At 57.8% G+C, this 111,201-nt stretch overlaps 2 protein-coding genes across 2 annotated transcripts; both read left to right on the forward strand.

The window, feature by feature from the left end:
- Positions 1-9,860: 9,860 nt before the first annotated feature.
- On the forward strand, positions 9,861-22,615 carry SLCO4A1 (solute carrier organic anion transporter family member 4A1; the record flags this gene model as incomplete). The annotated part of the gene is made up of 11 exons (XM_079720199.1): positions 9,861-10,629; positions 11,610-11,700; positions 12,719-12,840; positions 13,240-13,351; positions 16,273-16,427; positions 17,752-17,947; positions 18,883-19,048; positions 19,151-19,323; positions 19,569-19,633; positions 20,021-20,169; positions 22,404-22,615. 11 exons carry the CDS (start codon positions 9,861-9,863, stop codon positions 22,566-22,568), a joined length of 2,163 nt encoding a protein of 720 aa, XP_079576325.1. The 3' UTR covers positions 22,569-22,615.
- Positions 22,616-41,700: 19,085 nt separating this feature from the next.
- Positions 41,701-86,053, forward strand: NTSR1 (neurotensin receptor 1; the record flags this gene model as incomplete). The annotated part of the gene is made up of 4 exons (XM_079718435.1): positions 41,701-42,414; positions 81,595-81,796; positions 84,605-84,695; positions 85,804-86,053. 4 exons carry the CDS (start codon positions 41,701-41,703, stop codon positions 86,051-86,053), a joined length of 1,257 nt encoding a protein of 418 aa, XP_079574561.1.
- Between the last annotated feature and the right edge of the window lie 25,148 nt (positions 86,054-111,201).

The following is a 111,201-nucleotide window of genomic DNA, read 5'->3' on the forward strand; positions in this document are numbered from 1 at the left end:
CTCGGTGCAGCCTGGGGCGGATGGACTTCAGAGGAGAGAAAGCACCTGGTTTTAGCCGGGTTGGAGGGTGAATCTAACGCCGGCAGTGATCATAATGACCACAGGCGTCCTTATCGGTCACTTAGAATGTGCAGGCCCTGTGCTGCGTGCTTTGAGCATCTCATTGAATCCTTACCACCACTCACGAGGGAGCTACTATCGCTCCCATTCCACAGATGGGTAAACCGAGGCACTTGCCCAAAGTCACACAGGCAGAACGTGGTGGAGAGGTTTGAATCACATTTGTGTGACTCCAGACGTTTTACAGCTCTGTTCCTGGGGGAGAAGGAAGCCCAGGAGGGCCAGGCCTGACACAGAGCAGGGTGTCTTTTGCTGCCCACCAAAAGATGGGCGGCACCTAAGAGGACAAGAGCATTTGGCCAGGATAGTCCAGGCCTGTGGGATGCAGGGAGGATGCCTCTGGGCTTCCACAGCCCAGCTTTCCCACGTGCTGCTGGAGGGAGGGAAGGGAGAGGCCTCTTGGTTGGACCCCCGCACCCCTGACTGCCCTGAAACAGGACCCGTCCTGCTGGGCAGGGCTGGCAGATATTGCCTGGAAATTCTTCACGGGGCTGCTTCCCTCCCGGGTGGCTATGACCTAATCCATGGTTCCTTGGGTGTAGTCCCTGCAGCAGGTGCTGGGCGGATCCCAACCACGCCCTTCCCCGCCGCTGTGGTGAGGTGGCTGGGAGCCTCGAGGTCAGGATGAGGGCCGTGTGAATGAGGTCTTGGGGCTGGCATCCGGTCCTGTTTGAGTGCCCGATTCCGAGCAACTCGACTTGGAGAGCCAGCAGGTAGCGGGGCAGAGCCTGGTGCTCTCGGTCTGGACGGAGCTGTGCCGGTGCAGAGGGCCCGGCAGGGGACCCAGAGGACTTGCCCTGGCCACACTCCCGCTTCCTCCGTTGTCTCCTCCAACTGGGGAGTGGACAGAGACCACCCCGATATTCCCTCCCAGGCCTGCCGTCCTCAGGCGTGGCAAAGAGCCCACTGCCCGCTTACGGGGGGACATAGGCAGTAATCCTCAGGACTCTTGGCCGCTTTTGTTCCTGGACATTCAGCTGCTGTGTGGCCTCGGTGTGGTCGTGGTGGGCATGGGCGTCCACATCAGGGCAGGACCCCCATCTTCACCACGGCAGGTGACCGCACAGGCCTGCCGGGATCCTGCCCCACCAGCGGGAGGGGTGTCCCAGCTCAGGCCTCAGGTGACCAGGGCTCTCAGTGACTTGGTGGAGCCAGGCCCTGCCACAGGGGAGGGGGACCAGCCTAACTGGGGCCCGGGCTGTGTCTCCTGCAGGCTGCTCGCGGGGACTCTTCCTGCCACTGCCCCAGCTCAGCCTGCAGCCCCCGTCCTCAGACATCCCTGTTGCCCTTGGTCATGGCGCAGCCCCCTTCCCGCAGCATTACCCAGAATTAGCCTCTTGGACCACATTTCCAGGGGTGGGGAGATGCATTCACAAACCACACGTCGCGTACGAGAGCTGCTCACTCACGGTGTGGCCGGTGAGGCCACTGAGGTCCAAGCACCAGGCCGGCTGGGTCCGCTTACCTGGGTTCAGAGTCGCGGGCTCCTGGTCTGGGAGCTTGCAGCCTGTCCTTTCCGCCCACGCTGCCGGGCACCACACAAGCACCCTCACCACAGGGGCCGCCTTTCCTCCGTGGCTTTTTTATCCAGCAAGCCTTGGGAGTACCTGAGGCATTGCCCTTCCACCCAAAACACAGAAGGCTCAGGATTGCTGGGCTGAGGGCAACGCCCCCTTCCCACCCCAGCTTGCTCGGGGCCCTGCCTGTCGGCAGATGCCGTGGGCCTGGTACTTGGACCCAAGGGCCTAAGGGGCCACCTGGGAGTGGCAGAGTCCAGCCTGCGCCAGGGCAGGCCCCTCACGTGGACGGAACCTTCCCCGGCACCCCCAAACCGGTGAGGGCCTCTGCAAGTCTGCTCACCCCACGCTCCCACACACCGGGTTCGGGCCGTGGAGGCAGAGTGGAAGTAGGAACATCCACGCTGAGACCGCAGGACACTCCCTGAGGGACGGGTCTTTCCAGGTCTCCCTCGGACAGTCCTTCATTGTGGCCTCCATGCAAAGCAGCCAGCTTCCTGCCCACTCACCTGTGTGTGGCCATCGGGTATGCAAATTAGGGTGCGCCAGCCCTGCGGTGGCCACCCAGGTCCTGCCACCCAGTGCTTGCTCCATAAATAGCTTTGAGTCTCATCTTCAGGAATCGAAAGCCCCCTCCACTCACCCACTCGGAGGACGAGAGAGCAGGCTGGGTTTGGGAGGCGAGGGGAGAGAGCGGCCTGCAGGGTCCCAGGGGTCGTGGGGCACTGAAGGTGCAGGGATGGGGGGGCGGGGAGGCAGGAGCCTGGCCGAGGGGGCCGTGGGACTGTGGCTGGCGGCCTCGGGGCGGTCAGGTCGAGGCACCTGCTGGCTGGAGCGCGAGGCAGAGGAGAAATGAAGCCTGTGGTTCTTCCCTGGCTGCCAAGCTCCCAGCGTGGCCAGGACAGAGCCCGGGAGCACCCCTGGCGTGGGACGGGCCCCACGTGGCTCAGCCTCAGGCCCCCCTGGGGCATTTGCTCCAGCTGCAGCCAGACGGTCCTGCGGGAACCCAGGCCGAGGAGGCCCAGGGGCCCAGGGGCTGCCACCTGAGGCTTAACATGTTACTCTGGGTAATCCTGCACCCTTCCCACCCACTACGCTTTGCGGACAGCCTTCAACTAGGAGAGAAGTAAATGGCTGCATCAGACCCGAGGAAAGAAGCAGGCAGAGCTAAGCATGTGAACATGAAAACCATCTCGGTCCTGGACTGACACCAGGATCTCAGTTCTCACGGATGGAGCTATGGCGAGCCAGCCAAGTGGGGGCCACTGACCTCCTACAGGACAGCTGTCGGGGGGGCTCGTGAGGCTGCGAGGAGGAGGGGGAGGCAGAGTGGGGGAGGGGGCCTGGGGTTCCTCGGCACAGACACCTCTCGGCTCCGCTGATGGGCCAGGCCAGCTTGGGAGTCGGAAGAAACCTGTGGTTTCCTGCTGAGATTGCCATGCACACACACAAAAGTACGCTCACACGTGTGCACACGCGTACACACCCTCAGTCGCCCAGCTGAGGCCCCAGCGTACACATTACCCTCCCTGCCAATCAGCCTGCCTAATCCCGCAGGCTCTGACTCTCCCCAGGGGACAGGGAAGGAAGGCCTCTGGCAGTGGGGCATGCTCCCACGGTCCCCTCCACCTGCTGCCACCTGGCCGGGGACAGGCCGGGAGGGTGGGACAAGATTCCCCCTTGAGAGGGGGCTCCCTGGGGAGAGCTGCGTGCCTCCTGCGTAGCGGAGGAGGACAGTCTTCCCTGTACAAGGAGGGGATTCTCCACGGCCAGGAGAGCTGTCAAAGGCTTCATCGGAGCAGGTCCCGGCCTCAGACGTCTTTCCATGAGAATGGAGGCAGCAGAACAGCAGGGAGGGCCTGCCTGAGGGTTGAGCGGGTGCTCCAGGGCCGCCAGCCCCCTGCTTCCCCAGTGTGGGGGTCACATGGCTGGAGCACCCCAGAGACTTTGTCCTAGGGCAGCGGTCCAGCACAGGGCCCTGGGGAGGGTGCCCGGCTTGGGGGTGAAAGTTACATCCCTAACGTGGGTGCGCCCGTGGTGGGGGATTTCACGGGTCTGCTGTGCGCAGGAGGGGGCTCAGCTGAGCCGGGCCCGTGGGACGGGTGTCGATGTGATGGTGGCAGCGTCCTGTCAGATGCCCTGCCCTGCAGCCCGGCTCCCGGGCCTCTGTGGGCTCCAAGCTGTGTGTGTCTTGCTACCACCAGCTCTCGACAGCTTGTGCTGTTTGGATTTGCAGCTGGGACAGTTTGCTGCTGGCTCGGGACAGCCTTGGGTGTAGCGGCTGTGAGCTCCTGTGGACAGGATGGTGTCCCGCGGTCCCCAAACCCGCCGCCCAGCACAGGCCTCGCCCAAGCAGGTGTTGGCACAGGACTACCTGCTGCATGAGTCAGGGGTCTCCGAAGGAACCCAGCCAATAGCAGATAGGTCGCTATAAAAGAGACTAATTATAGGAACTCAGCTCACGTGACTTTGTAAGATACGTGGTCGGCAAGCTGCAGACCCAGCAGAGATGAAGTCGTGGTTGCCATCTGAAAGCCAGCAGCCTCAAGACCCAGAAAGAGCGATGGTTTCCGTGTGAGTGAAGACAGGAAAAAGCCGTGTCCCAGTTCAAAGGCAGCCCTGCAGGGCAATTCAGGGAAGGGTCAGCCTTTCCTTTCTATTCAGTCCTTCAAGTGATTGGATGAGGCCCACGGGGTCTAAATATACCGATTCAAATGCTAATTGATTCCAGAAACGCCCTCACAGCTGCACCTGGAATGTTTGCGCAAGGTCTGGGCACCCTGGGACCCACCAAACTGACAGGTAGAATCTATAATCATTCTGCTCTTGGCTCTGAGATCATGGACTGGGCACCAGACTCTGAGGCATGGGCTCCGCAGAGGGTAGGGAGGAGAGGCCAGGATTTAGATGGCATCGGGGTCTCTCAGGTGAGGATACCTGTGCACTGGACCTGGGATGCTGGCAGGAGCTGGCCCATTCTTCCTGTGGTGCAGTCTCCACCTAGCTTGGCTGCAGTCACCAGGGCCCCGCTCAACCATCAGCCAAGCCTGAGAATTCAGGTCCCGGAAGAGGCGCCACACCTTGGATCAGGCCTCAGCAGCAGGTGGGAAGCAGATACACTTTTTTGTTGAAACGATTTCCAAGCGGAGAGAAACCGTAGGCCACGTGCACACACTCACAGTGCCCAGAAGGGGAATTGGTGGGGAGGCCTGACGTCCTCCCCTAGCCCAGCTGTGGTGCCCACTCCTTGGGGGAGCCAGCTGGCATCTAAGTGGTGCTGCCACTGGACTCTGCAGCCCCTGTCACCCTCCCACCAGCTTGACCACTTGGGCCTGAGACAGAGAAACAAAAGGCAATGGCCTCGGGGCCACCAGCCTGGCCTTCATGGGGGTTGGCCACCTGCAGGGAGTCACCAGCCATGAAGTCACTTTCTCCCGGCTGAGCCCCGTGGGGGGTCAACTCTGGCCATCTCAGAAGCATGTCCAGGAAAGAAATCACCCTGAGTGGCCTGGGTTGCACCCCAGGCCCCAGCAGCGTTGTCGTGAGGGCACAGACGACTGGGAGACCAAGACAGAGCAGCTGGCCGTGCCCACCAGCCCACATCCGAGTCTGCGTCCTGGACTCGGGCACGGTGGCTGAGAGGCCCCCGTGCTGGAGCGGGCAGCGCCCGCAGGCCCGTCTACGCAGCAGACCTTTGCCATGACATTCAGTCCTCGAGCTGCACACACAGCAAAGTGTCCTTTAAGTCCGGGGCAGGCGTCAACATGACCGTCTGTGTCCATTTCTGGAGCTGTCTCCTGACACCGTGCACGCCCAGCAGACGTCGCCCGGACACAGCCGCGTGAGGTCTGGGTACAAACTCAGGAATCTCCCCCTGAAGACCCGAGAACGTGGGACCGTCCTCGTGGCTGTGAGGTTCCAGGTGTCACACAGCCCTGGACCCAGGATCCGGCGCTGCCTGCCGACGGAGGGGACATTCCAGACACACTGGCTCCACGTCGCAGGTGTGTCTGTCCGCCTTCCCCACCCCGCAACCCCACCGCACCTCACACCTCAGCGCCTGCATCATGGGAGGGCCCAGCCTCCTTTCTGATCAAGACGCTGCTGATAAGGGTGAACGCCTTCCGACTGGAACACAGCAGGTGGAGCAGAATCTGGGCTTAGTAAGAGATTGGTTAGACGCCGTCAGCGCGCTGCCTCGAAGCAGGGCGGGGGCGTGCAGTCTGCATTCAGGCTGTTGTGTCCTGGCCATCACAGCCGCTCCTGACGGACCCCGGGGAGGAGACCCCGGGGCTGCCCACCCCAGTGGCGCCGTTTACTTCTCATCCCGTGAGGGTGGTGACCACCGCCGGTCGCCTGGCTGATGTCTAAAATGGGATTTTCAGTCTGTGAATCAACAAGCAAGTGATGTGCATGACTGCAGGTTGACTTTATGTGTTCATGTCAGAGATCAGAGCTCTTAGCTCAGGTAAACTTTACGCTGACGTGGAGCTGTTTGGGCCACACACCACTGGCATTGGAGTCTTGTTAAGGCCTTTATTTTCAAATAGGAAGGACTCTATTTCTTCATGACCTTTCCTAGTCGCGCTAGCTCAGCGATCTGGCTGCCTCCTAAGCCCTGCTGGGGCCCGATCCTTCCCGTCCCTGCATTTCTCCTTGCGGGGGATCGGCGGGATGGTTAAACAAGCTCAGAGCTGGGGGGAGGCAGTTCTGCATATCCCTCCTAGGAAGGCCCACCCCCCAATAATAGTTCCCCGGCCCAGTACTGACTGTCCATCCCCACAGGCCGCTGGACCGACCTCTCAGAGCAGCCGCTGCCCCCGGCCCGCTTGGACGCCTTCCCTTTGGGCCCACCCCCGCTGGGAAGGGGTCCAGGGCCCTGCTGGTTATGTGCGTGCGTTCACGTGTTTCCGTGTGGAAGGTGTGTGCACAGATGGGTGTGTGTGTGTGCACACTGTGGAGGAATGCATCCCCACAGCACGAACACGCGGCTGCCTCTGGGAAGGTCGAGCTTTTTCCACGTTTCTGTTTCGGGAGCCCGTCTGAGCCGCGGGGCTGGTGGGAAGCAGCGCTGTGCTGTCTTGGGGCTCACACTTGTCACCGTCTGCTCTGTTCCACGGTGGCCCAAGTGCCTACAGTACCTGCTTTGGGAGCAGGTGCATGGCTTTCTGTCCCTCCAGGAGGCTCGACGGTCCTTCACGCGGCGTGAACTTTGCTCCTTCCGTGGGCACCCTCCTAGTCCGTGTGACTGAGCCTGGCGCGCCAGGGTGCAGGGAGGAGGTGGTGGCTCTATAAATACAACCCTGGGTGTGGTCGCGGGCCCTGGGGAATGACTGAGGTGGAATTGTTCCTGTCCACGCTTGGCCTCAAGATCTGGCTGCTGATTGCCTGGCAGTGCCAGTTTCCAGAGCAAAGAGTTGGCCCTGTGTGTCAATGCCACACAACTGGTCGTGTTTCTTTGAGTGAAACGTTGGCGAGGACAGCCAACGCGCTCGTGGGCTCTGAAGCCGGACCACGTGGTCTCGTCCTAACCGGCCTTGGATGGCTGTGTGGCCTTGGGAAACTGCTGACTCCTCTGGGCCCACTTCCCTTTCCTGTAGGATGGGCTGTGCGTGGAGCTCAGACTCTGCCGGGAAGTGGGATGCTGCAGTGTCTTATGGCATTTGCGCCCACGGCCTGGCCCCAGGGAAGGCCAGAGAGGAGGCCGGTGTGAGGCTAAAATTAGCTAAGACGGCGCGGCGGAGGAGCAGGCAGAGGTCTGGCAGAAAGACCTGGCGCCCCAGCCTCAATGCACAGGGTGCGAGGGCATCAGGAGAGGCGGAGCTCCCAGACCCCCCCCCGCCAACGCAAAACTGCCTCCCAGACCCGGGTGTGGCCCCACCACGGCCCACTCCCTTCACCCTGGACCCCTTCCCAGTTTGCAAGGTTAACACAAGATGAAGCCAATCTTTTGTTTTAAAACAGTCCTAACCTGGCGGTCCAGTGGTTAGGACTCTGAGCTCCCTCGCAGGGGGCACGGGTTCGATCCTTGGTCGGGAACTGAGATCCCGCGTGCCACGTGGCTTGGCCAAAAAACAAAACAAAACAAAACAAGCAAACAAACAGAAACCAGCCCACAGAAGCCAAAATCCTGCCGTCACAAGGGCTGAAGGATCTGTCTGTGGCCAGGACGGCTGAAAAGTCCTCTTTGCTCTCTGCCAGCAGGGCCCACGCCAGGCGCAGCTCCCCCAGAGGCACTCCCGATGTTCCCTCCCCGCCCCGCCGCCCAGGACCCTCAGTGGTACCGCCCTCTGCCCTCACCACTGGGCTCACGTCCTGTTCTGAGTGTCTGTTATCCTCCACCTCCCTCCAGGCCTGTGATCTCCTGGAAGCCGGGCCTCCTAGGGGCTGCGTGAGTGTCCTGTAACGAAGGACCACAAACTGGGGCTTAAAACAACAGAACTCTATTCCCCGCCCAGTTCTGGAGGCCAAGAGTCTGAAGTCAGGGTGGGGGCAGGGCTGCCCTCCCTCTGGAGGCTCCGGGGGAGGGTCCTTCCCTCCTCTTCCAGCTCCCCACCGGCATCCTTGGCTTGTGGCCTCATCACTAGTTTCTGCTTCCGCCATCACGTGGCTTCTCTAATAAGGACACTGTCGCTGGATGTGGGGCCCTCCGCAAGCCAGGAGGACCTCATCTCAAGTCACCGATCACACCTGCAAAGACACTTTTTCCATATAAGGTCATGTGCAAGGTCGGAGGATGTATCTTTTCGGGCCGGGGGTGGGGAGCCACCATTCTGCCCCTCCGCGTCCCCGGCTCGGGGCCCAGCAGAGCGGTGCTCTGTGACTAGCTGCCTGAAGGACTCGGTCCACCAAGTCTAATCTGAGACAAGTCTGGGGGCAGCGTCAGCCCTCTGGGCAGCGGCCTCTCCCGACATCACTGACACCCATGCGCAGTGGGGGGTCTGAGGCCGCCTCGGGGCCCTGAGTAGCCGACAGCGGGTTCTCCCTGTGTGCCTGTCTGGGTCCAGAGTCCTTCCTTTAAAGGACAGTAGCTGTAGTGGAGCAGTCCCCCCCGCCGTGACCTCATTTTACCTGTCACCTCCTTAGAGGCCCCCCCTCCAAATCACTCACATTCCAGGGAGCTGAGGCTTAAGGTTCCAGCGTATTTTCTTTGGGGGACACGGTTCGGCCCATAGCGAGAGGTAACCTGATGGAAGTGTGTTGAGTTCGGCTGAAGACCCTCACACAGGGGCCCAGGGGCTGTGGGTATAACCAAGATCAGGTGTTTCCTGTCACAGCGACTGTACCTGTGCTGACCAGTTTACTTCTGTTGGGAAAATCAGCGTTTTTTCCTCTTAAGATGCAGAGTGGTTGTCGCCACCTGGGGGGTCCAGAAGGATCTGTTTACCTGGCAATAGGTCCCGCCTTTTCTCAAAGCTTGGGGGTGTTGGGGGTGTGTGGGAGCCCCGGGAGCCTCGAGATGCAGCCATTTCTCAGGCCCGACTGAGCTCCTTTTGGTCCGTGGGCTGGGAGTCAAAGTGAGGGCCCAGATAGGGCAACGGGAACAGGCCGGGCTGGGCGTTTGCAGAAAGATGGAGTGCTGGCACAGTGTCCCTTGAACCTGTCAGCGGGGCTGCGACCTGCAGCGGTTTCAGCATCTCGAGAGACCAGCCACGGGCGAGGCCCAGCACCAGCCGACCCTCCCGCCCAGTGCCACCCCGGGGGCCCGGGTGGGCCTGCCTGTACCCCCTTCCTCATTTCCCACACTCTCCACACGCTGGACTAAGTTGGATTTCCCTTTCATGCTAAAGAGCACAAGGCTGGCCGGATGTGAGTTCAGGGAAGAATGGAGGCTGGGCTTGGAGTTGAGGGCGGGCACAGTCAGTTGCCCCTGGCAGAGCGCACAGCTCAGGCCGCGAGCCAAGGCCGTGGGGAAGGTGCGGGTCGGGGTGGTCCAGGGGCTCACATGGCGTCTGACTCAGTCCTGCTGTGTCTCAGCTCCACTCTCAGCTCTGTGGCCTCATTCAGGCCCGGGGCTGCCCTGAGGGCACGGGTCTGGATTCGGGGAGGGGGCTGGTCAGAAAGGCTGCCCTCACCAGGCTGGGTAGCGTACAGGCAGAGCCGTCGGTGCCCCCGGGGACAGGCTGGGGGAGGGTTCTCCTGGAGATGGATTCTTCCCGCAGATCGGACCGCCGCTGGAATTCCGCATCCACTCCCGCTGCTGTCGCTGTCACGCCCTCGGAGATGCCGCAGCACTCGATGGGGGACAAGCACTTCGTCTCGATGCCGCAGCTGGTCTTCCCTGGCCCCCCGTTGGCCACCAACAGCGAGTGTGACTGCACGCCCCCCAGCAGGCGGGCGTCCCTTGGCTCGCCCCTGAGCCAGCCGCTGTGCCAGCCGCGGCCCGAGAAGCGCGGGCCCCGGGCGGCCGGGGAGGTGCGCTACGTGGCGACAGGGCGGCCGGACGAGGCCTGCGGCTGGCGGGCCTTCACGCCCACGTGCCTGCAGGCCTTCAACACACCCCGGGGCTTCCTGCTGTTCCTGTGCGCGGCCTCCTTCCTGCAGGGCATGACAGTCAACGGCTTCATCAACACGGTCATCACATCCATCGAGCGGCGCTACGACCTGCACAGCTACCACAGTGGCCTCATCGCCAGCTCCTACGACGTGGCCGCCTGCCTCTGCCTCACCTTCGTTGGCTACTTCGGAGGCCACGGCCACAAGCCTCGCTGGCTGGGCTGGGGCGTGCTGGTCATGGGCGCTGGCTCGCTGGTCTTCTCACTGCCCCACTTCACCACCGGCCCCTACGAGGTGCAGGTGGACGAGGCCGTCGGAACATGCCGGGCCAACCGCAGCACGACCTGTGGCGGCCGCGCCTCTGGCCTCTCCAGCTACCAGCTGGTCTTCATGCTGGGCCAGTTCCTGCACGGCATGGGCGCCACCCCGCTCTACACGCTGGGCGTCACCTACCTGGACGAGAATGTCAAGTCCAGCTACTCGCCTGTCTACATCGGTGAGTGGGATGGGTGTGATGGTGGTGACGCCAGCCGGCCGTCTACTCAGAGCCCTGCCCCGTCCAAGCCCCCTACATGCATGTCCCTGTTGGCCACACGCGGCCCCAACTGGCCCCAGGTGCTCCCAGGTGAGGTGACAGGTCAGCACGGGCCTGCGTTTCACCTGACACCTCAGGTGATGGAGGTGGTGCTCACCAGCCTCAGCCCAATCCCTGGCACATCCCACAGGGTCTGGAGCACGCGGACCCTCATGGTCCAGTGGTTAGGACTCCGCGCTGCCGCTGCAGGGGGCCCAGGTTTGATCCCTGGTCAGGGAACTAAGATCCTGTGAGCCGGGCTCGGCTGGTGGCTGGGCTGCAGAACTGGGTGCTGCCACGCCACCCTCGGGGGTTGGGCTCGAGCCTCGAGCTGCCCCTGAGACCTTCTCGTTTATCTGGGGTGAGATTTCCGTGTTCTCAGCCTCAGGCCAGCCGCTTCTCCGAGTCCCTCCTGCGAGGTCAGCTCTCCCAGGGAAGGGGTCGGGGTCAGTGGAGAGCCCGCGGCCGACGCCCCGGCCCAGCCAGATTTGCTCGCTGCTCGGCTTCATTACGTCCACCTTGGACTCTGCTCATCCGTGTCACGTAGCGGTTGCCATTCCGGGGACGGGGGCATTTGGGACCCGGGTGAGCCTGCAGCGCTGCATGGGTGCCGCCCTCATCCTGCAAAATGAGTCTTAGGATCTTTGCTCTTTCGAGGGGGAAAGAGTCCAAATGGTGTCTATAGGGGCTTTGAGGGAAATATTTTTAAAACACCTTGAAAGGTTGACACCAGCCGATATCAGACACAGTGGAGACTGTGCAATGAAAACCCCAGTGTAAAGGAGTTCGTGCCTGGGGGTAGGGGTGGAGGTGCAGAAATGCAAGCGGGGCTTGTCTTAGATGGGCCAGAGGGGTGGCGCAGAGGGCGCAGCAGGTCCCCGACGGCTCTGCTTCCCTTCCAGCCATCTTCTACACCGCGGCCATCCTCGGCCCCGCAGCCGGCTACCTGGTCGGAGGTGCCCTGCTGAATATTTACACCGAAATAGGCCACCGGTGAGTGACCTGGGCCCACAGAGAAGACGCCCAGTCTTGGTGCAGGAGGACGGCGGCCCGGGTGGGGGAGGTCCAGGCTGACCTTGTTCTGGTGGGCCTGGGAGTCTGGGCAGCTGGGAGAGTGTGGCCTAAGGGAGGGGACAGCATGGATGGACGGCCTCCCGAAGCTGCAAGGGACCAGGCCGCAACTGCTCCAATGCCCTTTGCGGAACCAAGAGGGGATTTCCTGCCGCCACCGGGAGGTTCTTTTTTTTGGGGAGTGGTCTACACCAAACAGTTCTCCAGTGCTCTCCGGACACCAGCTGAGTGTCCCCAGTTCACCTCAATCTGACACTGACTCTGGAGTCAGCTCAGACCCCCCAGGTGAGCGAGAGCACCCACACTTCAGACGCCAGCCGCAGTGGTGGCTCCCGGGTACCCACGCTTCCGTCCAACTTGGCTGCACATCGGAGGGTCCCAGGACCCCTCCTTCTAGTAATTTGCTAGAATGGCTCACAGAACTCAGGAAAGCACAGCACTGGCTCAGTTGCCAGTTTATTCCCCAGAATACAACTCGGGGGCAGCCGGCTGGCCTCTGCCAGCCCCTTGTCTCCTGTCCACCTGGCTGCCCAGACCAGGCTTCTTTCCCACGTACCTTTGAATTTAAAGGTGCATTTGTTTGCAGGCGGGGGTCACAGGCAAGACCCCTGAGCTTCACGAGGCCAGAGCACCAGCCACCCACCCTCTGCCCTGCCCCTCCGGGACCCCCAGCTCCTATGGCCTCGTCGGGAGGCAGCCTCGCAGGCCCCAGAGGAAGGGGTGGGGCTGAGCAAGGTCCCCTGGTACATGCCCACCCTGTGTCCGTCCCGATGCCCTCCGTCCACCGCTGGTCCCAGACCGGGGGTGGTGGGGCATCAGGGCGGGGGCCTCAAGCAGAGCCTTTGGTCTCCGCCTCTCAATGACCAGCAAGCAGGACGCCCGGCGTGTGTGCCCTAGACGCCGTGAGCACAACGCTGCCCCCATGTGCCTCTTCCCGCAGGACGGAGCTGACCACCGAGAGCCCGCTGTGGGTCGGCGCCTGGTGGGTGGGCTTCCTGGGCACTGGAGCTGCCGCCGTCCTCATCGCCGTGCCCATCCTCGGCTACCCGCGGCGGCTGCCAGGTGGGTGCGTCCCGCAGAAGGACACCCCATGCCCTGCTCCTCCTGCCCGCCAGGAGCGGTGGGGCCGGGATCGTCGTCCCCTGGGCGGGGGCTGCCATCCGGCAGGGCGGCCCGGCCGGTGCTCCCTCCATCCCTGCAGCTTCTGCCCGCTCGGGGACCACGGAAGAGGCTTGTTTCACCGGTGGAGGGGCGCCCCTGTCAATACCTTCTGTCTCCCTCTGGTCCCAGGTTGGGCCCGTGGGCTCTCTCCCACCTCGCCATCCCTGCCACCCGTCATCGTGGTGCATCCGTACAGGATGTCTCTCTGGGCGCCCTCGTCCACCGGCTGGTCCCACACCCAGGAGGAGGGGCATCGGGGCCTTTGGTCTCCGCCCCTCACAGATGTTCACATCCTTCCAGGCTCCCAGCGCTATGTGGTCATGAGAGCATCTGAAACTCACCAGTTAAAGGACAGCAGCCACCGGGTGACCAGCAACCCTGACTTCGGGAAAACCATCAGAGACCTGCCTCTGTAAGGACCCGCCTCTTACAGACCTCATCTGTAAGATGAGAGGGGGGGCCTGTCGTCTGTGTCTGTGTGTCCTGAAGACCTTTTAGGGTCCTACACATGTTGGGTCTTGACCCTAAGCTAGGAGAGTTCTGTGACCCCTCCAGGGCCACATGGGGAGCCCACAGCCCCTAACCCTCCTTCTGACCCAACAGTCTTCAGGGCTTGGCTCCGAAACTTGGGCTAAGGGATTAAGGGGGAGCAGACAGAGCCTCCCGGCTTGGAAGCACCAAGGGCCGGTTGCGACGGAAGGGCCGGGGCCTCAGCCTCGTGGTGCCCACCCCTCACTGCCCGGGCCTGCGGGGGACCCAGGGACACGCATGCAGGGACCTGTCTGCGCTCCTGCACGGCAGGCTCTGGGGGCTGTGCCTGACGCCTCATGGTCACGGAGTGAATCCCTGACGCTCAGCGAGTTGCCCCACAGCCAGCTTGTCCACGGTCCCCAGGGAAGCAACTGACCGCCTCCCCCAGGATCATTCCCCAGGAGTCACCCCTCTACCCCGTTCTCTGACCGTTTCATTGGGAGTCACCTGCACGTGCCCACAGGGCTCCAGGGAGGGGACCGTCCAGCTCCCCGGCCTCGCTGACCTGCGGCCGCCAGTCCTCTCGGGCAGCGACCTCTTGTTTATCTTGTACTTGACCTGGTCTTACTTTGCTGTCTTCACACACTGTTGGGACAAACAGAGCCTGGGCTGCTGGGGCCTCAGAGGGACAGCGTGGGGCTGGGGGCTCCTGGCCGGCCAGTGCCCCTCATCAGGGCATTCCATGGGGGGCTCTCCTGGCCAGGGGGAGGCGGCCCTCGGAGGGTCACCTGCCCGAGTCCTCAGCCTCACTGAGTGCCCACCTGCCCCACAGCTTCCTGAGCCCATGAGTGTCCACGTGGCAGGTGGAGGCTGTTAGTGGCGGGAATGAGCCCCCACCGTCTGTCTTCAACACGGGGAGGGTGACGGGTCAGGGAACCCCCCAGGCTACCCGTTACCTGGTTAGACCCCCCAGAAGAGCCGCCCACTCAGGAGGCTGCCACCAAGGCCGGCAGAGCTGGCCCAGGGCCACAGCGACCAGGGAGGCGGGGTCATCCAGGCAGGGCAGGCTCGCCCCGTCCAGCCGGGGCAGGGCCACCTGCTCCGTCTGAGCAGCACTGGCACCGAGGGCGTCAACAGCTTGGTCCCCAGTGGACCCGGGGAAAAAGCCTGAGATAAGGAGGTTTATGCCCAGGCTTGGTTCCCCAAACCGGTTGCTGATAGTAAAATAAATACGGGAACATGGGCCCTCTGTCAAGGTCATGACTAGTTCTCTGAGCCAATTCAACATGGGAGTTTCAGCCAAGCAACCTGCAGGCTGAGATTAAGAAATAAGGAAGTTGACATACTTCTGGGGAGAGTCACCTGCCCCTGAGCCCAGGCAAGTATCCCCGAAGGACCGGAAAGGGACTGGTCGCACCCTGGGCTTCCCCTCAACACACACGCACACGCACGCGCGCGTGTGCGCGCACACACACGCGCGCACACACACACACACACACACACACACACACACACACACACACACTGAGCCCCACCAGGATGGCATTTCTTCCGCATCTTGTTTCCTTCATGGATGTGGGACTCCGGCTGTTGACCAGAAAGAAACCTTTTCAGTCCTTGAGTTTGAAAGTCAGTCTTGAAGGAATTGGGTCCCTGTTTGAAGCAGGATGGGGAAGGAGGCCGCTCTGCAGTTACCCTGAGAAGCCGCAGGGGCCGGGGTGGGGGGCGACTTCCTTAGCATCAGTTCCCTCCCAGGGCACGAAGGCTAACTGTGGCCACCCTACGTGCTCCTACTTGGCAGAATCCAGTTTACTGTTGGCCTGTGTCCTCAAAACGAAGAACACTGGAGTGTCAAGGTGTCTGTGCTGCTTTGACATGCGCAGGGAGGTGTCGGCACTGATGGCTGGGCCGGGTGGGGGTCTCCCTCCTGGTGGAAGATGACCCGAAGGGTCGGTGGGAGCTGGTTCTCTGGGTGGGAGGCCTTAGCTGCAGACACGGAGAATGTGAGCAAAGGCAGCCGTTGTCGGAGCCGCTGTGATAGGGGTCGGACCACAGTCGTTTGTCACCAGGCTTTGCCTGCTCATGGGTGCCCGAGATGGACCCAGGGCTCCAGGGAAAACTGTCCCCAGCCCACATCACTCACGAGTCCTGGACCTGCCATCCGGTGGCTGAGAGGGGCCGGGCCCGGGAAAGGCAGGCGGGGTGCAGAGCCGTGTGCACTGGGTTCAAGGGGGAACTCTCAGGCCAGGTCCAAGGGCCATTTCTCAGGCCCCTGGCATCACTACCCCGGCCACTGCCCCCCAGGTGCACACCAAGAGAAGTCGGAGAGACAGCCAAGCCCACACAGGGTCTCCTTGGAGGGGCCTCTCGGTCCAAACCCTCGGGGATTTCTGTCCCTCCTTTTCACCAGCTGGCGACTGAGAAGTGGTCCCACCCCTCAGGCCCCGTTCCCCTCTCCTGGGGGCCACCCAGTCCTGGACTTGGTGACAGCCGCCTCCCCCCCAGCCTCCCGCTCCTGGCTCAGGCCCCTCTGCTGGTCCTCCCGGCTGCCCCTGGGGCAGATTCAACAGTGTCACAGTCACTCAGGGTCTCTTTCCCCACTGCAGCCGACCTCTGTGACAGCGGCTTTCACAACAAGCCACAGGCTCTGGGTCCTGGTGCCAGCTCTCCCCCTGCCCCAGCCCAGCCCCACACCCACTCTCGGTTTCTCTGGGGTACATGCGGGGTGCCCCTGGCTCTCCCACACCCCACTCCACTCTCCTCTCAGAACCAGGCTCTTTGTGCTCAGCTGGGAAGGGCCAGGGCTCTGGACCGCTCTGACCCTGTCTCTTCTCTCTGGTCTCCATTCCCTCCCACATCCAGCTCCATCTGGCTCCTCCTGAAGAACCCCACGTTCATCCTGCTCTGCCTGGCCGGGGCCACAGAGGCTACGCTCATCGCTGGCATGTCCACGTTTGGCCCCAAGTTCCTCGAGTCCCAGTTCAGCCTCAGTGCCTCGGAAGCTGCCACCTTGTTTGGTGAGAATGCTCCCTGAATCTTGTGGTGGGGGCGGTCCTCCGTTTTTTCACTGGTTCTCAGAGACCGAGGGGCCTTTGAGGGTCTCTTCTAGAAAACCGCAGGCAGCAAGTGCTCCCCACACGGGGCGCACGTCCCGCCAGGCGGGGGCCCCGGAGCAGGTGTCTGGGCTCTTACACAGCAGCTCTAATCATCTTACAAAGGCTGCCGCTGCGACGGGCAGGACGGTCCTTCCCGAGGGCAGTTTGGGAAGCGCTGAACACAGCCTGCTGACCCGTTCTCTCCGCCGCCCTCCTTGCCTCCCAGAGCCTGGCCCTTTGCGTCATCCCTGGCTTGTGGCAGAGCGGGTTTGGGTGGCAGATCCCACTGTGCTCCCTCGGGCCTGGCGGTCCCCGTGAGCCAGGCAGTGGGTGTCCCGGGGTCTCCCTGAGGCTGCAGCCCTGGGCCTGCCTGACCGGAGGCGTTCTGTGGCCAGAGTGAGAATCCTCCTCAGACCCCTCCTTCCGGCCCTGTCCACGGGGAGCGCTGGCCTGCGGAGGGGGCAGCCACAGCCTCACCGAGAACCTGCCAGTCAGGAGGTGTGTGTGGGTCGATCCTGGCCGGGCACCTCCCCCCAGGGAGGACGGTGTCAGACGGGGGGTCCCCAGTGACTAGTGCCCCAGACTCCCCTCCTTGCTGGCCTCTTGGCTGTGACCCCACCTGCCAGACCCCCACGCCCGCCAGCTGCTTCCCTGCCCCACAGCGGCCGACACCCCTCCTGGGACAGCCGTGTCCTCTGGGTCCCCCCTCTGCCCCCAGAGCCGGCCTCCATCTGGGGAGACGGGCTCACCGGACCCAGGGATTTTGAGGTCTCCTCCACCCTTGGAGAGCCCCCGCTCCCATCTGCACCACATCCCACGGCAGGCCTGGAAGCCACGCGCCGATGAAGCCCAACTTCCTACCAAACGGCGGCCACCAGCTTCTCCAAACACCCCCTTGTGGTCAGACTCCGCAGAGGCCGTGTGGGCCAGGGGAGCGCGATTGTTCTTGGGTCTCCCCGGGGGGAGGGGCAGGACCCAGGGGCCTCTCCTCTTCCCTCTCCTGCTCTGCCCCTGCACCCCTGGGCCTCCGAGCAGCTGGCCGGATGGCCTCCCCGGGCTCCGGGGCCCCCTGTGAGCACCGGTCAGGGTCCTGACATTGAGTGCAGAGCCCCGTGCTGCCACGCAGATTGGGGCCGATGGCTGTGGGCCTCTGTCTCCCATCTCTAAAGCGGAGACGAGGCCCAGGGGGTTGCTGGCCCCACCCCCGTGGCTCCGGGGACGTCACCGAGCCCCTCCCTCTCCACAGGGTACCTGGTGGTGCCGGCAGGTGGCGGAGGAACGTTCCTGGGCGGCTTCTTTGTGAACAAGTGCAAGCTCCGAGGTTCAGGCATCATCAAGTTCTGCCTGCTCTGCACGCTGGTCAGCATGCTGGCCTTCTTCGTCTTCTTCACGCACTGCCCCAACGTGCCCATGGCGGGCGTGACCGCCAGCTACAACGGGAGGTGAGGGCCAGGGGAGACCTCTGCACACCTGTTGGGGGCACCAGTGGTCCCTGGGGAGGAGGCGGGTGTGGGGCACTTGAGGCGAGGTCACTGGAGGTGGTCATAACGGTAAGGATGGTGTCCTCAGCGGGGACCAATGGCCAGTCCCTCACACGCGCACCTGAGCCCCAGCCCTCTGTCTGTAGAGCGGGACAGTCCCAGCCCCACCCCCTCTCTATGTGTTGTCTTGGAAAGTGGCCCAGCCTCGGCTCCCGTGCGTCACTGAGTTGGGCACGTGAGGGGAACAGCCCGCTGGGGGTGACTTGGGAATATCCGACGTAGACGCAGGCTGGCGATCGCTGGCTGGGAATTCCCCGTAGAGATGACAGTGCAAGTGCCGCGGGCAGGGACGCCATCGTACCGTTGTCGAGACAGCCAGGTCGGAAACAACCAAACTAGCCAAGAGTTGGTGCAGAGTGGAGGGCTTGGTACCATGGAAGAGGGAGGAGTCTAGTCCTTGGGCGCCTCCAAGGTCGTGTTGATCGGAAGAAGGCAGGAGCACAGCGATGCGTGCAGCGTGCTCCACCTGAGCACAGAGAGGGGGAGTGTGTGTTGAGGGCGCGGATAACCGGTCGGTGGGACGCCCACCCGCCTGCGCTGCGGGGCAGGGACCGGTGCCACGGGGACGCTTCGTACCTGGCACTCAGCAGTTTTTGCATCTCGAGCCCTGTGAACGCACTGCCTACCCAAAACCAAGCCAGGTGGGGAGTGTGCGGCGCAGGGTTGCTTTGCTTCGCTCTGAGCACATCCAGTGATTCTAGGAGCCAAGGCGACGCAGGAAGCCCCGGTCCTCGGGTGCAGCAAACACGGCGAGTCTGGAAACCTGCAGACGTGGGCCCTCAGGGACCAGACCCCACGCCGGCCTGCACCCCACCGTCGCTCTCTCGCACCTGCAGCCTCCTGCCCGAAGGCCACCTGGGGCTGACAGCTGCCTGCAACGCTGCCTGCGACTGCCAGCCAGAACACTACAGCCCCGTGTGTGGCCCCGACGGCCTCATGTACTACTCGCCCTGCCACGCGGGGTGCCCGGAGGCGGCCTCGCCTGGCCCTGGTGGCCAGAAGGTGAGTGTGGGTGGCTGCTGCCCAGGCGGTCGGTGGCTCCCGGACGCTGGGCGGGCCCCCGCCCCTTCCTCCTGTAATCAGCGCTGTTGTTGCGCTCCCCAGGTGTACCGAGACTGTAGCTGTGTCCCTCAGAATTTTTCCTCTGGTTTTGGCCATGCTACCGCAGGGAAATGCACTTCAACTTGTCAAAGAAAGCCCCTCCTTCTGCTTTTCATATTCGTTGTAATTATCTTTACATTCCTCAGCAGCATTCCTGCACTAACGGCGACTTTACGGTAAGCCCGGGCCTGGGTTCACTCTGGCCCAGAACCTTCCCTTTGCAGCTAAGGCGGAGCTCTGCAGACCCCTGCGGGGTACGTGCCGAGCCCCCGGAGAGCTGTGGCAGGAGAGCGCTAACTGCCTCCGTGAGGTGCTTGCCACCTGGGGACGCGGCCCGGGGCTCCGCCAGGACTCGGCCACTGGCGTGGGGTGTGACTTGGCCACACTTCCCGGGCGTTGATGCGCCAGTTTTCCATTGCAGGTGTGTCTGTGACCAGCAGCGATCCTTTGCACTAGGAATCCAGTGGATCGTGGTTAGAACTCTAGGTACTGTGCTGTGTGAGGAAGCCACGCAAAGTTGCGGTGTGCATTCACCGCACAAGGGCACGCGCCAGGCTGGTGTACATTCCAGCACGAGGCTGTGCCCACCTCGGGGAAGGGCTCCATTCCCTAACAGTCCGCTAGAGGGACCCATGGCCATGTTTTTGCCCAGAGGGCCCCATTTCCTCATTAACACACAGGCTCCACCAGAGTCGAAGACCGTGGAGAATCTCCCGGCATGGAGACAAGCCCCCACAGAAAGGAACATTAAGCCCCCTTTGCACCCGCTGTGAACACCAGTGGCCGAAGTCACGTTCCTTAGAGCCCGCCTGGTCTGGGTCTCTGGACGCCCCCCCGGGGGTGTCCGGGTACTGAATGTGCCTCTCTCCGCAGGGGGCATCCCAGGCCCCATCGCCTTCGGCTGGGTGATCGACAAGGCATGCCTGCTCTGGCAGAACCAGTGCGGCCAGCAGGGCTCCTGCTTCGTGTACCAGAACTCGGCCATGAGCCGGTACCTGCTTATCGCAGGGCTGGCGTACAAGGTGAGCAGGGTGGCCTCGGCCCCAGGTGCGCTGGGTGGGGAGGGAGTCCCAGAGTCTACTCCAAAGGACCAAGAGTCTTTTCCAACTAGCTCGGGCGTCTGGGCATGCCACTGGGATCTTCCAACAGCTTAAACCCCCACTGGAACCCTGGGCATCATCCTGCAGCCCGGTTTCCAGAAGTGGGATCCTTCCCCATTTCGAGCTGTTGTTGTTGGGGACCGTGATGATGTGATGCCAGTGGCGGGAACAGTGGGACAGCAGGCCTGGGTCACAGGGGCTCACTCTCCAGGCTCCCTGCCCTCCAGGGCCCTCACCATCCCGGCTTGGTGGTTTGCCCCTGGGCTCTGGTCAGCTAAGGCTTTGGAGAAATCAAAACTGCTCCCCCGGGGCTTCCCTGGTGGCGCAGTGGTTGAGAGTCCGCCTGCCGATGCAGGGGAAACGGGTTCGTGCCCCGGTCTGGGAAGATCCCACATGCCGCGGAGCGGCTGGGCCCGTGAGCCATGGCCGCTGGGCCTGTGCGTCCGGAGCCTGTGCGTCCGGAGCCTGTGCTCCGCAACGGGAGAGGCCACAACAGTGAGAGGCCCACATACCACAAAAAAAAAAAAAAAAAAACAAAACTGCTCCCCCTGCAAGAGCCCAGGCAGGCCTGCTTGCTCTGGGCCGGGTCGCCTGGCTGGGTCCACAAGCAGCGCTTCTCCTTCTCCATCCTTAGTGGGTCTTGAGTTACGTCCTGCTTCTTAGCCTGACCCTCTGCTTTCAAGCTGTTAATGGAAACGTCCTGCTGTATCTCTGGGCGTCTGCTACGTGGGGTGAAGCATAGTATTTATATTTTGAGTTTCCCCCCCATTGGAGGAAAAGGCACACAACTTCCCAAATACAATGAAATCCTAGGGCTGGTATATAAGAATGTCTTGGATTTCTCCTTTGGGTGGAGGGTGGACTTGGGAATGTCCCACTGGCAGAGCCTTTTCGGGAGGGGCCTCAGAGACAGAGGATTCTCAGCGACCCTTGGGTTTATCTCCCTGAAGATTAGCTTAAAAATAGCCAAGTGTGAGAAGAGATTTGCGTGGCTCTGGACAAACGGGTCAGTTCAAATAGACGCACCCCGCACAGGGAGCCGGCCCTTGCTTTTCTTTTTCCCTGTGTTGTAGGGTCCCTCGGCCAGAGCAGCAGGCTGGACCCCGGGACGGCTGTCTGCCCAGATAGTCCCCCCGCGGCCTCGGCACAGGGGTAGGATTGGCTCCCAGAGTCAGTGCTCATTTTAGCGGGGGTGGGGGTGGCCGGGTGCACCCCTAAGTGCTATCCCGCTCGCTCACGGGGCCACAGAGTGGAAACAGCCTCTCGTTCCTGTGGCTTCAGGCCCATCTGCCTGGGCGGTGCTCCAGGAAACCCAGGGTTCACACGCTGAACGCATACACCCATGTACAGAGGCTAGCACGCGCGCCCACACTGTCATCTTCCAGGCTGCGTGATTCCCAGGGGGCTCAAGGTGGTGGCTGCGGTGGAGTGACCGCCGAAGCTGGCCACCTCTGACTTAGGTTCTGGGGTGGCCATGACGAAAGACCCCACACCAGGTGGCTCAAACAGATTCATTTTTTCTCGTTCTGGAAGCCAGACGTCCAAAATCAAGTTGGCTGCAGTGCCCGTCCCCCCCTGGGGGCTCTGAGGGGGACTCTGTCCCATGCCCCTCCCTGCTCCTGGCGGCTCCTCCATCCCTGGGCTCCTGGGCTTGTAGACTCCTCACCCCGTCTCTGCCTCTGTCATCACGGGGCTGCTCCCTGTGTGTCACTGTGTTGAACCTCCCTCCCCTTTCTCTGTTTGCACACCCGTCACCGGATCTGGAGTCCACCCTAACCCAGAGTGATCTCAAGACCCCTAACTTAATTACATCTACAAAGACCCTATTTCCAAATCAAGGTCGCATTCACAGGTTCCAAGGGTCAGGACTTGGACACCTCTTTTGCAGGGACCCTGTTCAGCCCTCGACAAGCGCCTCCACTTCATCCAGGGCCTCTGCATTTAAGTGAAATCATACTCTTCACTCCCCCCTAACAATATTGGGGTCCAGGCTAGGGACTGGCTATGCAGAACGGATGGACCCTCTGGCCAGAGCAGGGTTGGTTCCCCAGGACCTCGTGAGACGCCCGGGGCTGGGCGGAGGGCTCAGAAGTGGGAGCACCCAGGGCCTCTGGGCGGGTGGCTCAGGAGAGGTCCAGCGGCTCCCTTCTCCCCAGGTCCTGGGCTTCGTCTTCTTCACCACTGCCTGCTTCCTGTACAAGCCCCTGTCGGGGTCTTCAGACGGCCTGGAGGCTTCTCTGCCCAGCCAGTCCTCAGCCTCCGACAACCCCACGGACCTTCAGGAAGCCCCCTCAGCCCTCCAGATCCAGAGCGACATCTGACAGCCCACCCGCCTGCCCGGGGGCACGGGCCTGCCACCGCACTTCCCAGGAACACTATCTAATTTCTCCCCGGAAGGGGTGACCCCTCCCTGATTGATCCCCCGGCACTGAGGACCCTGCAAAAATGTGTCACTGGGTCCGGGGGGACTGAGCCCCAAAGGCACCAAGGAGAAGAATGCGAGACGTCTGAGTGGACGCCCCTGCCCCAGCCCCCCAGACCTCGCCAGAGAGAGTGGGGTGACCAGCTCTTGGCTCGGAAGGAGTGGCCCACTTCCCGGCCGGATGCAGGGCTGCCTCCCTCTGGCCCGCTCCCACGGACTTAGCCAAATAGCATCCCCTGGGGCCTCAGGATCCCTCGGAAACACGAACAGCTGTGCTTCTAAAGCAACCTCTGTGATTCCTACGTAACTCCGTCAGTAGTTACAAAAAGTGTGAAACCACCTGTGGACTTTGGGGAGACACTTCTGGCATCCCTTCATCTCTCCTTAAAACGGCGGGTGTTTGGAGCTGGTGGCTACCCGGCGGTTTACAAGCTCTTCTCTCTGGAGACGTTAAGGCCGGTGATGCTGGCGCTGTTGGAGCTGCTCCATGGAAGGGACAAAGCACCCGCCCCCGTGGGCGAGCTGGAGCTAGCGGTGCTTCTGCGCGGGTCCACACCATCCTGCGCGCGGCCTGGCCCTGACTTCCTGTGTTTCTCCTGATGCAGAGGAGGCCGGTGGGCTGCCGTCCCCGGGGCACATCCACATGGACCCCTCTCCTGCGTGTGTTCTAAACCTGCTGTCACCTCCTGTCCTTGGGGCCGCACAGCCCTGCAGCAGGACGGGAGCAACTTGCACAAGGATGTACTTATGGACCCATATTTTACATAAACACTTATTTATAGAATTTGTTTTTTACCTGATGGTGTGCTAAGCACTTGTGAATTCTACCCGGAGGGCGTCGGGACTTGCGTGGAATGTTTATTGTTGGTGTCCTCAGTTAAAACTGTGGGTATGTAAAAATATATTTTAATATTTAAAGCATATGTTCCTGCCCCGTGTGTTTTATTTCTACAAATCTGCAAAGTTCGGCAGTTTTGCAAATCCTCCAAGTGGGCTTTTGTGAGTTTGTTTCGCCGTGGGCTGCCCGGGGTGAGCACTCGCTTGGCTGGGTTCCCCCAGTGGGTGTCCCCCCACCCCTTGAAAAGACCCCTCCGCAGTTGTGACCCAAGAGTCTCCTCCCTTCAGGGCCCAGCACCCAGGTTGCGGGGGGCGGGGCTGGGTCCTCAGCCAGAGTCCCACTTCCCGCCACTGTCATGGAGAGCTGGGATTCAGTCAGGGTGGCCAGCGCTGCGGTCAGCATGCATGTGCGTGAACACGTGTATGCACGCAGGTGAGACCCGGCACAGGGTTACCCTTTCCCTAAATGTCCAAATGTGACAGAGCCATGACCAGGCTGGGCCGTGACCCTGTCTGCTTCATCTCCTGAGGGCCGGAGGATAGCGATTGCGGTTCTCAGCGACGCTTCTTGGAAGAAGCAGAAGAGAAGGGATCTGGATCATGGCTGCTATCAGAAGGTGGCTCCCCCGTTTTGGGGCCTCATCGCACAGGGCGTGTCAGGCACCTCTGCCTCCCACTCTGGGAGGGTCTGTGAAGTCCCCGGAGTCCAGGGGTGTGGAGGAATGGGCTGCTTAATTGGATCTGGGTGGGGGTCCCCCAGCACCAGCTCTGGCTGTGAGCTCCAAGCCGGCCCCCAGCCCCTCACCTCCCAGATGGGTACCAGGGAGCTCAGAGGATCCGCAGTTGTGGCCGCAGGCACCAGGGGCAGCACAGACGCGTTCTGGGCACAGGAATCCAGGCCCACCGACCCACCTGCCCACATGGACCCCAGTCCCTTCCCCAGCCAGCGTCCCCTGCCCCTCAAATGCAGGTCGAAACAAAATGGGGGTCTCTCCCTTCCACTCCCCTGGGAGACGTTTCTGAGATGTGAGCTGGAGACCAATCCTTCCTCAAATCCTGACCCTGTATTTGCTGGGAACTGGGCAGGGCCTGGGTTTAAGCAAGGAACAAACAGGCTCGCAGTCTTACAGACGACACCCAAGCATTAACTGAGCATCTGCCCCATGTACCTGCCCCGCACCAGGCCCGAGAGCCCCACCAGCCAGGCCTGGGGTGCACCCCCTCGGGGGGCAGGACCCCGGGCACCTGGCAGAGCCCATGCTTCTGCATTCCTTTACTCCTGTCTTTGCCCTGGAAGGGGTGTGTCTGTGGTGTGTGCACCCGCTGAGCTGGGTGGGAACTTATTAAAAATGACATTTAAGAAAAAACAGCTTTAGTGAAATATAAATGACAGGCGTGTAATTCACCCATTTGAGGTGAACAGCTTAGTGGGCAGGTTGGGATGTTTCAAAGAGCGTACAAAACAGCCCCTCCTTGTTGACAGCACGCATCAATGTTTAAGTGACACAAACAAGCAGAATATGAAATGAAAGGCAGAGAAACACCCAAGAATCGGAATCAGGTATTAAAGCATCAGAACATCAAACACACCCAGGGAGCTCTGGGCTGTCACTGGAGTCCCCGTGGTAATTAGGCATCACATGTCAGGCTGGTGGGCTGGGGAGCAGAGATGAAGGGGGGAGATGCAGCCTGGGGGGTGCGGGGAGGGGCACAGGCAGACAGGGAGCCAGGCCGTCGGAGCCGCAGAGCCTCTGGGAACAAAGGTTCGGCCCTCCGCGGGGACCTCTCTGAAGGTGAGACCACTGCCCGAGACAGAAGCCCAGCTGGGAGGCTTTCCAAGCCCACCTCCTCCTGTGAGCCAGGGCTGGGAGGAGGAAGTGAACACCGAGGAGGAACAGGCGGATTTTCGGGGTGGAAGGAGGATCCACATCTCCAGCACCTCCATCTGGAGCGAAAACCAGTAGCCAGAGGATGCTTTTGACAAAAACAGGTCACACACTCCCTCCGAGACGGGAGGGCTGAGGTCCAGGCCCCACCCTCCGGCCACACCCGACACCTTGTCCTTGTCAGACAGGCTCCTTGCGGCTCCACACAAGCACCAGGCCCATTGCTGCCCCAGCACCTTTGCACGGGCAGCTCCATCTTCCCAGACATCCCCGCGGCTCCCACTCAGTCTTGGATCCAACGTCTCCTTCGCCATGAGGCCCAACCTGATGGCCTCGGGGAAATGGCAGCCCACACCCCACTCTGGCACCCCTGCTCCCCGACCATAACTGTTTCCAAGGTGCCCGACACCTTCCAACCATGGTGGCATCAGTAGCTGTGCCGTCTGTTGCCGGGATGCGAGTGCCCTAAAGACTGGGATCTCGTTTGCTCCCCTGCATACAGCCGGTGCTCGGTAGTGTTTGTAGGACAATGAGTGGGGCCCAGGAGGCAGTGGCTATCGCTGCCCAATGGCCAGGACTCAGGAGAAGCAGCTGCAGGGGAACAGGCCGGCATTGGTGGCTCTCCCACTGGGGCGGCGGCACCGCACACCCCACCGGCCGGCCAGCTGGTCTGAGCCCCGCGCATGCAGGAGGTAGGTGTGGCAGCTCCCCAGGAGGGATATGGCACAAATATCAGATGCCAGTTCCTGAAATGCCACCAGAGGAAGGAGCAAGACTCACTGAAAAGGTGGGATTTACCCAATGTCCTTCCACAGGGAACCGTGGGGGATGTCATCGCTACAGCAGTTGAACCTACAAGGTACAGGTGTGAATTGACCCAGAAATTAGCCCAGATACAAGTGAGCAAACTGCAGGTTGGGGTGCGGTTTCATCCTGGGGTGGAGCCCCAGGGGAACCAGAAATACCTGGATCCACTGGCTGGAGCAGCACCCTCCCCCTCCCCCAGAGATTCCTCCACCTGAGCAGCCAGGTTAGGCCTGGGGGTGCCTGGGGGGCCACGTTCTCACAGGTTGTGGCCATGTGGCCAGAGCCCCCAGGCAAGGGGACCTTTCACAGGACACCTCCCCTGGGGGTGGGGTGGGGTCTTCTGAGACCCAGGTCCCAGCCCATCTTTCCCACAATTCCCCACCTCCAATTTGGGGAGGATCCCCCCTCAGGGCGCTGGTGGGATGCTACATGAGTTTTCAGGACTCGGGGGCATCTGCTGAAATCTGGAGCCTCACCCCGTCGAATGACAGTGCGTGGGCACACATGTGGGCGTGTGCAAGTGTGACCATGTACACACAGACACTCGCTCGCTTCTAAAGTGCTGTCCCATGAAGTGAGCTCCAAACCTGGTCCTGGAGTTGGGTTTGAACCCGGGCTCTGGCACGTACAAGTGGTTTGACCTCGGGAGAGTTATGGCGAAGCCCTGCCTCAGTGTTCTCAGCTGTAAGTGGGACCCATACAGGGACCTCATAAGGCGAGCTGAGGATGGATCACTTCTGTGCAGAGCCCCGAGGACGCTCCTGGACACAGGGTGCTCGACTGCCATCATCCTGGTCGGTCCAGGACCCTTTGTGTCCCTTGTGGACTGAGGCTGGGGTCGGTGGTGGTCCCTGAAGGACCAGTCGTGCTGGGGGGCACTTTGAGGCACTTCCTCCCCAGCCCAGCTCCTGGGGGCACAAAGATGCGCTGGAGAGCAGTTGCTCTGAATGGTAGTTTGCACGTAGATTTATTTCAATCGGCAGCACATTAGCCACGCACACGCAATAACTGTTTGATGACTGTTACATGTATAATCCATTTTATTCTCAGCTGGCTGCCACAGTAATTACATTCTGCGGTGTTTAATTCAGAACTCGATCATTTATTCCAAGTCATGTTGGGTTGGGCCATAGGCTCGAGGGAGGTGCCGCTGGAGGAGCCCGGCCTCCACCCTGGCCGTGCAGGGAAGAGGCGAGGCCTCCAATGTCCCCCTGGCTCTCATGGAGGTTCCCAGTGGGCGGCTTGACTCTGGGCCAGGACGGGGCCCGGCCGAGAGTGGTGGTGATGGAGTCAACGATTTCCTACTTAACTCAGTAGCTGCATGTGACGTGTGCACACCTCACCCCACCTCCACACCCATGAGGCGGGGCTGGCAGCTCAGCATGAGTTTAACAGGCCTGGGCGGATCTGTGGGTTCAGTTCTGTTGGTCCTGGGAGGGTTTTTTTGTTTGTTTTTTTTTTTGCGGTACTTGGGCCTCTCACTGTTGTGGCCTCTCCCGTTGCGGAGCACAGCCTCCAGACGCGCAGGCTCAGCGGCCATGGCTCACGGGCCCAGCCGCTCCGTGGCATGTGGGATCCTCCCGGACCGGGGCACGAACCCGTGTCCCCTGCATCGGCAGGCCGACTCTCAACCACTGCGCCACCAGGGAAGCCCAGTCCTGGGAGTTTGACTTGACCTTTCCGTGCCTCGGTTTCCCCACTTCCGAAACGGGGATGAGACCACGGTATCAGTTTCACTGGGGCCCACGAGGACTCGAGCTCCCAGATTATAGTAAATGCGGTAAAAGTGTTTTTAAAATAATTACAATAATCATCATCCTTGCTGCTCAGGCAGGGACACTGAGGCAGGGAGAGCTGATCAGCCCACGTTCTCCAGAGAAAGAGCCCAGAGGGTGTGTATAAACGCACGAATATGAAGGCATTCCGAGGAGCTGGCTCTCAGCCACAGAGGCCGAGAAGTCCCACGTCCGCCGTCTGCAGGCTGGAGGCCCAGAGCCGGTGGTCAAGTTCAGTCTGAGTCCGAAGGCCTGAGGACCAGGGGAGCTGATGGTGTGAGTCCCAGTCACACCACGTGGGCGCCCCGTGGCCAGTCGGGTTGACACAGAACATAAATCATCACACACACTCCCGCCAGGACTCGCTGCCTGTCCTAGGAACTCAGGTATCCCCAGGACATCTGTCCACTGTGCTGGCCTTTCTCGGGCTTTGGGACCCCACCACCTCCACCAGAACCTTGTGGGAACCTGCTTTTAAGGGCAGAATCCACTGCCCGCACACACGCTGTTTTAGAATCGCTGGGGAGGGTCTTTGCCCCCCGAAGGCAGTGGGGGGCTCGTCATCAAGTTCAGGCGACCGCTGTTTGCTTTGTCCACCTCCCAGCCCCGCCCACACAATCCCCGAGCATGCAGGCAATCCCGGAGGCCGTACTGTCAGCACCCCCGGGAGTCACTCACTTCCCCGAGCCCTCCACGATTAATCACGGCTACCCAGGCCATCACCACACCTGGAGTCCCTGATTAGGAGCCTAATTAGTCCCACGGCCTCCATTTCTCGCCCCAAAGGCCCCATCGTGGGTCTGGTTTGCACCTAATGACTGCGTCTTCACGACAAGCACCACGAGAACGGCAATTTCCTCGAGTATTTATCTCCCACCTTCGCCAGGAGAGCTCTGAGGGCAGCATGCATAAGCCACCTGCAGCCCTGCAGCACCGGCCAGGACAGGGCTAGCAGGTGGTCAGAGCACGGAACACGAGGTCAGGTTTCGGGTGACCACCCTCCTGTCTTAGCAAGGATTGGATGGTTGGAGGAGGGATGAGCTGCTGAGGGGGGAGGAGGGAGGGGAGGAGGGAGGGGAAGGGGGCATGGGGGTGGGGGAGGGGTGGGAACAGGGGTGCCGTGCAGGTGAGTGGTGGGTGGGATGGGATGGGGTGGGGGCCTCCCCAGCCTGGTTCCCCAGGGATGGTCCACGGGGGCCACTTTGTACACAGCCCTTTCTACTCTCTGTCTGCGTGGCAGGGCACAAAGTCTTGCTTTGTCTTAACGAGGAGTGAACTTGGGAAGCTGCCAGACCCATCGTGGGCCTTACGCATCTCTCGCCTCCAGCTGGAGCTTCACCAAGGCCACGGGGAAAGTCCCATCCACACGCCGACGCCTGGCTTTTCTCTGGAGGGTGAACTGCCTGCTTGCCTTCTCCTTGGGAAGAAAAGGCACTGGTTTCCAATGCCCAGAGACAGAGGAGCAAGATGCAGACAATGACCGTGGAGGAAGCTGGGGTTCTCGTCCCAGGAAACCCCAGGTGCGATCGCTTAAACTGAAGGCTTTACAACGAACTTGTGGATAAGCCTGCTGCGTTCTACGGAAGTAACAGAGCTCAAGCTTCCTGAGGAGTCCTGGCAGCTTAGCAGGGGGAGGAGGACTCCTCGCAAGGAGGGCTGCTCCAGGCTTCTTCCTCCAGGAAAGCCCCGCCCCCCGTCCCCCTCCCCCCGTCCCCCTCCCTCCTCCAAGCTGCGGTGGTGGGACCAGTCAATGCAGCAGCTGGGCCTTCTCTTTCCGGCCACCTTTGATCTCTGATGACAGAACCTGCCCAGAGCTGCATGGGGGGTGGGCTTCCCCAGGGGTCATGTTCCCTGAGCGGCCTGCCCCGCTGAGCTGTTTCTTGGGAAAGGCGCTGAGTGTTTCAGTAGGAATCTGGCTCCACGAGGAGCCTCCCAGGCTCAGGGTGACAGGTGACATCTAAACAGCTCAAGCACTGGCTGAAACGAGCCTTCTCCCCCGCGCAGCGGACACCGCCCTCTGGTTACCAAGGGCCACCGTGGACTCGTCTAACAATCAGGTTGTGACTGAACGTTGTGAAGCTGCAGAATGAAGAAAACTGCCATCTCTGAGGGCGGAGGTGGGGACGTGGTGCCTGATCCACCAGCCTCCGGGAGGGGACGGAGTGCGGCCTGAAAGCCAAGCCCCACTCCTGAGCCCCGCAGCTCAGACCCCGCACACACCCTCCCCAGCTGCCATCACACTGCAGTCAGGTCTTTGTTGTTTTCTCTTTAAAAAACAAAAAAATCGACTGTGATATGATATAAAGGAAAAGAGGGTACATGAAGCCTTAGCAGTCATTTGCCCTTTAGTCTGAATTAGCATCAGTTACTTCCCCAAAGGCAGATTTGCATGATGCAGGAGGAGGCTAGAGGGAGGCAGGGCACACAGAGCCCCAGAGAAAAGGCAGATGGAGAGGGTGCCACTTGCAAGAGAAGTCCCCCAAACAGGACCTCGGGACCTCTGAAGAGAAATGTCTTCATTGCATGTCCTAATTTGGGCTGGGCCTGGCTCAGCCTCATGAAGCTCCAGAGGTTATAGAGATGGCTAAAGGCCAGACAGCCACATGGGACAGTGTGCCTTAGAGCGCTGGGCTCCGCGTCTGTGATATAAACGCTCCCACTGGTTTCCCAGCAAGAGGAACGGGAATGGCGGCAAGATACCTCAATGGACGAATTCTCAGATTTATTCTCAGCCGACTGATCTCCAGCTCAGAGACTTTGCAAGCAGAGACTTGCGACTCAATACACACATTTTTATTTAATCCAGACTTGGTTTTGTTAACTTTGTTGTGAAACTGCCAAACATACAGAAATGGAGAGAGAATGGTGTGCTCATCCCCTGCTTCCACCATCCAGACTCACAGAAAATTCGGTTTCATCCACTGTCAACCTGGCGTCTCCACCAAATTATTATTATTTTAACAGGATTTGACAAAGTCAAAGGCCCCTCATCCATCCATCGGAGGGTGAAGAACGGAGTGAAGTGTTGGCATCAGAGTAATTTCCCATGGCTCTTTTTTTTTTCTTTTCTTTCTTTTTTTTTTTTTGTGGTACGCGGGCCTCTCACTGTTGTGGCCTCTCCCGTTGCGGAGCACAGGCTCCGGACGCGCAGGCTCAGCGGTCATGGCTCATGGACCCAGCCACTCCGCGGCATGTGGGATCTTCCCGGACCAGGGCACGAACCCATGTCCCCTGCATTGGCAGGCGGACTCTCAACCACTGCACCACCAGGGAAGCCCCCCATGGCTCTTATTTTAAAGGCAAAGGAGGGACTTCCCTGATGGCGCAGTGGTTGAGAATCCTCCTGCCAATGCAGGAGACACGGGTTCAAGCCCTGGTCCGGGAAGATCCCACATGCCGTGGAGCAACTAAGCCCGTGCACCACAACTACTGAGCCTACACACCACAGCTACTGAAGCCCGAGCGCCTAGAGCCCGTGCTCCACAACGAGAGAAGCCACCACAATGAAGAGTAGCCTCCGGGCTTCCCTGGTGGCGCAGTGGTTGGGAGTCCGCCCGCCGATGCAGGGGGCATGGGTTCGTGCCCCGGTCCGGGAGGATCCCACGTGCTACGGAGCGGCTGGACCCGTGAGCCATGGCTGCTGGGCAAGAGTAGCCTCCACCTGCCACAACTAGAGAAAGCCCGCATGCAGCAACGAAGACCCAACGCAGCCAAATATAAATAAATAAATAAAATAAAAAATTTTTTAAAAGGCAAAGGAGATCTGCAGAGAAGCCGACGGCCCCCTCCCAGCCCCCCTAAACCTGGATGACAAAGCCGGGAACCCACTGCCGACAAGGCGGGAAGGAAGCGGACTCCAGCTGCTCGGGAATGTTCAGACTAGGAAGATGCCAGGTGGAACTTCTGAAATATTTTGAAAGAAGTATCACTAGGGCCCTAGAACTATGTTTTCTCAAAAACTTGTTTTTCTTAAGTAGCTGGCTGTGTAGGCAAATCAGTCTGAGACAGCGACATGCTGTCACAAAGCTAATCATTAGCTGTCACGGGAAGGAGCAAATTATCTTCACTCAGCTCCCATCAGACCGAAGCATCCCAGGAACTAATGTCTTCATTACCCAGCCTTGAAATTTCCAGAGAAGACGGGAATCTAGTCATGCGTGGCACCGTCATCATTCTGCAACTGATTACAGAAAAATGAGAGCTTGGGCTTTCTCTCAATGCTTTGCTGCCATTTCTCCAACCTCACACATGAAGGATTCAGCAGCCATGTGGATCTGGAACCAGCGAGTGATGTCTGAAGGGCCCGTGGAGGGCTCGGCGTGTCCAGTTCTGCTCAAGCACCCACAGTCATGATGCTTGAGTGCAGGAGATGGAAACGCAAGCCAAACCAGCTTGAGAAAAAGTGGGGTGGGCAGGGCAAGCTTCAGGTACGGCAGGATCACGGGTTAGAGCGATGTCACCAGGGCTCTGTGCCTCTTTCTGTCCCCAGCTCTGCTGGAACCAGCCTAGCAACCAGTGACAGGGGCCTGCCCTTCCCAACAAGCAGGAAGGATTCTGGGCATCCACCTAGTGTCCCTAGGGCAGTGGGAATGGGGACTGATTACCAGGCGTGGGGAGGAGAGGACCGGCCCCCACATAAAGCCATGCAGGGTGGACTCTCAGGAACAGAGACCCCTGGGACCCAGCAGGGGGGGCTGGCCTGGGGCGGGGGGCACTGTGGGTCTGGACAAGCAAAACCAACAGATGTCCCCTCCTGAGTCAGCGCCAGCTGTCACCAGCAAAGCAGTGCTGTTTGGCCTGTTGTGGAGACTAACAAAGGAGCAACAGATTTCCCGTCCGGAGGACGAGCCTGTTCAACCAAAATGGTATTTGGAAAAAAGATTATAGAAACCAGACTCTGAGATTCAAGGGCTGTGATGGTTGTCGACTGCAAGATTATCCACTTGGCAGCTTCCAGGGGCCTCGGCCCTTTTTAAAAGAAAAATAGAATAATATGTCATCTCTCTCAGCCATCAAAACCATGATATACGGGTGTGTGTTTACTATACGATCTATGGCTGTGTGTGTGTGTGTGTGTGTGTGTGTGTGTGTAGGGGGAGGGGAGGGTGGGAGCAGATTCAAGGCGACGGTGCATGTGAAGAACAACGCAGGCAGCAGGTCCCAGCTCTGAGGACGGCCACGCGGCAGCGTACGTGCACAGGCGAGCACGCGTGTATTTATGGAGCCGACAGAGGGTGTGATTTCAGCAGGTTGCGTTGGCTCTGCATGCAGCATCTGATCATATTTTAATTGCTCATTTACACCAGAACACATTTCCCTCAAACATGTTAATGCTCTTTTTTCCCCCAGTGATGATATTTTTAAAAACCAGATTGCAGAGCGGTACTGCCCCTCTGAAAGAGATTTCCAAGGGGAGAACAAGCAGCCCTCTGTGCGCGGGCATCACGCTCCCCCCGAATTACACACTTGGGGGACAGACTGTGTGTCTGCGGAGCCTTCAGCCCCGCCCCAGGAAAGGGCTCTCCCAGGACTGGGCCCCAGAGAAGGTCCACCCTTGCCTTTGCTGGTTGGGTCGTGCTCCGAGTGCCCACAGGGACGCCCGTGAGCAGAGTGACGGTATATCACTGCTGCCCCCGGAGAAGGGGGGTTCGTGCACACCCTGCGTTCACCCACCGAGAGATTGCAGTCCCTCAGGCTGTGGTTCTTGGTTATGGCAGCCCTGGACCCTGGGGGCCCAAAGAGGGACTCCTCAGCCACCCACGATCAGCAGGTCCAGAGGAAGCCCCTCTGAGCCCCTGGGCCGGGTGCTGGCCAGCTCTGCCCACCACACCCCTCTGCTGGTGGGTGTATATGGGAAGTGTCTGCATTTCGGTCTATCTCAGCCAAGGGGCCTTTCAAGTCTTCCAGCTCTTCAGAGGTTTTGATTCATTTCAACAAAACAGCATCACCCTCACCATCCTATTGTCACCCCAATGTCCAGGGTGCCCCTCTCCTGCCCTGAGCAAGGCTGCCTGGCAGTCTCTTAAGGGCTGCTGTCTAAGCTCCAGTTCCAGAAGCAGACCCCATGCAAGCAGGGCACCCCGATCCCACAGGGAGCCTGGAGTGTCTTTTAGAGCTCAGAGTGTATCCTGTCTCAAGGGCCACGGCACCAGTGCGTCATGGGATGAAATCTGCCCTGGAGAGTGAAAACCCGAGACACTTCCGGCTGGTGCTCTGGGCTTGGGGCACCTCCAGGGATAGAACTTTGAAGGTCTCAGCCGAAATTCTAAAGTTCTGGCCCTGGTCCCCAAACTGTGAGTTTGTAAAGAGACCTGGCAAAGGGGCCTTTGCAGATGTGGTTATGGTAGAGAGCTCATCCTGGATTATGGGTGGGCCTGTCCCGTCCTGGGTCCTTGAGAGCTGAGAACTTGCCCAGGTGCAGAGGGATGAAAGCACGAGAGGTTTGCAAAGTGCTGCGCTGGCTCAGCGTGGAGGCCTCAGGGGCAGGGCAGCCCTGCTGAGAGCCAGCAGGATGGGACCTCCATCTGACAGCCACAAGGACCAGGGTGAGCCCAAGCGATTCCCTCCAGAGCCCCCATCAGGGGCCCAGCAGGTGACGCCTTGGCCAGCCCACTGCACTCCTGACCCAAGAGCCGAGACAGGACAGCTAGCCGCCAGGGGCCACGGTGTGTGGTCCCTGCAGGGAGCCCTCACCACAGCTGCCCCTGCCCAGCCTCTGCTGCTGGAGAGGCTGCAGGGATCTCCCCCTGAGAGGAGACCGGGCCCTGTCCCCTCCACCCCAGACCTCCAGGCCTCCTCGTCCCATAGGTGAATAAATGATGGAGGCATCCATAGGTGAATAAATGATGGGGGCATCTGGTGAGTTCACAGATGACCCTCTCAGGTCACTTTGGGGGCAAGTGGCCAAGACCCAAGTCTAACCAGCTGGAGGGCACAAAGGGCTCATTGTCCCAAAACGCCTGCAGGAACAGCCGGGGCCGGTCCAGGGCCTCAAACCACGTCCTCGGGAGCTGCAGGCTCCACTTCACTCCAGAAATGGTGTGAGGGAGGCTGGGTTCCCAGGGAGGCGGGAGTCCAGCACCAGTCAGTGGTGCTGGCATCTCTCCCGTAGCTTCTGTCTTGCGGTCCCGCCAGCGTGAGCACTGGGCCAGGCAGTGGAAGCCAGAGGAGGACCCAGGCCTGACAGGAGGGGCGTCCCCTCTCCGCACACCTGCTGGCCAGGGCTTATTCCCATGACACACCCACCTGCAGGGTGAACCGGAGAAGGGATGCTCGGCCCCGCCCCGCCTCGTCAGCCCTCACGAGAGTCCCAAACGTGCCATGGGGACTGCACCCCGGAATCCACAGGCCGTCAGGCCTGCTGCAGGCGCCTCTGCGGGATGCCCTCCTCCCTCCAGGGCTCCCGTCACGGGGCAGGGGCCGCCCCCGGCAAGCGGGTGACCTGCTCTCAGCCCTTATGGCACATGCTCGTTTCCAAGGGTGGCCCTTGAATGGCCATCGAAGCTCCACGGCAGGAATGACTAAGGGTGCATGGCTCAGGTTTTATTTCGGAACTCATATGAAGTCATTAGGAAATGGGAAACATGTTTTTCTATTTAAATATTTCTAGGCAACTAGAACTCCTGATTATAGACAAAGGGCACAGGCTTCGGATCTCTGGAGGATGAGCTGGAAGCACCAGGAGTCGTGTTTATGTAAATGCCATCCTCCCTCCAGGAGGAGAGAATGTCGAAGGCAGAGGAAAGGGATGCTGACACACAGCTGCCTCAACCAGAGGGACCGCCTCGCAAAGCCCCCGGAGGAAAGCCAGGGGCACCAGGGTGTGCGGCAGGGTCCCAGCAGCTGCCAGGAGACTCGTATTAGCTGAATGTGACTCTTTCAGCTTAAGTCTCAAGTGCATTCACAAGCACCTCTGGGAAATTTAACCAGGAATTGGTAAATTTATAAGAGGCATAAACTCTCAGCTTCCCCGGGTGAGAGCTGACAAAATACTGCTTTTCTTTGCAAATTGAACAGATGGAATTGTTTGTCCTTCTGCATTGGATGTGCTGTCGTCTTTTGCCCAAGAGCAAATCTCTAAAAGAGGGCTTCTCTGGTGGCGCAGTGGTTGAGAGTCCGCCTGCCGATGCAGGGGACACAGGTTCGTGCCCCAGTCCGGTAGGATCCCACATGCCGCGGAGAGGCTGGGCCCGTGAGCCATGGCCGCTGAGCCTGCGCATCCAGAGCCTGTGCTCTGCAGCGGGAGAGGCCACAACGGTGAGAGGCCCGCGTACCGCAAAAAAAAAATCTCTAAAAGAAAATGCCTTTCCTGGGCCAGTAATTAGGGACCCTCCTTGCAGCCTGACCTAGCTATGGAGGGGGAGGGGAATGAGGGGGGAAGGTCGTGGCCTCACGTGGGGGTGATTATTCCATCAGTTTCGAACCTGGTCCCCAGAAGTCAGGGTACAACTTCAAAGAAAATTCTAAAAAGCATCTTTTGTGTTGATCAGCCTGAAATGAATGCCACGGTAAAACCTTCCCAACAGTAATTTTTAGGAAACGGCTGCATCAAGCCATGTTTTGGAGATCGGATTTTCTCTTTTTTTTTTTTTTTTTTTTTTTTTTGCGGTACGCGGGCCTCTCACTGTTGCGGCCTCTCCCGTTGCGGAGCACAGGCTCCGGACGTGCAGGCTCAGCGGCCATGGCTCACGGGCCCAGCCGCTCTGGGGCATGTGGGATCTTCCCGGACCGGGGCACGAACCCGTGTCCCCTGCATCGGCAGGCGGACTCTCAACCACTGCGCCACCAGGGAAGCCCGGATTTTCTCTTTTTCCTTAGAAGATGATCTAACATACCCTGTTTCCTCCAAAACATCATCTTTCCCGACATGTCTCTCTGCTGAAGTCTTCAATGCCCCAGGCGGAGTCCACGGTTGCCAGGCCCCACCAAGCCCTTCTCTGCTGGGAGTATCAGTGGCTGGAGCTCTTACAAGTGGTTCTGCTCCATAAATCTGGAAAAGTGCACTGTGAGACGGTTTAGATTACTTAGGAGAAGGGGCCGTGCTTTGGCGGGAGGGTGAAATGACAATTGTGACAGTGAGGTCCCCAAGGTCTGACTTCTGCCACCCCCCCCACCACGGCCATCTCCCTGCCTGCTTCAGAGGGTGGATCCCCAGAGGGACCAGCCCTGACCTGCAGCCTGGAACACAGCCTTCCTCATGCATCCTCCACCCTGCTGAAACAGAGGGAAGTGGGCAGGGCACAACCTTCAAAAGAATGACATAGCCCGAGGACATGACATAAACTAATTAGAACCAAATAGGTCCAAGATGACGGAGGAGTCCAGTTCCACTAGACCTTAAGCCTCGGCATACGCTCTTTGTAACATATCAGCTAAATGACACACGTGCAGGCGTCTTGACAGTTCCCAGGCTGACCATAAGGGTCAAATAGTAGGTGGTGGCCCAATTCCTGGAAATCTCTGCCCCTTCCCCAAATTAGCTGGAATATTCCTCCCACTCATTAGCCTATGAAATTACCCACCCCTATAAAAACTGACAACCTCATACCCTGGTGCCTTTCTCACCCTCTGAGATGGCCCACACTCTGCCTGTGGAGTGTGTTACTCTCTAAATAAATCTGCTTCTTACCTATCACTTTGTCTCTCACTGAATTCTTTCTGCGATGAGACAGCAAGAACCTGAGCTTCACTAAGTCTTGAAACCAGGTGTGTGATCTAAGTTAAAAGACCATGGGGGATAGGCAGGGTGGGAGGGAGGGAGACGCAAGAGGGAAGAGATATAGGGACATATGTATATGTAGAACTGATTCACTTTGTTATAAAGCAGAAACTAACACACCATTGTAAAGCAATTATACTCCAATAAAGATGTTTAAAAAAAAATAGTCCATGGGTTTTGGCTGGGTTCAAGTCCCCACACAGGGGTTCAAGTCCCAATCTGAGGTACACGGTCTCACTGCCACTCACGGGAATAAACCCCCACGCCCGCACTCGCTGGGGAGGGTCCCAGGAGCTGAGCCCCTCCTCTTCCCCGTCCAGCCTCTCCAGCTACGGACAGGGTGAGCCCACCGGCGACAAAGCCAGAGTTTATAGAGCATGACCTCCACGTGGTGTGTAGTTGTGCACCCGTCACGTGGTGCTCGTAGCAACCTAGTGACTTGGGGTCCACTGAGACTTGGTCAGTTTATTTACCAAGGTCAGGGCAGGTGGACCCAGGACTCCAAGCCACCTCCTAGGCAGCCGGACACCCAGGCAGCAGGATGCGCTCCCCCCAGCCACACCCTCCTCCTCTTCTGGCTCTTCCTTGTTAGCACAGCTCGCTTTTCCAGAAAGCTGTCCAAGGGCCAAGGCGCGAGCAGGGGGTGAGAGGGACAAGGATGTGAGAACTGAGGCCAGTGCCCAGGCTGGAAGGACGTCCACGCCCCACCCCCCCACCCGTCCGCTAACACTTACGCACGTGTTGCTCTATCTTTAAAATCCTCCTTGGAATGCTGTGCATTCTGACATGTGCAATCCCATGCCGTGGGTGGGAAATCAACAGCTAAACTCTACAAATTACACATATTACATATCCTTAGTGTCTCTAAATAAACGTACACTACTCCCCACCCACCTGTAGCCTAAATCTAGCAATAATATTCATAACAATAAAATGTTTGTTTTGCCACTAAGTCACTGAGGTTGGGGTCCTTTGTTTTGCAGCAGGAGGTAGACAGATAACTGATACAGGTATTGCTGCGAACTTATTTTTTTTAATTTAGGAAGAAGCCTTCTTGTTAACAAGAGTTGCCCAACGGTGGAGTGGGGACCAGAGGAAAGAGAGGGACAGTGCCTTAAGGACACACTTCTGAGGGGGAGGGGCCCCTTGACACTGGGACTCCAAGGACTAAATTCTTGTAAACAGGAAAGCAAAGCCCTCAACTCGCTGTCCATTGTCTTACCCTTTACACTAGTTCAGCAAAAGTCCATTGAGCACCCACTGTATACAGTAGCCTCACAGGGGCTTGGGAGAAGTTAGCAAACCAAACAAACCAGGACCCCCGCCATGGCAGTGGCCATCCAGGAATCTTTCCTCCGGTGTCCTAGACTTGATCTTCGCTCCAGGGCCCGGGTGATCACCAGCTCAGCAGCCAGGACCCCACCCTGCCTACATCATGCCGGGAACCCAGGAATCTGGAGCCACTCAGGTGCCTGCTGCCCCCTCAGGTGACATGCCTACTTCTCCAAGAAACACAGACCCCTCATTGACGGATCTTAGCCCTTGCCGACACGGACAGGCCAGCTTCTTGCCGACACGCAGCGTTTGGAGCGGCAGGGGCAGGGCAGCAGGACCCCAGGTTCTCCCGCGCAGGGCTCAGGGGGTCAAGGGCGTGATCCGGTCACTGAAGGCCACAGCGGACCAGCCCCGCCCTCCCCGAGCACCCCACCGAAGATTTCTCTAAAGGGTCTCAGCAGTTCAAGAAGCACTCGTGCCTGGGGAAATCACAGGAGAGAGGGAAAACAGCTTGGAGTCGAAGGTTCCGGCTGCCGGGCCGTCCGGGCTCCCCGGTTCACAGAAGAAGGATTCAAAGTGGCCGGGGACCCCAGACAAGGGCCTGCCGCCCACACGGTACAGCAAAGCCTTCCAGGTGACATTTCCTGTGTGGTTTCAAGCAAATGCCTTGTCATAATATTTGTGCTACGTTGTCTTTTATGATTTTTTAAGCTCCTAGGCTGGCTGGAAAAGAAATCTTTGAAAAGAAGGTCAGCTTAGCGGAAAGGTCAGGGGTGTGAAAACCAAACAGTGAGCTTAAGCAGCCCAGCCAGAGCGTGTTTCCATTGGGGGTGTCCTGAGTGGTGACAGCTACTGCCTGGCAAAGGGACAGGTCCCAGTGGCCATGGGCTGCTGCCTTCCCCTTGGGGGGCTCCCGAGAGAGGCAACGGATGGCACCGTCCATGGTGAGACCCTGGCGTTCCCCTGGGTGCAGGGATGAGCCTCCATGGGCCCAACACAACCTGGCACATCACTCCTGTGACAAGGACACTCAACTCCCAATCCCAGGACCTGCTTGCTGAACTGGTGGCCTGTCTTCCAGAGAGCAAACCTGGGCCAATTTAGTGGATTGAAAGCACCTTTTGTTGCGCTGGGCACGTCACTCTCACCCTCTGAAGTCCCCACACGATTCGCACAAGAGCATTCACTCCACAGGTGTCCACTGAGTGCCTGCTGTTTGCAGGGCTGACAGCATCCAGAACAGCTGGGCCCCCAGGAGCATCCATTCACCTGTATGCCCATTTCACAAACGACTAAATCGAGGCACAGAGAAGCTAAAACACTTGCCCAAATATTGAGTAGCAGGTTGAAACCACTTCTGTCGCCTCAGAGCTCACTGTGCTGGCCTCCAGCAAAGGGACGTTTGTGTTTCCTGTGAAGGCTACATTTTTAAGCACGTATTTTATGTGCTAAGACTCCGTGGTGAGAACATCAGGGTTCTGTGGAGCAGGCAAGCCCAGAGCCAGTTGGGAACAGAAAAGCAAGTACTGAGCCTGAACTTCTCCCTTGGCTGTGCCTGGGGTCTGGGCAGGGCTCCTTGGCCTCGCCCCCTTTCCTCAGCACCTCTCTCCCCTCCACGCACTGCGGTTTCTGATTCCCAGCCCACCAGGTGCAGCCAGCCAGGCCCACGGCTGGGCGCTGAGTGTGACATCTGATGACCACGTCTAGGTGGTGATGACAGTCCTGGACCGTACCCCCTGCACCCACAGCGGCACAAGGCCACCCGCGGGGTGCCAGGCGCAGGAGCCCAGCCTGCTCGGGGACCAGTGCTGCTTTGTTCCCTGCTTTCTGCTCCCCTCATTCAGCTCCCCCACCCCGCCACTTAACTGTGCCAGAGCTCCCCTGGGCACCCAGCTTCTGGCACCCCGTGGGCACCCCAGGAAGGAGGGGCAGCCCAGCCATCCCAGCAGGAAGCCTCCTCCTTGGGACCCCCACCCCCTCACCTCCTCTCCCCCACCGAGCGAGCTGGAGGCGACCCGGGGGGGCAGTTCCCTTGGGGGGGCGGGGCATAAGACGCTGGGAAGACCTGGGGCAGGAGGGCGAGCGGCCTGAGGAGGGTGCCTGGAAAGAGCCAATACGCCCTGCGCACCCCGCTGGAATCCCAGTTCAGCCCGGATGGGCCCTGCGAGGGCGCGGGGGCGACCGGCCAGCCCTGCCTCCTTGCGGGGCGGAGACAGTGGCTGGGGCCGCCTCCTCTCCCCTCCAGCGCCCCCCACGGCTGGGCGCGCCAGTCGCCGCCGGCTCAGGGGAGGCGCGGAGCCCGGGAGGGTGCTGGCGCGGCTGGAGGTGCGCGGAGCGGGGTGCGCGGAGAGCGCGAGCGAGGAGAGAGCGCCCCGGACAGCCAGGCGTGCGCTCCGCTCAGCGCCACAGGCTCGCCCCGCGCAGCCCGAGCCCCAGCCAGCCAGGCGCTCTCCGCTGGAGCCGGCGCTGCTGCCCCGGGCCCGAGGAACCGTGGGGTCTGGTATTCGGAGGAAGCCGGGAAAGCGCGCAGCCCCCGGTGAGTGCAAGCCCCGAGCGCTCTAGGCTGGCACGGACCCGGTCGGCGCTCCCCGGCTGGACGGCGCGCCCCCTCTGCCTTTCACGCCCACCCCTCGGGCTCCCTCTGCTCTGTCCCTGCCTGAGACGCGCCCACTCTCGCCCCGGCTTCCAGCCGCGGACCCCGGGGAGCGCGGCACCCCGCCCCGCGCGCGGGACATGCACCTCAACAGCTCGGCGCCCGGCCCCCGGGTCTCCCAGGCTGGCGACCCCTACTTGCTACCGCCGTCGGGGCTGGAGGCGGCGCTCCTGGCCCTGGGCTTCGGCAACGGCTCGGGCAACCTGTCAGAGCCCGTCCCAGCGGTGCCCAGCAGCGACCTGGACGTGAACACGGACATTTACTCCAAGGTGCTGGTGACCGTCGTGTACCTGGCGCTCTTTGTGGTGGGCACGGTGGGCAACTCCGTGACGGCGTTCACGCTGGCGCGCAAGAAGTCCCTGCAGAGCCTGCAGAGCACGGTGCACTACCACCTGGGCAGCCTGGCGCTGTCCGACCTGCTCATCCTCCTGCTGGCCATGCCCGTGGAGCTGTACAACTTCATCTGGGTGCACCACCCCTGGGCCTTCGGCGATGCCGTGTGCCGCGGCTACTACTTCCTGCGCGACGCCTGCACCTATGCCACGGCCCTCAACGTGGCCAGCCTGAGTGTGGAACGCTACCTGGCCATCTGCCACCCCTTCAAGGCCAAGACCCTCATGTCCCGCAGCCGCACCAAGAAGTTCATCAGCGCTATCTGGCTGGCCTCTGGCCTGCTGGCCGTGCCCATGCTTTTCACCATGGGCCAGCAGAACCGCAGTGCCGACGGCCAGCACCCCGGTGGCCTGGTGTGCACGCCCATCGTGGGCACCGCCAAGGTCAAGGTCGTCATCCAGGTGAGCAGCCTCTTCAGGGGAGCAGGAGTCGGAGGGCACCAGGCCAGGGTCTCCCCGGGGGGACAAGGGTCCAAGGCACACCCTCAGGGAAGGCTCAGCGCGTCTCTTTCCCTCACCCCAACAGTAATTTCTGGTCTGTGTACCCTCTGGGTACAGGAAGTTGGAGGAATGTCCCAAAGGAAGTTTACTCCTGGGAAGCTGGGAAGGGGTGGGGGGTGGGGCAGGAGGGGTGGGGCTTGAGAACAGCCTGACCCCCACTTCTTCCCACCTTTCGCTCCAGGGCTGCCAGGTCTCAGCCCCCCTTATCTCATCCCCTCCTTCCATCAAAGGGAGCTGGAACCCTAGATCAGTGACCTCTCTAGGGGAGGGGCATCCGTGGATGGGCCTCAGCTGTCTCCAGATTCCCTGAGATGTAAAGTAAACTTGTGTGTGCTGGTGCCGGCCTCGTTCGGGAGAGAGTCCCTTCCATCAGCTTCTCAAAAGGCCCTGTGGTCCATCTCCTCTGTAGCAGAACCGCCCCCGCCCGAACTGCTCCCCCTGTGCCTCCTGGCCTGATGCTGTCTTGGGCCAGTTCCTTAATTTAGCCTCAGTTTTCCCGTCTGTGAAATGGGGTAATCACAGCCCCCACCTCTGAAGGTAGAAATTCAAGGGAGAAGGTGTGGGAAGTGCTCGTTTGGCTCCTGGCGTGTAGAAGCTCTCGGAAGCACTCTTACTGGTGGTGGTGGTGTCGACGCTGTTTCTATTGGAAAATCCTAGGGTACTAGGCGTGGTGGCAGGCGGGGGGCCCATGTAAGGTGGATAACACTGGAGCCGGGTGACCAATGGTCCTCTGAGGGTCTGGGCGAAGTGCGTGGGAACCCAGGGGACAGCCCTCCCCGGGGAATTGGCTTGGCCGAGGCGGCCTGGCCAGGGAGGGGGATTCCGGCCCTGGGGAGAGGCTTCTCAGGCAGGGACATTCCAGGCAGGGCCCTGAAGTGGGAGGAGGGCGTCCATGGGAGCAAGTCCTGGCAGAGACACCGCTTTCAACGGCATCGTGGCCTGAGAATGTGGGTAGCTGTGAAGCGGGGGGGCGTCCTCCATCTCAGGGTGGGATGGGAAAGGAGGAGCTGGGCTGAGCGGGGGTGGGGTGGGGTTGGGGCTCTGGGCTGTCCCGTCTGGCTGTCGTTTCACGCCTGAGCCATCGGCAGCTTCCCAGCAGAATTGATGCTGTTGCCTCTGAGTATGACGGATGTGCCAGGGTAGGGGAGCTGGCGTGCTGGGGGGGCAAGAGATGCCATCTGCATGTCCACCCCTGGGCTGCGGCTGACCCTCCACAAGCCACCACCGAGATGGACCCGGAGGGCAGAATTAAGCTTCGGGCCCCCCCACCTCGCCTGTGTTGAAAACGCGTGGCTCCGGGTGTCCCTGCGTGGAGTGGCCTCAGCGGCCGCGTGTGACAGGGAAATGAATCAGAGGCGGCTGCCTCTCTACTGATGCCTCTCCTGTGCCAGAAACAGTGGCAGGCAGGGCGTGTGCAGTGACCAGAGTGGGAATGACCTTCCGGCTTCCTTTGAGGTCTTGATGGGCTGTGCCCAGGGTTGGGGGGGTTGAGGCACAGCAGCCATGACACCTGCCTATGAAGGTTGGACGTGTCAGGCTCAGGTCAGCAGCTCGGGGTCAGCAGTACCCACTGCCCTCCAAGGGAATGCTCCCCTCAGACCCCTGCCCGCTCTGGCCCCTGTGGCTCAGCCAGAAGCAGCCGGGGTTTGGATCATCCAGAAAAAACAATAACAGCAGAGGGAGCACGGCCTCCCCCTTAAAGCATCCTCACTCTCTCTTGGTCATGGAACCAGACACCTCAGTGACATGGCCTCGCCTCCCAAAGGGCCACTCCCAGGAATCCTTTTGGTCAGAGGCTGTGATGCTGGTGTGGCCCGGGGCGTGTCCTGCTCATTCGTCCACTAGACAGGTGTCTGTTGAGCACGCGCTGCAGAAGGACCTGCTCTTGCGCCCGCAGCTGTAGCGCTGCCGAGAGTTTACTCAATACTTGCTGGCTTCCTGGTGCCCTCGGAGACCAGAGTTTGCATTTTTTTTAAAGGCCTTGGCCACGTGCTTGGGAGAGCCTGACGGGCCGGTTGTAAAAGGTGCCCTTCCCTCTGATGCTGACGGCTCCCGTGAGGCTCCTTGGGCTCCTGCATGCGGGCTGCTTCCTGTGCCTGAAAGAACATTCCTCACGGGGGAGCTCAGCCCTGGCCTTGCTCCCCACCGCGTCTCTTCTGCACCGCCATCCGCCATCCGCCATCCCAGGAGACATTTCCCCGGGGGATTTTACGTTCCCCACACGGGCTCTGGGCCACCTGGCAGATCTGGGCCAACGTCCACAGTTTTTAAACCGTGACATCTGTCCAGAGAGGCCGGGTGCCTGCCTCCGTGCCTCTGCCTCCCGTGGACCACGTTCGGACGTGTGGCGACGTTGGCCAATCACATGACCCTTCTTTCCAAAACGGGGGCCCCTCCCAGCCCAACTGTCTCCCACAAGGCCTGTCAGCCCTCCATACCTGTGAGATTCCGTCCTGGACACATGCAAACAGAAGTCGTGTTTAGAAACGAGGTGGTTCAGTGATTAGATTTCTGAGCCACTTGGAATTGTCATTGCTGGCCACAGCTGCTCATTTTCTGGGCATGTAGCCGGGGGCTGGGGGTGGACAGGGGCCGAGAGGAGCTTACAGTGAGGGCAGGGCCTTGCAGGCCAGCAAAGGCCCCAGACCCTGGGCCCCAGGTCAATGGGGGAGTCTGGGAGGAGGAGGCCGCAGGGCCTGCCACATTGCCCCAGGACGGTCCGGCCCCTCCCTGGACCCCAGAGGGAACTGGATTCAATCCGCCTAAACAGACTGCTGGGCCCAGGGCAGACTTCTGGAGTGGAAGACAGCACGTGCCAGGGATTGTGGAGTCTCCCTGTTGGGAAATACTGCCCCCGCTCACTCAGGCGTCTCCCAGGGCAGGCAGGGGTCCCCACACAGGTGGGCTGACCCTGGTCGTGTCTGGTCCACTGCGTTTCAGGCCTGGCCTCGTGCTCTGACCTCAGCATGATGAGGTCCTGCCATCACAGGCTCTGTGTCGCAGCTGCGGGTCCAGTGGGGCCCGTGTCCATCTGTCCTGTGAGAGCGTACTGGGCACTGACCGGGCAGCTGGCCGGAGGGCAGCAAGCCGAGGAGGCCTTAGTGGCAGAGGCCTGGGGGCTGAGCGTGTGCTTGACCGTGGTCGCTCTCGCCCTCCTGTCCCCGTCACTGGCTGTCTCCAGAGCTCAGTTACTAGAAGGGGATCCTTTCCCTCCAAGTACAAAGTCATCTGTGCCTCTGGGGGGGCAGGATCTGGGGGGCCACACCTGCAGTGGGTGGGCAAGTGAGCTCAGAGTCCAGACCTCGGGCTACAGCCAGAGATGCCCCAGGAATAGGGTCACCTCCAGCCCTCGATGCTGAGGGGCACCTGCAGGCAGAGCGTGCAGCGCCCTGGTCCAGGACTTATGCTTAATACTGCCCAGTGGAGATTAGAGCCCCGTGATGGTTAGTGCCCAGTGGTGGTTAGTGCCCAGTGGTGATGAGTGCACAGTGGTGGCCTTGTGCAGTCACTAGCAAGTGTCCTTGGGGCAGCGTTATCCCCCCCGCTGCGTAAACCCTGTCCTCGTGATGCTCAGCCGGGGGGTAGATGTCCTCCTCCTGGGAGCACAGGGCTCTGCCAGGGCGGACCGACAGAGGACCTCTAGGAGGCTCCCAGGTCAGAGCACCCCTTTGCACGTGGCCGTGCCCAGGGAAGGATGAATTAGTGACCACAGGGCATCTGCACCCTTGTTAGAGAGGCCCCCACCCCCACCCAGCGAGGCCGCCCTAAGGCAGCCTCTTCTGGCATCACAGGCAGGAGCCCGTCAGGCCTGCGTCGGCGCGGCTGAGAGCTCTCGGTCATCACTTCGTCATTGCCGTCTTCCAGGCCCCGTGGCCCTGGCAGCAGCTGCACAGCTGGGGGCCACCCCGGGAGCGCCCGGCCTCATCGTCTGCCTTCACATTCAGTGCCGCCGGCAACAGTGCTCCTCGCTGGACTTGGGCCCGGCTGCAGAAGTGGGGGCTGGCTCTGGGCGGGGCTCATGCAGGGGGAGCTCGTGTCCGTGGGCAAATTGACCCCGGCGGTGTCCTGAGCACCAAGGCCATTAAAGTCTGACGTGATTCCGCGGAGGCAGAGGCAGCCGAGACCCGTCTCCACAAAGTGGAAGAAAATTGGTTCCAATAAAATCAGGGCATCGATCATCTTCTCTGTTTCTGTCCTGTGCCACCAGCTGTGCCCGGTGACCTCCTCCCCCATCCATCCACCTGTTCACGCCCCGTTCATTGATCCTCCGTTGCTTCCCCTGTAGCCAACTCGGCCTCAGTGATGCTGACACTCATGGCTGAAGTTCCGTGAGTCACAGGGCCCCCCGAGAGTAACGTTATATTGGGGAAACGGGCAGATGCCAGAGTGAGCGCCCCCAAGACTGGGGCCATCGTGAGCCTCCTGCTGTATATGCCCTGAGGACATGGCACCCCTGCCCAGAAAGCAGACCCTCCACGCATCCCTTTGTCCCCGAAATTGAGGGATGTTCTGAAAGCAGCTGCCCTGTGCTCACAATGTGCCCAGATCATGAAAGTCCAAGACAGGCCGAGGGGCCGTTCTGTATTAAAGGGGATTAAAGACACAGCCTATGAGCACAAGGCGTGGTTTCCCATCAAACCCTGGTCCAGAAAGGATGTCGTTGAGACAGTGGCTGGATGAAGTCCACGGTTCGCTCGTGTGTTGTACTGACGTGCAACTGGAGTCAGGTTTCTGGGTCATACAAGAAGTGTGTCTAACTTTACAGGAAATTGCCAGACCTTTCCAAAAGTGGATTTGCCATTTCGAACGTCCACCAGCAACGTGGAAAGACAGTTCTCTGCATCCCGGCCAGCGCCTGGTATCGTCAGTGTCTGGTTTGGTTTTTTTGTTTTCGTTTATCCATTCCAGTAGGAGTGTAGTGGTATCTTGTTGAGGTTTTAATTTGCATTTCCTTAATGACTCATGATATGAAGCATCTTTTCGGGTGCTTACTTGAAATCTATATATCTCCTTTGGCCAAGTGTCTGTTCCCGTAGTTTGTCTATTTTTAAAATCGGGTTGTTTTCTTATTGTTGACTTTTGAGAGTTTTTAAAATATATTCTGCATCTTAGTCCTTTGCCAGATACGTGACTTGCAAATATTTTCTCCCCTTCTGTGGCTTATCTTTGCATTTGCTAACATTGCATGTCACAGAGCAAAAAGTAGGAATGTTGACAAAACCCAACTTATCAAAAAGTTTAATGGATCATGCTTTTGGTATTGTACCTAATCCAAGGTCACTAAGTTTTTTTCTCTCTTCTCTTCTGGAATCTTCATAGTTCTGTGTTTTATACTTAAGTTTATGATCCATTCTGAGTTAATTTTTCTATAGGGTGTGAGATGTAGGTACCTTATTTGCATACACATATCCATGACCAATACCGCTTGTGAAAAGATGATCTTTTCTCCTTTGGAGTTTTTTTGCACCTTAATTAAAAAATCACCTGACCTGGGCTTCCCTGGTGGCGCAGTGGTTGAGAGTCCGCCTGCCGATGCAGGGGACAAGGGTTCGTGCCCCGGTCCGGGAAGATCCCACATGCCGTGGAGCGGCTGGGCCTGTGAGCCATGGCCGCTGAGCCTGCACGTCCGGAGCCTGTGCTCCGCAACGGGAGAGGCCACAACAGTGAGAGGCCCACGTACTGCAAAAAAAAAAAAAAAAAAAATCACCTGACCTCATGTGTGGGGTTCTCTCCAGACTGTCATCTGTTCCTTTAATCTATGTGTCTGTACTGTCCCCAGCCCCACAGTCTTGACCACTGTAGCTTTATAGGAAGTCTTTCAAGTAGCACTAGTCCTCCAACTTTGTTCTTTTCCAAAATTGTTTTGGCTACTCTAGTTCCTTTGCTCTCTACATAAATTTTAGAATCAGATTTTCAGTATCTACAAAAAGGCCTGCAGGGATTTTGATTGGGATTGTGTTAATCTATAGATCATGTGGGGAGACTTGGCATCCTAACATTGCGCCTTCCAACGCATGATTACACTACATCTCTCCATTTATTTAGGTCTTCTTTGATTTTTTCAACAGTAGTAGTTTTCAGCACACAGATCCTACACATATTTTGTTACATTTATATCTAAATATTCATGTTTTGGGAATTATTATATATGTACTTAAAATTTTTTTCTATTTCCAGTTTTTCATGGCCAGTATATATAAATGTGATTGATTTTTAGTTATTGATGTTGTATCTTACAACCATAATAGATACACTTATTAATTCTAGAAATTCCTTTGTAAGTTCCCTGGGATTTTCTATGTAGACAGTGATGTTGTCTGTGAATAGAGAAAGTTTTATTTCATCCCTTCCAAATCTTTAATTTCCTTTTCTTGCCTTACTGGCCTAGCTACAACTTCTAGTACGATATTTATTTAATAGGGGTGGAAGAGAAAACTTCCTTGCCTTGTTACTGATCTTAGAGAGAAAGTCTTTAGTGTTTACAATTAAGTATGAGGGTTTTAGTTTAAGTTTTTAGTAGATGTTTTTTTATCAGGTGAAGAAAGTTCCCTTCTATGCCTTGTTTGCTAAGAGTTTTTTTTTATCATGAATGGATGCTGAATTTTGTCCTATGCTTTTTCTGCACCTATTGGTATGATCATATGGTTTTTCTTCATTAGTCAGCTAATATGGTGAATGATATTAATTTTTTATTGTGGTAAAATATACATAACATAAAATTTACCATTTTACCATTTTCAAATGCCCAGTTCAGTGACATTAAGTACATTTACATTGTTGTGCAATCATCACCATTATCCATCTCCAGAATTTTCTTCATTTTCCCAAACAGAAACCCTTTAAACAACTGCTCCCCATTCACCCATCCTCCAGCCCCTGGAAACCACTTTCCTTTCCGTCTTGGTGAATTTGAGTATACTAGGTACCTCATTTCGGTGGAAAACATTGATTAATTTAATGTTGAACCAGTCTCACAGTCCTAGGACAAACTCCACTTGGTCATGTATTATCCTTTTTATAGGTTGCAGGATTTGATTTGCTAATATTTTATTGAGAATTTTGGGTCTATGTTCATGAGCGATATTGGTCTATAATTTTCTTTTCTTCTAATGTCTTTATCTGGTTTTGGTATCAAGATAATTCTGGCCTCATGAAATGAGGTGGAAAGTGTTTGCACCTCTTCTGTTTTCTGAAAGAGAGTGAGTGGAATTGGTATTATTTCTTCTTTAAAGGTTTGGTAGACTACTCCAGTGAAACCACCTGGGCCTGAAGTTTTATGGGAAGGTTTCTAATTCAGTTCCTTTAATAGGGATATTCAGGTTATGCATTTATTCTTGAGTAAGTTTTGGCAACTTGTATCTTTCAAGGAATTGGTCCATTTTAACTAAGTTGGCATAGGGGTGTTTGTAGTATTCATTTATCATCCTTATAATGTCTGGGGGGTCTGTAATGATATGCCCTTTTTCATTCCTAATATTGGTAATCTGTGTCTTCTCTCTTTTTTCTTTGGTCAGAGGATGGCTGAGGAGTTTATCAATATTATTGTTCTTTGTAAAGAACAAGCTTTTGATTTCATTGATTTTTTAAATTGTCTTTCTGCTTTCAATTTCATTTCTGCTCCTATCTGCATTTCATTTTTCTGCTTGCTTTGGGTTTAATTTGTTCTTATTTTCCTAGATTTCTCAAGGTGGAAGCTTAGACAATTAATTCAAGACCTGGGATTTCTTTCAATTCTTTTATAATATAAACATGTCATGCTAAAAACTTTCTCCTAAATACTGCTTTAGTAGCATCTCAAAATCCTTGAAATGCTGTATTCTAGTTCAGCTCAAAATATTTTCTTATTTCTCTTTAGAAAGAGCTTCCTTTTGAGAAGTGTGTTGTTTAACTTCCAAATGTTTGGCGATTTTCCAGCTAACATTTTGTTATTGATTTCTCATTTAATTCCATATGTTCAGAGAACATACTTGCATGATATCCGTTCTTTAACGGTGTTAATGTTTGTATTATGGTCCCAGATAATGGTCTGTGTTGGTGAGTGATACATGCACACTTGGAGAATATGTATTCTGCTGTCGTTGGGTATATTATTCCATAAGGGTCAATGTGGTTGATAATGTTGTATTATTTAGTTCTAAAGTTTCCATCGGTTCTTTTAACATGGTTTCTTTTTCTCTTTTAAGAACTTTTATCTTTTCAGTCATTTCAGGAGGGTTGCCTTTACCTCAAGGAGCATGCTTGTGATACCTTCTGTCAAGTCTTTGGTAATTCCATCATCTGAGTCTTCTCAAGGGGGGCATGTATGAATTGTCTTTTCCTTGAGAGTTAACCATATTTTTCTGGTTCTTTCAATGTCAAGGGATTTTGGACCACTTCCCAAACATTTTGAATACCGTTGTGGTATTTTGGGTTATGTTAAACTCCTCTGGAGAAGGTTGGTGTTTTTCGTTGATTCTTTCCTTTTAGCCTTCAGCCCAGTTAGAACTGGAGTTCTTTCTTACTCTCTGTTGGTGGTGGTTCCAGTGTCAGCTCTGTTTTCAGGTTCTTGACTGTGCTATTCAGTTCTGCCCCATATGTGCACCATTCGGGTGTAGTCTTAGATCTTGGAGGCGGTTTATATCACAGTTCAGATTTCGGAAGCTTTACTCTGGTTCTTTGGGTGTGTGCCATACATGTGCAGGTCAATGGTAACCCCAAGATTGGTGTCAGTTAATGCACAGAATTAGGGGATCCCCTTTTCCAGCTCTCACCTGCTGAGATTTCCTTCCCCACATGCTCCACTTTCTTAGTCCTCAGGCTGGGAAGCCAGAGTATCTGGTTTTGGTCCTCTACTGACTTTTTGAGGTATATATACCTCTCTGAATCTGTTCTTGTAATGGCTGCTCTTGGGCTATCCACATGCACCCTTAAGTTATCAAAGTTTGATGAGCGTTCATACTGTACCCCTTCACACCTGACACTTCTCATGCTCACTGTTCACCTGGAGGTCTGTTTTCACGGATTTCTTTTTTTCTTATTAGTGGGTCACATTGTCTGATTTCTTTGCATACCTAGTAATTTTTTACTTACACTGGACATTGTAGATGACACACTGAAGACTCTGGATTCTGTTTTCTTCCTTCGAAGAGTGTTGGCTCTTGTTTTAGCAGGCCGTTCAGTTGCAGACTGATTACCGTGAACTCGTGGAGGCTTGGCTTACGCCTCATTAGTGCAGCTCTGTGGAAAGCCCAGACCTCCTATCCTGGGAGGATTCAAGTCTGGGCTCAGTCTCCACTGGTGATATTGTCCTTTGTTTTTAGGCTTAGTTAGGGTGGGTCTAGACTTGGCCTTCCTCTAAGCCATGGTCCTTACTACTAAGGTGTGGACTTGCTGGCATCTCAGCAGGTTACTTGGGGTGTTAGGGAGGGCACTCCTCTCCCCTCCAGCTCTGCCAGAATGCCAGCCGCCCTCCCATAAGCCCTTCAAGGTTTCAGTCTGTGCACACACCCCAGCCAGCCCAGACCCATAGGAATGCCCCCAACAGGCTTCCGAGGACCCTCCCATGGGCGTGCATGTCCCCCTCTTCAGTGCCTTAATCTGCAGATCGAAGCCCCTCCTGCAGCCCCAAGCTCCGGTTTCCACCTCCTCAGCTGGAGTAACCATGCTCCGCCCAGACCCCAGCTCCTAAAGCCACAACGAGAAAAGTGTCCCCAGGAAGAGAACTGGGTGACAGTGGGACCCACCTTGTGATTTCCCTGCTCTCAGGGGCCACAGTTGTACACTGTGGCTTGTCCTGTGTCTGAAAACAATCGCCTGATAAATTGTGTACAATTGTATAGTTTATGACAGGAGAGCTTGTGCAGTACCCCACGTGGAAGTCATCTGTGGATTTTAAACGCTGCCTACTTTCAAAAATATCTGAGGCAGCTTATGATAAAAGACCTGGTTCAAAGGGATTATTAAAATAATGTTGCAAAAGAATACATAAAAAGAAACACAGTTATCCTAGAAACATAAAGTTGAAGACAGCCACTGCATTTGAGTAAATCTTGTACTGAGGCTTATGAAAAAGTGCAACATTATTTGGACTTAAACATTTTTAGCTCTTCGTCTGTTAAAAGGTGGATTTATTGTAAATTTCAATAACTCTCTCTGGACATATTTAAAGGTTAAGAGCATTCTTCAGTGAGTAATTCAAAAAGGATTCTTCTGTTTAAAAAAACACACCACTTCCAACCTCCTGAAGTTCAGAGAATCCTGGGGTTGTTTGGGAATTATCGCTGTTTAGGAATTATTAAGTTGTGACTGCTCACAGCAGGCCCTGGGATACTATTGTCCAGAGCATAGTTTCCCAGTTGTTTGGCAGGACCCCAAACCTCCAGCTCCCGAGGGTCAAGAGGGAGTGAAAGCACATCTGGGTCGTGTCACTCAGGAGCCCCGTCTGTAGAGCCATCCAGGACATGCTGGTCCGGAGCCAAAATCAAAGACTCACTCATTTGTGAACCGGTCCCTTTTGGGCTCTGTGCCCGACAGGATGTGCATGGCAAGAAGCACTGTCCAGGGTCGTTATTTATTGCCCGGGGATGGGGGAGAAGCAGTTACATCTGTGCCGACCTGTCTCCTGGGCGCTCCCGATCTGGGCTCACCGGCCACTCCCACTGCTGCCAGCCCCTCTCGGGGACCCTTCAGAAGAAGGTGCACCAGGTGGGGGCACAGATCTCTCCATCGCAGGGACCCTGTTGGACCCGTAGTCTGGAGACCCCCCCTCTGGACTGTCCTCAGTGTGGGGAGCCCCGTGACATCACCCCTTTGTTCTCCCCACTCCAGGGATGGGCCTGGGGGAGGCAGGGCCAAGCTGCGGCAAAGCACCCTCCGGTGGTCTCCCACTGGTCTGCCCGTCTCCCCGGGACAGCTGGTCAGGAGCACAGGCACCAGCGTCCAGGGCAGGAGGCAGGACGGAGAACCCCACGAGCAAGGGGTCAGGCAGCTGAGTCATGGCGGGTCCTGTGCTGACGCCTGCGGCGATGCCCACGTGGCTTTTGCAGGAGGCAGGAGGGAAAGTGGCCGGCCCGAAGGCCCCTCTGTCCCCACAGGCTGGCACGATGCCTGGGCACCAGATTCCGTCCAGCGCCAAGGCTCGTTCTCCTGAGGTGGACCTGAGCCCCAGCCGGGGACATCTGCTCTGCCCGGGGCTGCACGGGGTTTGAGGAGGAGGGGGCATGTGAGGGCAGTTGCCGTACGCAGGCCCGGGGCTTGGGGGGCGCCGATCTCACGGGGGCCCTGAAGACAGTGGGCTCTTTGCGCGCTCAGAGGCCCAGAAGATGGGAAAAAACACCAGCCGGCCACACCGAGCTGGCGGCGAACAGACAGCGTATCTGAGCCAAGGGAGGCTTTTCTGGAACAGCAAGGCGCCTCTGAGGTCCCCACCCTGTCAAACACGCCTGCAGACTCTCAAGGTGGATAATTGCAAGGCACTAAGACAGGGTTAACACCAGTTAAACTTCCTGCAATTCATTTTCCTGACAGCTTGTTTTAAGAGATGCCCGTCTCATGTATTAAAAATACCTACTTTTGTGCCGGACCTGGAGAGCAGCTAGAAGACGCTCAGAAAGGTTCCAGTTAAAACCACCAGGGGCGGATCTTCATGTTTTGAAAAAGCTCTAACCCCAAACACCTTTTGTGCTTCTGTCTGTCACGGAGACCATGGGAAACTCCTTGGTCTCGGGGGCTGATTGTCCTGGGGCCACAGCAGCAAAGACCAGCAACAGACCAGGCCTCTCAGAATAATAGAAATCTATTCTAGCACAGATCTGGAGGCCAGATTCCAAAATCAGGGTGTGGGCAGGGCCAGGCTCCCTCCGGGGGGCTCCAGGGGAGGGTCCTTCCTGCCTCTTCCAGCTTCTGGTGGCCCAGGCATCCCTGGGCTTGTAACCGCGTCCCTCCCGCCTCTGCCTCCGTCTTCACGCGGCTTCTCCCCTGTGTCTGTGTCTCTCCTCTCTGGCTCTTCCCGAGGACACTTGTCATTGGATTTAGCGCCCCCCCACTCCAGGATGACCTCGTCTTGAGACCTTTAGTCACATCCACAGAGAGCCTTTTTCCAAACAAGGTCACGTTCACAGGTTCCAGGGGTTCGGACTGGATGTATGTTTTGGGGGTCACCAATAGCTCCACGAGACCACACTCCACAGGCAGAGGCAGAATGCGGGACAGGGACAGCTCTCGTGGACAGAGGGCTGGCCCCTGCGGGCTGCCTGCCCGCGTCATCCCCGCCAGCGCGGGGCCCCTTGGTAAATGCAGGGGCAGGAGAGGGCTGAACGCAGACCTCACAGGCCGCCGTTGAGAGAGCCCCGGACAGTCCCAGGACAGCCAAGACGGGGCCTTGGGTGTCTTCAGCAGAGGAGATGGCCTCTGGCCTCCCTGTGAGGACACAGCCCTGGTAGGGGTGGGGTCTGGGGGAGGAAGAGGGACACAGGTCAGGCAGGCCGAGAATCGCCTTTCATACATATTCTCATTTGACCCCCGTGGTGACCCTGTGAGGCTGGGACTATGGACCCATCTTACCACCCAGACGAAGAGGTGCCGCAGGCAGCATGCCAGCAGTGTCCTCCTGTCCTCTCTCCCAGATCCCTCCACCCTCTCTGTCACGCCAGGGCCTGGACACACAGAGCCCAGCAGTCCGGATCGCTGGCCCTGCCCCAGCCAGGCAAGGCCCGTGGGAGGCGCAGGAGGAGAAGAGGGAGACGGCAGGTGAGCTCGCGGCCTGTGTTGCCCCATGTCCTCCCTGCTGTGCAGTGGGCGCCGTCTCCCACCGTGGCCGTGGGTTCTGTCACTGGCCCTCGGGCCTGGGGTGGAAAGGGCTTCCCAGGGGGAGCCTCAGGATCCTGCACCAGGCCTGGCCAGTTGTCCTACCTGCCCAGCCTTGTCAGGTAGACCCACCTGTTCACACCTTGTCAGGAGTCCCCCCTGTTCACACCTTGTCAGGTAGACCCACCTGTTCACACCTTGTCAGGAGTCCCACCTGTTCACACCTTGTCAGGAGTCCCACCTGTTCACACCTTGTCAGGCAGACCCACCTGTTCACACCTTGTCAGGTAGACCCACCTGTTCACACCTTGTCAGGTAGACCCACCTGTTCACAGCTTGTCAGGTACCCCTTGGCTGAAGCTCTTCACGTTGCCTCCTGGAGTGTGCTGGCTGCTCCCTGCCGGGTCCTGTCCAACACCGTAATGAGCCAAACTTGAGCTCAGGTGGACTTGATGACCACATGCGAGCCTGCTGTGATGGGACAGGTGCCTGTGACAGCTGAGGGGATCAAATGGGGAGAACCAGCCATGGCAAGAAGGGTGTGGTGAGGTCTGGGGCTCCAGGGTCCATCTTTTCTGCTCCAAGCTTGAAACCTTTAGCAAGCCTGCGGGGTCCCTGAGCCTGGGTCAGGGTCTGTGAAGGCATCTCCAAGCGGCCACGTGAAGGCCGAGGGGACCTGTGTGCGGAACAGGCCTGGGCTTCCACCTGGGCCCCAGCAGGTGAGATGGCTCTGCTGTTTGGGGCAGCCTGGGCGCAGGCATGGACACTGGGACCCCGTCAGGAGGCTGCGCTGGCCCCAGGGTGAGCCAGAAAGGGGGCGGCGGCAGTGAGGCTAGGCTGCGGGCAGTTCCCCAGCGCCCTCCAGCCCAGCGCGTGGGCACCCTCCCAACCCACTGGGTTCCCTGGCCTGGGCACAGGGGGGCTCCTGGTGGCTCTGCCGCAAGCCCCCAAATCCCTGCTCCGTCCCCTGGGGCCCCGGTGGTTCTCAAAAGAGCCAAAAGCTCCCTTCCCTGTCCTGCCCCTGACGGGGATTGAAAGGAGCTGCCAGACAGCGACCTGGGGGCTGGGGAGGGGCAGCGCCTGGTTGACATTTATAGCATTTAGAGCTAATTCCAGCCCTTTCTGGGGGGCCTCCTGCTGAGTTTTAACGGACTCCTTCCCTGACCTTTTTAACTAACTCGCAAAAGAGATGGGACACCCCTGGGTCAACTTCCCCCCACCCTCCCAGAAACTGTGAGCTGGGGTCACGGTGCAGGAACTCCAGTCGAAACCCAAGTACCAACGTGCCAGAACTCAGACAGAAACAGATCTCCAGGGAGACTCTGGTCTCCAGGAGCCAACAGCTCAGGCCACAGCTGCCTGGGAACTTCCACTTCTATTGCCAATAAATTAAATTTGTTTTTGTTTCTCCTGCCCTGGAGAAACGACTGCTGTCAGAGCGTGGAGCCCAGGAGGGAGGGCTCTTGATGAAGGACCCCCCAGAGAGGGGCTGGGGCTGCACAGGCCCCTTATGACCCCTTTCTCTGCACTCTGTGCCCCGCCCCCCGGGAGACAGAGCCAGTATCCCTGGCCACCCGCACGTGGGTCCCGGAAGCCTCTGACTGTCCCACGCAGTGTGGCCCCTGGAACACGGAAACACTTCACAAATGTCAGGGGCTTTGTCAGTTTACAGACTTGGGGGTCAAGTAGTTCTATCTCCACAAATAATGGGGGCGCCCACAGTGCCAAGCCGGGATGTCTGCTTGTCCCTTGCTACCAAAGGAGGTGACAGATGCTGAACGATGCTCGTGACCCTCGTGCATCTCTGCCAGCATTGGGTGTCACACCGTCACCTTCGGGGTTGCTTTGGAAACCAGATGCCGTGTGTGCATCCGACCCTCTGAGTCCAGTCGGGAAACCGGCTCCGTTAACGGGGCTGGAGGTTCGGGCGCTGGTATTTGTCAGGAGCGCCTGGCAGGATGGAGAGGGTTTTGGTGTCACCTGTGTTCATTGGTCCCAAAGGCTCCAGTGCTCCCGGAGCTGCCGGAGAGACCATCTAGTGCATCGGGAAGCGTCATCTCGTGAAGCCAGGTCAGGTCACGTAGAGCCCCCCACGGGAGCTCGTGCAGGCCCCCTCGGCCCAGGGTCAGACGTGGGGCCTCTGTGCACACATGGCCCCACAGACTTGTCACCGTGGGCTCCTCTCTCTGCAGCTACCTCTGCCATCTGCCCTCCCAGCACGGCTCCTGAGCCCATGGGCACAGCCCCTGAATCTCCATGTATCAGAGAGCAGCAAGGGCTGGGAGGGAGTGGGGATCACAGGGAGGTCCCAGCCCGGAGTTTACCATGAACAGGGGGGTCCAAGGGCCGGAGCGCGGCAAGGGGTGAGCAGCTTGCCTCTGCCCCTGAAAATAAACAAAGCTGTCACCGCCTAGGACCATGGCTTCCTTCCCTGTGACAGGGCCCATCAAGCAGGCAGGTCTGGAGCCAACTTCGGCATTCCACAAGGCTGCTGGCATTCAGCAGAAGTGGCTCTGGGCGTCCCTGCGGATGGCCGCTGGGCAGTGGCTCTGAGCCCTTGGCTGGTGACAAAGCGACTACAGTAGGCAGCACAGACGGGAGAGCTGGACGTGGATTTCCGCAAGGACGTGTGTCCAGGGTGGCTGGAGGAAGCACCTCCAGCCAGAAGAGATGGACCCTGGGCCAGTCGTAATCTCTAGCTGAAAGCTTTTACAGCAGATGGCCCCTGGACCCCGGGAATCCAGGCGAACAGCCAGGACGGGCCTCGGCCTGCAGGAGCTTCCTGGGGCCAGCAGGGACCTGAGGCACTGCCTAGGGCGGGGGGCGTGGCTGCCCAAGAAGCTGCCCCGAGTTTCTTCTCAGTGCTGCCCGTCCTGCCCGGGAGTCTGAGGGGAGATGTTGTCTCAGACTAGCCAGTCTGGTTCCTGGGTGAGGGCCGGCAAAGCGGACCAGGGGACAGGGCATCTGTATCCTGTGCCCTGGGCCCCCCAGTGGTGTGACCGACGCAGGGCCAGCCCAGGTGGCCAGCTCCTGGTGCTGCTCACCCCTTGTCACAGCAGACAGTGCCAGGCCCAGCACGACCGCAGAAATGCCCAAAGCCCATGGCTCATGGCTCATGCCCAAAGCCCATGGCCTGGCCAAAACAGGGCCAGTCGGCTCTTTGCACCCCTCCTAGGGTTCCCTGTGAGGACAAGGAAGAGTGAGATTGATCTGCGAGCAGTGTCAGGCTTCCTAAGGCAAGGAGGGCTTCCTGGAGGAGGGGCCAAGGGGCTTTCAAGTCTGGTGAAGGGGGTGGTTTGCTGTTCCCAGGTTCCCTGAGCATCTGAGCTTTGGCCCGGTAGGACGGAGGCTTGAGCTCCTTGGCCCTGATGTTCTCACCTCCCCGCACCTGCTCAGCTGGCCCCGGGTTGCCCCCTCCAGGAAGCCCTCCATCCCTCCACCCCACAACTCCCGTAGCCATCCTCGGCCTCCACTTCCTCCTTGAGGAACGTGGGCAGAGCAAGCGAGGCAGCTCTGACTCCCCGGTATCTGGCTTGGCCGGCAAGCTGCCAAGTCTCGGGGGGGGGGGGGGAGGGGTCAGACGGGCAGCTCAACGCAGGAGTGAGCAAAGCTTCCATTCGACCGAAGCTTTGCTCCTGCGAGTTTTTATGTTTGGTTCTAAGAACTGCAGAGGGCTCGTTTCTCAACATCCCCTCTGCAAAGCTGTTTCTATTTCAGTGAAACTTGAAGGCGTTTGTGGTTTTCATTGCTGACCAGTCCCTGGGCCCGTTTCCACTCTGGCTGGACCAGGGCTCTGCAGAAGATAGTGTGTGCACAGTGGAAGTTTATTTCTATGTGCAGGTCTTGCTCAAAAAGAGAAAGAAAAAAAGGAACATCCGTGCAGGGCAGGCAGGCTGACTGGGAGGCTGGGCTTCGCTGCCAAGCAGATTGCAAGGCAGTCTCTCTGGGGACAAACACCTGCTCCTCGTTCAAAATAGAGGGGCGTCCACCAGGCCCACCTGGACGGGCCAGCAGATGGTCGGGCCGGGCGCTGGCAGCTGCACCACAACCCCCCTCAGCAGGGCCCTGGGCTCAAGATGGAGATGCCTCTCAGCAGAGAAGGGTCTCGGGTGGATTTTATCCTGAGGGAACCTGGGGTGCCGAGTTGGAGAGGGGCCCCCGAGGCACCTGCTGACCCCGCCCCTCCCGACAACAGTCAGAGAGATACTGTCCTACTCTCTGGCCCTCGTCCATCCACGCCTGGGGGCTCTTGGTTGGCAGGTAGCCGATGCTAGACGCACACTCGGCTGCCTTTCCCGGCCTGCAGCCCATGGATTCGCCCAGGTCAGCTTCTCTGCTCTGCCTGAAGCCCCCAGGAGGGCCCGGGGGTGGGGGTGGGTGGCGAGAGCAGCTGTCTGGGGCAGCAGGGGTGGCAGGCGAGGGGCTCAGGAGAAGTCCAGCCTCAGCCCCTCCCACTGGCGTCCCGGAGCCTGAGCTGCCCGGAGGTTGTCCTGCCTGGAGGTGGGGCTGGGCTGTCGCCCTCACATCGGGCATCTGTGGGCCAGGAGTGACTCAGGTCACACAGGCCTGCAGCAGGGCCAGCACCTGCAGCCAGTCACAGCTCAGGGGGCCTGTGGGACACCGGAAGACCGCCCCGGCCCAGCGCAGGACGCGTGCTCTCCACCCGGGGCTTGGGCCTCTGTCCAAGGTCCCCACCCAGGCACAGCCACGAGCAGCAGAGTTCAGCAGGTCTGTGACACATGCCAGCGGCCAGGATGGAGTTCAGGGTGATGAGTCAGGAGATGGACGGCCATGCGTCTGGCACGGGTGGGGCAGGTATGCCAATGGCAGTGAGTCGGGGGTGGGGGCAGCTGTGGTGATGTCCTCGGGGGGACCATGCAGGCACGTTGGCCCCAGAGGACCAGGCACCCCAGCTTGCCCATCCGCGGACCTCAAGCATCCAGCCCTCCGTGCCCTGGTCCCACGGATGCAAGGACGAGCATGGCACCTGCGTCCCGGGCTGCCGTGAAAATTCCAGGAGCCTCGGCCCTCGGCCCCGGCAAGCACCCGCGAGGACTCAAGACGTCAGCCCTGGGCCTCAGCCAGGCGGTTGAGCTCTCACGCCTCGGTTTCCTCATCCGTAGGGTGGAGACAGAGCCCCCCTCAGCCGGGCCTCCGGCCCCTGGTGCAAGGCAGCAGGACCTACGGCGGGGGAGTTTGTGGGGGAGGAGAGGTCTTCTGAACGACGGGAAGCGTGCCAGAGCACGAGGGCTCACCCGGGGCGTCACCCCCGCTGTGGCCGGGGATGAGGGCAGCTGACTCCATGCAGGGACAGCCCATGACGCCTCTTTGGGACCAGGTTCAGCCCAGTTTGGCCGTGCATGGGGGAAGGGCGGCCGCAGGAGCTTAGCCCCTGTGGCCCTGAGAAGGGTGACCAATCCCCGTGTGCTCGGGACTGAGGGCTTCCTGGGCTGTGGGACTTCCGTGCTGAAGCCAGGAGTCGGGAGCAGGCAAACCAGGACTGGGCCTCCCCCAAGTGCCGGGGGGAAGTGGCCCCTGGTGCCCACCTGAGAGCTTGTTGAGCAGGGCAGAGGCATGGCCAGGAAGGTTAGGGTTTAGGTCTAGCTGGTGGAGGAACACTGTCCTGGACGGGCTTGAGGCTTGGGTGGCAAATGCTGAAACCCCTTGGACTGGCCCAACATCAGGCCCCCACCCTTGGGCTGCAGACAAGGGCTCCCGGCGACGCTGTGCCCAGGTGGGAGGGCACCGCTGCTCCCCACCCCCAGTGGCCTCTGCCGGGTGCTGTGGCTCCATCAAAGCGCTGCCCTCCTCCCAGGGGCTCAGGGGCGTCTGCTCCCCCAACAGTGGGTATCTTTCCAGGAGGTCCGGGCCCTAAGCTTGGCTGGCCCAGGCAGGCTGCAGGCGGGCACAGGGGGTCAGTCAGCGGGGGCAGCGGCAGGCAGGATGCAGCTGGTGAGGGCGAGGCTCAGGGGATGGGGGACAGAACAGCAGAGCCCTCTTGCTCCCTGGCATCCAGCTGGAGGACTGGGGGGCCGCCACCTGCAAGGGCAGGAGGGGCTGACCTCTCCCACGGCTCTGTCAGAGGCCACTGGTCCCCCTCAGGGGCCCCTGGAGCCACCGGCCCAGACACATCTGGTCTTGCACCATCTGCCTCGGGGCTAGGGCCTGGAGTCAGGAAAGGAGCCCCCTCAGCCAAGGGGACGTCACAGACGGAGCGTCATCAGAGGGACAAAGCGCAGGGGGGGCGGGTGCTTAGGCAGGGTCACCTGTTCACACAGACGCACCCGGCGGCCCCTTGCTAAGTGCTTAATCCTCTAATTTTGTTTGTTTATTTTTTAAATTTATTTATTTATTTATTTTTATAATTTTTTTTTTGCGCTACACGGGCCTCTCACTGTTGTGGCCTCTCCCATTGCGGAGCACAGGCTCCGGACGCGCAGGCTCAGCGGCCATGGCTCACGGGCCTAGCCGCTCCGTGGCATGTGGGATCCTCCCGGACTGGGGCACGAACCCGTGTCCCCTGCATCGGCAGGCGGACTCTCAACCACTGCGCCACCAGGGAAGCCCCTATAAATTTTTTTTTTTTAATAAATATTTTTTTATTCTTGGCTGCATTGGGTCTTCGTTGCTGCACGCAGGCTTTCTTTCGTGGCGGCGAGCAGGGGCTACTCTTCGTTGCGGTGTGCGGGCTTCTCATTGCGGTGGCTTCTCTTGTTGCGGAGCACGGGCTCTAGGCGTGCGGGCTTCAGTAGTTGCAGCACACGGGCTTAGTTGCTCCGCGGCATGTAGCATCTTCCCGGATCAGGGCTCGAACCTGTGTCCCTTGCATTGGCAGGTGGATTCTTAACCACTGCACCACCAGGGAAGTCCCTAGCTTGTTTTTTCAAATCTACTCATGCTTTACTCATGTTCAACCCGTTCTTTTATTTATTTTTTTAAAAATTCTTCCACCTTTTTTTTTTTAATGAGCAGAGATTTTATTTTATTTTGTCTGTGTTGGGTCTTTGTTGCTGCACGCAGGCTTTCTCTAGTTGCGGCGAGCAGGGGCTGCTCTTCGTTGTGGTGCGTGGGCTTCTCATTGTGGTGGCTTCTCTTGTTGCAGAGCACGGGCTCTAGGCATGGTGTGGGCTTCAGTAATTGTGGCTCGTGGGCTCTAGAGCGCAGGCTCAGTAGTTGTGGCACACAGGCTTAGTTGCTCTGCGGCATGTGGGATCCTCCCGGACCGGGGCACGAGCCCACATCCTCTGCATCGGCAGGCAGACTCTCAACCACCGCGCCACCAGGGGAGCCCCCTTGTGCCCATTTTAAATGAAATTGGTTGTGTCCTGAGGAAGATGACCACATGGGTGGGGACACCCAAGGAAGGCCGTGGGAACTAGAGACCAAGGGGACACCGTCACTGTTTCCAAACATCTGAAGCGTGTCCAGAATTCTGCCCAGAAGCCAATCTGTATTTTTCACCATCTCCATCGTTCTGCCTTTTCCAGACTGTCATACAAAGAGTTGGAATCACACAGTCTGTAGCCTTTTCAGGTTGGCTTCTTTCACTTAGTAAAATGCTTTTAAGTGTCTTCCATGTCTTTTCATGGTTCAATAACGCCTTTCTTTTTAGTACTGAATAATATTCTACTGCCTGGATGCAACATGGTTTATTTATTCACCTGCTGAAGGACATCTTGTTTGCTTCCAGGTTTTGGCAACTACGAATACAGCTGCTACAAACACCCCTGTTCAGGTTTTGTATGGATATTAGTTATCAACTCCTTTGGGTAAATACCAAGGAGCACAATTGCTGGATAGTATGGTAACAGTGTGTTTAGTTTTATAAGAAACGGCCAAACCGTCTTCCAAAGTGGCTGCACCATGTTGCATTCCCCCCAGCAACGAATGAAAGTTTCATGTTGCTCCACATCCTCATCAGCATTTGGTGGTGTGAGGTTTTTTGTTTTTTGTGTTTTTTTTTTTTGCGGTACGCGGGCCTCTCACTGTTGTGGCCTCTCCCGCTGCGGAGCACAGGCCCTGGACGCGCAGGCTCAGCGGCCATGGCTCACGGGCCCAGCCGCTCCGTGGCATGTGGGATCCTCCCGGACCGGGGCACGAACCCGTGTCCCCTGCATCAGCGGGCAGACTCTCAACCACTGAGCCACCAGGGAAGCCCCCTCTCATTGTTGTTTTGATTTGCATTTCCCTAATGACTTAGGATGTTAAGCATCTTGATTTCATATGCTTATTTTGTCATCTGTGTATCTTCTTTGATGAAGTATCTGTTCAGATCTTTTGCCCATTTTTAAATTGGGATGTTTGTTTTCTTATTGTTGAGTTAAGAGAGTTCTTTGTACATTTTGGAGGGTTTTTTCCTTTATATATATATATATATATAAAATTCTTTTTAAAAACATTTATTTATGTATTTTTGGCTACATTGGGTCTTTGTTGCTGCACGTGGGCTTTCTTTAGTTGTGGCGAGCGGGAGCTACTCTTGCAGTGCACGGGCTTCTCATTGCAGTGGCTTCTCTTGTTGCAGAGCATGGGCTCTAGGCACAAGGGCTTCAGTTGGTGTGGTGCACAGGCTTAGTTGCTCCACGGCATATGGGATCTTCCCGGACCAGGGCTCAAACCCATGTCCCCTGCATTGGCAGATGGATTCTTAACCACTGCACCACCAGGGAAGTCCATTCCTATTTTTTTATTGTGGTAAAATTCACATAAAATTTACCACCTTAATCATTTTTAAGAGTTCGGTTCAATGTTACTACGTATTTTCACATTGTTGTACAACTGTCACCACCATCCATCTCCAGAACTCTTTTCATCTTGCAAAACTGAAACTATACCCATTAAACACTCACTCCCCATTCCCCCCCACCAGCACCTGGCAACCACTGTTGTGCTTTCTGTCTCTGAATTTGACTACACTAGGGACCTCAAACAAGTAGAATCAGAGTATCTGTCCTTTTGTCACTGGCTTATTTCACTGGCTTATTTCACTGAGCACAATGTCTTTGAGGTTCATTCATGTTGTAGCAGGTGACAGAATATCCTTCCTTTTTAAGGCTAAATACTATTCCATTGTATGGATATGCCACAATGTGTTTATCCGTTCATTTGTGGATGGGTACTTGGTCGCTTCCACCTCTCAGCTGTTGTGAATAATGCTGCTGTGCCACATGGGTGTGCAAATATCTCTTTGAGACCCTGCTTTCAAATCTTTGGGGGATATACCCAGAAGTGGAATTGCTGGGTCAATTTTTAAATTTTTTTTGAGGAACTGCTAAACTCATTTCCACAGCGGCTGTACCATTTTACTTTCCCATCAACAGTGCATGAGGGTTCCAGTTTCTCCACATCCTCACCAACACTTGTTATTTTCTGTTTTTCTTTTTTTAATAGTAGCCATTCCAGTCAGTGTAAGATGATATCTTTTTGTGGTTTTGATTTGCCACTTTCCTGATTGGTCATGGTGAGCATCTTTTCAAGGATTCATTGGCCATTTGTATACCTTCTTTGGAAGGTCTATTCAAATCCTTTGCCCATTTTTAAATTGGGTTCTTTATTTTTTGGTTGTTGAGTTTTAGGAATTCTCTATGTATTCTGGATATTATTCCCTTACCAGACATGAAATAACAAATCCTTTATCAGATATGTGTTTTGAAAATATTTCCTCCCCATCTGTAGCTTGTCATATTCTCTTAATGGTGTCTTTGCAGAGCAGAAGTTTTAATTGTAATAAATACAACTTAGTTTTTTTCTTTCATGGATCATGCCTTTGTTGTTACATCCAAAAACACGTTGCCAAACTCAAGCTCACCTAGATTTTTTCTCCTGTGTTACTATATAGAAATTTTATTGTTTTACATTTCACATTTAGGTCTATGATCCATTTTGAGTTAATTTTTAAGGTTTAAGGCCCATTTTTTAACATATGGTCGTCCAATTGTTCCAGGACCATTTGTTGAAAAGACTATCCTTTCTCCATTGAATTGGTTTGCTCCTTTGTGAAAGTCAGTTGACTATATTTGTGAGGATGTAGTTCTGGGCTCTCTATTCTGTTCCGCTGATCTCTTTGTCTGTTCTTTCCCCAGTGCCCTGCTCAATTGATGACTTCATAGTAAGTCCTGAAGCTGGGTAGTCAGTCCTCCGACTTTGTTTTTCTCCTTCAGTGTTGTGTTGGTGTCCTGGGTCTTTTGCCTCCTCTCCATGTGGACTTCAGAATCAGTTCATCAATATCCACAAAATAACTTGTTGAGATTTTGATTGGGGTTGAGTTGAATCTATAGATGAAGTTGAAGACAATTGAAATCTTAACAGTATGGAGTCTTCCTGTCCATGAACATGGACTCTCTCTCCATTGATTTAGATATTCTTTGATTTTTTCATTAGAGTTTTGTGATTTTCCTTCTATAGATCCTGTACATACTTTGTTAGATTTATACCTAATGTATTTCAATTTTTTTTGGTGCTAGCAGCAAGCGGGAGCCAGGCAGGTGGCCTAGATGCACGTCTCCACCCTGCACTTGCTCTCGAGGTGACGGTAACCTTCCTTTGCCTCAATTTCCCCATCTGGACTGTGGTGAGGACGCAGTGAGCTTTCATCTGCAGGTCACTGAGAGTCGCACCTAGTGGGGAGCCCCTGTGTCAGGATTTGGAAATAAAGGCCACTGGCCTTCTGCTCTTCACGCAGGACATTTCCAAACTTCCTTCAACGACTGGCTTTAGCAGTTAGTTTAAACAGGAAGTCTGCCTTGGGCCCAACCCAAACCCACTTTGCTTTGGTTCAAGAGGAATATTTTTGTTTTTGTTTTTGTTTTTTGCAGTACGCGGGCCTCTCACCGCTGTGGCCTCTCCCATCACGGAGCACAGTCTCCAGACGTGCAGGCCCAGCGGCCATGGCTCACGGGCCCAGCCGCTCCGCGCCATGCGGGATCCTCCTGGACCGGGGCACGAACCCGTGTCCCCCGCATCGGCAGGCAGACTCTCAACCACTGTGCCACCAGGGAAGCCCCAAGAGGAATATCTTTGATGTCCGAGTTCCTGGGCCTTTGACCCACTGGGAGCACATGCGTGTTTTTACCCCACAAGCAGGAGGGGGCACAGGGCCCATCACCAGGTAGGTCAGCCACGGGCCGGCCGGGCCACGCAGCTGCCACAGGAGGCCAGGCGTCTCCCCTGGGGGTGGACCCCAGGCTCCCTCCAACTGTCCAGCTCACAGACCGGCTGCTGCAGCTTTCCTTGGGTGCCCGTGGCCATGGGGGACAGAACCCCGGAGCTCCCCATCCCGTGTCGGGTGATGGACGGGGAGCCAGGTGTACGTGTGTCCGGGGGGCCCGCAGCTTCGTCCCACTCTCACCACCCGGCCAAGGTCAGGGGAGCCCTGGGACTAGGCCAGAGCCCCACGCGGCCACCTTTGGTTTAGGAGAAGTAGGTCAATCAACAGGTCGAGAGGGGCCCTGCCCCTCCCCGTTCCCCAGTGAGCATCTCTCCTCCTGCGGGTGGGGATCACCGTGGGGCAGCCGCGGCCTGCGGACCCTGCTGACATCTGGGTGAAAGGGGCCTCTGGCAGCCTTGTCACATCCCTGCGAGATGCCTGGGATCCCAGGCTGTCTGTGTCCTGAGAGCCACAGAAAGCAGACCCGCCTGGGTATCATGCATCCATGAATATTCATGCAAGAAATTGACTTGCAAATCCCAAGTAATTTACATGTCATAAACAGTGTGTGGGTGTCTTTTCGGGATAAAAGCTGTCAGAGAAAATGAATCTTGATTACCAGTCATAACAGGGAGACAGCCTCTGTGTCTGCATCCACGTCTCTGTCTGCATCCTCGCAAGGCTGCCTGGAGACACCTTTGTGCGACCATCCTTCAAAGTCTCAGCTCCAGGGGATGAACATTAGTGAGAATAAGGAGAGAAAGAAGTGGTGGGTTCCAGCCTGAGCTGCGGGCTGACTGACGTGCCCACCCACGCTCCTCTCTGTGGGCTGTGAGCACTGTCGCAGGGACGGTGGTGTCCCTTGGTCAGGGACACTCAGGGCTCCATGTGGAGTCAGTCTGTGTCCATTCCAATGTTCCGGACTGGGAGAAGGTCTAGAAATCGTGGCTGCAATTGAGTGGCTGGGGGCCTCTCACCCAGTGATGCGCTGGGTCAGCTTGGGGAGGGCACGGCACAGTGGTCCACGGACGCCTTTGAGAGGGAGGGGCCCCCACCCTCTGGTGGCCGCTCTTGACTTGGGTCTCAGGTGATAAGGAAGGTTCTGAGCTGGGTGAGCAGACCTCACATGAGGGGTCCGTGACGAAGGTGTGATTAATGTTTGGTCCCCGTCAAGCCCTGTGACAGCCCTGACGTGGCTGCTCCCAGCATCACTAATGATAGTTTTGAGAGCCGACTCTGATCGCCATGGCCACCCTTGTGGCTCGGGGCTCTCCCGACCGGCCCCGTTTATAGATGAGTAGGCTGACGCTCAGGTGGGGAAGCCGCTTGCTCTGCCTGTTATCCTGGGACCCGCCGCCCCTCCCAGCGTCCTGTCCTCAGGGCTTAGTTCCTTGACAAAACTCTGGTTCATTTCTGAGGCTTGGTGGCTGACAGGACAAAAGAAGAGGGTGCCTTCCTGGGATCGCACCCTGTGGCCCCTGCCCCCTAGGAAATCTTGGTGCATCTGGATTCTTTGTGGGGTACAGAGAAGGCCATTATTGGTTCTGGAAGCTATGGCCCCAAACGCAGGCTGCCCTGGAGTCCGTGCTGCTCCTATAGTGTCTTCCAGAGGGACTGCTTGCCCACCGTTCCTATAGGGGGGCTTCACTTTTTAGTGCAACTTTGCTCGTGGCTCCTTTTAAATGAATGACTCATCCTTGACCTTGTGCAGATACTGACCTTGTGCAGATCCTGTTTTGGGGATGACCAGGGGGTCCGGGGGCTGCACCTCTGTCTCCCCCGCTGACCAGACATGGGACCAGGGGAGTGCAGGCGCCATGGGCTCTGGGGTGGATGCCACCTGGAAATGGTTCTGCATGGCTTCTCATAAGAACTCCGAGCTGCCCTGTGTGCGGTGCGGTGTCCAGTCTGAATCCCGGGGAGCTTTCGGTGTAAAATACACACCCGTGATTCCAGAGAGCTTGTATGAAGGGAAAATGTACAGGATTTCACTAACGCTTTTTATACTGGTTGCGTGTTGAAATAATATTTTGAATGTATTGAGTTAAATAAAAATCTATTAATGAAATTATTTTCACCTGTTTCTACTTTTTTTAATGTAGCCCCTAGAAAACTGTAAATCATTTACGGCTGGCACAAACTGCACTATTCTATCGTGCTGTACAGCCGCAGCCTCCCGGGAAAGGAAGCTGCCTGTCCGTGCACACAAAGCTCCCGTGTGTGCTTGGGGCCGTTTGCCAGAGCCTCCCCCAGGTTAAGGGCCCCCCATGTGGAGATAGCTCATTCCTTCCTTTGCCAGCTGTTCTGGACTGAATGTGTCCCGCAAATTCATGTTTTGAAGCACTACCCCCAAAGTCATGGTATTAAGGGATGGGGCATTTGTGGGGTGATGAGGTCATGAGGGTGCAGCCCCCATGATGAATTAGTGCCCTTATAAGAAGAGGCCAGAGAGCCCCGCGCCCTCTTTCTGCTACATGAGGACACGGAAGGCAGCCTCACCTGAGACCGTCCACTCCGGCACCTGGTCTCAGCCCTCCAGCCTCCAGAGCTGTGAGAAATAGATTCTGCCATTTATGAGCTGCTCAGTTGAGGGTACTGTGTTAAGGCAGCCTGGGCAGGCGGTCGTTCATTTATTCGTTCACACGGTCAGTGTGTGGGTGACTGGAGGGCACCAGGCTCTGTCCCCAGGCAGCCGCGGGGCGGGGTGGCAGCAACTAAGAGACACACACACATCATCACAAGTGCCCAGGGGAACCGCTGTCCCTCGGCCTCTCCACCGTCCCCGGCTCTGCCACTGCCCACCTGGCCTGCTAGGGGCGTGAGGACGGCCTGGCGCTCCCAACAGCCCTGGGCCCAGGCCAGCCCCATTCACAGTCATGCAAATCGCCGTAATTGCAGGTGGGAGGTGGGGCCACAGGAGAGGCTGAAAGCCTGTCTGCTCTGCACACAGGCGCCCGGTTCAGCTGGATCTCGCTTCTGCATCAAAAACCTAATGTCAGCGTCTTGACGCACGCCCAGTCTAACAGGTGAACCGATTGTGCCTTTGGGACAAACACGGCGTTAGGAGGGAGACTGAGTTCCTTGCGTGGGTGGGAGAGGACGCAGAGGAAGTGGCCCCTGACGAGATGCCCTCTGCAGGGAGCAGCCCCTGCGGGGTGGGCGCCCCCCCACCACGGCCTCCTCCACGCGGCTAAGGACAGGTTGGTGGCCACGCCCCAGGTGCCATCCTCCCATCACCCCCTGGGGGTAGGTAACCCCGGGAGCCGTCTCCATCTACTCAGGCTGCTCCACGGACCAGGCTGGGGGCTTCTAACAACACGTGTGTTTCTCACAGCCCTGGGGCTGGACAACCAGGATCCAGGTCCTGGTACTGACCGTGTCCTCTCCCTGTCCTCACATTGGGGGGCGAGCAGGGGCCTCCCTGGGCCTCTGACCCCATTACGGGGCTTCACCCTCACGACCTCATCACCTCCGGGAGGCCCCACCTCCTAACACGTCACCTTGGGGGGTAGGATTCGACAGGTGAATTTCGTAGGACACACTTTCTGTCCACAGCGGTGTCGCCCCCTCTGTGTAATGTGAGGTTGGAGCGAGGGTGAGAAACGTAACACACAAAATAAATACACAGGTGAGGGGGCACCAGGGATGTAGTCTGTGAGGCTGTGAGGCGGGGCCTGCAGACCCCACTCGGGGGGCGGGGGGCAAATGGCAAAGCAGTGGCCAGAGAGCCGGGGCTCTGGCCGACCCCTATTTCTGGCTGAGAGCTTTCTTCAGAGGCATCTAGTCTGAACATCAAATTTGGATTCCGGGTTCAAGCACCCTCTTCATTAGAGTCTAATTTTCAGAGCCAGGTAATTATCGTCTAAATCTGCTAATTTTCATCCCTCAACAGAAACCAGTGTGCCGTGATTATAATGAGCCTGGGTGCTGGCCGGGGGAAGTTTGTTCAGAAACACGTCCCCTCAGTGGTGGCATGGACTGGGGGCCGCAGGGTCTGCTCGGAATCAGGGGTGCGGCAGCTGGACAGCATGGAACCTGATGGCCTTCTCAGTGGCGACTTGGAGGGAGGCCCACGCCTCGAGCTGTCATGAGGCATTTTTCCCTCGTTGAAGTGACCACCCGGGCTCTGCGAGAGCCAGTGTCACCCAACCACACTCAGGTCCACTCACCCACGCGCAGTAAAGCCAATCTGCTGACACCTGGCTGTGATGAAGGAAAATGCAGCGTTTATTGTTGGCCCCAAACATGGAGTCCAGGGCAGCTAGCGCTGAAAAAGCCCAAACTCCCCAATGGGTTTCAGGGGAGCTTTTTTTTTTTTTTTTTTTTTTTTGCGGTACGCGGGCCTCTCACCATTGTGGCCTCTCCCGTTGCGGAGCACAGGCTCCGGACGCTCAGGCTCAGCGGCCACGGCTCACGGGCCCAGCCACCCCGCGGCACGCGGGATCCTCCCGGACCGGGGCACGCACCCGCGTCCCCCGCATCGGCAGGCGGACTCCCAACCACTGCGCCACCAGGGAAGCCCCAGGGGAGCATTTTTAAGGCCCAGTTGGGTCGGGGGGCAGTAGGGGGAGTCGCCAGGTATGTGACCAGCTCGTGCACAATTAATTCTCTGATTGGCTGCCGGTGAGGTAACAGGGTGGGGTCACAGGGGTTCACCTTATCAGTCCTCAGACTCCAGGAGGCCTGGGGGCTACATGATCATGGTCATCAAGTGCTTAGCATCTTCCATTTGGTGGGGGTTTTGGCATCTGAGAAACAACTCAGGAAGTACTTCCGAGAGGACCTACAGCAGAGGACATGGGGGAGGAGTCTGTCCCAGGAAGGACCCAGAGGCCCTGCTCGGTTACACCAAGAGCAAAAGAGACAAGTGTGCACACACGCAGCTCACACACACGTGCACACATAGACACAAACACACACGCACAGTAAGCAGGACCGAGGTTTGGGGGCTTGAGGGAAGACCACTTAGACACCGTCAAAGCACAGACCCCTTAAAGGATGCCGGTCACTCGTCTCAAGCTGGGCTCAGCTGCCCAGGGCCCTCTCATGTTTGATTTCACACTCACTTGAGTTTGATTCAGCAGCCGGCTCTTCTCTTTCAAGCTTTAATTACACGCTGCTGGTTTTTCAAGAAGCCGGACCCACAGGTCAGATTCACTGATGAGCCTCTCTTCACGGGAAATAAAAGTAAAAGACACTGCCCCCACCCCCACCATGCTCCTTACCCTACTCTGCAGTGTGGCGAGAGGGGTGGGACACCACAGGTGGTGCCCAGTTACCTTTATAAAACCAGTCCCCACCTGGCCAGCTGGCTGCTGGCAACCTGTCCCTAGAACCAGAGTCTATAAGGAGATAAGAAAAAAAAAGTACCCAAATTCTGGGGTCAGATAGCCCAGTCAGCCACACAAATGACCCCTGCCCACCGCTCCCACCACATCCCCCTGCCTTCACAGGACTTGTTGTCAGTGCTTGGGGCAGGGGCTGGGCGGGTATTTTATTTTATTTAAGCAAGGTTTCCCTCCAAGGAGAAAATGCAGTGGTGGGACAGATAAATTAAAAACACAGCACTTTGTAAGGCAGTGTCTCAGCTAACCTCTGCTGCATAACAAAAGCGCCCTAAACTTATTGGCTTAAAACACTAGCTATTTATTTGCTTGTGATCCATTGGATGGCAAGCTGAGCTGGCTCAGCCGGTCTCAGCTGGGGTCACTCATGTGGCTTCGGTCATCTTGTGGCTGCACTGGGCCTGGATGGGTCTGAGACAGCCTCATTCATCTGTCTGGAGGCTGGTGCTGGCTCTCACCTGGACCTCCGTCCCAGGGTGAGAGGCACATCAGGGTTTCTTCACATGGTGGCCGCCACATTCTGAGAGAGCCAGCAAGAGAGTGTGAGGCCTGGCTGGGAAGGCACAGGCCAACACGGCCGCTGCATTTCGCTGGTCAGAGCCAGCCCAGTCGAGGGGTGGGCCACAGACCCTACGTCTCTATGCTTCACCCCTCCCCCTCTTCCATGACCAGGAGGAAATGGTCCACTGTCTGGGATCTGACGCCGCCCGGCCCCCCGGGCTCCTGAGATCTCACGTGCTCCCCTCCTTCTCAGGCCCGTGGGTGCCCCTCATCCCTCAGGTCTCCGTAGGGAGGTCCCTCCTCCAGAAAATGGCCCTTTCCCCCCCAGGCTGGGCCTCATGCTCGCCTCCATGCCGTGTTTGTCCACCTGTCCTCCACGCTCGCCTCAGTCTATGTGCAGGGTGCCTCGCATACAGCAGGTGCTCAATAAGTGCTTGTGACGTTTAGACAAGGTGGGCTGGGGTGCACGGTGCATTCAGAGGACGGAGGACGGAGCATGAAGCACAGGCTGGTGGGCCTGCGGTGGGGAGGGGAGGGGGTGGGGAGGCTGCGGGTAAACAGAAGGGAGGGTGCTGGAACATTCCAGAAGGGACGCAGAGCCTGTCCCTGTTCAAGTCCGCGGCTCCTGGGATGGGAGGAAGCCGGCTGCCCTGGGCCTGTCTCCAGGTAATTGCCTGAGTCACAGGAGGCCTGAGCAGCACAGCCTCGTTTCCTGAAATTGCATCCGAGGCAAAGAAGGGCTGATGAGCCTCGAGTGGAACATCAGGAAGGCCTCTTGGTGGTCCCTGCAAGACGCTGGCCTGGCTCTCAGGAGAGGGAGGCTTCCCTGGGTGCCAATCAGCGCCCCCTCCGCCCCTCCCCCCCCAGCCCCCGAGCTCAGACCGTCAACAGTGCTCCAGGCACCCAGGGCCTGGGTCAGGCGGGGGCCCTTCTGCAGGGGTGCGGGCAGGGCAGGAACTGGGCTGGGGGCCAGCCTGGGCTGTCCTCAGTCCCCTGGCCTTCAAGGTGGACCAGCCACCCCCATCTTCATAGGCAGGAGACAGTCCCAGCGTGAGAAGGGGTCGTGCCCAGGAGGCGCGGCGAGACCCCAGCCTGGGCTGCTCTGTTCTTCACTCCAGTTCTAGAAACACAAGTGACCCCACAGGCCCACCTCTCACACGCGTGTGGAGAGCAGTGAGTCTCGTGTGCCCTGGGCCGTTCACACGACGCCAAGCCCAAGGCTGGTCGCTATTGCAGAGGCGCCCTGCGCAGCGTGAAGGAGGACAGTGTAGTGGAAAACCACATGGTCACGCAGCCGCGTGGAGGCCCGTGGTCTCTCGGGGACAGAGGAAGAACGGTCTTTAACAGAGACGGTCGTCGGGGGAACGAGCTTTGGAATGGCGCTGGGCAGCTGGCCGGCACCCACTGGCATTCCCTCTTCCTTTACTGATTGACTTTTGTCCTGGAGAGGCGCACAGCCGGGCCCGCCGGCCCTGGTGGGGACCAAGTGGGGGTGGGGCGCAGGATCCCACCATCATTTCTAAGGCGCCCCACTCCTAATCACAGCCATTTGGGGTGGAAGCCCCAGGAGGCCTGGCTGGAGGAGCAAAAGTGTCACTTCCCGGGGCTCAGCCCAGAGCACAAGGTCCCCTCCATGCCCAGGGGCTGGTCAGCTTGGGAAAAAAGCTAGATCCAAATGCTGCTCGCTCCAGTGGGGCCTGGGGGGACGTGGGTGGCCACTCCCAGCCCCCCTCCCTCACACCGGCCACTCGGCTCCGGGTCCCCCGTAATCAGATTCCCCGCAAGCAGGGATGGAGCGCTAATTCTATTGAAAGGAGCCGAGACACTGGGTACAGGGCCAGATGTCCACGGGGAACGCAGTTACCACTCCGCCAGTGGACGGTAATTCAAAATCGGGAAGGAACAGGATACTTGCTGAGCTGCCCACTCAATGACATGGCAAGAAAACACTGAAAATCGTGGGATTGGAGATTCAATCCCACAACTGAATCACAGAATTGGAGATTCAGCTGCCAGCGAACACGCAGTAGGGCCGCTTCCCCGCCCACCCCAGAGGTGGAGGACAGGCCCTGGGGCTGAAGCACCACTCCTTCCTAAGCGCTTTCTGAAATGCACGTGACACCAGCTTGGACCCCGTCCTGCAGAACTCACTCCCAGGCACGGCTGGGGAATTCGCACAGTTCCTCAGAAATCCACTCCCAACGTCCACCAGCCCCCAGGGGCTCTTGATTAAGACCAGGGCCCCAAGTTTTCCTGGCATGGAGCAGAGAACGTTCTTCGATGGCTTGACTTCCTTCAAGGGTGCACGCAGAACACTCCGTGTGGAACCGGCACCACTTTTACTCCTGAATCAAGGTGGCCCTACACGGCAGAAAGGCACACACAGAAGGCTTGGCAACCGACCATGGGGGCTCATGTTTGGACCGGGAGCCACCCTGCAAGACAGAATTTGTCACAAGCAAGAAGATGGTCATCGTCGTGGTGTGAGGTGCCGGTGGGGGTGAGAGCTGGGGTGCACCTGCTGTGGGCTGTGGTTTCATGGTAGGTGACCAGGTGACCACTAAGGTGCCTCCCTGCCCACATTCCATGAGACACAGAGGCGGGGGCCGGGCCCGGGGTCAGACTTCCACCCCCTGCCCTGTGCCTGTCCTTGTCAAGGATTTTTACAGCCCCGTTGGTTGCTAATTAGCAGATGTCCCACTGATTTGAATGTTCTCATGGGCTTTTTAGCCAACAGATAGCTGAAAACACAGCAAATAGGACTTCAGTCCACAGACGGTCTCGATGCAGTTTTGAGATGGGATGCCACGACCGGAACGCGACTCACCACCCCGGCTTCCACACCCAGGGTGATTAACGAGCCCCCCACCAACTCACAGCCAAGGCCAGGCCCCCAGCACCTGCTCTGTGTGCTGCTGAGGGCATGGTCCCATCCTGTCTCTCCTCGAGGATGGCGACCCTGGTACAGGTGGAGGGATAGGCGCAGTGGGAAGGCCATTTCCCTAATCCGACTGAGGGTCTCCTGGCAGCCTGGCTGGTGCCAGCGCTGCAGCACAGCCGGGACCAGGCAGGATGTGGCTGCAGGGCGGAGGGGTCCTCTGTGGCTCCAGCACTCCAGGAGGGTAAAGACTCCCACGCACAGGGCTGCTGGCTGCACGGGCAGCGGGGACTTGGTGGGGCCTCTTGCAGAGGTTACAGGCTGCTCACCTGCCCTTCATCAGTGGACAGGAAGGGTCTGGGGACAGGGTGGAGTGTCCCTGTTGATCCCTGCTCCCAGCTGGCGCGGGGGTCCCACTCCCCAGTCCCTCCCCACCCAGTCATCCCAACCACAGTTCCTCCCAGCCCGGTGCTTCTCCCCACCAGGGCAGCCCCTCCACAGCGATGGGCTCTGTCTATGGTCCTGAACCCTAAGGCTCCCTGGGGCACGAGCATTCTCTCCACTCTAAGTCGCTGGTGACTGGTCAGTCCTCTCCCAGAAACTCCAAAGCTGAAGAGGAGCACAGGGACCAGCGTGGAGCAGAAGGGAGATCAAAGAAAGGAGAGAGTAGTGGACAGATGTTCAGCCCTGAGAGATCACCACGGAGTCGTGGCCTCTGGACTAGAAGTTATTCTCAAATTTTTGCAGTTACCCAAAGTGTCCCCTCTGGGAAGCTGGGGGTGGGGCATGCATCCACCGAAGTGAGGTCCCCCGACACTTGTCCACGACCAGGGGGTTCTCCGTTCGTCTGCTCTCTGCTCTCTGCGTGTCACAGGCCCGAGCGAGCACTGGGCTGTGGGTCAGACTGTGTCTGGGCTTTTTCTTCTATAAAGTGAGAGCACCAATAGCTTCTAGGTGCATATTCCACAAGGTGACACATGCAAGTCACTGAACATGGGTCTGGCTCGTGGAAAGCACTCTGTTAAGAGTTAGCTAAAGGGGGGCTTCCCTGGTGGCGCAGTGGTTAAGAATCTGCCTGCCAATGCAGGGGACACGGGTTCGAGCCCTGGCCCGGGAAGATCCCACATGCTGCAGAGCAACTAAGCCCGTGCGCCACAACTACTGAGCCTGCGCTCTAGAGCCCGTGAGCCACAACTACTGAGCCCGCATGCCACAACTACTGAAGCCCGCGCACCTAGAACCCATGCTCTGCAACAAGAGAAGCCACTGCAATGAGCAGCCTGTGCACCGCAACTAGAGAAAGCCCGTGCACAGCAACAAAGACCCAATGCAGCCAAAAATAAATAAATAAAATAAATTTGTTAAAAAAAAAAAAAGTTAGCTAAAGAGTGTGTATCAACCAGAAAGTGGAAGTCCTTTATACTGAGCCAAAATCTGGTACTAGAGCCACCTAATGGTGGGTGGGGCTGCATTGCGAGGGGCTGGGACTTGTGGCCCAAGTGGTCAAGCTAAGCCCGGAGCTGCACACAGTCCGTGGAGCCCCCTCCCCTCCCCGAGGTGGCCTTTCAGGCCCTAAGATGACTCACTTGGTGCCTCAGCAATGCAGGCAGTTCTTGGGGAGGCTCGGGGTCCCTCCCCTGCAGGCACACGCTGGGTTTCTCTTCAGACACTCAGGCCTGCGGTCAGTGCTCTGACCCACAGAGCAGTGGGCCCTCGACGCTGGTCTGTCTTCTTTCCCAGACACTTGTCTGCCGTGGACCACATGTGCCCTCCTGGGTGGGGTCCCAGCAGCATCCGGAGGGTCTGGTGCTCATGAGATGAGGGATGGTGGAGGGCAGAGTTACTCGGACAATGTCAGCCCGGGAGATTCTGGGCTGTGTCACCCTGAAGGACAGCTTCTGCCCTCCCAGCCCTCGTGTCCCGCCTATGAAGCGAAGGTGGGTGCACTGAGATCTGGTCCCCTCCACCTCCAACACCCCTGTCCCAGGGCGGCAAGGTGGGCTGTGTTGTTCTCGTGTCACTGTGGGACCAGGGGCCCGGGCACCTGTCACAGGACACACGTTCATTCCACTCAGGTGCTTTAAGGTCAAGAGGGTGTGCCCGGAGCCCCCAGCTCCCTGCCCTTTCCCTGGGTCGGCCTGGGTCAGCCTCTGTTAGGCTTCTCTCCAGGGAGCCATCCTGGGCGTAGAGACGGCTCCTTACTTTACGGAGGCACCAGCTGCTCCGTGCTTGCTCTTTTCACTAAACCGTGACCTTGGCCCTCCCTGTCGGTCATTCTCAGCATCTACAGCACCCCGTGGTGTGGATGCATCATAACTTATCAACCAGCCCGAGTGGGTGGGCATTGAACTTGTTCTGGGTTTTTGCTTTTCGAGCAAGGCTGTGCTGAGTGACAGTGACAAACAGGGACTCTGGAGTGACTTGCATGATTGTTCTGCCCTTGGTGGTGGCCAAGAGGGAGGGGGTTTTCAGCATGTGCTGGGTGAGGAGGTTAGGAGGAGGCAGTCCCTAAAGCCTGGGCCTGGCTGCACTGGTCATCTGCTGGGGGTGGCCCCTGCCAGGCCAGCAAGGCCATCTACGTTGGAGTGTTTGACAGGAAGCCCCTTCGCTCCGCCTCCCCCCTCAGAAGCTGTTGTACAAGCTGCTGAGTTTTGCAAACACCCTGAGAGATTTATTTATTTATTTATTTATTTATTTATTTTATTTTTTATGGCTGTGGTGGGTCTTTGTTGCCGCGCCGGCTTTTCTCTAGTTGTGGTGAGTCTACTCTTCGTTGCGGTGCGCGGGCTTCTCAGTGCGGTGGCTTCTCTTGTTGCGGAGCACAGGCCCGTGGGCTTCAGTAGTTATGGCACATGGGCTTCAGTAGTTGTGGCTCATGGGCTTCAGTAGTTGTGGCACGTGGGCTCAGTAGTTGTGACTCGTGGGCTCTAGAGCGCAGGCTCAGTACTTGTGGCACCTGGGCTTAGTTGCTCTGCAGCATGTGGGATCTTCCCGGACCAGGGCTCGAACCCACGTCCCCTGCATCAGCAGGCGGATTATTAACTACTGCACCACCAGGGAAGCCCCCGAGCGGTATTTTGCACCTTCCCACTCACCGCAGGCTGGTGTTGAGCCATGAAGCTCGGGAGTCCAGGGCCTGTCTCTTTACCTAAACACAGTGGGATCAATCAGAGAGAAACAGGCCGGTACAAGACAAGCTGTTGCCCCTCGGAGGAAGGGTAGACGGGACGATAGCTTTGAAGGAGGAGGCAGAGGCGTGAGGACCCCCTGACTGCGGGCCCGGCTATGCGCCTCCCATTGGCGCCCCGCCCCTGTTTGCAGGCAGGTCGGGGGCAGCCCTTCCTCCCAGACAGACCTGTGTCCTGTTCCACTTTCTTCTTATTGCTTAACCATTCACTCTCTGTCCCTCACAGAATTACAGATGCTGGAGCGCAGAGACCAGGCCCTCCCGGGTGTGCTCCTTTCACCTGTGAGGGCCCATTCTTAGGCAGGTCTCCCACACAAGGTGGGAGAACAGAACCAATGGGCACAAAAGCAGTTTCCTGCTCAGCAGGACCCCCGCAAAGGTGGGGTCTCTCTCCTGAACAGCAGGCCTGGGGCTGGTTCTCATAGGACAAACGTGACTGGTGGAGAGGTGAACGTGCGGCCTGTGTGTGTCCAATGAGGACTCGCCCACTGGCCAGGAATGGAGGGGGTGGGTGTTTCCAGGGGAGCGGACGGAGGTCCTGGGGAGGGACAGTGGAAGCAGCAGGCCCTGAGCGTCCAGCGCCCAGCTCTGCAGCCCGTCACCCACCTCCTCCCACTGGTTCAGGTGCTGCGTGTACCACAGGCCATGTTTGCCTCATCGGGAACTGCTCCTGGCCTCTACTCCTGCTTCCCTGATTTAGTCGCGCCAAACTATTCTCATACGATCTCTTTTTAGCGCCCTCCCATAGTGGGTGAGGCCTCCCGTCCCCTCCTGACCTGCCTCCCTTTCCAGAACTTTCCTGGCTACTCTTAGATTATCATTTTTTCCATTTGAATTTTAGAGTCAGGCTGTCTGTCCCCAGGTGGTTTCACCTTTTATCGGTTCAGATGCACAGACGAGGCGCATCCCTGCACGTCCGCATGTCTCTGTCTGGAAGGGCCCCAGTTGCCCCTCCGTCTCCTCTGTCCTTCCTGTGGCCACACTCGCAGTGGTTCCTGGACGTCTTGCACAGGGCTTAGCAGGCTCCCTTCTCTTTGCTTGTTGCCGGGAGTGGGCTGCTCCCCGTCCCCAGAAGTTGGGGGTGGAGTGCAGGAAAGGGGTACAGGCTGAGCTCCCATCCGTGCTGTGAGCCTCGGCAAGAGAAGGCAGACCCTGAGAGTCAGGCGTTGCCCTGGTACCCCACAATCCAGGTTCAGTCTCAGTCTCCAGGCTGGAGGGGTGGGGAACGTCGAGAGAAGACACGCCCCTCCGGAAGCCCACGCCGGCCCGAGCCTCGTCCCCAGGCCTCTGTTGGGGGGCCTGCAGTGCCGGGGTGCCTCTCCCACTCCAGAACCTCAGGATCAGGGCCTGGACTTCTCCCAACTGGGGGATCCTCTTGGGGGGCCTAGGCCCTGGTCCACCGCTCACGGCCCCCAGAGGTGGCTGTTTTTGCTGTCTGTGTTCATCGAAGTATGGTATTTCAAATGTTTTGACATTTAAAATCTGTGTTGAATACACTTGTTTTGTTTAAATTATGCCCGGCTGTGGTGACTCACGGGAACTGGTTTGTCTCCTGGGCCCAGGCCCGGCATCCCCCTGCACCCCAGCCCAGCCCCCGGCCCAGAGCTGCCCCTCGGCCGCACCAGCCCCTCATTGTCCTGCGGGAGGACCTCCAGACCGCCACTTGAGCTCAGTGGATGCAGGAGAGAAGGGTGCCCAGGGGAGGCCACTCCCAAGCACCCAGCGGGTGACTAGTGGTGGGCGCAGGGCTGGCAAGTGTGGAGAGGCCGCCTGCCGAGGGCCCACGCGGCCCCTGTCCGACGTGTTTGTCCTCTAGTTTAGGGGAGTCTTTTTCAAAAGGAGCCAGAGGTGACCTCAGCCACCATCTCCTGGATGCCTAGAGTCCTCCCAAGCGGGACCCGGAGCACCGTGGGGCGGGCAGGGCTTGCGGAGGCATCGGCCAATGCCCCGAAGAGAGGGCCGTGTGAGCCGCCCTGCTCAGGACAGACGCCGGACATGCAGGAGGCCCAGGAGGCGAGCCCATCCACGTTCTAGAGCCTCCAGCACCTCTTGGCTTCCTGCTGGCCGCTGCCGCGTTAGCAGGACAGAGCTGGACGGTCCTTGCCCTGCCGAGACAGCCCTTGTCTACCATCGAGGAGACCCCCATGCAGGACCCTCAGCTCTGCTCTCAGGGCTGTGGGCAAACCTGAGTGAGGAGATGGAGGGGGCAGCCTGGAGCCCGGGGCACCCCCGTGCAGACCCCGGGAACCAGGTGGGGCCAGTGCAGGTGTCTCTGCAGGTGTCTCTCCAGTTGCAGCCGTTTGCCCTTTGACTCTGAAGTTCACGTGAGCATTAAGGGCAGCGGCGTTGGGTAGGGGGCATGGAGAAGAGGCGCCGCCCCCTCACAAGGGCTCACGAGCTCACACTTAGAAGCTCGGGCGTCGGAACATGACGTGAGGACCAGCGTGCTCAAAAGACAGCGCCAAACGCGGTTTTACACCAGAGGCTTGTTACTCCGGGGCCCTGGGAGGTGATGCCAGATTCAGGACCAGCTCGGTGGGAGGCCGTTCCCCATCGCTGGCCAGGGCCACCCGCGTCCACTGGCGGGTTTGCGTCCCCGTCAGGAACGGCAGTGGCGGCTCAGGGAGGCCACAGCTGTTCGGGCTGAGCAGGTGCCCATGAAGGCAGGTCTCAGCCTGGTGTCGCTGAGGGGCTGGGCTCCAGCTCAAGTCCAGGTCCAGCCACTTCTGAGCTGGTGACTTTGGCAAGCCCCACCCTCGGCACCCGGAGACTCGGTTTCCCCAGAGGCAGAGAAACGTGGAAGGTGGAGGTGCCAACAAGAAGCGCTTCTCAACGCGCTGAGAGGCAGTGGGGCGGGGGACGGGCCTTCCCTTCGTGTCCTAACGTGAACTGTCCGTGTGCAGGACAAGGGACGCTGGGTGAGCCATCCTGCAGAGAAGTCAGGAGGGACCGCTTCCTTGTCCAGACCTGGGAACGCAGAGCCCCGGCCCCTCGCCGCAGCCGGGAGGCCCCAGGGCTTTACTCCACACTGTGTACAGGCTAGGGGCTCCCCAAGCTGACGGAGGGTCTGCAAACGTCCCCCGAGCCGGGGCTGTGGGAGCAGGCGGAGAGTCAGTCTGGGAACGGACAGACCGAGCGCCGCCCACGCTCCGACCCCTACACCTGGGCCGGTGGGCGGGGCGGGCACCAGGGCGCGTGCGCTGCCCCGGCCTCACGGGCCGCCCCTCTCCATGTCTCGCAGATCAACACCTTCATGTCTTTCGTGTTCCCCATGGTGGTCATCTCCGTCCTGAACACCGTCATTGCCAACAAGCTGACCGTGATGGTCCGCCAGGCAGCCGAGCAGGGCCAGGTGTGCACAGTTGGGGACCAGCATAGCTCGTTCAGCATGTCCATCGAGCCCGGCCGGGTCCAGGCCCTGCGCCACGGCGTCCGGGTCTTACGTACGTAACCGCTGGGCCCTGCGAGGGGCGGGCGGCGGGCGGCCACCAGGGGCCAGCAAAGCAGCGAGCTCGGTACCACAAACAGAAGGTTTAGAGACCCGGGGATCGGAGCGCGTCCGGGCCGAGGCTTGGAGTGCCGGCTCCCCCTGGGGTCGGGGCTTCTCTTCACTCCCTCCCTCATCCATCCATCCATCCACCGATTCAGCAAGCCTCCTGGCACCAGCTCTGAGTCGGACAGTCTGCTCACAAAGCCAGGGCCGCGGAGTTGGGGTCTCCGTGCGTGCCGGGCAGTCGGGTGCCAGCTGGAGAGGCCGGAGGTGCAGCCCCTCTGCACAGATTCTAGTAGGGGATCCTGAAGGATCGTGCGGGGTGGACCCTACGTTTCTGTGGGTTGTGAGGGTCCGTCCTCCCTCGGTGTGTCCCCGGGCCTGGCCTGGGGCTGCAGGCGCATCATGAGGAGAGGTCCTCAAAACAACCTGCCCCGTCCCTGCTCTCCTGAGGCAGCCCCGGCGCCCCCGGCCCCCCAGAGCGCCTACCCTGTGCTTCCCACCACCCAGGATCCACGCCCCACCTCCCCACTGCCCCGGGCTGCCTGCCCCTCACCTTCTGCAGCCACTGGTCTTGGAAGGAAAAAGTCCCCGCAGCTCTGTCCAAAAGGAACGTGATGCAGGCCCCACGTGGGATGTTAAATGGTCCAGTAACCACTTTTTTAAACAGTCAAAAGAAACAGGTAAAATTCATGTGGATCATTTATTACTCCAGTATTTCCAAAATAGCATCATGTCTGCATCCGTCCACATCATGTGATTGACGGGAGAGTGACTCGGGTGTGCTTCGCACCTGGGCCGGCTCAGCCCCCCACAGCCGCGGGTCAGGTGACCGACAGGCAGTGTCCGGTGGGCAGGGCGGCAGCGTCTGCTTCTGCTGTGTGCAGGCAGGCTTTCTGGAACAGCCCGGTGCCACCAACCCCTGCTGCCAGCAGGCAGTGCCTTCGCTGGGACCTCCCCGGCCCAGGGTCTCCGAAAGCCCCCCAGAGTGGGTCTCCTGGGCCCATGGGGTCAGGGCAGCAGCCCTGGAGCGGGGACCCCAAACCCAGGACCTCCCACAGATCCCCCCACGTCCCCAAGACGATGACACACATCTCGGGGAACACCCTTCTCTCTGCCCCGGGACAGCACATTTGGCCCGAAGTTTTCCCAAGTGGTTGGGTGCTTTCTTTTGCATTGTGGTAAAATATACAGAGCATAAAATTTACCATCTTGACCATTTCTAAGTGCACAGTTGAGCAGCAGTGTAGACGCCCATGTTGCTGTGCGGCTGTCACCACCAACCCTCCCACCTTGTAAGACTGAAACTCTTCCCATTAAACACCAAGTCCCCACCCCCTCCCCCAGCCCCTGACAACCACCTTCTACTTTCTGTCTCTGTGAATTTGACTCCTCCAGGGACCTCCTTTAGGTGGAATCATACAGTATTTGGGTTTTTTGTGACTGGTTTATTCATATGGTGTAATGTCTTCAAGGTTCATCTATGTTGTAGCCTGTGTCAGAATGTCCTTCCTTTTTAGGGCTGAATAACTCTGTTGTACGATGGACCACATTTTGTTTATCCGTCATCCATTGATTTCAGCTACTCTGAATAGTAGTGCTGCTATGAGCTACTGGTATCTGTTTGAGCTCCTGCTTCCAGTTCTTTGGGGGCATATACCCAGGAGTAGAATTTTAATTTATTGAATTAAAAAATATTTTTAAACAGCCAAACTGTTTTCTAAAGTGGCTGCACCATTTTACATTCCCACCGACAGTGTACAAATGTTCCAGTTTCTCCATATCCTCCTCCAAATTACTGTTTTCTGTGTTTCTCTTTTATGGTAGCTATCCTATTGGGTATGAGGTGGTATCCTATTGTAGTTTTGATTTGCATTCCCCTAGTGATCAGTGATGTTAAGCATCTTTTCATGTGCTTATTGGCCATTTGTATCTCTTCTTCGGAGAAATATCTTTTCAAGCCCTCTGCCTGCTTTTGTATTGGGTTGTTTGATTTTTGTTGTTGAGTTTTCTATATACCCAGGATATTAATCCCTTATCAGATATGTGATGCAAATATTTTCTCCCATTCTGTAGGTTGCCTTTTCACTCTGTCAATTGTGACCTTTAATGTACAGTTATTTATTTTTATATAGTCCGAATTATTTATTTTTTCCCTTGTTGTCTTTTCAAATTCAATGTTGTGAAATTTTTGTCCTATATTTGCTTCTAAGAATTTTATACCTTAGCTTTTATGTTTAGATCTTTGATCCATTTTGAGTGAATTTTTGCAGATGGTGTGAGGTAAGGGGACAGCTTCATTCTTTTGCATGTGGGGATCCAGTTTTCCCAGAATATTTGTTGAAAATCAGCCCTTTTCCCTTTGATCTTGGCGCCCTGTAGAAAGTCATTTGACCATATATGGGAGGGCTTATTTCTGGGTCCTCTGTTCTAGTCCATGGGTCTATACATCTGTCCTCATGCCGTTACCACTCTGTTTGGATGACTGTAGCTTTGTGGTAGGTTTTGAAGTCAGGAAGGGTGATTCCTCCAGCTTTGTTCTTCTTTCTCGAGATTGTCTTGTCTGTCCAGCCTCCCTTGAGATTCCCAATGAATTCTTCTATTTCTGCAAAAATTGTCATCAGGATTTCCATAGAAATTCCACCGAATCTCTAGATCACTTTGGGCAGCACTGTCATCTTAACACTATTACCTGTTTCAGTCCACGAACACGGGACATCTCCCTCCACCTCCCTGAGACCCGTATCCCTCCACGTCTCAGGTGCCGTGGTCATTGCCTTCGTGGTCTGCTGGCTGCCCTACCATGTGCGACGCCTCATGTTCTGCTACATTTCGGACGAGCAGTGGACCCCGTGAGTACAGGAGGCTGGGGCCGAGGGGGTGAGGCTTGGGCTGAGGGCGTGCTCCCCAAAGCAGTTGAGTGTAGGGGTTGGGGTCGCTGAGAGGGGCAACTCAGGGTGGTCGGGGTGGGGTCAGCATCCCCCGACAGGCCCTCAGGTGTGGCTGTGATAGGGCAGGGAAGGCAGAGGCCGTAGAGGGACAGACACCCTGGAAGCTGCTTCGTAAAAGGAAAGCAAGTCCTAAATCAGTCAGTACAAGACAGGTTTGGGGGTGTCTGGAGAACGACAGGAAGGGCTGGCGCTGCCGGCTGTGGGAGGAGCAGTGGCAACTGTCGGGGTCCCCAGACCACCCCCAGCCTGGAGGAGTTGCCAGGAGGACCCCTGGGACTCCGAGAGCATCACACCCGCACTGCGACGTATGGATGCCAGCCTTGCCAGCTGGCCTTCCCGCGACGGTAGCCTCAGCCCCGCTGCGTGAGCTCCTCTGCATAGCGGGGCTGCCAGGTCCCAGGGTCGTGGGCTCTTCCAAGTGACGGGGAGCCACTAGGGAGGGAAAATCGAGAAAGCATGAGGAGAAGGTACAGGGCGTGGAACACAACCAAAGTAAAGGGTTTCTGAAACTCAGGGCTGCCTGGTGGTGAAGTGAGCTGCCAGATGAGGGAGTGAGATCCCTGTGCATGGAGGCAAGCAAGTCGAGGTGAGGTGCACAGCTGTCTGGGAGGTGCGGAGGGGGTTCCTGGCCTGGCTGTTCCTTTGAGGCCAGGCCCTGGCCACGTCCTGCAGCACTGAGGGGGCGCTGGGATTCTGCACAAGGAAGGGCAGGCCAGCTGGGCTGCAGGGAGAGGTGGAGACTGCGGCCAAGGGGCACTGCACAGCTGGCCTCAGGTGGGCGGCCTCAGCTCAGCTTGGCAGTTCAGCTGACCGGTGCCAGGCGGGAGTGTGCTCAGAACTTCCAACCTCTCAAGAGAAACCAGAGCCCTGGAATTTATTGTGAAATATCCCCACTTCAAAAGATGTCCAAGTAGTCTGCCATGACTGTCCCAGGCCCCCGCGTCAGCCACGGGCTGCCCCGTGCAGCCTGTGTCTGGCCTGCCAGCCTGAGCGTCCTCTCCCACCCCAGGTTCCTGTATGACTTCTACCACTACTTCTACATGCTGACCAACGCCCTCTTCTACGTCAGCTCCACCATCAACCCCGTCCTGTACAACCTCGTCTCCGCCAACTTCCGCCAGATCTTCCTGTCCACGCTGGCCTGCCTCTGTCCCCTGTGGGGGCACAGGAGGAGGAGGCCGGCCTTCTCGAGGAAGGCCAGCAGCGTGTCCGGCAGCCACACCTTCTCCAGCAATGTCACCCGGGAGACGCTGTACTAGGCCCAGGCGGGGCCAGGCGGGGGGCCGGGAGGGGTCATGGAGGGGCTGCCACTCGGCCTCCACGCCTGTCCACCCAGCGCCTGGGAGCTGGACGGGGGTCGGCTCTGGGCCCGCTCCGTGGCCTCCAAGGCCCAGGACCCAGAACCCACACGCAGAGGCTCCATTTCTTTTCGGCTTCCCCTCTCTCACCCTCCCCACCGCGCCCCTCCTCTTTGAAAGCCAGAAAGAGAGACTGATCCTCTCCCAGATCCGAAAAGGGCCTTTAATGAGGAGAAATTAGCGCTGGGTGAAAGGCAGTCTTTTTTGTTCTCGGACTAATGGATGTTGAGGGAGAAAGACATGAAGGGAGTAGGTTGGAGCCGGAGGGCGGTGACCCTGAGAGCTGGCGCTGGGAGGAGCCCAGTTGGCAGGACCACCGCTGTCCTGGCACCGCCAAGAGGGCCTCCAGGCAGCTCAGGACCGGGTCAGCCCCTTGTGCAGCAGGCATCCGACCCACCACCTTTCCAAGGGCGAATCCCCGGAAGCTTTGATGTCACAAGAGGTCAATGAAGGGATCAGCTTGGCATCACCCAGCCCTGGCAGCACCCCCCCCGCCTGTCCTCCCCAGGCCAAGGTGGCAAAGCTCTGCAGGGACACCACAGGGCAGCTCAGCCTCGCAGTTCTCCATCCTGGCTCTGCGGCCACAAGGCCAGGTCAGTGGGTCCCAGGATAGGCACGCCCTCACATGCTCTCCCTCCCGCTGTCCAGCTGAGCTCCTGCGGCCCAGCTCCCAGCTGCTTCAGGGTGGACGCCGCAAGGCAGAGGGGAGTCGGCCAGCTCTCCGAAAGAGGCCAGCACTGGAGTCTGGGCCACAGGTGAGGAGGTGGAGCCCTGGGTACAGGCAGCCCACTGGCCGGCAGCCAGGCGGGGGCCCAGACTTGTTTGTCACGGCCAGCATGCTGGCCTGGCCCCAGCTCAGGCGCCCAGAAAGGCAGGCGCCTCCTTGGACTCTGGGATCCGGTCTCCAGACAGGATGGCCTGGCCCCAGGAAGGTGCCCTGAGCCAGGGGAAGGCGGGTCCCAGGGGAGCTGCCCTGGACCAGCCGGGACCACGAGTGGCCAGGGGCCCAGAAGCAAAGCACAGACCTTTTAAAGCAGGTGCTCCCTGGGCCTGGGAGCACATCTGCCCAGAAGGGAGGGAGACAGACAGACAGACAGACAGGAAGACCGCCTGCCTGGGCAGCACTGACTCAGGATCAGGCGACCTACTCCTGGTCTGGAGTTAGCCGGGACTCAGTCTTGCCATCCTCATAAACGACGAGTCAGATACTACGATATCCACGGCCACTTCAGATCTGGGCTCTGCTATGAATCGGGGTATTATATACTTGAGCGCCACAAAATCCTCCCCCAAGCTGTTCACCAAGAACAGGCCTGGGGGCAGGCCCACAGCTAGTCCCCAAGCCAGGCAGCCCTCCCGTGACCCAGTGGCCACCGGTGCAGGGGACGAGGCCAGCCCGGAGCTCCCACACGGGCATCTGCTCTGGGCAGGGGACACGGAAGTCCAGCAGATGGGCCCAAGGTCAGCGCAGCCCCCAGCCCTGCTCAGTGAGTGGGCACCAGAGTTCAGCAAAGACTGAGTCTGGGCTCGGGCGTCGGCTTCAGAAGGAGGACCTGGACTCTTTGTGACAGGTCCTCAGACCCTCCCTGGCCTCCCTGGGCCCCAGACACACCAAGATTCCCCCAAGCCCCGGGTTCCCCATCTGAGAAGTGGGCGTGGTCATCCCACCCTCTCGGCCAGGGCTGGATGTGATGGCCCTGGAGGACCCAGCCCAGAGCGGACAGAAGGGACGGCCCCCTGAGGTGGGGGCAGAGTGGACGCGGGATGAGATGCCCACTGCCCAGACCCTGCTGGGGGCAGACGGGCAGGGTCTGCCGCTGAGCCCGAGTCCACTTTACTGTCTACCCACTTCACGTTGGTGGGGCCCCGTGTCCGTGCCCTGCCAGACACCCCTCCCGACCGCCCCAGCTCCTGGCCCGTCACCGTGGAGCCCCAGAGGCTAACTCTGTGGCGCGTGTGTCTGCTCTCAGAGCCAAGTGCCCGCGTGGCTGGGCACAGTGATGGTGAAACCCTATGGTGTGCGCTGACCCCCACCACCCCACACGTCCTGCAGTGACAGGGACATCCCCCGACTCCCTCAATAAGGGAATAAAGGAGGCTGTGGACCCGTGACATGCTCCCACGCGGAAGGGCCGGCGGGCCCGCCTGCAGCTGCTGGCTCACTCACTCATTCATGAGAAGGTCACTGACACAGCAGATGGCCCCCGACTGGGCCCTTTTACTGAAAACACATGCGCTTGGTCTCTGAGAGCCCAGAGTCGGGAGACCTGGGTCCACAGTGGCTGTGTGGTGACACCCTGCCCCTCGGTGTCCTGATCTGTGGCCTGGGCACAGGTGAGGCCCAACGAAGCGTGGTGTGGGGTCCTGTGACTTTTTGCCCCTGGTCTCCAGGGCCCTTCTGACCAGCTCAGGGAACCGAGGGAACAAAGCAGCTCCTCCCTGGGGGCCGGCAGGTGGGGAGCCAGGACAGGGAGGGGCACTCAGCCTGTCTGCAGACACAGCCGCCCTGTCTGGGGCCTCCCGGCAGCAGGGGGACCTTCTGCGGCGGGGTGTCCCCCTCCTCCCCTTTCCTCGTCCCCTGCTCTGCCTTCCTCTCACCGCAGCAGGATCCCCGGAGGCCCCCGCCTGGGGGACGAGAAGGAAAGCGTCCTTGCAGAGTGCAGGCCCTCCGTCCTCCCCCTTGGGTCTCCTCGGCAGCCTTCCCCACGCTCCCCTTCATTCATTCATTCACCTGCCAGGTGCCCCTCGTGGCCTGGCTGCCTCAAAGCCACCCCATTCTGATTGGCACAGGGCTGCTCAAGGCTTCTGTGCTTTTGACTCACCCGCCTATCAGCAGGGAAGTCTCAGAACTCCCACAGACTTTGAGGTGTAAAGGATTCACTGGCAAGCTCCAATAGGTGCACTGACATTTTACAAGAATAGCCAAAGGAATGAAACTCCAACAGTGAATTTCAGGCCAGTCATGGAGAGAGACATTTGGGGACAATGGCAGGCAGTCCCAAACCCTAGCTGCACCTCAATGCCACTGTCCCATGGGGCCAGTGCTCTGGACGAGCCCCTCCCCACCTCCTGCAGGTTTGCTGAGCTCCGGTCCCTGTTCCAGCACAGGGACAAGAGAGGAATCCACTCTCCTTTAGGAAGGCACCTCTGGCCCCATCGCTGTTGCTAGGCAACAGAAGGAGGGCTTGGGAGAGAATTCCATACATTTTAAAATACATTTGAAGAAAGAAAAAAAACGGCCAGCGGCTGGCTGCAGGGGCCTGAGTACAGGGATAGCTGCCCCCCATCCAACTCCTCCCCCCCTCCCCACCCCCTCCTGCCTCCCACTTGCCCCCCACTGCTTCCCACAATTATGATTTGAATTCCAATTTTTATCAGAACACCATGGAAACCCCACCCAGGCTGAACTGATGAAGGAGAGAATGGGACAAGGGGAAGGCCGGGAGCCAGCTGGGGAAGGAGGAGAGGCAGGACGGGGGGCCATGAGCGGCTGCCGCTCCCCCCGGGAGGGTCCCCCCAGCACACACGCAGGCACCCGCACCATGCACACACGTGCTCGCACACACGCCCAGTCTGCACTGGCCTCCCGCCCCCAGGCCTCATTCCTCAGCTCTGAGGTTGCCAGTTCTCAGCCTGCGGTCCAGCTTGGAGGTGGGGGTGGCTAATGCCTGGACGCTGCCCTCCTAACCATCCGGGCCCCCAATCCCACCTCCCCTCCTCCTGCTCTCGGAACCCCCGGGGACCCCAGCAAAGCTATAAGGAAACTTCGAGGGAGTCGCCTGCCACAGCCAAGGACGCCCCGGGAAGAAGTGGGAGCACGCGTCCAGCCAGCTCCCGGCACCTGCACGGGGCTCCAGTGCGGCCACAGCTCCAGAACTCCCGGCTAGCCTACATGTCTACCTACCCACCTACCCACCTCTTCACTCCTCAAGGAATGTGAGCTCAGCCTCCAGGGAGAGAATTGGACCCGGATGGAGCGGGAGTGAGGCCCGAGAGGTGGGCTGGGCTGGACCCAGTCCCCCCACCCGGAGCCCCCGCCTGTCTAGCTTGCTGTGCGCACATTAACCTTCAAGATGCAAAACCTTTATCTTTTATGATACAAGCAATTCATTCTCTCGTGAAAAACTGAAATCACATGAAAGGACAAAGTACAGAGGGAAGTGTCTGCTGAGTGCCACCTGGAGGTGATCAGGCCTGCAGATGGGCGAGCACAACCCGGGGCCGTGGGCACTGCCAGCCGCTGCCGACAAAACTGCCAGTCCTTGAATGGAGTGCACACTGCCACGTGCACGCACACACGCACACACGCACACATATACACATACATGCACACACATGTGCATGCACACATACACATACATGCACATGCGTGCACACATGCACACACATACATACACACATGCACGTGCACACACACGTGGCTGCAGCCGTGTCAGTGCACACAGCGCTCCTCCCTTCCTTTGTGTGCACCCAAAAAGCCATTTTTTAGACACAAAGTTAAAATAAATTTCTGACATTCAGATGTTTCCAAAAGCAAATTTTCCTGTGCAGGTGAGAGGTCCCCGAGTGTCCAAGCAGAGGACATGCCCTGTCCCAACAGGCCTCAGCTGACCCCATGGGAGCCCAGAGACGGGGATGGCCCTTCAGGGGTGTCTTGGGGGGTTTGGGATGGGGAGCCCTTTATACCCCTCCCCCCTTTCCTTAGGCTGTCACTGGATGCAGCCCAGGTGGGCTGAGGGGACAGCAATGAGGGCAGGGACAGGAAAGGGAGACAGGAAGGGGGGAGAATGGCAGGGAAGGGACACGAACACCCGGCTGCCCTCTCTCGGCTTGTGCGACCTTGCAGGAGTCGCTGGGCCCCTCCATGCCTTGGTTTCCGTGTCTGTTCCACAGGGAGGGGGGTGGTTCCTTTAACTGATGAGGAAACTGAGGCTCAGCGTGGGTCTCTGCCCACGTCACCTGGGGTCCGCAGCAAGGCAGAGGGCACTCAGGTCTCCCAGCTCCGGCCTGGCCCTCCCTCCACCAGGATCCCCCTCCCCACCCCACCTCTGGCGGCAGGTCCACAGCCCCCGGGCAGCTGCTCCCCCCTCATCAGTCCACCTGCCCCACACCAGGGGTCACCTCACTGTCCCCTATTCCTCCAAATGTGCTGTTCCTGGGCAACTAATGAGCACACAGATTACAGCCTCTGCTACCCAGGGTCGTCTGAGGAGCCTGATGGAAACGTGAAAACCTCGTTTCAAAACCACCTGCGCCACCCTTGGTGCCTCAGCAGGAACAGGGAGGGGGTGCCCGAGAAACCATCAAATTGCCCTCCCCCACCCTCCCAGGTACTTGGGGCATCCCCGGCACCCCCCACCAGGCCCATGGTAGCTCTAATCCAGCGAGGCTGCTTGGAGGAGGCAGCAAGGGGGGCAGCCCTGGCTACACTCCCCCAGAGCCCACCGAGTGGCTGGAGATTCCCGTGGACAGATGTACCTGAGCCCCTCCTGAGTGCCAGGCCCGGGCTGTTTGGGGACCCAGTGGTGAGCAGGGCAGGACCCTGGGCCTGGGCAGCGGGGGCACAGATGAGAATGAGGAAAACAGACAAGGAGGTGAGAGTCGTGGGGTGGGCTCTCAGGGAGCAGACAGAGTTGCTGGGAGGGGCACGCTCCCTCGGGGGCTGGGAGGGTGACACCTGTGTGGCCAGAGCAGGAAAGCCAAGGGTAGAAGGGGGACAGGTGGGCAGGGCTGGGTGGCAGGGCCGGCTTTATTCTGAGCTCCTTGAGGACACGCGGGTAGGGGGTGGCATTACAGACATTACAGGAGTCGGCCCAGCCCAGCGATGGGACCCTCGTGTCCACAGAGATCCGGGCCAGCAGGGCAGCCACATTCGTCACTTCTCTCGGGCCCAGATTACCCTTAATCACTCAGTTCCTTCTCCGGCTGTCAGGCTCCTCTGAGCAGCCTCATCATTCGTCTGCATTAGAAAGGGACGCTTCCAGAAGGACCTCAGGAGGCAGAGCCCCGCCTCCTGTCTGATGGCGCAGACCCCTACCTGAGGTGACCCCAGGGCTGAAGGGGCCTGGAGCTGCCCACACAGTCCCCTCACATCCGACGACGGTCCCCACAGCCCAGACCACCAGTCTGCACCTGTTTCCATCACTCGACACATTTAATGAGCACCTACCGTATGCACCCAGCCGGGAGGGAGCAGCTCGTCGGGGGTGCAGGGTGGGAGGCCTCCTTGGCCTCAGTTCAGGCCCCTCTCAGTGCAGCACCACCCCCCAACACCAGGCTGTCTGGTTCTTGGATGCCCTGCACTGGGGCTCCAGTAGGGAGCCTGGGAAGCTGCATTTACCCAGAAGTTATGGGGTCCGGCCTGGGATGGACTGGTCCCTTCTGAGCCTCCCAGCAGCGCCAGAAGATGCCCCTGCCTTGTCCCTAGTTTACTAATGGGGGAAGGGCCTGGGGAAAGGCCTGTGTCCCTGAGCAGCTTGTCTCCCAGCCCCTGCCCACTGCTGGTGTGGGAATCCAGCCTCAGTGGGGATGAGTAGGGAAGGGATTTTAAGGCCCACCTTCCACCCTGGGGTCCCTGGGGTCCTGATTCCCTTTCCTCCACCCCAACTCCAGCCAGAGCAGCCCTGGCCTCAGCCCTTGGGGCCCCAAGAAGCCAGAGAGGCATATTCTTACTTGGCGAGGTGGCATCTGTGACCAGGGGGGTGAATGTGATGGGCCCTGCCCACCTCCTGCCCATCCTAGGCCTGTCCCTGCCTGGCCTAGGATGCCCTGTTTCCAAAACCTGCCGTGGTACCCCCCCGTCCACTCCCCCTCTGAGTGGCAGCCTGTCTGCAGCCCCCATGTGCCCCACTTGCCCTTAAGTGTGTCCTAGGCCCTGCTCACGACCACAGCAGTGAGACCAATGGCTGGAATCTCCAGCGCGCCCTGCAACCTCGTCCTTGCCGCGGCTCCAGAGGAAGGAACTGTCAGCGCAGCCAGTTCACGGGGCACCAAGGCTCCAGGGCATCGGACAGTCTGGCTGGGATCACCTGGCTAGAAGAAGTGGCAGGCTGGGGCCCGGAGCCAGGACCCCCTGTGCCCTGAGCGGCCCCATGTGCTCAGCGCAGGCCCGTGGGTGCTACAGCAGGTGGCTGGACACCTCCCCGCTGGCCCCTATATGGGTAAATAGACATTGAAAAAGAAAAAAAGAATTTTTCCTGGTGCAAAAAGGGAAAGAGTCCCCTCCCCTTTTCTTCAAGTGTTTATTTAGAGAGCTTTGGATAGCACCTCCCTTTGAGAGAAAAATACATCTCCTTAAAAGCTAAATAAGCCAAGTGCCAGCTTCCAGCCCGGGCCTGTGTTTCTCAGGGGGCTGGGAGCCGCCTCTCCCTGAAATGCAGTCATGAAGGAGATGGCGTCCCTCTCCCAGCCCCTGAGGGAGCAGAAGCCTGACCCCAAACTACCTCCTGTCATAGACATGTGAGAGGCTGACTTTTCCTTTGGATAAAGCCTATTAGCTCACACAGACGGTCACCCCCATTACCAGGTGGATCTAGGGTGAACTGTATGTGACAATGGTGCTGTCAAGCCCTGCGACTTGAGGACCAGCAGCTGTTCACCTAGAACATGTGTGGTCAACGGGTGTGTCGTCTTGGCTCTAGAAGAGGTGTGATCACATGTCTCAGCAGATGACCAGAGATGCTGGCGCTCCTGAAAAGAAAAGGCAAACCCGCCCGGCTCCCACCCACCCAGGAGGCACTCATCTCGGCTGCCCACATGCCCTGCCTGCCGCCTCCCGGGCAGAGGGAGGTGCCAGCCGGCTGAGCGGGTATGTAACCGCTTTCCCATCCATCCAGAAAGCCAACCCCACACGTAATTCAAGGACAGCCTTGCTGCTGGCCCCCGAAAACACCAGCCTGAGCTCGGGGTTCTGTAAAGGCAAGTGCCTGTCGGTGACTTTGAATGACTTTCCACTAATTACCTGCCGGGGAGCCCAAAATAACTCCCCAGTGTGCAAGCCTCAGGGTGAGCCCTGACAGAGACCGGATTCTACATCTCATCTTTTCATTGTTTTTTTATTTTATTTTTATTTTTTAAAACATTTTTTATTTCTTTAATATTGTATCTATTTTATTTATTTATTTTTGGCTGCGTTGGGTCTTCGTTGCTGCGCGCGGGCTTTCTCTAGTTGCGGCGAGCGGGGGCTACTCTTCGTTGCGGTGCATGGGCTTCTCATTGCAGTGGCTTCTCTTGTTGTGGAGCACGGGCTCTAGGCGCGTGGGCTTCCGTAGTTGTGGCACACGGGCTTAGTTGCTCCGCGGCATGTGGGATCTTCCCAGACCAGGGCTCAAACCCGTGTCCCCTGCATTGGCAGGCGGATTCTTAACCACTGCACCACCAGGAAGCCCCATTGTTTGTTTTTAAAATATACCTTTTTCATACATATAGATACAATTTTTCAAATAGCTGATATATACACACCGTGCATCACGAAAAGAGGTGCAAAGCTGATGCCAAGAAACATCACCATCCCGTACCTCCCCCACCGCCCCTCTGGTCCTCCCCAGAGGCATCCCCCGCAGGGAAGTGGGTGACCGGGTGGCCCTTCTCGAACACCCAGCCCACCGCCTCTGACTGCAGCTATGGATCCTTCCATGTCAGGCTCACATACGCATCTGCCTCGCCCCTGGAGCCACGTCACGGGCAGGGGGACTTGGCAGATGTGATTAAGGTCGGGGGAGAGCCTCCTGGGTTCCCGGGTGGGCCCACCGTGGCCGCGTGAGCCCGGCCTGGACAACGGGCAGCGGCTCCAGCCTGGAGCCTCCCGGTTGGAGCTCAGTGGGTGACACTGTGATTTCAGCCTGCGGACCAAGCAGAGGGCCCAGCTGAGCCTTGCAGCTGGCTGCCCTGCAGAATGTGAAGCAGTAAATTGTGCTGTTTGGTGCTGCTACGTTGTGGTCATTTTTTGCGGCTTCCGCTGGGGAATCAGGGAATTGATGGTGTCCCGCTGTGGGCTTTGCTGCAGCACACTTACCAGCTCCCTGTGGGTGCAAAGCTACATTCTGTTTGGTCTTTTGCTGTTAAGAAGCTTCTGCAGTAAGTATCGTTGCACGCTGTCTGGTGCACATGCTGTGCAGGTCAACGTGCTCATGAGCCCTGAGGTGACCCTCTCCTGTGGGCCCTGCAGAGGCTGTGTCTACACATGGCCACAATCCCAGCCGCCCCGGGCCCCTCCCCGCAGGGGCCGCCTGATTCTGGGTGCTGTGTGGCTGTCACCTGCTTCATCCTGAGCTGGTGGTATCCTGAGTCGGGGGCCATGAGGGAGGCGGGACAGGGGCTCTGGCTCCCTGTCTGCAAGGAGGGGACAGCTCCGGGCTCCCAAACAAACAAGGCCCTGCTCTCCACGATGCTCCGAAAGCTGCTCCTGACAGCTGGAGGGCAGGACCGGCCTGGGACAGCACAGTCAGCAGCGAGGAGACAGCAGGGGCAGGACATGGCCACGCACTCCTGCCCAGTTAGGCCCCCAGCTGGGACCCCTTCCTTCCGCTGCTGGTGACAGGGCCACCGGTGCTCACCTGCTCGGGTGGCCATCCCTGCAAGCCTTTCCTGGAAAGGACCTTCGTGACCCCCAGGGTCCAGCTGTGACACAGGCTCAGTCCAGGGGTCACCGGAAGGTTTGTGCTCAGATGGGCTGAATATTCTGGTCTGTTTCTTACTCAAGCCTGGTAGAAAGGGTTTGCTTTGCAGGAAAATGCTCCAGGCGATTTCAGAACACATGGAGACTCCTCCGGCGGGTACGACAGGACCCTGAGTCCTGGCACCCAGCAGGTTGTGTCAAAAGCGCACAGGGAATAGTTTGGTCCAACCTCCTGGCTTGGCCTGTGTGTCCCTAATGCTGTGAGGTCGGATCCCTTCAGTCCTGCCCGATCTGGCCCCTGGTGGAGCCTCAGACCCCACAGAGGCAGCCGCTCCCAAATCCACGAGCAGGTAGAGAAAGGACAGAGAAGGCTGTGGGAAAGCGAGTGTCGATTCTTATGGGAAACAGTTCTCAGTGGCCGAGAGTCGGGTGGTTGGGAAAACAATGATACACAGAGAGATTATCAGCACCCCTTGCCGTCACACTGCAGTGAGGGGGGCAAATTGTGCCACCCTGGACGGTACAGTTCTGAGGGGGAGACAGTTCTCAGATATGCACAAAGATGAGCCCTGCAACAGAGGGGAAGAAACCCCCACGAGCACCATGTGGCCTCCAGGTGATGGGGTCGCTTGCAAGTGGCAGACCCCACCCGCCTCCACCCTGTTCTGCTTTTCTCCACTGTGGATGCCTTGATTTGTTCTCTTATCAACTATTCCCATCTCTCAAACATGAGGAATCGTGCAGTGTTCACACCTCAGTGCCTGACACGTAGATAGTGGGCACCCAGCAAATGTCTGTGGGATGGGTAATGGACGGGTGTGTAGATGGGTGGATGGGTGGATGGGTGGGTGGATGGGAGGATGGGTGGGTGGATGGGAGGATGGGTGGTAAAGGAAGGAGACACGCAGTGCACCGCAGGAAGACGCCATGTACTTCTTGTTGATCATTTTGTCCCTCTGTCTGCCGAGGGGCAACATGAGGACACTCCTTGCCTGTAGAGCCAAAATAGCTGCTAATAACAAGGCTAATGCCCGGTGAACTTTGCCTAGGAAATTTCTATTTGGAAATGAAGATTCTGACAGGTTCAGCATCTCGGTTGTGGAAACAGACTGCACAGCTGTGCCCACCCAGAGGACTAGAAGGGATTTGGTGCCTGAGTGCACACCTCACAATTAGAACTTTCTGCCAGCTGCTTCCGGTGGGGTGGGACAATGACTGTGGCCACAGAACATCAGTCACAGGCCGAACCCCAGGCCCTGTGCAGAATCCCGTGACAGGGACCCCAAATGGGCCCAGCTTGGAGGCTGGAGACCCAAACAAACACTCCCTACCACCCCTCTGCCTGCTGCTTCTAGATGGTTCCTTCCCCACTCCCGGGCTTCCCATGGGCGGGGACTCGCTCCCACCAGCCACCCTGACGTGGGGAGTGTGTGCACCTCGGGGCCATGATGGGAGAGAGGGAGGGGTGGCCTGGGAGGAAGAGGTGTGTGTGCCTCAGAGCTGACAGCTATTCCTGCAAACGCAAAGGTCCTGAGCGCCGGGCACGGGCTCCCGCTAGCCCCCTCCAGGTCCCCACTTTGGTCAGCCCAGTCTCTGATCTGTTCCTTTCTCACTCTGGACAGAAGCCTGGGTCCAGATGGCGGCCAGAGGGTCCCCTGCCCGGGTCCCCAGATAGCTGTGGGGTCCCCCATCCTGCCGCCACTCCCCGTCCACTCTGCCCTGGCCACCAGCTGCTACCTGTTTCTCAAACATGACACGTCTGCTGCAGCCCCAGCCTTGGCTGTGTTGACCCTCGGTGCCTGGCACTCCCCCTGAGTCCCAGGATGCAGCCCAAGACAAACATGCCAAGTGTCCTTGGGAGGTGATCCCGGGAGCAGGTCAGGCGTCAACGAGCATGTCTGTGGGTCATGGGGGTTCCGTCCCACCAGGGACTCCTTGGGGACAGTGCAGAAACTCCAAGAGTCCCACCAAGGGGCGGGAGAGCTGGTGCCCACCACCAAGGCCCCCAGACAGCAGCCACAGGGCACGAGAAGAAGCCTGGGGCAGAGGGTGGCGCATCCGGGGGCATTCCTCACTCAGAGTTCTGCGCACGGGGGCCCAGCCCACCCCCAGGCCTCTCCAGGTAAGAGCAGTGCCTGGTCCACCGTCGGCTCTCAGCAAATATTTGACAAGTGAGGCGAATCTATATGGGCTGAAATGCAATAAATTTTGGGATGAGCTGCTGAGTTAAAAACAAAGTGAAGTGCCAGCAGCAGGCAGAGTGGGCTTCCGTTTGGGCTTTTCTTTTTAACTAGGGGATTACGGATGGAAAACCAAGCTTCTGGGCAGAGGGCCTGGGTGGCTTTTCCACATAGACTTTTTGTAGCCAGAATGTTCTTTACCATGTAGGGATTACTGGTTTGGTTTTTATAATAATCATCTTCATCAACATAGAGACAGTGTTTATATTCTTCAATTTTTTTATGATGAAAAATGTCAAACCTACAGAAAAGCTGAGAGAGTATACAGTGGGCACCTGGCCACCCACCAGCAAGATTCAACAAGTGCGAAGGAAACAATTCTACATTTCCTTTTAAGTTTGCCAGGAGGTCAGAGATTAGGACACAGCCAGGACGGCAGGAGGGAAACCTGGGCCTGGGGAGGGGTGGGGGAAGTGGGGATGGAGTGGGGGTGGAATGGGGGGGATGGGGGTGCAACGGGGTGGGCGGCAGCCCCCCAGCATCCCGGCCAGAGGACCAGGTGAGGAGGCAGGAGGGGTGGGGCAGCTCCCCATCCAATGGGACCACCCCCAGTTCTGGGCAGCAGGTGGACCCCAGGGGGGCTTCCTCCCCTCTATGGCTTCTCTGGGGAAGCTCCCGACCAGGAGGTGGAGGCGCCTCCCCTGCAGCCCCCAGGGGGCCTCGGCGGGAGGGTGAGTCTGTTGATGACTTTGTGAGTCAGTTGTGATGTGTCAGATTCTCAGGAAAATATGATAGATGCTGTGATCTTTCCCCAGAGGTGTCAGCGTCTCATGTGTGCACGCTGTCATGAGGAGAGAAGGGGCCAGGCATCCTCACGCGCCGGGAACTATAGGAACAGGGTGGGGATCCAGAGGGTAACAGAGCGCCGAGGCCATGAGCGCCGCTTGCCAGGGATGGGCTTCGTCCCCGGGGAACCCCCCCGAGCCCCCGTGCACCCAGGGAACTAGAAGAGGCTCCTTTGGGCTTTGGACCCAGAGACCATTGTGGAAGCTTCTGTCTCCAGGCTCCGACTGCCGTGGCTCCACTAAGACGTGGGCCCTGCCTGCTGAGCCTCCCTGGGTGAAGTGCCCAGCAGCTTCACCGAGGTCTCAGACAACAGCACAGCTGGCCTTGCTTCTAGGGATCCCTGACCAGAAAGTAGATTCTCCTTAATTATCTGGACATTTCAGACAAAGGCCATACCCCCATTCCCGGCATCTCCCCGGCGAGGACTGTCATCCAGATGAGCAGGGCTGGGACCAGACTGGCTCCAGCGCCCAACAGACAGGAAACAGCCCACGTCACAGTGGAGGGGACAGGCACACAGCCCTCCGCCCTGCCTGGGACCCAGGGGACTCAGCACAGCGCTTGGCCTTGACTGCTGCCCAATCCTCAGACCCTGAGCCTCAGGTGGAGGATGGGAAGGGTCTTTAACAGGTGGCACGGCCCAGCTTGGACAGATCAATGCCAAGAGGCACTGGGCTCTGAGCCCAACACTCGCCTCAGTCCCAGGAAAGGCCAACACCGCATCTGTTCTGACTTAACCCAGGTCCGCACGAGCGGCCGCCCTGCCCCAGCCTCACGCGGACCTCAGAGATTAACCAAGGAGGAGCGCATGGCCCAGGCCCCACGTGGGCGTCCCCGACGAGGCCAGGCAAGGGTCCCGGGACCCAGTGACAGAGCTGGAGCCCAGGCGGAGCCGCTCTCAGACGGGGGCTGTGTAGGAGGGCTTGTCGGGTCCCATCCTGGGGTCCCATCCTGGGCTCCCCCGAGCCATCCCACTTCCCCGGCCCCACGAGCCAGCGTGAAGGCAGCCGGGAGACTGTCTCACGGGGTGCAGTGGGGTCCAGCAGCCATGTCCCTTCCTAGCAGTACTTCAGGCTTCCTCGAGGGCTGCCTTTCCACCCCCTGAGGCCCATCCAGCTGGTGACAATCAGTGCAATACACCCCTTCCCAGCACGTGGGCCTGGACTGGAGGAACAGAGTTGGAGAGCAGGGGACCCCAGCTGCCCCAGCGCCCCCATCCCCTGTCAGCTCTGCGAGCCAGCCAGGGTCCCTTCTGCTGCTCACTACTCCAGACCCCCCAACACAGAAACGAGGGAGAACACTCAGGAAGGAAGGAAGGCCCTCCAGCCGAGGCCAGGTGTGAGCTCTCATGCTGAGGATTTTCAAAGCCACGACTGCCGTCTTTGCGAACTTATGGTCAAAACCTGCCCGCTGGGGCCATCCTGCGTCGGGCCTCCTTGGATGCGCAAGCCCGTCCTGGGCAAGAGCTGCCCTGGCAGGTGCTGGTGGGAGCCGAGCGCCCAGAGGCGGGCAAGAGTCACAGCCAGGACCCCCAGTGAGCCAGATAACGTGTGACTGTTTCAGGACAGCTCTCGCCAGACGCTCTGTCCCAGGACAGACCACACTCACGGCCAGGACCGTGATGGCTCCTGGGGGGGACAGGGGCCCAGCATCACACGGTGGGTTCTGGTACCGCCAGGAGCCATGGGGGTCCTCAGCTGCACCCAGGCCAAGTCTCGGGGGTCCTTCCCCTCCTATGTAAAACCAAGGGGCGGGTGGGTCTTCATGACTGCGTTTCCTCCAACCAATGCTGAAACCAGGACCTGTCTCTACATGAGTTCCCAGGATTCCGGAGTGACCCCTACCCCAGCAGGCCCCCCACCCCATCTTTGGGGCTATAACTGGTCCAAGTGGTCCTGTCAGAGATACCCCAATGCTCACGGGAGACCCCTGGTGACCCCATGAGATCCTTTTGAGGGGTCAGCCCTGAAAGCCCTTTTCACTTCCGCTCTGCCTTCCCCACCACCACCTCACACTGACCACCTCCATCTGTGGACTTAACATGAAATGGAAATGATTTCATTTTACAAAGCAGGTTTGGGGAATTATTTTAACCAGAAAGCCTTGCTCTGGAGTACCTAGAAAGGCCAGGATTTGGGAATCGATCATGTATGAAATTATACAATGCTATTTTTCAAAACAAAACTCACTGTTGCGGTAGGTTTCCTACACGTATCTTTTTTCCTCTCCATCTCTATATATTTAAATTTTTTTTAACTTGAAATAATTTCAAGCTCAAGCTGCATGACTAATACAAGAGCATCTTGTTCCACCCCTCCCCCACCTCCAGACGCACCAGGTCGCTGCATCTGCCCGAGTTTGCTTTTCAACCCCTGTCTCTCTATGGATCCTCTTCTGGACCATCTGAGATCATTGCCTTGGTGGATTTTTTTTTTTTTAATAGACGTAAAAAGAGAGTTGGTGCGAGACAGTTTGGACAGCACAGCGGGGACAGAGCGGAGGCTCAAAAGGTGACAGCCTCTCCCAGTGGCACCTGGCTGTGTGTCAGGCTCCATTCTGCTCACCGCAGCCTGGGATGCTGGTGGGCCAGGCCCTTCTCAGGTCCCTCCTGTCACACACACACACCCCATGCCCCAGGGGCGTCTATTGCAGGGTTTCCTCCTAGTTCTTCCAGGGTCCTATGGTCTGAGCGTTAGTGTCCCCCCAAATTCTAGTGTTGAAACCCTAATTCCCAAAGCGATGCCTTAGGAGGTGGGTGATGAGGTCATGAGGGTGTAGCCCCCACAATGGGATTAGTGCCCTTGTAAATGGGACCCCAGAGAGCTCCCTCGCCGCGTGAGGACACAGGGAGAAGACCTTCGTCTGTAGCTGGGAAGAGGCCTCACCAGGACCCGACGATGCCGGCTCCCTGATCTCAGGCCTCCAGCCTCCAGGGCCGAGAGAAATAAACGTCTGTTGTGGATAAGCCCTGCAAGTGTGCGGTCTCTGTTACAGCAGCCCGAGCTATAAGACACGGGGTGAGCATGAGAACCTTCAATCTGCTGGCATCTTTATTTCTTGATTTTTCAACATACGCTCGCTCTGAAAGATGGTAGACTCGGGGCATTTATGCTCCTTGCTGACTCCCCTCCCACCCCCCAATTTCCCTAGGTTAGGGTGTTACTCTCTGTCTTGGAGAGGACGCCTTTGTAACTTTCAAGAACACAGTGAAACCTGGTTCTTAGCCATCCGCTCCACCCGCCCCAACCTTGTGGTGTGAACTCTCCTTCCCCGCTGGTCACTATGTTCCTTCACACATCTGATCGGAGACCTTCACCTTCCGCTCCGTGACACGGTCAAGGCTTCCTCCCTGGTCGATAGTGCTTCTAACCAGGTAACGCTGATTAATGGCACTTAAGTGTTATGGTGACAGAGACGTTGTTTTCCAGGAGCCCAGGGCTGTGCTGGGCCCAGGGAGGGAATGAACCTGTGCTGCTGCATCCCCCCGGCACCTGCGCCCGACCTCCCTTCGGGGGTCACGTCTGCCTTGTGAACCCACCTCCTACCCAGTGCCGTCGTGCCAGGGAGGCCCCAAGCCTGGCAGCACCTCGTCCTCACGCTTGAAGAAGGCGCGGGCTGGCCCAGCTCTGGCCCAGCATCACTCTCCTCGTGAGCCTTGCTGGTCCGAGGCAGCCGGCGTCACTCTGGCTCTGAGTCTCTAGGGATCATGCCTGTTTCTCTCTAAGCTCCTGGCTTTTCTCCTTGTTTCCAGGTTCTGAGACGACACGAGGAGGGACCCTTTTGCTTCAGTCCTGCTGGGCAACTGTGAGCCCAGTGGTCACTTCTTTGTCCCCCTGCGTTGTGTCCATATTTGAGCTGCAGTTGGTACCCACCTGAGGCCCATACTGACGACCTTCAAAGCCCACACCTTCCCTCCTCAGAGTGGACAGAAACCACGCCGAGGCCCAGATGCTGTGGACCCCGACTTCAGAAGGTGTGAGGCGGAAGGGATTGTAATTCAGGATGATTTCTCTCGCCTGTGAAAAGAATCACTCCTTTTACAAAGACAGTGTTAGCCATTCTCCACGTTGACCCAAAGAATCATTTCCTTTTCTTGCTTCTGCTCAAGAAAGCAGAGTTGGCCTTTGGCAGCTGAATTAATGGGGAAAGAGTCTATCTTTTTAAACGCATTCCGCCTGGCTCGTCCCGCTGAAACTGCCTTGAGAGCTGAGATGATTGGTCACCCAGGCACAGGCTCCACGCATCTCACGACCGTCATATCGTCGTCCTGCGGTGTCTCTGAAATCCTAATTGTCCCAGGGCTCCAGGAGAGCCAAGGAGATGAGAATAACAGTGGAAAATGATGCATGACTCGCCATCAGCTGGCTGCATAAAAGCCTCATTAAGAAAAACAGAACAGGGCTTGGGGGAAGCAGAAGTTGGGTGAGTCACCTTGGGGACAGGGGTCTTCAGAGCTGACATCAGTAAGAGGCCAGCCTCTGGAGATCAAGGGTCTGCTCCTTGCCCCCCGCCCCACCCCAGAGGTGAGGCCACACCACATGGAGAAGCTGAGAACAAGGTCCGTTGTGCGCGGTCACAACCCTCCTGCGTGTGGCAGGGCCCCTTCCCCACACCCCGAACCGCCTCCACAGCCCTCAGAGGTGGTCCCCTCCACCGGAAGGGCACCGCTGCAAAGGGGTCCCCAGGCTCCCTGGGGCCACAGGAGGAGGGGGGAAGGGAAGAGCAATATGAGTGCTGTCCTGTGGCAGCCCATCCTCCGGGGAGGTGAGAGGGTGGGGCTTGGTGCTCCGGGGCCACACGAGCAGAGCAGTCAGCCTGGCCCCCCACCCTGTACAGGGGACCACTTACCCAGCCTGCCTCAGTGTCCCCACCACAAAGGAGATCAGGACCGCCACTGCCCGGGAGACCCTCCACTCATTTCCCGTCGGCTCAGTCCCTGCTTTCACAGGTGAGGCCACCGGCTCCCACAGCTGCCACTTGCCAGCTGAACAAAGACCTTCCAGCAGGGCCTCGCTCTGATGACAAAGGGCTGTGACCCAGGGCTTGGACAGCCACACTTCCCAGGACTGGCAGGAAACGACAGGTCACCTCCCCCAAGAGACTGGAAAATAAAAAGACGATAAAAAGCAGCTCAGCCCGGCCCCCACCGCCTTCGAGGCCACTGGAGGGGAGTGTGGGAGGTGGTCAGGCGGCATCTCCCACCTCGGTCCCCCCGAGGCCCCTGGAGGGGAGCTGCGTGCATGTGCGCACGTGTGGGGAGACGCTGCACCGCTGACAACTCCCAGGTGATGCCGAGGCCGCCGGCAAGAGGCCGACGGAGTAGCCCAGGTCTATCGGAACTCCCTCCCTCCCTCCTTCCCCAGGCTCAGGGACTTGAGGTGCACACGCAGCAGGATTCCACGCGGCTTTCCATCACACAAACGCACAGAGAACCCCTCCGTCAAGGCAGGAGGCTGCGCACCCCTCCCGGGGGGCCTCTGCACCTGTAGCACCGGCGCCCCGCAGCCCTCAGCCCCTCTACACGTCCTAACGAGCCCCTGCGGTGACGGGGCCGCCCTGTCCCTCTCTCTGCAGCTCGCTTCAGCGAGAGCCAGACGGAACACCGTGGACCTGGCGGCCCTCACGTTTCAAGACAAATCAAGCTGCTGACCGGAAGGTAATTCAGTCAAAAGCCGTGAGGAGTCACAGGTAAAATACAGGACGCCCAGTTAACTTTGATCTTTAAATAAACAGTGGATAATTTTGGATATAAGTCTATCCCATGCAATATTTGGGGCATACTTATACTGCAAAATTATTCATTGTTTATCTGAAATTCCAATTTAACTGAGCATCCTCTATTTTTACATGTGAAATCTGGCCACCCCAAAAGGAACCTGAGCACCCCACGCGTCAGGAGTGACCAGCAGCTGAGCCTCCCCCCGGGGCTCCCCGCCTCCCCTGGGCCCCCTGGGTGACACGGTGGGAATGGTAACAGTACGAGGGCAGGGGCTGAGCACAGAGCCTCCCCCAGCGGGTGGACAAATGTCCCTGCGGTCACCACAGCGCTTCCTCGTGCGCCCGGCCTGAAGAACTGGACTTCTTCTTCAAAACACCCTAACGGGCTTCCCTGGTGGCACAGTGGTTAAGAATCCTCCTGCCAATGCAGGGGACACGGGTTTGAGCCCTGGTCCGGGAAGATCCCACATGCCGCAGAGCAGCTAAGCCTGCGCTCTAGAGCCCGGCGCCACAACTACTGAAGCCTGTGTGCCTAGAGCCCGTGCCCCACAACAAGAGAAGCCACCCCAATGAGAAGCCTGCGCACCGCAACGAAGAGTAGCCCCCGCTCGCTGCAACTAGAGAAAGCCCGCACCCAGCAACAAAGACCCAACACAACCAAATAAATAAATAAAATTAAAAAAAAACCCACAACACCCTAACTGGCACCCTTGGGGTGGGCCTAGGTCCCAGGGAACAGGAAATGCCTTCACTAGGCTCCTGCCTGCAGCTTTCTGAGACAGGAGCCCCGGTTTGGGTCCAAACAGTGGGTGGGAAACTCCCCCTAGAGGTGTGATGTGGGGCTGCAAGCTGAGGCTGGTTCCTCACCTTCCAGGCCCCTCAGCCCCGGGCACCGAGGTGACAGAGCTGTCTTCCCGGTCCGGAGGTTGGGACGAGGCCCGAGGATGGCCGTGGGCAAGAAGGAGCCCCAGCCAGCGCCCAGCTCTTCCACCCCCATTAGCGTACCCTCCCAGGTCTCCGCGTGGGCGCCAGACAGCAGCAGAGGAGCCCCTCTTGTCTGGGAGTCAGGAGAGGCCCCTGGGGCGGCGACCTCGGACCTGAGAGCTGAAGTCTGGGCAGGAGGGAGACAGGCAAAGGTAGGGGAGGTATCTGTGGCCCCAGGGGGCTGGAGGGTGGCTTGCAAGAGGGAGCCCAGGTGAAAGCACATGGGGACCAGAGCAGAGCAGGCCTGGTGGGCTGGGAGGGTGGGGGGTCACAGCTGGGTGGCTTCTGGAGGTCAGTTCCTGGCCCTGTCCTTGACTGTGGGACCGTGGTGAGGTTGCTTACGTACTAGCCTCGTGGCACGTGCACAGGCGGGGCTGTGGGTGGTGAGTGGTTAATTCACGACCTGAGCTCAGTGCAGAGCCCAGGTTTCTGCTGAGCCTGCATCTCAGTGTGGAGCCCTGGGGTTCTGCTCTCCCTCAGCCCGGCACCCGCCCGCTGGTTCTTCACAGCCCTCTTCTTTTCTGGACAAGGAATATGCCATCTTTTCTCAATAAGTAGACAATTTCACAGTGCATACAAATATCAAATCATTATGCTGTACACCTGAAACCTAACAGAATGTTATACGTCAATCATACCTCATAAAAAGTAATTAAATTTATCATTTGTTAATGATTGCAAATAGTATGTTGCAGGTTAGATTTTTTTCATTTAATTTTTTGAATGGGCAACTCACTTCATGTGGTTCAAAAAGCCCCGTGGACAAAAGGACACACGGGAAAGGGTCTCTCCGTACCCCTGCCCCATCTGCTCAGCACCTCCCCCCTCCAGGAGCCGCTATTATTTGTCTCTTACCTCCCATGATAGATACCTAGATAGGCAGATGATAGATAGATAGATAGATAGATAGATAGATAGATAGATGATAGATACATAGGTAGAAAATAGATGGATAGATAGATGGATAGATGCATAGATAGATAGAAAATAGATGGATAGATATATAGATAGATGACAGATAGATGGATACACAGACAGATAAATAGATGGAAAGGTAGGTAGATAGATGGATAGACAGGTAGATAGATGGAAAGGTAGAAAAAATAGATGATGGATAGATAAACGATAGATGGATAGATGGGTAGATAAATAGATGGAAAGGTAGATAGATGGTAGGCTGATTTCTTTTCAAAGTTTGTTTTTTAATACAAAGCACTCTTTGTTCTTTATACATTATCTGTGGCTTCTATTGATATTTCTCTCCCAGGACTTGGCGCCCTTAGGCTTCCTCCTCACCACACATACGCACACACTCACACACACCTCCCCCACGTACCTCGTTTCGACTTCCCCTCTCGCCACCAGCCTCTCCCAGCGCACCCTCCCTCAGCCCGTGTGTAGCCCCCAGGGTGTGCCTACCCACCCTCCCTCATCTTACACGGGAAGGGCAGTGAAGCCACACAGACCCTCACACGCACAGGCGCAGGGACTTCGGCATGACGCTTGTCACGTGACCCTACTTGCTCTGTGCAGGTGGAATACGCTGTTGGATGGAGAGGGAACTCAACATCATTTTCTTTAACTTATTTATTTTTTATTGAAGTATAGTTGGTGTACAATATTACATGTTATAGGTGTACAATATAGTGATTTACAATTTTTAAAGTTTATACTCCATTTATAGTTTTTATAAAATATTGCTATATTCCCCGGGTTGTACAATATATTCTTGTAGTTTATTTTATATCTAATAGTTCGTACCTCTTAATTCCCTGCCCCTATATTGCCCCTCCTCCTTACCTCTCCCCACTTGTAACCACTAGTTAGTTCTCTATATCTGTGAGTCTGCTTCTTTTTTGTTATATTCACTAGTTTGTTTAATTTTTTAGATTCCACGTGTAAGTGATAACATACAGTATTTGTCTTTCCCTGTCTGACTTATTTCACTTAGCAGAATACCCTCCAGGTCCATCCATGTTGCTGCAAATAGCAAAATTTCATTCTTTTTTGTAGCTGAGTAGTATTCCAGTGTGTGTGTGTGTGTGTGTGTGTGTGTGTGTACACCACATCTTCTTTATGCATTCATCTGTTGATGGACACAGGTTGCTTCCATATCTTGGCAATTGTAAATAATGCTGCTATGAACACTGGGGTGCACGTACCTTTTTGAATTAGTGTTTTTGTTTCTGTTTTTCAGATATATACCCAGGAGTGGGATTGCTGGATCATATGGTAGTTCTATTTTCAGTTTTGTTTTTTGTTTGTTTGTTTGTTTTTTGCGGTACACGGGCCTCTCACTGTTGTGGCCTCTCCCGTTGCGGAGCACAGGCTCCGGACGTGCAGGCCCAGCGGCCATGGTTCACGGGCCCAGCCGCTCCTGGACCAGGGCACGAACCCGTGTCCCCTGCGTCGGCAGGTGGACCCTCAACCACTGCACCACCAGGGAAGCCCCCCTCATTGTGGCTTTGATTTGCATTTCCCAGACGATTAGCAATGTTGAGCATCTTTTCATGTGCCTGTTGGCCATCTGCATTTTTCTCTTTGGAAAAATGTCTATTCAGTTCTTCTGCCCATTTTTTAATCTGGTTGTTTGTTTTTTTGATGTTGAGTTGTATGAGCTGTTCATATATGTTGGATATCAACTCCTATCAGTCATATCATTTGCAAATATTTTCTCGCATTCAGTAGATTGTCTTTTTGTTTTGTCGATGGGTTCCTTTGCTGTGCAAAACTTTTAAGTTTAATAAGTCCCATTTATTTAGTTTTGCCTTTATTTCCTTTCCTTTAGGAGACAGATTAAAAAAATATTGCTATGATTTATGTAAAAAAGTGTTCTGCCTATGTTTTCCTCTAGGAGTTTTATGGTTTCTGGTCTTACATTTAGGTCTTTAATCCATTTTGAGTTTATGTTTTTGTATATGGTGTGAGAATATTTTATAAATGCATTCTCTTACATGTAGCTGTCCATTTCCCCAGCACCACTTATTGAAGAGACTGTCTTTTCTCCATTGTATATTCTTACCTCCTTTGTTGTAGATAATTGACCACAAGTGTGTGGGTTTATTTCTGGGCTTTCTGTCCACACTGACCCATGTGTCTGTTTTTGTGCCAGTGCCATACTGTTTTGATGACTGTAGTTTCATAGTAGAGTCTGAAGTCAGGGAGTGTGGTTCCTCCAGATCTGTTCTTCTTTCTCAAGACTGTTTTTGGCTATTCAGGGTCTTTGTGTTTCCATACAAATTTTTAAATTATTTGTTCTAGTTCTGTGAAAAATAACATTGGTAGTTTGATCCAATGTCTTCTTTACTGGGGGAGGAGCTACCTATCCCCCACCCCTCCCAGGGCCCTGAAGGTCTAGTTGCCCAGAATGTCCAGGGGAAGCCCTTGGTCTTAGCCGGCCCCTGCAGTGCGTATCCAGGGCTCTGAGCACCCAGAGTGTGTCCAGGGGCGGTGTCTGAGCCATGCCAGGATCCAGGGACCCCTGTGCACTGAGATCAGGGGTGTGGGGCTAAGAGTCAGGTTCCTGGTTGCACCTGTGGCCTCTCTCTGAAGTCCTGCCACCCGGGGCTGTCCTCATCCCCAGGGAAGCTCCCTTCTCTTCCACTCCTTCACATAAGATCTTACGTCTTCTTCAGTGTGATCCTCAGACTATAGGCTCCCAGCAGAGCAGTCACCATGCCCAGTCCCTACCCACACCCCCATACCAAGCATGCAGGAAGCACTCAACAATCAACTGCTAATGACACCTGAGTGACCGCCTCTTTCCCAGCCATGTTTCATCCCTAGACAACACCCACCCCTTGCCTTCGTAATCAGGTGGGAAGAAACTGCCCATAACAGGGGAATTTCTCCCCAGCAGCTTTCCACTCGTGGGCTAAGGGGCTTCCTTCAGCCCAGACTCTCATGATCATCCCAGAAGGATACACACTGGGCCCACGCACATCTCTCTATCCAGCTGCATATTTCACTTTTTAAAACTTCTTTTCCACATCTTATTTTGAGGCTGCTCATTCTAAATAACTCCCAGATGGCCCAGTCACCCACGCTGGATCACCAGTGCAGTCAATCGCTCTGAAGCCTGATGCTTGATTCACCAAAACCCAGAGGCTGAAGGCACAGGCACAGTGCTCCCGATTCCTTAACCCTGCCTAAGTCTAGCTCCAACTGTGCTCACATCTGTGCGACACAGGGAAATAAGCCAAATCACTGGGATTAGGCAGAGTCCTGGCAGCTGAGCACGGCATTCAGCTCCATCCTGACGCTGGGCACGGAGGCGGGCACGGAACCCACAGGTAGAGTTGGTGGAGCAGACAAACAGGTAGTAACTGGGAGGCTTTGAGTAAGAAAGATGTGGAGAAGATGGTTTCCTTTTGCCCAAATCGTCCAACCTGTCTTTCTGCATCGAGTCTGATTGCCAGGGACACATTCCAGGATCTGCCTAGAACGAAAGGAACCAGGTGTCTGTGGACCACAGCAGCTGGCCAAACACGGTTCAGGTGCAGTGGCCACCACAGAGGACCAAGACACAGCCCGGACCCCAGAACCTCCAGTGCAGCAGGGAAAATAATCAGGCACAGCTGACTCCAGGCAGGGCCGAAGAGAGAGGAGAGGGCCACAAACCAGCCAAGGCAGTCGGTGGGGTGGGGGGTGGGGGTGGGGGGCGGTTCCTGGGGGAGGAGGCTCTCCAGATTGAAGAAGGCAGGGATGGGGTAGTGGATGAGCAGAGGGCGAACCTGGTGGAGGAGCTGGTACCACGACATGTCCCGGAACAGTAGGGAGATAAATGGTGAGGGCCAACTGTCTGTTAGCACTTCCTGTGTGACAGAGCCCGTGTTAAGTGGCTTTGGACCCTGCTTCATTCCCACCTCGCAGCAACCCCCTGAGGGGAGCCCCACCTGTGCGTCAGAGAGAGGAGAGGAGCACAGGCCCAGCTGGAATCACAATGTCCAGCCACATCGTGGCTCCCAGGACGGCTGGTGGCCCTGGGCCATTGTGGAGTCCTCTATGGGCCACGTCTCCCCACTTTGTGGGGACCGGCATCGCCAGCAGCGCCCTTCACGGATGGGAAGCCAAGACTCAGGCTCTGAGTCCCCGGGCTGTCCCAGGGGGTGAGGCTGGCCGGAGTGGCTCCAAATATTTGCTAAGAAGCCCGAGCGTGTGCCCGGGTCCCCAAGCAGAAACCAGCCCCATCAGCACCCCCGGGGAAGGCGCCGTCGTCGCTCCCATTGCACGGAGGAGGGCACTGCGGCCTGGAGAGGTTCAGCGCCTCGCCGGCTCACACAGAGCCGGAAGGGGACCCGGAAGCCTGACGGAGAGTCTACACTCAGCGGGAGACGAAGAGCGTTCCTCGCCTAGAGTACTGTCCCCGGGCACCGCGGTGGACGTGACCTGGTGGGGAGGGGGCGGGGAGAAGCCCGAGGTGGGCGGGGATGGGGCGGGGCGGAGCAGGCGGCCTTGATTGGGTGTTGCTTTGAGCTCGTCACGGGACTGCCCCCAGGCCGGCGCCCCGCTTGGCCCCGCCCTCGGACCAGACTCCGCCCAGGCCCAGGCCTCGCCCCTCCGCGGCCAGGGTTAACCCCCAGGGCTCAGCTGCCGACCACTCTAGAGGCCCGGGTCGGGGACGATGGGCCCGGACGCCCCTGCCCCGGTGCGCAGGAGCCCGTCTGCAGCGCTCAGGCCAGGGGCAATGGAAGTTCTTGGAGCCC

The sequence above is a fragment of the Hyperoodon ampullatus genome, assembly GCF_949752795.1.
Source record: "Hyperoodon ampullatus genome assembly, chromosome: 14".
In the NCBI taxonomy this organism is placed as follows: Eukaryota; Metazoa; Chordata; class Mammalia; order Artiodactyla; family Ziphiidae; genus Hyperoodon; species Hyperoodon ampullatus.